This window comes from Sphaeramia orbicularis, chromosome 1, assembly GCF_902148855.1.
Source record: "Sphaeramia orbicularis chromosome 1, fSphaOr1.1, whole genome shotgun sequence".
Taxonomy (NCBI): Eukaryota; Metazoa; Chordata; class Actinopteri; order Kurtiformes; family Apogonidae; genus Sphaeramia; species Sphaeramia orbicularis.
The window spans coordinates 17,671,746-17,815,924 of NC_043957.1; the positions used below are offsets into that span (position 1 = coordinate 17,671,746).

The 144,179-nt window shown below is 37.4% G+C and overlaps 2 protein-coding genes across 2 annotated transcripts; both read right to left on the reverse strand.

Moving 5' to 3' along the window:
• Positions 1–30,718: 30,718 nt before the first annotated feature.
• On the reverse strand, positions 30,719–98,431 carry LOC115427348 (vasorin-like). The gene is made up of 2 exons (XM_030145878.1): positions 98,157–98,431; positions 30,719–35,319 (listed from the first exon to the last, which is right to left on the reverse strand). Exon 2 carries the CDS (start codon positions 35,296–35,298, stop codon positions 33,181–33,183), a length of 2,118 nt encoding a protein of 705 aa, XP_030001738.1. The 5' UTR covers positions 35,299–35,319; positions 98,157–98,431; the 3' UTR covers positions 30,719–33,180.
• Positions 98,432–122,831: 24,400 nt separating this feature from the next.
• Positions 122,832–124,028, reverse strand: LOC115417517 (paraneoplastic antigen Ma1 homolog). Its single transcript, XM_030131494.1, has one exon. The coding sequence runs from the start codon at positions 124,026–124,028 to the stop codon at positions 122,832–122,834; it is 1,197 nt and encodes a 398-aa protein (XP_029987354.1).
• Between the last annotated feature and the right edge of the window lie 20,151 nt (positions 124,029–144,179).

A 144,179-nucleotide genomic window follows, 5' to 3' on the forward strand; every position in this document is an offset into this window, starting at 1 on the left:
TTTCACTTTTGAATATGTTTAACCCATAAAGACCCAGTGCTACTTTTGCTGCACTTCCCAAATGAGTTTTTCTCTCTATTTAACCTTTCTTAAGTGATGTATCACCAGTTATTATAATATTATCCTCTGTTTTTTTTTTGTTTGTTTCTTCAATAAAGATCAGATATTTTCCCATATTTAATTTACTGATCATGTAGCTGTTCATAAAAGCTCAGATTAAACTTAATTGTCATAATATCAGAAACAGACAAAAATGAAGAGAAAGTAACTTTTTCAGCAAATATATCATTAATTGAACAACTGTCGCAGTTCCTGAATGATTTTTTTTCTCTCTATTTAACCTTTTGTTAAGTAATTGATCACTATTTATTGTGATGTTATTCTCTGTATTTTGCAGTTTTTCAGTGAAGATCAGGTATTTTCCTATAGTTAATTCTGCTGATCATGTAGATGTTGAAGATTATTAGATGAAATTGGACAAAAATGAGGAAACTTGACTTTTTCAACAGAATATATCACTAACTGAACATAAACCAAGTGTGTCCATCCACTGTCATTGATCTAACTCTATGGATTTTACTGGTGAATCAATGTTGTAGAAGATGACGGTGTTTCCACGGTAACTACGGAGCCTCTGAACGTCCAAATGGGTCATATCTGACGACCATGAAAAGATGATAAACTGTATTTTACACCAATTATTTACATGTATTGATAGGATTAGTGGACCAGAAGTTTTTAAACATTGTATATTGGTAGGTGGTTTTGGTCGCCAGTGGTTGTTTAAAGGTCCCGTATTATGCAAATCTGACTTTGTGACAGTTTTCTTATAGTAGTGTGTGTTGCAGTAGCCACATTATGAGGTTCGAATTTGAAAACTGTCTGTTTCCTCCCTGCCTTGCTACACCACAGTTTGTGAAAATGCCTGCTCAAACGGCCGAGTTTGAGTTGGCTCCGTTTATGACGACATAAGCGGATTTAACTCCTCCCCCTGACTGTGCCCCCACCCTCGCAAAGCGAGCCCCGCCCTGGCAAAGTACCTCTTGGACAACAAACATGGCGAAGGCGAGACACGCAAGTTGTGGTGCTGTTGGCTGCACACACCAACACCATAGTTCATTTTTGCTCCCCACTTCCGAGCCTCTCCGTAAAAAGTGTCTGGATTCTATCTGTGATGGTCATGGACCAAACAACATTCCCAAACGCTTGTATGTGTGTCCCCGGCATTTCACGGACGAGTGTTTTTTAACATGGGCCCATACAGCTCCGGCTTAGCACAAAGACTCCGAATCCAGAAGGACGCAGTACCAACGCTTCGTGACCCAAGTACAAGTGTGGGAGATGTAAGTTCTTATCATTTTTTTTGTATCTTTACTGCATAACCCTACATTACGGATAAGCTGGTGGGTGTTGATGTGTACGTCTAATGTTAGCATGGCAGCTAACATAGCTCGGTTACTGCTGCTAACGTTTGCGTCCCCGTTAACATGCAAGAGCTGATAATATCAAGAGACATTCAACAGAACTACTTTGAACATGGGCCTTTTGTGGTTGGCATCAGTATAGTTAGCATCAAGCTTGTTAGCAGCTGCCTGCATTAGTGGTGGCAGGCGTCTTTCCGTGTCAGGTCCACGAACCCAACACAACACCGCCGTTTTCTGTCGGGGCTCAATCACGCCTCAAGGCAAAGAAAGCCAGTGTTTGGAAAGACGTTCTGTCTGAGACGTGTATTGTAGACGAGAGAGCCATGGCTTCACAGTTAACATTAGCGCGTAGTACCGCTAGCGGAAGCCGCGTCCTCTCCCAGAGAGGGGAGGGGGAGTGGGCGTGGACAGATGCGTTCATTTGCGTACCCGGAAGCAGGCCCAGAAACGGCCTGTTCTTAGGAGGGCCGGTGAGAGAGACTTTTTTGACCGCTGAAACTCCGAAAAAAGGATGATTTTGGGGCGAACAAACTTAAATACTATGTTTTTGGGCTTCTGAGACCTATATGACGTGACTGAAAAATAGCATAATACGGGACCTTTAAGTAGAAATATTACAAATTATACCTTTAAACTGCATATAGAAGGTAGATGACCACCATTATGTATTTTTCATGTTCAGACAGATTCAGACCATCACACAGTCTGAGCTCCTAAACAAAGCCTGATTGTTTCCCAGAATGACACTTCTCATATCTGAGCTCAGCAGGTCATTCACAGCCGGCCGCTCACTTTTAATATTCCGCCTCTCACTGGAGCCTTTCAGCCGTCACCCAGCTCATTGATCCCACACAATCCTAATCTCACTGTGGGCTTCAAGAGGGAATGATGCAAGGTGATTAGACTGACCAGAGATATGAGCACAATACAGTCAGATGACTTATTCATGAGCTGTGATCAGGAAAACGTTTGTATTCTGGAGACCAAGCCACTGAAATGCAGAGAATATGTTTCCTTATGGGGACGATAAAGCAACTCATTTTAGAAATAAGTAGTGAAAAGGTCTGGGATTGTTCCAGAAGTTACCAGAGTCTGATGATTTCTGATGTGACAGAGCCGAGTTACAACCACGATCTACATTTCAAAGTGACAGAATTTTATGTTTCTGCGAACAACAGTCAGATTTGGACAGATGTTAACACAGCTCAAATTTCCAGATTTGGATGCGGTAAATTTTCCTTCCTCCTAAAAGTGCATCCAAACGTATCAGTCATTTAAAATGGAGAACATTTACTGCGAATGCAAGTTCTTTTTCAGATGTATCCACAGTAGATGCATCTGTCTGTTGGAACACATTGACAAAATGGTGAAAACTTTGGAGAGAATATTCATTTTGACACAAGGATAAGGTTAAACATTTTTAGTGGCCAAAGGTCAAGGTCACTGTGGCTTCACATTTTTCCATTCTTACGAGTACAGTATCTCAGGACACCACGAGGGATTTTTTTCCTACTTTTTTTTATCCTAAAGATTAAATAAGTTTATACTTCTTCTTACTCCTTTTTGACCATGCAAAATTCAGACTACTTGAAGATAGATTCTGTTCATTTAAATGTCATTTTGTTTTTATCTTAATTTGCTTTGTTTTGTTTTATTTTGTTTCTTTTGTATGTTCAAAATAAATGAATAAAATAGAAAAGCACTCGGAGAGCGCAGACCTCCACAAAGGCAGATATGTAGCCCCCCCACCTCCCCTGGTCACCACCAAAATTTAATCATTTGTTCCTTGTGTCAGTATCAACATTTCCTGAAATTTTCATCCAAATCCATCCATAACTTTTTGAGTTATCTTGCACACAGACAGACAAACCAACGCCGGCAAAATCATAACCTCTTTGGCAAAGGTAATCAGACATGGTTCTTTTTCTTCATCTACTTCCTGCTTTTTTTCACAAAATAAAATATGACACGCCCACTGATGATGTCACTGTTCACAAAGGAAGAGCCAGCTTTGTTTTGTTCCAGCAGCGAACCAACTTTTCAGGTTCCAAATCATTTTTTTTTTTTTTTTTTTTTTCAGTGTTAAAGCATCAACTGCTTCGAAATTAGGTTTGGTTCAAAAAACTGACTGGATTTCGGTGCCAGAGGTCCAAAACCAACATTGTTTGCCACATCTACAGTACTTGTAATTTAGAAAATGGCATTAAATTATGCTGCAATGATAGTGAGTGCATCTGATTGAATTTATGGTGCATATATGTTTTTTATTTTCTTAAGAATTGATACTATGAATAGTATGACATAAATCACACATGTCATCATAACATAATCACACTTTGAGATAAAATCTCCCAGTACTTTGCCTCAAAGTTTATTTTCTTTAAAGAAAGAAAGATTTACATTAAAAAAAATACTATAATAAATACAATTCCAAAAATATACCATAGTGATGAAACCAGAAACAGCACTGGTCGACAGGTTTGTTTTGGGTTTTTTTTTTAATTATTTGCCTCTGAGAATAAAGTGTCCTAAACTTTATAGACTTTTTAAAATATATATATACTTTATTTTTGACAGATTTTACATATTTTATCAAACAGACAAAATGAAAATGCAAAGACAAGTACTGACATGGCAGTATCAAAATTTAAAGTGGCTTGAAGTGGCTCAAAACCGTATAGACTTTAATAAGATGAACTGGAAACAAATGACCAAAGTGCTAAAGTTTTGGTTTATGTCCATTTATCTAATAGATTTATAAATGTTCCAGTATAAAGAACCTGTAAAGTCAGTGTATTGTAATGTGCAGACAGTGTTTTGAAGTAGATCTGGTAGCTGGATTAAAACCCATTCCATCATTAATTCTCATATTTTCACATTTTCACCCAAAACTGTTTCTTGGAAAACCAACATTTTTGACAAATTTTTCTTTATTAGTGTCTCAAATTTGGTAAAGTTTTTACTTGTAGACCAGTGTATCGCAATTATATTCCATTTATGCATTAATTAACCCATAAAGACCCAGAGCTGCTTTTGTGGCAGTTCCCAAGTGAATTTTTGCCTTTATTTAACCATTCTTAAGTGATTTATCACTATTTATTATATTATTATCCTCTGTATTTTGCCATTTTTCAGTGACAGTCTTGTATTTCCGCATATTTAATTCACTAATCATGTAGATATTAATAAAAATTTCAGATCAAAGTTGTGGATTATTGTATCAGAAACAGAGAAAACTGATGAAAAACTGGCTTTTCCAGCAAATATATCATTAGCTGAACATAAAAACAAGTGTCTCCATCCACTGTCATTGATCCAACTCCATGGGTTTTGATAATAATAATGGATTAGATTTCTATAGCGCTTTTTGGGACACTCAAAGCACTTTACATTATTGACCCATTATTCTTTCACTTTCACTTTCCCCCTCTGGTGGGTTTTACTGGTGAATCTACAGGGGTTGGACAAAATAATGGAAACACCTTCACCTCAAGATGATAATGCCCCAATCATACAGCTAGAATTATTAAAGAATGGCATGAGGAACATTCTAATGAAGTTGAGCATCTCGTATGGCCGGCACAGTCCCCAGACCTCAACATTGTTGAGCATTTATGGTCAGTTTTAAAGATTCAAGTAAGACGTCGATTTCCACCGCCATCGTCTCTAAAAGAGTTGGAGGGTATTCTAACTGAAGAATGGCTTAAAATTCCTTTGGAAACAATTCACAAGTTGTATGAATCAATACCTCGGAGGATTGAGGCTGTAATTGCCGCAAAAGGCGGACCTACACCATATTAAATTAGATTTTGTTGATTTTTTAAGGTGTTTCCATTATTTTGTCCAACACCTGTATGTTATAGATGACAGTGTTTCCATGGTAACTACGGAGCCTCTGAACGTCCAGATGGGTCACATCTGATGATCATGAAAAGATGACCAACTGTGTTTAACACCAATTATTTACATGTAGTGATATGATTAGTGGATCAACAGGTATTAAACATTTTAGATCAGTAGATGGTTTTGGGTCCGATGGATGTTTGGGTCTTTATGGGTTAAATACCCCTGAATCTGACACCCTGGAGCTTTAAATGTGTGTGTTTTCCACAGTGCAGACATAGCTGACTGGGTCTGTCTGGTCTCTGAGGTGAAGTCATGACATCCTCTCAGTAGATGCACCTGCAGACCCAGTGAGTTCTACCCAGGATCCGAAGAGATTAAACGTTTCATCAGCCTGAGTCGTTTCTATAGAGAGAGACACAATGTCTTTTGTTTAAGGAGGAAATCTCAGAACTGAGAAAGGAGCTCACTCTTTTCTTTGGAGGCTCTTGGGGATCTGTCTTTGTGAAAGGAAATGAACCCATGACTGAAGTGCAGACGTTAAACCCAAGTAGCCCGTGCTCATTTTAGAACAGTTTTCTTAACACCCTTTGAATACACAAACACCCTTATTTTGCCTGTTTTCCAATGTATAGCACAACACGAGGGGATTCAAAGAAGGCACTGAAATGAAATACTATTTTAAATTTAACAAGGAACACAATATGCTCATAAAAGTTTGGGAACAATATGTTTTTTATTAAATATCTGAGACATGAGACATACTCCACCCAATATCAAACCCTATAATTTCCTGTTTTTTTCCTATAAGTAAAATTACATAAAAAATTAGGTTAAATTCAAGAACTATATTTCTTATTTGACAAACATCACACAATGTCAGTCATTTAGTTTCCTTTTCTTTTTTCCTCACTTCTACTGAATACCACACACCAAAGTCATGAAAAACAGCCTAAAACATGCCCAGTAGGAAACAGTGAACATGCTGAAGACACGCCTAAAATACAGTCACTGAAACCACACTGAAAAAACATTATCCTCCCCAAGTAAAAACAAACAGGAATTATGATGCTGCTCCGTCTTAAGGCCACTGGAAAATCCAAAATGCGTAAACTAATGGGACAGGACTCAACCTCTGTTCTATGATTTGCCTCATATGACGTTTGGTTTTATATAAATAAACACATCACCGCAGAAAGATTTAGTAAAACTAGGCTGAAAGTTAAGTAACCAAAATTTATAAAGAAGTTCATTTATTTCTACCAAATAATAAACTGATTTATTATGTTTTTAATGAAAAATGATGACCTCCACCACAGAGATAATGTGATCAGTCCCGTTCAGGGTTAAGGACAGATTTTGGAGTCGATTCTAGCGGTAGGTTGATGGAAATTTATAAAAAGAACTGAAAAATTTAAAATAAACAAAAGACACCTGTTACCAATCAAACATCTCACTCCCGTATCTTCAAATGTGCCCAGTTGGATGTTATTTCAAGCAAAATATGTACATTATGCCAAAAGCATAATTTTTTAACCTCTCCATTCCCACTGAATCATCAATGATTCAGTAGCCATTTTGATGCCACTTCCTGCAATAATTTTTTTTGTTGATACAAACATAATATATAATACACTGCACCATAAAAAAAAAAAAAAAAGTAATTTAACAGAATTTTTACCGTTTACAGATTTTTCCTGTATTTTTAAGATACAGGAAAATATCAATGAAATGACAAAAATAGACTGTTATTTTACATGTCAAATGTAAAATAACATGAAAAAACTGTAACTGTGAATAACAAAAAAAATTCCATTTTTTACAAGAATTTTTTTTCTTTTTTCACAGAAAAACACAGTTAAAAATACATTTGTAAATATGTCGTAATTTCACAAATATTTCTTTTCTATTTATGAGATTAAACTGTTAATTTAAAGTTTAATAGTGTAAAAAAAATAAAAATAAAATGAAATAAAATTACTGACAATTAACCGTAAAAGAAGTATTTGTTCTGAAAGTTTAACAAGACTTGTTTGTTAATTGACAAATATCTTTTGTAACTATGGGAGGTTTCACAACAAAAATGTTGAATAAATGTATTTTTGTGAATGTGTAACATGTATAAGCACTGATAAACTGTCCAAATACAGTTTTTATCAGTGGATTGTACAACTTAGTCTCATTGAAAATTATTTATATATATATATTTATAGGTAATTTGATTGTTTTAATACATGTAAATATTCTTTATTAAGCATTAAAAAGTAAAAAAAAAAAAAAAAAAATTGCAAAATCTCATGTAAAGTTAGGGCAAAAAACTGTATTTTAATTATGGAAAATTTGTATTATTATTTTTATGAGATGGTTATTTTCCGTTATTTAACAGTATTTTTTCAGCACCCCTGCTGCCATTTTTTTTTTTTTACATTTTTTTTTTTTTTTTTACAGTGTGTGTTATAAAGCTTAGATTCTCTGCAATGGAGTCGCATGTTTATTTGACAGTATTCTTGAGCAGAAACATAATTAATGAAATAATCACCTGGATAGTGATCAAAGCTAATGGGACTTCCTACCTGTTTGGTGTCACGTGACTGGTTCATTCTATTCCATCCGTCTTCATTCAATTATCCGGGTCCGGGTTGCGGGTGCAGAAGCCTCAGCAAAGACGCCAAGACAGCCCTTTTTCCAGGCACTAACACCAGCTCTTCTGGGGGAATCCCGAGGCGTTCCCACACAGGAAATTTGCCTGAGTAAAATTGACTCAAATTGAAGAAAATTTACTTTGCGTCAGATAACACTGGGTCCCTCTCTACAAAGAGTGAAAGTTATTCTTTGGGCGCTCCAAACTCCATATAGAGCCAAATTTACTCTTTTGAGGAAAATAATAATAATAATAATAATAATAATAATAATAATAATAATAATAATAATAATAATAATAAATTGCATTTATAAAGCACTTTTCAGTCAGCAGAATCTCAAAGCGCTACAGAGAGAAGACAGTCCAATAAAAAATAAATACTGTATCAGGAATAAAAGACTCAGTGAATAAAACAAAGCTTTATGATGGCCCATAAAAAGCCTGTCTAAACAGGAATGTTATTAGTCCCTTTTTGAAGGAGTCCAGTGGCTGAGGAGCTCTGAGGTGGTCAGGGAGGGAGTTCCAGATACAGGGGGCAGCAGAGGAGAAGGCCCGGTCTCCCATGGTTCGAAGTTTAGTTCTGGGGGGTGGGGGGGTTGGTGCTGTGGGGCCGGAGACTACAGATGGAAGTGTGAGGGGTGAGGAGGTCCTTGAGGTAGTCGGGGGCGTTTCTGTGGATGCAGCTGAAGGTGGTGAGGGCGGTCTTAGAATTAATTCTGAAGGGGATTGGTAGCCAGTGGAAATTATGGAGAATGAGAGTGATGTATTCCCATATTCATGTATGGGGTGGCCATGGCTCAGGTGGTAGAGCTCGGTCCAATAACCGAAGGGCTGGTGGTTCGAATCCCGCTCTGTCCATGTGCTGTTGTGTCCTTGGGCAAGACACTTCACCTTCCTTGCCTCCAGTGCCACTCACACTGGTGTATGACTGCGTGTGAATGTTTGGTGGTGGTCAGAGGGGCTGTAGGCGGGAACTGGCAGCCACGCTTCAGTCAGTCTGCCCCAGGGCAGCTGTGGCTACAGATGTAGTTTAGCACCACTAGAGGGAGAATGTGAGAGCGAATGAATAATGGATCAATAATGTAAAGCGCTTTGGGTGTCTAGAAAAGCGCTATATAAAATCTAAGCCATTATTATTATTATTATTCCGGTTTATGGGTCTGTTTGACGATTCTGACAGCACTGTTTTGGATGGACTGGAGTTTTTGTAGCTGTTTCCTGGGGATCCCATAAAGAAGGGTGTAGATGAGCCTTGAGGAAAATACTTGTAATTTTCAGTAAGTTTTCTGTGAAGGCCAGCCAAGAGATATAATCCCTCCAGCGTGTCCTGGGTTGGCCACAAGGCCTCCTCCCGGATGGACATGTCCGAAACCCCTCCCCACGGAGGTGTCTGGGAGGCACCCTCACTAGTTGCCTGAACCACCTCACCTGGCTCCTCTGGACGTGGAGGAGCAGCGGCTCTATTCCAAGTCCCTCCCAGATCTCTAAGGCTGAGCCCGGCCACCCTGCAGAGGAAACTCATTTCAGCCGCTTGTACTCGCAACCTCATTCTTTCAGTCACCATGCAGAGCTCATGACCATAAGTGAGGGTCGGAACATAGATGGACCAGTAAATCAAGAGGTTCACCTTTCAGCTTAGCTCCCTCTTCACCACAACAGATCAGTTTAGCGTCTGCATCACAACGTCTGCATCACTGCAGAAGCTAAACCTGTCGATCTCCTGCTCCATCAGTGATTCATTTAGTTGTTAAATATATTCCTGGAAAAAAAGGGGGAAAAAAGTTTCAGCTAAATTTATCCTGATGTGGTTCAGGTTGTATTTTAGCCACATACACAATCTGAAACTGGAGGTTATTACCTTTAAAATGTGGTGGTTCTTTAGTTATAAGCTGTGGATCTTGTTATGGTAAATAGGAGAAAATTAGCACAAATTAGGTAGGAAGGAACATGTAAATGTACGACAGCGTATTAGGGCCACATAGGAAAAATAAAAACACCATCACGACAAGAATAAAGTTGTAATATTTTTCAGGAATAAAGCCATAATATTATGATAATAAAGACATACTTTAACCCTTTCATGCATAGTGGTCACTCCAGTGGACAGTTCTTCTCCAGCTGTTCTCTTGTATATTCATGGACTTTGTTGTTTTAGTTCCATATCAGCCAACACAGTGGACACTTATGCACCATCCCATAATACACTGACATTTATACCATAGTTGTCACTTTACTGTTGTTGATAAACCTGATCTATAGTGACATGTTTGAGTATAAATCAATTGCTAATAAAAATTGGGAATATGATAAAATGCGGAAAAAAAAAAAAAAGAAAGAAAAAAAAAACTCATCAGATTAGCTGAATTAAAAAGGTTTTGATTTTGTATATCACTTTCTGATATTCAAAAATTAAACACATGGCATCCAGCAGAGTGGAAATTTTTGGAATGCCACAAAAAATTATGAAGGTAGATTTGTTTCTTTATTGCTTTAACCAAAAAAATATTTTAATTAAAAAAAAAAAAAAAAAGAAATTAAATTAAAAAAAAAAAAAATCACTTCAATCAAGGTAAAAAAGTGTTCACATGCAATTTTTTGGGTCGTAATTTTTTGTTTTTTTCATTCAAACACTTTTTTTATTGACTTTTTTTTTGTTAAAGCAATAAAGAAACAAATCTACCTTCATAAAAAAACAGGTTTATTAAAAAAAAATCAACTGCATTGCTTTTTCATGCCGAAAGAGGAATAAAAACACTCAGGAAAAAAACATTGACTAAGGTTCTCATAATTCATGCATGAAAGGGTTAAAAAAAGTCACAATTTAACGAAAATAATGTCATACTTTTCCTAAGTCCTAATATTTTGAAAAGAAATTTGCAATAGAGCGATAAAAAATCATATTTTAAAAATTGTAAGCCTTAAGCCTTGATGATGACAGAGTTTTCGGTCACAGCGAATGCAACAAACGTAGTGATGGTGGGCCAAAAGGCTCAAGTATTTCACTGTGTGTAAACCCCAAATGAAAGTATAACCTCACAAAATGTTCCAAGTCACCATTATATGATGAGTGGTTTCAACTTTATTCCCGTAAATTATGATATTTTTCCCGCCTTTTTTGAAATTGCGATGTTATTCTTGTAATATTATGGCTTTATTCTTGAAATATGACATTATTCTCATAATATTTCTTCATTCTCATAAAATTATGACACTTTTTGTATCCAACTTTATTCTCATAAAATTACATGTTTTATCTCAATATTTTACAACTTTATTCTCGTAGTGAAAAGTGTTTTTATTTTCTTATGTGGCCTTAATACGACGTCGTATTAATGGGATGTACGGCTGAACATAAACAGGAATATTCATTTTCACCAACCATGTAAACATTTTATTCAGAATATTGTTTCTTTCACAATTAGGACAAAAAAACTGACTATTAATGTGCACTTAAACGCAGTCATTATCATCACATTATTATTGTTGTTATCATTATTATTATTATTATTATTATTATTATTATTATTATTATTCAATTTAACTTAAATGATTTGTTGGTGTCTTTATTCATGAACCATGTTGTGCTCGTGGAGTAAAGAAAGAGTGGATTTTCACCACCTCTAACCCCCCTCCCCCCCCCCCCCCCCCACACACACACACACACACACACACACACACACACACCAACACACACACTCTGTTTGTTCTCAGGAAATGTGTGTTAAGCCTGCAGGCTGCTCCCCTCCCCTCATCAAACTGATACCAATTAAGTTATTGAATTGCCCACCCCCGACAAAGGCTGCGTTTTATTGGTGTTTGTTGGGCCAGATGTGAAGCAGGTTTTGACATGACCTGGTAGGAAGGAAGGACGGAAGGAAGGAGTGGGTGGGGGGTTCAGGAGGATGAAGAGGAGGAGGAAGAGGAGGGGGGGGTGGGGGTGGGGGGTGGGAGGAGCAAACATATCTGGACAACATCAGACAAGTTGATTTTTGGTTTGCTGTGATTTCTGTGTTCTTAGTCCAACTCTATGACATTTAAGGCCCTGCAGCTTTATTTCACAAACCAGAAGATTATGATGTTGTATTTGATCTCATGTTGTGTATTGTTATGTCTATTTATGTCTTCATTGTGTCATTTTTCTCTTGTTAGATTTGTTATGTGTCATATGACCCAGTCTTTTCTATTTCCACTGAGGCTGAATTCAGACATTAACCCTTAAAGACCCACTGGTGACCAAAATCCTCTGTTGATCTTAAAATGTTTAATACCTGTTGATCCACAAATTCTATCAATACATGTATACAGTTTGTCATCTTTTCATGGTCATCAGATATGACCATTTGAACATTCAGAGGCTCCGTAGTTACCATGGAAACACCGTCATCTTCTACAACATTGATTCATCAGTAAAACCCATGAAGTTGGATCAATGACAGTGGATGGACACAGTTGTTTTTATGTTCAGTTATTGATATCTTCGCTAAAAAACTTACTTTTTCTTCAGTTTTCTCTGTTTTGATATAATAACCTTTGAATTTACGCTGAGTTTTCATAACCATCTAAATTAATTATCGGAAAATACATGATTTACAGTGAAAAATGCCAAATATAGAGGATAATGTTGTAATAAACCACTTAAGAAAGGCTAAACAGAGAGAAAAAATAATTTGGGAACTGACGCAAAAGTAGCACTAGGTCTTTATGGGTTAAGTTGGAAAGGCAAACAATTGATAATTTCTCTAAAATGCATTATAACTAAAGTAAAGACAGTACGATGTAAATGTAATGTAGTAAAAGAAATATAAGTAATGTGAAAAATACTCAAATGAAGTAAAAACACCTGAAAATATCATTATACAAAATATAATTTCATTTACGTCATCGCTAACAGTTAAAGTTATCATCTAAGTTAGTGAGAATTAGAGACAGTTCTGTTTTATCTCTCAGAGTTAAGAGTTAGGTCACAGGACAAAGATACAAAGCAAATCATTAAAGCTGACAAGGACAGGTTCAGGATAAGTGGCTGAAAATAGCTGAACACTCCAGACTTGTCATTACTATAAGTGGACATAAAGAGACCGAGCATGGCCTATTCCTGCCGGGGTCAGAGGTCACTTGATGAGAGGTCAGAGGTCAAGGGGAATGAGCCCCGCAGCAGTGGAAGGTTTACAGAGGAGTTTTGTGCAATAAAATTGAAAACAGCTTGAAAGCCATTACAAATAAAGACGTAATAGTCATAAAAATAAAGAGACTGAGTAGGGATTTTCACATAGTTCTTGGATCATCTTCCAATGAAAATGAGACCACAGAAGGAGGTTTGTATCATCTAAGTATTAAATGCCTGAAAATACAGGGTGGGGAAGCAAAATTTACAATATTTTGAGGCAGGGATTGAAAGACAGTGTATGACCAATTAGTTTATTGAAAGTCATGAGAATTTATTTGCCACAAGAAAATGTACATAATAGAAAATGTTTTTATTCTATGTGTCCTCCTTCTTTCTCAATAACTGCCTTCACACACTTCCTGAAACTTGCGCAAGTGTTCCTCAAATATTCGGGTGACAACTTCTCCCATTCTTCTTTAATAGTATCTTCCAGACTTTCTCGTAATAGTTTTGCTCATAGTCATTCTCTTCTTTCCATTATAAACAGTCTTTATGGACACTCCAACTATTTTTGAAATCTCCTTTGGTGTGACGAGTGCATTCAGCAAATCACACACTCTTTGACGTTTGCTTTCCTGATTACTCATATGGGCAAAAGTTTCTGAAAAGGTATGGATAATAGTGTTAGGTATGATTATGACATCAATATATGTTTGGTTTTAAAACAATTGACGTAGTGCCTGCTGAGAAAAAACAACTAAATGTTCATTGTAAATTTTGCTTCCCCACCCTGTATAAAAATAAGTGGTGCTGGGCATAACAAGCCCCGCCCCTCGCATGTATTGTAGCTTATTTTGGCATCGATCCAGCTGATGTCATCATATCTATGTGTGTGCTGATGTCAGCATATCAACTGCCTCTATATATGTGTGAAGTTTGAAGTATTGAAACAAAATTGATCTTTTTATAGACATTTGAAATTTCGCCGATTCTAAGTAAATGGGAGGAGAAAAAAAAAGTTTTTAAAAATTTGTAAAAAATTTAAACTTTGACCTGCTTTTCCCAAAACGTAACCACATCTATTCTGGGCCACTGGCAATCTATAAACCAAATTTGGTATGAATTCAACTAATAGTTTTGCTGCTTAAGACGTGGAATTTCATCCATTATAAGTCAATGGGAAAAAAAAAAAGATTTAAAAATTCATCAAAAATTTAAACTTTGACCTACTTTTCCCAAAATGTAGTGACATCTATTCTGTGTCACTGGTAATATTTAAACCCAATTTGGTATGAATTCAACCAATAGTTTTGCTGCTACAGATGTGGAATTTCATCCAAGTTAATGGGAAAAAAAATGATTTAAAAATTCATCAAAAATTTAAACTTTGACCTACTTTTCTCAAAATATAGTGACATCTATTCTGTATGACTGGTAATCTGTAAACCCAATTTGGTATGAATTCAACCAATAGTTTTGCTGCTACAGACATGTGAAATTTCATCCATTATCAGTCAATGGGGAAAAAAATGATTTAAAAATTCATCAAAAATTTAAACTTTGACCTACTTTTCCCAAAATGTAATCACATCTATTCTGGATCACTGGCAATCTGTAAACTCAATTTGGTATGAATTCACTTAGTAGTTTTGCTGCTAGAGTGTTAACAAACCATTTATTATAATAATATCCTCTGTCTTTTGTGTTTTTCTTTTCAGTAAAAATCATGTATTTTCCAACATTTAATTCACTGATCATGTAGATGCTCATAAAAGCTCAGAGTAAAGTTGAGGGTTATTATATCAAAAACAGAGAAAACTGAAGGAAAAGTGGCTTTTTCAGCTAAATCTATCATTAACTGAACATAAACGAAGTGTCTACAACTACTGTCATTGCTCAAACTGTATGGGTTTTACTGGTGAATCAATGTTGTAGAAGATGACGGTGTTTCCATGTTCACTACGGAGCGTCTGAACGTCCAAATGGGTCATATCTGATAACCATGAAAAGAAGACAAACTGCATTTTACACCAATTATTTACATGTATTGATAAGATTAGTGGATCAACAGGTATTAAACAGTAGATGGTTTTGGTAGAGCATGGATGTTTGGGTCTTTATGGGTTAATATAACATAATACGGTACAAAACACTGTTGGTTGTTGTTCCTTTTGGGGTAAAAGTTGATCTACCTGGAAGCAAAAAGGAGGTTGGAAAATATTCATTATTAATTATTCACATGCAGAACTATTTGATGCATGCATGATATGTGGTAGAAGATTTCAGTCAATCTTTGAGGCTCAGTAGCTGCTTTCTTTGTTACTTTGTATGTTTCGGACCTGTCGACACCACGCATGAATGCATCTTCTTGAGTTCATGCATAATTTACTGTCATGGCCAAAAGTTTTGGCCGTAACAAAAGTTTATTTTCTCATGATTTGCTGATTCAGTGTCTTCACTTTCCTTTTATAACAATATAAGCATTTTATAAGCTTCAGAAACTTTTATTGGCAAATTAAATATTCATGCAAAGAGTCGGTTTGTCCATGACTGTACTCCCTGCTCATTGTTTGCATGTTTGTAAGAATGTGGTTTACAGACACATATGCATATCGCTAATAACAGACAAGGGTCAAACTTTGCAAAGTATTACCCTTGTCTGTTCTGTTTTGCACTGAAAGGCCAAAAAAAAAAAGATTCAAGTCTTTGGTAATCCCTGCTCTGTGCACTCATGTCAGCTCTTATCACAACATGGCCCTGCCTGACTCCCAGGGTCTATTGTTGCGCCGCAAAAATACTGGAGGCCAATAAAAGCCTCAGCTGCTGTTTCAAGTTCAATACTGCAAAACTGCTGCTCCCATCATGCACCTGCACATTTCTTCTGCTGATTTGACATTCTTTTCATTGAGTTCTTATTCTTGTCTTTGTCATCATGTTTGTTATTCTGGTTGAACTTTGTGAACTCACAGATCCAGGACAGGAAAGCCACACCTTGATGATACATTATGACTTTAAGATATAACTTTATTGATCCTACAATGAGGAAGTTGTAAGGTGAAGTAAGGAAGTTTGTGAGTTTTTTTTAAATTTTTTAATATTAACTACTTTATGAACTTGCAAAAGCCCTTAACTGATGAAGTTTTAAAAGAAGCGATGATGGGAATACCACTGTTTAACCACAAAAACAACTTCTGTCCTCTTCTTCTTCATCGTCTTTTAAATTTTTTTTTTTAATTTAAAGCAGACACTGAGGTGATACGAACCACATACTCAAAAAAAAAAAAAAAAATAGGCCTCTAAAGGACAAGTTAAATTACCATGACTCTCGGGTGGCCCTGCGTTAAAGACTTCTTTAATTTAACTTAAAATCCCGCTTCAGAAAACATGGAAGTCATTAAGCATTCCTGGGTAAGAGGAGATCTTTGGGTTCTATGGGCAAGTGAATGGCAATTAAAGCTAATTCAATTAAACCTGTATTGCATTTCAGAGTGCAAAAGAGCTGTCCGCAGATTCATCCACTGTGGGTTTCTCATGAGAATAAGGAACATGAGCTCCCAAACCAGTGTGGGAAGCTGTTTTATCCAGTATAACTACAAAGTGAGCTGCACTTGTGTCTTGACTCAGATGAGCTCTGCATCTGATTAATTTAGTCTAAAAGCAATGTTGTAAACACTTCCATAACAATCAGAGTTGGGCCTGGCCCTATTGAATCCCACTGAGTTAGAGTTTTAGACAAAGGAGAGTTCTGCAAGTCATTATTTCCTGTGATTCATGTCTTCCATCAACTAATTGACAAACTGTGCTATTGTTGACTATAGGTTGACAATATTTATTACATACACTCCTTTTCCATAAATCATGGTCCAACTTGTGGACCACCAAGGTGTTGGTGCCACTCCAGTCCCAGTGTTCTGTCGGCACCTCTCTCCTGAAAGACACTTCCAGCTGTCAGTCATGTATTTAAGCCCCTGTCTGCCCGAAACCAAATGTGATTAGCCAAAGTGTGCTCAGGCGTTCATAGAATTCATGTCTTCTCTCAGACAACTTGAATTAGAATAAGATGAAAGGGGATTAGGCGACACAGTGATTCCTCCATCCATCCATCCATCCATCCATCCATTGGAGTGAAGGGTTCCCTCAAGGCGTTCTGAGACATCACATTACACTGACCTTTGACCTTTCAGTTAGAATATGTCATATTGGCTATTTCTCAATACCAAGAACGCAGAGTACGGTTTTGCGAACTCAGCGAGTACGATCTTGGTAAGAACAGTCCCAGAGAACGAACTTCCCAAGAACACAAGTCTATCTGTAACTGAAACAGCTGTGTACTTATGAACTTACCTCCCTGTCTCTTCTGTGTTTTCCACCATCTGCTCCCTAACGTATTTCCCTTAAATCACCACAATGTCACTCGATTTGATTTCAATACATTTATACTAGTATTTACATGTCATTTATACGTTTTGTATATTTTTCAAAACTGTAATACATGTCATCGGTTCAGCCGGGCACAGCCACCCAGGTCCCACTCAAGCCAGCACGAACTGCATCTTGGGAATTATTTCCCAGCCAAGTCTAGACGAGTCACCAACCAATGCATCCTTGGTTTAAGCTAGCAGACAAGAACAACATCCGGGTATTCCATGCATTCTCGGTTTATGCAAACTTCAATTGGAACAGTACTTGGGCCGTGACTGATGACGTTTCATGGGAACAGAAGAACAGACAAGAACACATGTTGAGAAACAGCCAGTGCCATTTTCTTGTGAAGCCTTTAACTTAATAATGTTGTTTTGTTACCTCTGCCAGGAGGAATTGTGATTGCTTTGCTTTGTGTGTTTGCATGTTTGTTTGTTTGTTGTTAGCAAGATAACTCAAAAAGTTATGGACGGATTTTCATGAAATTTCCAGGAAATGTTGATACTGGAAAAAGGAAGAAATGATTAAATTTAGGTGGTGATCGGGGGTGGGGTGGGGGGGGCACGGGGGCCCCCTGATCTGCCTTGGCGGAGGTCTGCGCTCTCCGAGGGCTTTTCTTGTTTTGTTTTGTTTTTCCAATTTTGGGTCCAAATGCATGGATGGATGGACAGATGTGCCTAATGTGTGCTATGTGTTAATGCTAACTGCTAATGCTAGGTAATGTGTGTGTTAGGATGGGTAAAATGCAGAGAGTAATTTCCTTATGATAGTGAAGAATTAATGTTTAACCTTTTAATTGAGGGTTCCAGTGTCAAATAACCTGAGTTTAAAATCAAACCAAACTGGAAAATTCTAGAAAGAGCTGAATTTAATTGAAATTAATTAAAATGAATTAATGACTACTGACCTTTAATCGCAAATCTATATCACAAAGTAAACGGAAACAGGGGAAGGACCAACAGCAATAAAATACAGTGGAAAAACAGTCTCCCAGGTCAGTCTAAGGTCACGTTCACACCAAACTATTTATAAAACTGAATAGTTTTGTTTATGTCGACTTGCTGTTACAGGTACTAGTTAAGAAATGTAATACAAACCAGGAACTGGAGTTTACATGATACAATCAGAAGATTTGGAGCCAAAACACTGCATGTGGCCAGAAACACACTCATACAGGGGCTTTAAAGGACTTTTACCACTTTACAAAGTAATCAACCTGCATAACATAATGATGATGACATAATCATGACTGTTTTCATATTTTAACTCAAAACAAAAAATAGCTCTGCAAGAGTTGCCCAATACTTCTGAAATCTACAGAGCTCCTGATATAATTAATCACAACAATAGGAATTCCCGAACCCATCCATCCATTGGAATAAAGGGTTCCCTCAAGGCATTTTGAGATAGCACATTATATTGACCTTTGACCTTTCAGATAGAATATGTCATATTGTCCTTTTCCTTCATTTTCTAGTGAAGTTGTCAACCTAATAATGTTTGTATTCAATCTTGGGTCCAAGTGCATGGATGGATGGATAGATTGTATCTCCATCCATAACCACAATAACTGGTTCATCTTTAGGTGCAGTAGCAGCAACATTTGTCCAAACTCCTTTGAGACAACCAAACTCTGTAATGCAGATGACACTCCTTACCTTTGTTTATATTTGCCATCTCATTCTTTTGTCCACAAACCTGCAGCTTGTAAAGCTTGTAAAGTTTACCTGGTTATTAGAGCTCATAGAATAGTAGGGCTCGGTGCAACACCTAAAGGAGAGTTTTAACCTCCTGCCAATGTCCATTCCGGTGAATCAATGCATAAATCCATTATAATTGTGTGATTATGCCCCAGGAATAAATCCTAGATGAGATACTGAACCATAAAACCTAAAAATTAGAAATGCATTCCTGACAACGGCTGTAAATATGTGGTATGAAGTACTGCCATAAGCTTTAGTGCATTCATAAATGATTCTAAACACTATGAACGACGTAATTCCCTTTAAATCTGCCAGGACTGCTTCATCAAAATGTGCACAAAATATGTAAACCAGGCTTCACTGTTGTGTAGCCATCGTAAACATCTCTCAACTTCTCTTATTGCTGCTTATCACACAGGTATTTCAGCAGATATACTGCTGCGCAAATGGGTTGCTTTTGGAATTTATGGTTATATTATTGCAGGCTTGGTATACAGAAGAATGCACATGCAAACAGTGCGATGGGGTTAAGAGGCTTTCAGGGTCCGTTAAAGCCATTATCAGGTCCAACAATCTGTCTGCAGTTGAATTTCACCCCATTCCCTCCTTTCCTCCCCTGCCTTTCCTCTATGTTCCGTCTATCCACCCCCAGCAAGCCCTGACTGTTTTCATTACAACCAGATTGTTCAAATAAATCAAGCCCCAACCCCCTTCTCTCTCTCTCTCTCTCTCTCTCTCTCTCTCTCTCTCTCTCTCTCTCTCTCTCTCTCTCTCTTTGTCTCTGTCTTTCGTTTAGAAATCCTGCAGCAGTCCATGTGGTGGAAGGTCTCTAAATGAGAAGCACATTGCGAGGCTGTGACGGGTGAAGGAACTGTGAAGTTTGGGCTTTATTCTAATTTTGGGTTCTTAGTGACTGTTGACTGTATCAACAAGATTTGTTGGTTTGCTCCAGTTAAAATCACACATATTAAGACAGTAGTCGCTTTTCCATTGGCCCTCAAACTGCACAAATATAACTTGCGCATAAAAATTTACCTAATGGAAAAACAACAATTTCACCAAAAGTCTCATTTTTTGATTAAAAGTTTTTGTGCTGGCAAGAGGTGTTTTTTTGGGAAGAGCGCAAATGGTGTATCATGCAAAAACTGCAATGGAAAGACCATTTTTCACAACTAGAGTCAGGTGAATTAAAAATCGGATGTTGACAGATGTTACAACAAGCAAAGAAGAAGAAACATGTTGCGGTATGTGTGGACACACCAGGAATCCCAATCATTTTTTAATTTAGTACAAGATAGAGGGGTAATATATAATAATAATGAATATATCTGTAAATCAACACCATATTTACATTCGTCACCATGTTTATGGAATGACTTCTCATGTCATTTTAATTTTTAATGTCTTTATTGTCATTACAGGTACAACGAAATTTTAAAAAGTGCAATTGTCCTAGGTGCCATAAAAAAGTATAAATATATATTTATATATGTATATAAAAGAGTATAAAAACTAAAATATAAAAGAAAAACCCTGATGGCATAAATATAAAAAAAAAATCAGCATAAAAAAAAGAGTCACTAGAAGTGTAAAAGACACATAAAACATCATCATATACTCTGGACAACATTCAGCATTCCACACAATTAATTAATCTCTCAATAATAAATAAACAAATCGTCACATTTGTGATTTAATGGAAAAACCGACATTACGCACTTCTGTTTTTTCGACATTTAGTAAATATCGGTAAAGTTTTGCACAGATGTCCAATGGAAAAGCGACTAGTGACAATCTTTTACTACATGGCTGCTCAATGTGCTTTTTAACTCTCTTTTCAATGAACGAATTTAATCATTCAACATTCCAATTTTTTTAATTAATTTTTTCATAACCATTGTAAATTGGCTGAATGCTGTACAGTGCCTGGTCAAAAAAGTACCATATGCAATAATATTACATTGGACCTTGTGCTTTCATTTCAGGACACATTCACCTTGGCAAATGTTTATGTCACACAATGTTTTTGCAATGTTATAATAAATGTCCAAACATTTATTTGTGTATTCATTTTTTTTGCCTAGATCTTGCATTGATGATGAGAGTCAGACTACTGCATAAAGTGTTCTCCAGCACATCCAAATGGACTGGACCATCCAAGTGTCCTGCTCCCTGACCTACTCTTTCACAAGCCAAAAAACAAAGAGTTACTATCTTTAAATCATACTTTCATGAATCAATATGTAACCAATTTATGTGTAAAATTCATTACTGTAAAAGAAATTACAGGGTGGGGAAGCAAAGTTTACAATGAACATTTAGTTGTTTTTTCTCAGCAGGCACTACGTCAATTGTTTTGAAACCAAACATATATTGATGTCATAATCATACCTAACACTATTATCCATACCTTTTCAGAAACTTTTGCCCATATGAGTAATCAGGAAAGCAAACGTCAAAGAGTGTGTGATTTGCTGAATGCACTTGTCACACCAAAGGAGATTTCAAAAATAGTTGGAGTGTCCATAAAGACTGTTTATAATGGAAAGAAGAGAATGACTATGAGCAAAACTATTACGAGAAAGTCTGGAAGATACTATTAAAGAAGAATGGGAGAACTTGTCACCCGAATATTTGAGGAACACTTGCGCAAGTTTCAGGAAGTGTGTGAGGGCAGTTACTGAGAAAGAAGGAGGACACATAGAATAAAAACATTTTCTATTATGTACATTTTCTTGTGGCAAATAAATTCTCATGACTTTCAATAAACTAATTAGTCATACACTGTCTTTCAATCCCTGCCTCAAAATATTGTAAATTTTGCTTCCCCACCCTGTAAGTGTGGAAAAACTAAAAAAAAGGCACTTATTTTCCCCTGCTACAGCTCCATCAGTTTTCAGCATGCAGAGTAACAGATAGAAATGAATGGAAGTTCTTAAATGTTGGAAACCGACGACATTGGCCAGGTGACTTGTTACGTAGAAAAAGCTCCAGAGGTGGTGACTGGAGAGTTTATGGTGGTCCATTAAAGTTTGTTTTGTCATGTTGTATTTATCTGTGTGTTTTCTCTGTCTTTCTCACCACAGCAGATCAAAAACCCCTTTCCATAACAATACCCAAGTCATCTTTATGCCAAAACCTAACTATTGTCCCAAAGTCTGTGGGATTACACTGAAAAATAACTTTCCAGGGGGCAGGGGTCCACCCACAGCCCTGAGCCAGATGTAGCCATTTAGCCTCTCTCCGGTGGCTCACTATGGCTTTGTCAAAAACATGAGGAACATGTGGAAATGAATTTACTTACGACATTTACACATTTAAATCCATTCTTACATTGTGCATCTGTAGAATTTTGTAGCACAGATTTTTTTAAACGTGTCATCAACCGAACTATGTAAGGCTTCATTCAGACTGAAGGCAAATGTGTCCCAAATCCAGTTTTTTGGCCATATGTGACCTGTATCCGATCTGTTGAAGACAGTTTGAACAGCACAAACTTTCATATGTGGTCCTTAATCTGATACATACCCAATATTTCTCAATGCAACTTCAGTCTGAACGGCCAGGTTGCATTTATCCGAACTTTACGTCATTGAAATGCGACAAACGTCACAGTTCTGCGTCCCAGGGATGTTACTTCCATAAACACCGTGTGTGCCTGCGTGGTGATGTATTACGTCAGGACCTGTTTTGCGCATGTGGTTCACTTCAGGGTCGCATTCAGTTCACACTCAAAACTGATAGAAGTCGCATTTAATGTGTAATATGAAGGAGCACAAAAAAAAAAAAAAAAAATTGGATTTCAAATCCAAATTGTGCATTAAGACCTGCTGTCTGACTATAGCCTAAGTGAATCTATACATGGGTGGTGGGCAGCCCATTGAAGTACTGATGTACGTAGATCTGGAGTTGGTCCCTGAGCACCTTCAATGGGAACTCACTGTTCTTAATTTGTGCTTATCGCTAACTACTACTACTAGGTAATGTGTCTGTTAGGAAGGGTAAAATTCAGAGCAATTTCCTTACAGCAGTGAAGAACTAAAGTTTAACCTTTTAATAGAGGGTTCCAGTGTCAAATAACCCGAGTGTGAAATCAAACCAAACCGGAAAATACAGGGTGACCCAAAAAAACGGGAATTTTTGAAGTGCGTATTGGCAGACATGAGTAAGTGGCAGCACTGTGAGACAATGACCTTGAGCAAGTAAACACACCCCCATTTTAGTAACCATCGGCGGCTGTGCGAGAATTGTTTGGTAACCGTGTGATCTCAAGATTCGGTAACGTTCCCTGGCCCCCTAGATCGCCAGATTTGTCCGTTTGTGATTTTTTCTTGTGGGGCTATCTCAAGAGTAAAGTGTACACGACTCGACCAAGAACTCTGGATGAGTTAAAACAGAGAATTCAGGATGAAATTCACAGTATCCCAGCTGAGATGTTGCAGCGGTCAGTGAGGAAACTCAACAGCAGATTTCAAGAATGCATTCGTACAGGAGGACGCCATCTACAGGAAGTAATTTTTAAAAAATGAAAATTCCATCATTGTTTCTTAAATGGCATGTTTTAAGGTTTCAATTACTATGAATAAAATATTTTTCTTCCATCACTCTTGGTTTTATTGGATTGTTAAAAAATTCCCATTTTTTTGTGTCACCCTGTACTAGAAAGAGCTAAATTTAATTGAAATTAATTAAAATGAATTAATGACTACTGACCTTTAATCGCAAACATAAAGAAAACAGAAACAGATGAAGGACCAACAGCAATAAAATACAGTGGAAAAACATTCCCCCGGGTCAGTCTAAGGTCACGTTCACACCAAACTATTTATAAAACTGAAGAATTTTGTCAATGTCGACTTGCTGTTACAGGTACTAGTTAGGAAATGTAATACAAACCAGGAACTGGAGTTTACATGATACAATCAGAAGATCTGGAGCCAAAACACTGCATGTGGCCAGAAACACACTCATACAGGGGCTTTAAAGGACTTTTACTGCTTTACAAAGTAATCAACCTGCATAACATAATGATGACTGTATTCATATTTTAACTTAGTTTCAGTCATTCTGCACAAAAAATCGCTCTGCAAGAGTTGCCCAATACTTCTTAGCCACCTTCAGGTAAAACATACAGGTATTTCTGACTATTTTGTATTTTTTTCCTCTCTTTTCAGGTTTCAGTTGATTCTTAGGATTGTGTTGCCGAGCCCTGCTTTAGGTGTACCATGCTTCAAAATGTCACCGTTTCACAAATCACTGCACTGGCTGACCATCATCCAGCTATTACATGTTTTAGCGGAAAGGCACTGCAAAGTCTTTTCTAGGTTTTAGAACTCCTGTCTCAATGCATTCTTGAGTATCCTATCAATTGCGCTCAGTTTGTTTTCTCCTCATCTTTTTCAATTGAACTGCTTATTCATCATCCAACAGGAAACCTGGAGGGTCGCTGAAAGCTAATTGCCACGAAGGCACATATTATTATCTTTATTACCAAATATATTTGTGTAGTCTTTCCCATCCAAGTCTTGCTTGACTATCATATGATCTCATCTGTTGCACATTTTTTTCTTACAGTGGTCATCTTGCCAAAAAATACTTTCCTCATTCATCATGAGATTTTTTTCATCAAGCCTTTGACAGGTTCAGACAGCGGAGCGTTAAATACCATCCAACCATTGCACTGATGCTGTTATGTTTATTGAGTAACGCAGTCTCAAAGAGTGTCAGCTCTTCACAGCTACTCTAGTGTTAACCTGGAGTTGAAATTGGAGATTTTCTAAACTTTCTAATCCTATGTCTGTGGATCACTTTACCTTGTCATAAAAATTGCAGAATAATTAGTCTTAAATTTAGTTGTCAAACAAGAATGGAAGCAACAAACATGTTTTGAATGGCACAACATCATGTAATCCAGTACTATAAAAACACTTTATTAGGTTTATATTTACTTTGTGTACACATCCCACTGTTTTGCTGTGTACAAAAAAGAAACATCCCTCTATGTGTTGCCACAAGCTGTAACTTGTCATCCAAAGTCACACTCTTCACAAGTAGCTCTAGATTTAGCAAAAGGAAAAAAACGACAACACAAAGTCGTTTCCCGCTCAGTTATTTTCTGTAGAATTCCAGATGATAATGTGAAACATAGATTGACCCTCAGTGCAAAGTTTTCCAGCTTCTAGAAGGAAGTTGAACAACTGGACTGTGTTAAAAGACAAATAAAACATAGTCAGTTTAAGGATGTTGTATGTTTATTCTGGTTCCTTTTTTGATTTCATTTATTTTTAGTACTGAACAATGGAACCCCTGACAGCTATTGTCAACACTGACAAGTGATTGCAATCATGTCAGGTTGTAAAATACTGACAAAATATTTCATAACATTTTTAACAAGATCTGTACATTGAATCAATAGTTCTTCAAGGAATAAGAAAAACAATGTACTTTCTTTTTGTTGTCTGTTATGATGTCATGCTGATTTTTAGTCCAATGAAGGGTCCGATGGACTGTTGGTATCAGTTGTTGTCTGTCCGGAAACAATTTTTCAAGAATCTTCTTCTCTGAAACCATCAGTCAGAATGGCTTGATATTTGTTGTGGAGCATCTTTGGGGTAAGGTCTACCAAGTATATTCAAAGAATTGGGAAATATTGATTTTTGAATTTTTTATGAATTTTTAAAAATCCCCATTGGTTTATAATGGGACACATTTCAAAGTGCTATAACTTGACAACAGTTGAAGAAATGGATATAATTACTATCGACAATAGATAGGAAGTCACATGTGAGCTTTCATTTGGTGCCATGACCTTTGACCTTGAGTGACCATGAAAGGTCAAACCCAGATCGTAGATTTTGACTATCCAGCTAAGAACATGTCCAAAGTCTACATTCATATGATGAAGGACACTAGTATCACAACATGACTGATGACACAACCTTTGATCTAACAGGATCTTGAATGGTCAAACGAATGTAAATTAATGTCTTTAAATATACCATTGGACTACAGGACGCTTGGTCCTAGTTTTGTTGTTATGGTCATTTTTACATTATCGCCAACATTTACATTTTTCAGTTCAGTGTGCTTTACTGGAGTGAATGTCAGGTGAACATATTGCCAAAATATCAAGGACAATACAGTTTAATAATGAACTTCACTGATTTTATATTTCTAATTCCATTGTTGCATGTATTAATTGTCAGACTTGTGGTTTCCTGTGTAGCTTTTCCTAAGTTATAGTGTACACAACAATTGGATGGACGGATGGATGGATGGATGGATGGATGAATATCGATATCACTGACACAGAGGCACAAAAACATAATAACAATAACTGAAAAAAATGTGAGCACAGGATCCAATAATCATCTGTGGCTGATAATCTTTCTATCCCTAGTTCTGATTAAAACATTAAAGCCAAATATGAAACTGTTTGGGATGTTATAAATGTTCACTTGAGAGACTTAACAAATTCACAGATGAGGAGGATTCTCCTTGGATGTATGGACTTCTTATTGCAACTGGGTAAAACATAATTGAATGGTGCTGTGTCAGGGGAAATACAGCCAATGTGAATAAAAGCCAATGCATGTAATCTGTGTAATTTGGAATCCATGTGTTATTCAGTAATATTTTCCACTGACATCTGTTCTTGATATTAGTGGAAAACACAGAAAACCACCTCCATCCACAAACCAGCACAGCGTCACATAGTAATCATGTTGTGGTTGAGGTTAGTGCAAATGTGTATATATTAGAGTAATGAGGTATTGAGATATACAGGCTGGATGTAATCAGCTTCTGCTGGGCCTCCAAATCCCTTCTCCATTGGTGTTTAACATGAATCTATGGCAACATGAATGTACAAGGTAAACCTTCATACTGAGTACATTAACATGTCTAACATTCTGCTCATAGAAAACACTTCATTTTCAGTCAGAACTGGTGTTGTCATTCTTGAGGTCAGTCTTCATCTCAATCACTTTGTGAAGGTTTTGGCTGCATCTTGGAACTGAACATAATTACTCAGCTTTGTCTAAGTCTAAGACAAAGAGGACAAGACTGGTCGAAACCACAACTGCTGGAATATCATTAAATTTCCTGTGCATTGTCTGATTTTCAGATTTTGGTCTCATTTCTGATGCACGACACAGCCTTTTCTGGCTCAGTGGTTTGCACTGGTGTTTGACAAAAAGCAAGAAGTTCCTGGGTTTGATCCCTGGTTGGAACAGGACCTCTCTGGGAACCTGAGGTATTGTTCAAATACTCTGGAATACAGTTTGGCTGTCTGAACCACAAAGAGTTCATCTATAGTAACAGTGTCCCAAAGAAACCCCACAGCAGTGTATAATTGCCCAGTTTGGGATGAAGAAAGTACATCTGTCTGTCCGTCCATTTGATAAAGAGCGTAAAGACTGGGCTGTGTTTCAATGGAAAAAGGTCATGTGGTCTGATGAGCTCAGACTGACCTTGTTCCAGAGTGGTGAAGTGATTACCCATCATGCCTAGCACCTTAAGTCCAATCCTGTGGGGGCAGTGTTATGATCTGGGGTTGATTCAGTTGGTCAGGTCTAGGTTCACAACGTGAACATTGTGTGTTTATTGGTGGAGCCTTGAGCTTTGGAGCCCTTTTTTTCATCAAGGTTTCTGGTCATTTTTGTCAGAATGATGAAATGTTAAATGTTATTACCTCAGGACAGCGGAGGTTATGTTTTCATTGGGGTTTGTTTTTTTGTTTGTCTGTCTGTTAGCAAGAGAGCTCAAAAAGTTATAAAAAGATGATGACATTTTCAGGATAAGTTGATACTGGCACAAGGAAAAAATGACAAAATTTTGGTGGTGTTCGAGGGGAGGGGGGGCTTCGGACACTGATCTGCCCTGGCGAAAGTCTGCGTTCTCTGAGTGGTTTTCTAGTTTGTGAATGAGATTTCCCTGCAGGACAAATCTACCAGTGGCGATTTCTCATAGACTGCAAGGCAAGCTCAGCTTCCCCTAAAATTACGACGTTAAGTATGGTTAAGTATGTTCGGTTGTGTTGACATTTCATTGACTACAAATGTGTTAGAACACGTTCATCTCACAGATGAGTTCGTTCAGAATCAGCTTTATCACAAATCATCGGCCTCGATGTTGTTCACTTCTCATACATTCCCGTTGCGCTGTTTTCTCATTCGATCTCTGCTCAGTGCATTTGCCCGTAGACGCTCAGCGTCCATGCACTTCAATAGGACTGAGTGGAACAGTTTTTTTCATTGCCTCAAAACTGGATGGTAATTGGATAAATGCCACAATGTTGTCCCGCCCCCGGACACTCAGCGTTTCTGGGGGTGAATGGAGCTGTGGGCGGAGCTTGGCCGGGTTGGACATCCAGGCTTCCACGTGCTGATTGGAGGATCAGACAAAAGGCTGAATCCCGTTTGATTGACAGCTATTTTCAGATCTACTCCTTCATTTGACAGAGTTTAGTTTAATACCGTCGTGCATTCTGCTGTGAAATCGAGAGAGAAACCACTATGAAATTACTTGTTCATTTCTTGCACTGTAAAGAAAACACACTCATTGTACTTCCTTGTTTCAATTTAACATAATTTTAGCGTTTTCTTGTTTACTTGGTACGATAATGTCTGACCATTTTCTTAAAAAGGAATGGATGGATGAATTTATGTTTAAATAACTTGACTTTTTTTTTTTTTATGTAAGCCAACAATGAGCTTCCCCTCTTTGAAAGACGAGCAGCCGCCACTGAAATCTACCTACAGGTACAAATGAAGTAACCATGAGCCTGAACAATCCATAAAATGAGGTCAGCTGAACCTGAATATACAGAATGACCAGGTCTGAACATCTGTGGGTTTTTTTATGCTCTGATGATACAAACATATTCAGAGATGATAACACCAGGATTCATTAAGTTCAGTTTGTTAAAGCTGGGTTCAGAAGCATGAGGCATTATTTTACACATGGACTGGGCCCCACAGACTCCAGACCTGAAACACATTGGAGATCTTGATGATGATATGGTTATGACACACTGGTCCATCTTTCCCATCATCAATACACGATCTTCACCAAATATGTACGCAACTATGGACAGACATTTCTGTTGTAACTTTTGTTGTGACCTTGCATAAACATTTTGTGAACCGTAAATGCATAAATGTGGTCCAGTGATATTGTACATTTGGCTTTTTTTGGGCTGATCAGTGTAGATAACATACGCAACCTGCCTCTGTACTAAAACTCTTGTTGCATGAGGGGTGAAAAAAATTTCCTCACAAACAGATGTAGCAAATATTAGATATAAACAAGAGTCACCTATGTATATACTGTATATTTTAGGGCAGTGGTTGGCAGGCCACCTAAGTAGGTGTGCAGTCTGCCTAATTACCCCGCCCCCCGAAGGGGAGGCAAGGGGTATTGTTTTTGGTTTGGTTTGTTAGTTTGTTAACACTTTAGCAGGGAAACTACTGGTTAAATTCATACTAAATTGGGCTTATAGATTGCCAGTGACCCAGAATAGATGTCAATTTTGGGAAAAGTAGGTCAAAGTTCAAATTTTGGGGGAATTTTTAAAATATTTTTTTCCCATGTACTTATAATGGGCGAAATTTCAAATGTCTATAAAAACATCAATTTTGTTTCAATTTACTTCAAACTTGGTACATATATAGAGGCAACTGATGTGATGACATCAGCTGGATCAATGCCGAAATAAGCTACAATACATGCACGGGGTGGGATTTGTTGTGCATGGCACCACTTGTTGTAGAAATGTAACTAAACTAAACCTACGTAAATAATAATAATAATAATAATCATCATCATCATCATCATACATCGGTTTTATATAGCACTTTTCTAAGTACTCAAAGACGCTTTACAATAAACAGCCAAGAGATGAACGTACAGCAAACAAATAAAATAAAATAAATGCTACATACACATACACATTCTATTAGATGAAAATGAATCGTTTTCATTTTAAACCCAAACTTGTAAATCACATGGGACTGGGTAAAATTTTCCAGTGTTTGCATTTCATTACCCTGTGGCTCCTCAAATCGCTCAGTTTTTCTCACAGTGTTGGATTAAAAGAAAAATACTTGGGATGTATGTTGATATTGGCCAATATTGGAATCGGTATATAAATGTCTATTTTATATTTTTTTATGCCTGCAAGATTTTAAAATGGTAACTATTTTTATATTTATAATGAAGAATAAGAACATTAATGAAATAAAGGAACATTTATTATCAATTCAGTTATTATTGAACGATTATCTGTACTGGCCAAGAACTTTTGCAATCAGTGCATCCCTAAAACTACACACCTATCTCATTTGTGCAGGAAGTTTAATCACTTTTAACATTTTTTTCCTGTTAATGTAAGAAACTTAACCACTGTAACCATATCCTTCCCTATCAGTCATATCCTTGTGTAACTATTTTGGTTTAGATGATCTTGACTACAACATTACTCAATTGTTGGAAAAAAAAAAAAAACCCAAAACAAAACACAAACTCATACATTTTTATCATTAAATCGTTTTAATACTGTTCTTTTTTCTCAGCTTTGCAAACATGAACACAAAAAACATTACTAACACAAAACATAAAGGAATAAAGATGAAAAGGTTTCCCTAAATAAACAGGGAAGGTACTGTAAGAGGCATGTAGAGATATTTCCAATCCATATCTCCTGCCTCTCTAACTGCTCAAAGCAACACAAAGGGTCTTCCAGTTGAGATACTGAGGGAGAGCAGATATATGAGCGTCTATGTTTATACTGGAATATTGATGGAGAGAAGAAAGTAGTGAGTGGATTGGAGAGTTGACTTTGGACTGAGTTCCAGTATAGTGCATGGACTCGATTATAAAGCAGACAATGTACTGTAAATGTACACACATATATACACACACACACACCTGAACTTGAACAAACAGATGACTCCAAGGTTTTGGATAACAGTGAACTTTTTTTTTTTTTTTTTTTTTTTTTTTAAACCTGACTGAACTGATTCTGTATCAGGAAAAAATTCCATTACATTTCATGTTTCTTCATTTTTTCTTGTAATGTAGGATAATGCAACGTCCTCCGAGGCAAAATAAAGACCCTTTTGTTCTTGCAATGCGCATCAGCATGTAACATGAAACTACAAGATGTCAGTAAGTCTCTGCAGCAATGTTGCTAAGGCATGTCTCTGTAAACCTATTACTGTATATTTGCTTTCGCTCTCATGACAGGGAAAGATATAAAAAGAGGAAAGTACCGCTAAAAGCTTATGACATTCCCAGCCCCAGACAGGATAAAGAGAATAAAAAAAACACCATAATGGCGCATTTAGCCTGTGCATTTCACAGTCTGGTTAGCTGTAAACAAGCAAAACCGTCTCCACACAATCAAGCCAATAATGACTGTTGACCCAAACAAACTGGATGAGTAAAGTTAAGGGAGAGCAATCCAGATGGAGGGTGTGAAAGAAAACAAAAAAAGTAGCTGCGAGTATGATATGGTCGGCAGTGCCAAGCGGAAACAACTGTTGTAAACTCAATGAAACAGCGAAAACCCTGGAAGCTCTTTGAACCCTATTTCTTTTCTTGGCATCTATGTGTCGCTTTATAGATTGGACTCTATGGCAAACGCCTTTGAATGTGGTTTTGGCAGTGGAAAACGGTCTGAGACTTGTCATAATCATGTCCGTATGGAGATTTGACAGAAGTGGAAGACACTTTACATTCACTTGATATTTTGGGAAACAATATAAATGATGTATAGATGACTGACTTTAAAATAAAAAGACTAAATTTAAACTGAATTTTATCATTGTGGGTTTCTTTTTGTGTCTGTCTCCCAAGAAAAGAAATGAAGTTAGTTTTAATTAGACACTCACAACAGGCAGCTTAGAGACATTTCAGCAACTAGGAACCTAAAATACAAAATAAATCTAATCCATAATGGCTTTAAGCAGGGTTTTAAGGGACAACAACTAATGATGTTTTAATTTACAATAATAGCAATACTGAATGGACATCAACACCACAAAAAAAAAAAAAAAAAAAAAAAAAAAAAAAGTTAAAAATACAAAAAAAAAAAAGAAAAAACACATGACAAAAGCATAGGAAATAATATCAACTGTACAGAACAATAAGGGCAAAGTCCATTCTAAATGGCTCTTCATTCAGTCCATTTATCTTTCACAGCAAATTAATCATCCATGGAGCTAAAAGCCTGGGATGTGTGGAGAGAATTATGGGAGATTTGTTGACAGTGAAGAATCCAAAACCACATGTGAAGAAACTCGAAGGTTTGCTGCAGATTAGATAATGTCACCAACAAAATATGAAGTTTACACAGCTTTTATGGTCTTCAACCTTTTACTAGCTTGGCAAGACATATTTTCAGAGTCTCTTGTTTTGCCTCATGTGATCATGAGTCTTGCATCCATTCGTGTCTGCAACACTGGAAAGGAAAAGGAGAATCTCTTTTCAGTGCAAGTTCTCTTTGCAATCCTCTTGAAAAAGTTGCGGTTGGTCAGAACCCCTTTAGGATAGGGGCATGTGGTCCAGGCCAGATAACAGTTACATCACTTTTTTTTGTGTTAGCTGAGACCCTTTTCTCCGTACTTTACTTCCCATATCCAGCAATAGGATTACAGCTCATTTACATAGCTTCTTTTATATAAACAAAGAAATAAAAATGAGCCAAAGGTTACAATTGCGTCAATGCAAAAAGGCACTTCCGTTTTCAGTCTGCTACTAACACTCTTCTAGTAGATTGCACTTAGTTTAATCACTTGGTTAGGTTCTTCCACTATCAGGCCCTACTCGATGACTTCAAACCACATCCTGGCTGCTGTCCCACAGGGTTTTTTTTCACATTACCAAATTCATCATTCAACTTATCCCAGATAAAGGATAGAGCCTGTGAGTAATCATTTGACAAGAAAAAAATAGTAAGTGCCGTTCTGTGGGATTGGAATAAAAATGACACTAAACAGGTCCTCCAGAGTTTTTCAAAATGTTTTACTGTACTGGATCTCAGAAATAAGATGGTTTTAAGGATGATAGATTGTTATTTGATGGGTAGTGTTCTTGCATCAAGGGAACCTCATAGTCCAAACCCCCATTCTGTTGCAACGATGGAGGTGTTTGAGGAGTATGACAGGAGTCATTTTCAGGCTGTTTGTGGGGTAGTGTTCCATTTCCCCCATTTTCCAGACAAGGTTTTCCTCCCTCAAGGTCCATGGGATCAGAATCCGCTGGACCAAGCTCTAGCTCCATTCCTGCCTTTGCCTGCCTCCTCTTTCGCAAGCAGATGACGGTTCCAGCCACCACAGCCAACCCCAGCACCAAGGCCAGGGCAGCCAGGGCGGGGATAAGAGTGTCGGTCAGTTGTCCTGGTGTTGTCACCTGGGGCTCTGAGGATGTCAAGGGAATCCCTGCAGTGCGAGCTTCTGTACAGGAAACTGTTTCCACAGAGTTGTTGGTTTTGGAGTTGATTCTTTCAACTAATGGACTTGCACAGACTGAGTAGGTGCAGTTGGGTCTCAAACCACGTATAGTATACTCTGGATAGGATGCTGGTACTCTCAAAATTATGGGCCGCCGGTCAGGGCCTGACAGGTTGCGGTAGGTCAGCCTGATTCCACGAATGTGAGGCTGCGTTTCAATGAAGCGATGTAGGTCAAGAAGGATAGATGTAGCTGTCACCTGACGCGAACTGATAGCATCAAGTTCGGGCATGACTGGGGCCACCACAGAGACCTCTGTTGCTGAAGGTTTTGGTGGCTCTGGAACTTCATCCATATTTTCACAGTAGAGACCAGTAGTTCCTGATGGACACAAGCAGCCCAGTTGCCCCAGAGGATCAAAATTACAGGTGCCCCCATTGAGGCAAATGTTTGAGGGGCAGATGTGCTGTCCGTATTCCCCGCTGGTGCTCGGCGAGACTGCAGTTTCTGGTGGAAGTTGGTAGCTGTCTGTTTTAGAGGACAAAGTTTCCTCACTGGGTGGAGGTGGGGGAATAGCATTTGTATGGGTGGTTTCTGGAGATGTGGTTGGCATCTGTGGAACAGGAGTACTTCCAATGGGTGAGTCAATTAGCACTGTTGTGGTATGTGGACACCCAAAGTCTTTGTTCTCTAGTTCTGACAACATCTTCCCAGCGTTAACTAGAGGGAAGTGGCATCTGGTTTCCTCACGCCTCCCAAGAGTCACACCCTTCTCTTTTAGCCACACAGGGAACCAGGCTAAAGGACACAGGCAGTTGAAGGGATTCTCAGCTGCTGTCAGGTCCATCAATTTAGGGAAAGTCTGTAAGAAACCCAGGGGAAATCCTTGTAAATTAAGTCCACTTAGATCCAATTCCTGCAGCCCAGTGAGTTTCTGAAAGTCCTCCAACCTAAGCTCTCCCAGTGGGTTGCCAGCCAAACTGAGCTTGATCAGCCCCTTCAGGGTGTCCTGCTTTAGGGCCTGTGGCACTTCTACTAACTGGTTCATAGAGATATCAAGGTAATGGAGGTTCCCCAGGGAGGCAATGAGATCCTCATCCAAAGAGGTGAGTCCCAAATACGACACCTTGAGGGCTTCCAGGTGAGGTGTCTGGAGGTCTGAAGGGCCCAGGGTTGGGATGTTGTTGTTACTAAGATCGAGGAGCAGAAGCCTTGGGAAATGAAGGGATGGCAGGGAGGTGAGTTGGTTCCCTTGAAGCTTGAGTTCTAGTAGCATCTCTAAACTTTCAAAAGCTTCTTTATGGATGCTCTGGATACGATTTGAATGAAGATATAGCCTCTCCAGCTGAACCAACCCAGAGAAACTCCCTTTAGAAATGTGAGTGATGTGGTTAGAAGAGAGATCTAAGTTCTTCAGCTTTGACAGCATCCCAAACACACCATCTGGAACCTCTGTGAGCTCATTCTGACTCAGATCTAGCAACTCCAAATCTCCCAGACCTCTGAAGTCATCTTGGGCCAGAGTGTCAATGCCATTCTGGAAAATGTAGAGATTTCGGGTTGTAGCAGGAGCATGAGGCACTGTGCTGGACCGTCGATGAAAACAAAATATTAAATCCTGTCCTTGGCAGGAGCAGTCTTCTGGACAGTCGGAGGATAAAACCAATCCAGATGAAAGGAGGAAGAGCAGGAGGGAAGGCAGCATTGTGAAGTCAGGCCTTAAAATCTGAAAAACATGACAAAAAGAGATGAAAGTTGTTATTAACCACCATATAGTGAAATATAAACACATCAACATAATGACGACAAGGATATTGTTATAATTCTATTAATATTATCCATTATAGTTTTTGTATTGTTCAATCAATTTCCGGTTGTGATTCCACGATCAAAACCTTTTACATTTTTATAAAGTAGTAGTAAAAATAAATTGCATATAATATTTACAAGTATTCATCGACAACATATGATCTACAAATGTGCACTTAAAGAGTCATATCTAATAAACATTTTACAGTTCAATTAAACTTATGGCAACAAACATGCAAATATATTTGTCCTACATTTAACGAGTCATAAAGTGTTTCCCACATATACATTATTTATGTGTGTGTTTTGCATATTAATGATGCCAAGCATTGGTTTTGTATTTCCTTCATTTCTTTATTTCTTATTTTATTTGTTATGTACCTGTCTGAGTTTTCTAGCTCTAATAATAACATCCATAGGGTTCACTGTCAAAGCAAAGTAATAATGTACAGCTACTGAGTAGGGCTGCACGATATTGGAAAAAACTAACATTGTGATTTTTTTGTAACCCCGTGATATCTATTGTGATATGAAAAACTAGTCAGGAGGATATAATAGCTGTGTGGTGCCGAAACAAATTAGTTGTGTTTTCTCTTGTTGTGGCAATAGATGGAGGGCACTATTGACACAGAACACGTGTTTCAATATCATCCTTCTTACAGGGTGGGGAAGCAAAATTTACAATGAACATTTAGTTGTTTTTTCTCAGCAGGCACTACGTCAATTGTTTTGAAACCAAACATATATTCATGTCATAATCATACCTAACACTATTATCCATACCTTTTCAGAAACTTTTGCCCATATGAGTAATCAGGAAAGCAAACGTCAAAGAGTGTGTGATTTGCTGAATGCACTTGTCACACCAAAGGAGATTTTGTGATAAATCTGTCATTTCTGCGGTTCAGAACAGCATTGACAGTGAAGATCTTTTCATCTGAAAAGATCGTTACAATGGAGGACTTTTTCTTGAACCATGTAATAATTTTCTTGCACCTTTCCAATCTCTTTTCCTTCATAGCTGTTGTCAACAAGTGTTTTGGTGTTCTTCTGTAAGATTTTAACTTCAAATCATATTTTACTGCATTTCTAACGGTCTTGTTGTCTACCTCAAGTTCAACTGCCATTTTTCTCATGGATTTGGTTGGATCCTTTAGGATTTTGGATTTGAGAGCTTTAATAAAAGCTTTGGTACGTTTTTTGTTGCTTCCTCCACTTCCAGACTTTCTCATAATAGTTTTGCTCATAGTCATTCTCTTCTTTCCATTATAAACAGTCTTTATGGACACTCCAACTATTTTTGAAATCTCCTTTGGTGTGACGAGTGCATTCAGCAAATCACACACTCTTTGACGTTTGCTTTCCTGATTACTCATATGGGCAAAAGTTTCTGAAAAGGTATGGATAATAGTGTTAGGTATGATTATGACATCAATATATGTTTGGTTTCAAAACAATTGACGTAGTGCCTGCTGAGAAAAAACTAAATGTTCATTGTAAATTTTGCTTCCCCACCCTGTATAGCCAAAATATAATCCTACTATATAATGCACGTTTCGGCCCGGCCCCGTGTCTGTCCCATCAATGTCCGTCCGATTGATGTTGCAGCACGGGGCAAGGTATGGCACCACGGGTACAATGCCGCTAGTTCTAGATATCTGACATTGCTTTTCTTTTTGGCATCAAGTCTTCATTGTCAGTGATTTTCTCTTGTTCGTTGCTTATTTTTCAAAGTTGTTACCAGCGACTCATTCCACGTGCGGGGGCATGGTCTGCTTCGGCAAACTGATTAAGAACGATTGTGATTGGTGGATAGTTGTGTGCGGTGTGTGTCAGGTACCCAGGATGAAATTAGATGAGAACACGTCAAGTTAATTTGCCTCTTACACTGCAGAACCTGCGATGTGACTATTGCGGTCACATACATTGCGATGATGATGCTCAAACGAGATATTGTGCAGCTTGAACTAGGACAGATTTGATTTCTTCTCCCTTGATATCCAACATAGTGGACCCCTAGTGGAAGAACCCTCCTGATTTCAGCTTCTCTGTGAGTATTATAAGTCATCCAAATGGGGGTGCTTTAGTTGAAAATCAATTTTTTTGACCTAAATCAAACAATAATAGGCCTATTGAGATAAAAGTTGGTTCATATTGATTGTCTTACAAATGTCCATTCCCTGGCTACCATCCAGAGTTCATATGGTGTCATTTTCATTCACTAGATGGAGTTTTGTGGTTCGATATATTGTGCAGCTCTACAACTGAGCTTCCAACATGCACTGCTGACATTGTGTTGTTTTCTTTTTAAAGTGAAACCATACTTCTGACCGTTTACCATGGGCCACCTTTCACACTGATGTGATATTAGCTATGCATACCACCCTTTCCAAACTAGCCTTTCCTGGGAGATCAATACATACAGCTCACACATATATGTATCTGTGTAGGAACTGATAAGCTGGTACATGATGCTTGGAATTTTCTAGATTCTATCTTGAAACTGAGCTCAATTTTCTGGCCTATCCACTAGTGAAATCTCCGTTCTACTCCAACAGTGACCAGCAGCCCTGCAAATCTGGACCTACAGGCTGAGGCAATGCATTAACACAGCCCACCCACCGTGACCTTCCAAGGGAAAGTGAGAAAACCAATTCAGCCTCTTCCATTTGTTTATGACACAGTCCTCAGCCCATGAAAACTAGCTACACAGCTACTACATACAAACATACCCAAAGCAAATACGCTGTTAATGGAGAACACATACATGCACACACTCATTTATATATTTGATGAATCATGTTACCATTTATGCACAGTATACAGATGTGTAGAAAACTGCACTGGCAAAAGTGACTGTTACACGCATGTTGTAACTACATTCACGACTCTCATCCTTACTTCTACTTTCTTCTCTTAATCTCATCTCCAGCCCTGTAACTTCTCCTCACCTTCACTTTTTCTCTATTCCTTTCCGTTGATACTCTTTTCTAATTGTTCCCAGTCTGTTCACCAATATGTATAAAACACACAGTGGAAAAAAAACAAAACAAAACAAAACATGTTGGGGCCAAAAGTTCATCTTTGTGCAGATGCCCGCGCTTCCAAGAAACTTTGGTAAGATTTACTGCCTTAGGCCAGAACTGGAGCATTGCCTCCTTTCTGTAATAAATGGTATGATTCACTTCACTTTGCAGAAAGATAAACAATCACTCCCTCCTAAACTGACATTCACGAAATTTATGCACTTCCTTTTTTTGTTTCTTTACCTAACTGTACATTCCACTGCTCCTTTTTTCAATCCACCGATCACCTCTTCAAATATATTCATCTAAAAATGACAATAGTGTGGAAAAAGTAAAGCTAAAGCCAGGTCTCTGCCCTGTTTTCTTCGACACCATACTTTATTGTGATTCAAAAGAGCTGAAATGTAAATTTTCGCTGGAAAGAGAAGATATTTTTCAGCCTCAGCTAAAACAGACTGTATCTTCTTCCAAACTGAAATGGCAAGTGAAAACAATGGTGATTGTCATGGCACGATTCAGCCATGAGATGATATCAAGGCTGGAGACTGTGAACTCCAGACCAGTCGGAGCCTCCGTAGTCTTCATATTCATGTCTGATTTCATCAGGCTTGTTTTGGATGAGCTTTAAGCTGTGTCATCACGAAGTCACAGAGAGAGACACTAAACTGACACTGAGTCAATGTGAGCTTATCTGAATGAGTAAAGATAAAAACAAGTCAAACTGGATGCACTTTAATAACCTTTTAGAGTCCTACTCAACCCTTTGGTACAGCATGTTGTTTTGAGTCACTCTATCCTTTCTAGAAATATGTTGAACTTGAACCTGAAGATGCCACACCTATTAGCAGGTGATACGTTAAAGAACCTACTACATTTACTTGTGTTTTTCAGTTTTCACTTCAGCTTTACAAAGTAGGTTAGAAGCATATAACTCACTTCAGACATGAGACTGATGGATGGAATTTGCAAAGATAAGCCTTTTTTTTTTTTTTTTCATTAGCCTAGAGAATTTTTTTCATGGCTGAGAATGAGATACAGTTGTGTCTCATTATCACTCTGTACAACTGACGGATAGATCATGTCATCATTGTCATCCTGATATGAAAATAAATAAAGAATAAACACATAACGCATCCATCACATGCAATGAATAAGAAAAATGGTTTTATTACCAAGTGCCATGCATTTGTAATAAGTACACTGCAAAAACTGCCCTGCTAGAAATAAATCTAATATTCCTAAATCTGATCAAATTCGTTCATATTGAGCAAAAACATCTGCCAATGGGGTAGAAAAAATTTACTGGCTAAAATTCTTAAAACAAGCAAAACGTCTATCAACTAAAAGAACATAATACACCTTAACCCTTTCATGCACGAATTATGACAACCTTAGTCAAGATTTTTTTCTTCAGTGTTTAGCCATAAAAAAAACAATGCGATCCAGTTTTTTTTTCCTATGGACTTACAAAAATATCCATGCATTTAATTTTTGAAGTAAAGAAACATGTGTTTAAAACCCAATATCAGAGAGTGATATGAAAACAATGAAATAAAAACATTTTTAATGCTGCTAATCTGATGTCTTCTCACATTTTAACATATTCTAATGCTAGTAATTACTCACTTCATGGAGATAATATGCAAAAAAAAAACAACTTCTTGTCTAACAAATAACTGATTTACACTCAAACATGTTAGTGCAGATCAGGTTTATCAAGAACAGCAAAGTTACAATAATAATCTGAATTACAGTGTATGGGATGGTGCCTAAGCGTCCACTGTGTTGGCTGATATGGAACTAAAACAACAAAACCCATTAATATACAAGAGAACAGCTGGAGAAGAACTGTCCACTGGAGTGGACAGTGCATGAAAGGGTTAAAACTAGACAAAAATGCTAGCATTTTAGCAAACAGTGCTTACTACAAAAAAAAAATCATGCTCATTTAAGACAGTATTACTTTAAATGAGGAATTTTAGACTGAGCTGGCTATAAGAATTTAAGTCTTAAAATAAGAGGAACAAGTAAAAAAAAATCTTTATAAAATTTGTACAGGCTGTAGGAATTTTTCAGTCATTTTTCAAATTAGTCAAGGCTCATGTTAAACTGTTATCATTTTTGTTATGTTTTAAGCCTGGAAATAACAATAAATGGTTAAAAAAAAAAGTTAGTTGCTGTCATTTCTTAAGATTCTTAAATTGAGAAGTTGTACAAGTGGTTTCACTCTTAAAACAAGGAAAACAATCAGGATCCTGTGCTGAGATAATTTGTAAAATATTGCCATACATTGTTACTAGTAAAATCCACCTTGATATTTGCTGGAAAATCTTAGTATGTTAGATATATATTTTTTTAGTATCAATATTATTTTTTATGTAAAATTTTCTTGGCATGCTTTTTTTCTATTTAAATGAAAAATAAGACAAATGTTCTAGAAACAGGGCTTTTTTCACTTTCTTATAAATCATTTTTTGCAGTGTATGACAACAATTGAAGTCTGTAATTATCTTAAAGTTGTAATACCGATGATGGCCACTGGGGTTGGTGACAAAAAGCCCCAGTTCCCTTAGACATTGAACTTATCTCTAAAATACTGTCATTCATTTTGGGGTTTTTTTTTGTAAGCTAGTGCTTAGCATTAGCTGACCTCTAACTCCTCGGCTGCCATAGCTCCGCCCCTTTGGTACAAATATATTCTCTTCTGGCTCCAAAAAGCCAACATGGTGGCAGCCCAATCGCAAACTAGTGGCTTCAGAACAGCAGGTGAGAAGCCAAGGAGTGATGTCACAGGTCCTCCATCTATTACTATACAGTCTATTAGTGATGTCCCGATCTGGATTTTTTTGCTTCCAATCCGATCCAATTTTTTTTAGGATTAGTTTTGCCAATACCGATCTGACACCGATCCGCTACAGACTTTTTACAATAAAATTTTGATTTAAATTTGTAGTCATTGTTTATAGATGATGCTATTATTTTACTTGAGATCACAACTGGGCTGAATGTGGAACCTGAACTAAAATAAGTATGACACATTTGACTCTTAATAACTTTCGTATAATTTTGGCACTTTCCAAATTCATACTGTGGGACAAGTTAGAACCTTTGGCGGGCTGCTTTTGGCCAGCATTTGCTTCTGCTGTAGCCAGTCTATGGATAGGTCTGTCCAGGGATTATATGGGTGAGTGTTCTGCGCCGTACATTAGTGATGCTCGGATCAGCAGGTTACTCGCAGGTTGGGTTGGGTCGGGTCAAATAATTCCACAAAAGCCCCACGGGTTGAAAAAAACCCAACTGGCGCATCACCTTAAAGTGAAACCTATAGACATTTTACTAATTCCTCTAACCCTCTCGCTCTTGTGAAGCCAATTTTCCTTTTCCCTATCTTCGGAAACTTTAACCCTTTTGTGCACAAATTATGAGAACCTTAATCAAATTTTTTTCCTGAGTGTTTTTATTCCTCTTTAGGCATGGAAAAAACAATGCGATTGAAAATTTTCTTCTGAAAAATAAATAAAATAAAATAAAAATTTAAAAATTAAAAAAAAAAAAACATAAAAAAAATAATGAAAAAAATTCTTATGAACCTATTTTTCATGAACTTGCAAAAATGTCCACTCAGCTGGACACCACACGTTTAATTTTCGATGCACAGAAACATGTATTTAGTGATAAATTGTGTGAAAACTATGGGGAGGGCTTGTGATTCTGGGGGTAGATGCTCAGGGGAGATCTACATAATGTTACCAGTTCATGTCAGAAAAGATATGTAGTGTCTTAAAACTTTAATAAAGATATGTGTAAAAAAACAAAAAAAAAACAAAACGAACAACAAAATCCATGAACATACAAGAGAACAGCTGTAGAATAGATGTCCACTGTAGTGACCAGTATGCATGAAAGGGTTAATTTGAGGGAGCAGGACGTGTGTTTATCCCCGCCCCAGAACCGGGTCCGCATCAGCTCGATCTCATGACTAAATCCAATCCGATCTTTTAAAAAATGCCACACCAGCAGCTGATACTGATCTGTAGATCGGACCGGGACATCCCTACAGTCTATGCATCTGACCCATTGACTCTACTCAAACTAAGTAGTAGCAGAAATTTGGTGGCAGTTCTCTGGGTACTTTTTTCATTTATCAATACTTCTATCATTATTGCAGTGTTCGGAGCAAAAATCTGCAAGCATTAAAACGTTTCACAAAGCAAAGTGTGTTACTGACATTCTCTCAAATGTTAACTGTGATTCTGGAAAATGGAAACACGGCTAAAGCCAAATGCATAAATCATATCCTGTCAGGAATGTTGATCGACCATAATGTCGTAGCACCAGCCTTTTTGGAGGGACAACGCAACAAAGCCACATGTACACTCTTTAATACTTTTGTTTCACAGAACTATGTTGAGTCTGAAGAACTTCAAAAAGCTGTATTACTTGTTAGAATGAGACCTAGTGCTCATGACTAATTTTGCATCTCTTTCTCTGTCTTTTCTATACTGACTCTGACTTCTTTGTCATCTTTGAATAATATTCCATTCATTCCTTCACATCTCTGTCATCATGTTATTTATTTGAGCCACGTTCCAGCAGCAGCAGCACCCTTAAAGGAATGACAAGGAGCTCTTATTATAACCCTGTCGCTTTTCTATAAACAGAAGGTGACTGCAAACAAAGAAAGATCCGGATTCCACAGCAGAGTCTGTGCGTCTTTAACCCTCGACAGACGCCTTAAACAAAAGCAGTCGTACGGCCTGTTGTACATGTAATCCTCTGCCATTAAGACGTGGAACCTGATGTAGACCGGTTCATTGTGTCTGTATGTACGTGACTTTTGTCTTAGAAAGAAGAATGCTGGTTCTGGTTATTAGTATGATGGCATTTGGAGACTTATGCTGTGTTTCCAGTGCATAGAACTGGCTCGACTCGACTCGGCTCGACTCAGGTACCAGGTACTATTCCTGGAGACCGTTTCCATTACAGGATACTACTGACTTTACAGTACCTGGACGTCATAGCAATGCGGCACGTTACTTCCGTGTTTTCTGCTCAAAGAGTTCCTGATAAATTCACTCGTTGCTTATTGTCTCGTCGAGCTCATGCTGAATTTTTACACCTGAATCTCCTCAACCGACCATGGTGTAGTTTTGCGGGCGGTCATCATGTGGATTAACCTACCGCTACATTTACTGTCAACTTCCGCATCTGTTTTTGTAAAATCACGGGTCACAGAAACAACTCTCTTCTGACCAATCAGTGGTCTGTAGTGTTTACACGTCACGTTTTAGTATCTGTTCCCCAGTCCTGGATCCTCAGCGGAGGTGATACCAAAAAAGTAGTACCGGGTACCAGATTCCAGGTCTTTATTCATAAGGGAAACGCAAAAAGGCCAAGTCGAGTCGAGTCGAGTCGAGCTGAGCCGGTACCACGTAATGGAAACGTTGCATTAAGCAACACAAGGAAGCAAACGTTCCAACTTTAACTACTTGAATGTTCTTTCTAAACTTAACTTCAGTTCACATTAGCCAGCTTTTCATCCAAAAAAGATGCCATTTTCAAAACAAGACAAAATTACAATAATCTTTATTTATATAGCACTTTTCATACAGTGAGGACTAATGGATAGATACATATGAGCAGTAGTTTTACATCTTAACTGCCAATTTGAGAGAGTTAAGACTGAAACTAACTGTCAAGTATGTTGATAATGTGATTCCTAATTAGCTTAAATCAGATTTAAAGTGGATTTCTAAACGATGTTAGTTAGATGTGGTATTTTAAGTAATAATACAACTGGTTATAAACATAACCCCAAGACTTTCACCCTGAATTTTGTCTATTTTGTCCCAAAATCCAAAGCTAGTGATAATTCTACCCTCTGACTCTTGGTGCGCATAGGGTTGTAGGGATGATTTGTTCCAGTGTTTGTCTAATGTTTGTTTCTGCAGTTCTTCATACATGATGTTGTGCAGTTGCTGTTTCTCATATAACACAACGTTTATATTCAGTGCATAAGATTTTAGGATGAGAGGGCCACCATAGGGGAGAGAGTGAGGTGAAAGGGATTTCATTTTTCATTTTCATTTTCTTGATTCATTCCAATCTAAATGATTGGAAAGGACCAGGATGAAGAAAACTTATAACATATGCTCCTTTCTTGAAACATCTGCTTACATCAGATACGTTGCCATTACAGCTATTACAGTAAACAGTTTACATGATAATGCAAATAAAACAAATCCAAAATCCGTAAGTAAAATTATTTCATTTTATGTTTTTATAAAGCTTCTCCATTCTTTCCTTATACAACCTCTTAAACTGAAAAATATTTGGACAGCTCTTCTCTTCCACTACCAAAGAATTCCACATCCTGACACCCACAATAGAAATACACATTTGCTTCACATTAGTCTGAACCCTTTGCTGTTTAAAATTTAACCTTCCTGATGAGATGCAACTAAATGTACAAACTCTTCCATTTTTTTGCAACAGTTTTAATTGATTTATTTTTTGTCATTCTTTTCACTTACATAATTTTAACTGAAAACTGTTTTCCACTGCTGTATATGTTCTTTTACCTTTTAATCCCTTTTCTTCCATTTTAATTTTATTTCTTTCTTTCTTGCCTGCCACTGGGACTGGAGATAGAAATTAGCCAAAAAGCTATAATCTGGTACGGAGCATCTTTACTTTGTTTGAGTCTAATGTTTTCACTATGACAAATAAACGAAAATAGAAAAAAAAAGTACCAACTAGGGATGTAACGATATGAAAATTTTATATCACAGTTACTGTGACCAAAGTTATCACGGTTATCATTATTATTGCAGTATTGTTGAAATTGTGCTAAAAATGTTCAAAAAGTACTTATACACACACTGAAATAATTTTACCAAGTTGTATTTTGAAAAAAACAAAAATCAAAACAAAAAAACAAAACAAAAAAAAAAAAAAACAAATAAAATAGGCACAATGTACCTTCTGTTGGCAAAAACATTCAAATATTAACCCTTAGTGGTCTGAGCCTATTTTGTCCATTTTTCAGTACCTTTGATTTTGTCTTTATATACTATATAAACAAATGTTTACTATACCCATGTTTGGTATCATATTTTTCAGCACAACTTCATCTATATCATCAACTTCAACTTAGTATATCAACACAAAAGGACCAAAAAAACACAAAAAATCTAAAATCTGATTTGAAAAATGTGTAAACTTTATTGCATAAATAACACAAAGATGCTTAATGAACCTTTTCAAAGACTTTAAAAGTGAATATTGGTTCCAAATATTAGGTATAGAAAATTCAAATTGTAATAAATTAAAACTATACTCTAATATTTGACTTAAAAGCATATCTTTACATAGGGTGTTTTCCCCTAAAAGTGCGGAAATCAAACACGGTTATCATGCTAATTAGAATTTAAATGGCAATACCAAAAGTCTGCAAATTTACCGCGGTTTATCATTATAACGGTAATCGTTACATCCCTTGTACCAACCGTCATTCAAGTTAACTTACTGAGTTAAGACATGTGGAGCCTTTTCTTCCTGTGTGCAATTAGCCCTGCATTAAAATACAGCTACATAAGTAGGTGTTGCAAAACCAGTTCTCTTTGCTCTTTCATAAATGTATTATTAACTCTGACAGAGTTTTCTGCTGTTAAGACTTCATGGCACATAGTATTTCCTCTGCTATTTGTATTAGTCCTGATAAAGCTGCATGATGAAAGAGAAACACTGCAGTCAGACGGACATAAAACAGGTCAACACACACACCCAAGACCGCAGAGCAGCACAACACACACACACACAAATACACACACATTCCTGCACATGTTAACACCGGCAGACACACACCGTCCACAACACAGCTGGATTCTGTTACCCACAATACACTGCAGTCATCTCTCACTGCGAGACAGAATGAAAGACTCACATAAACCCCGGTCCTCCCCTGCGATAACACAAAGGTAAAAACGAGAGAGAGACTAACACAGAGCATGAGTTACACAAAGAAAATGACACAAGAGACAGTGGAGAAGAGAAATTTACAGACTTAATAGCTGGTAGCTCCCGACTGCCTTCATTTGTACAAAATCTGGAGTAAACAAAATCTGACTCCTCTAAACTTTAAGTGTAGGTATGATGAAGACCAGATCCACCAGTGAAGACCAGATTCTCTAGATCAGTGGTCCCCAACCCCCGGTCCCCGGAACGGTACCGCTCTGTGGATCATTTGGTACCGGGCCGCAAAGAAAAAAAAAAAAGGTTGATATTAAAGCAATTTTTTCAATTAGTCTTCCAGAGATTTTATTTTGAAAAGTGACTTTCCGCCCTCGCCTCACAACTGCTAGACTCTGGTGCACCATTTCATGAATCAGTAGTAACACAAGCTAAAGAAATGAGCCAAAAACAAAATTCACTGGAGGACTTTTTTGGGAAGAAACGAGGAAACGATGAGGCTACAGAGGGGTCACAGACTGCCTGCAAACAGAAAGCTGCATTTAGAAGGAAATATCCTGATTCCTGCCAAAGTTACAGGTTCATCACAACAGGTGACACACAAACTGCTCCGGCACATCAATACATGTTTGAGACAACTTCAAACCTATGTGCATTATGGATTAAAGTCAAAGCAGAATATGCGGATATCGCCACAAAAGCCCTGAAAGTCCTTCTTCCGTTTCCAACCTCATATCATTGTGTGGCTGGGTTTTCTGCGATGATGAACTACCAAGTAGTAGACTGGATCTACAGAACACAACTGGACTGTGTGTCTCCCATCAGCCCCAGATGGGACCGTCTAGTTGCAGGGAAACAAGTCCAGGGTTCCGACTGATTCTGCATTAGGGTGAGTTGATATTATACTGTCGAATTACTGGAATTGCTTGATATACAGTGTAAGTGTTTCAGATCACATGCTCTGAACTGACAAAGGTTTTTGTTATTGGAACCCCTCCACCTCTTACCGGTCCGCGGAAAATTTTCATGCATGAAACCGGTCCATAATACAAAAAAGGCTGGGGACCACTGCTCTAGATCCATGTAGAACAGGGGTCTCAAATTCATTTACTTTCAGGGGCCACATTCAGCCTGATTTGATCTCCAGCGGGCCGAACCAGTAAAATAATAACAAAATAACCTATAAATAACGACAACTCCAAATTTTTGTCTCTGTTTTAGTGCAAAGAAACCCCATTAAATTATGAAAATACTTACTTTTATAAACTATCCAAACAAAAAAGATGCGAATAACCTGAAAAAAACTGAAATTTCTTAAGAAAAACAAGTGCAATTTTAACAATATTATGCCTCAACTTATCATTTCTACATGTGCATTATGGATCAGATCTACAAAGACACTGTTGTTCGTCCATCAGTCTCTATGACGACCTTGACTTCAGTTTTTGTGGGTCCTGGAGTGGGTTGTCAGCCCTATTTTTGCCCTGAGGTATCTGCCACAAAGACACTAAACACTTAGTAACAGGCAGAAAATTGTTAAAATCGTGCTTAATTTTCTTTAGACGTTTCAGGTTGTTCATATTTGTTCAGGTTATTCACATTTTATTGTTACAGGATAGTTTGTAAATGTAAATATTTCCATAATTTAATGTTATTTTTTGCACTAAAACAAAGACAAAAATTTGAAGTTGTGATTTCTTCTAGACATAATGTAATAATTTTTTTCACATCAAACCGAGAAGAAACTAGAAGCACTCGGAGAGCGCAGACCTCCGCCAAGGCTGATCAGTGGCCCCCCCTGTGGGCCCCCCCCACGCCAAGGAGGTTATGTTTTTGCCAGGGTTTGTTTGTTTGTTTGTTTGTCTGTCTGTCTGTTTGTCTGTCCGTTAGTGTGCAACATAACTCAAAAAGTTATGGACAGATTTTGCTGAAATTTTCAGGGTTTGTTGGAAATGGGCCCCCCCTGTGGGCCCCCCCACCCCCAATCACCACCAAAATTTAATCATTTCTTCCTTATCCCATTTCCAACAAACCCTGAAAATTTCAGCAAAATCTGTCCATAACTTTTTGAGTTATGTTGCACACTAACGGACAGACAAACAGACAGACAGACAAACAAACAAACAAACCCTGGCAAACACATAACCTCCTTGGCGGAGGTAAACATGGAGTCATTCTTTTTTGTAGGTTATTCTGCTGTTATTATTTTATAGTAGATCATATTGGTCTGTATGTGGAACCTGAACTAACTAAATTTTGACTGTGGAATTTTTGCACTTTGCAAATTCATCCCACGGGCCGCATTGAAACCTTTGGCGGGCTGCATTTGGCCCCCGGGCCGCATGTTTGAGACCCCTGATGTAGAAGGTGTTTTAGAAAATCCAGCCCAAACAGAACCAGACAAATATGCCTTCGACAAATTAAAGGTCACTCAGACTTTATTACAACACAGGGGTTTTCTCAGTTTGAGTCATGTATTTTATTGGTCATTTAGTGTTTCCCACATGATGACAGCACTTTACAGAGCGTTGCATCATTAGTAGGGGTGTTAGAAAATATTGGTTCTGCAATATATCAGAATATTTTATTTCACAATACTGTATCGATATTAAAAAGTACTGTAACGATATTTTTACGTATTTATTCAAATGCTGATATGGCGGAGGTTCATTTTTGTTTTTTGGTATTCTTTATTGTTTATATTTAACATTGTTTTATTAAATGATGGTTATTTGAAGCATCCTAAAAGCACCTTTTACTGTCTGAGAGGCAGATGTTAGTTCCTTTGCTGGGATTGCACAAAAATAATGTTATGATGTAGTTATGAACATTTGAGCAGGATCTTAAACTGTAATGTCTGTAAAACATAATTTAAGTTTGAACACAGGAACATTTTGTGATATAGCATTAGATCCTGTTGGGATCAAATAAAAATGTATTTAGTATTTGTGCAAATTTTGGGTGTAATTCAATTCAAGGAAATAATCATTTAAAATAAAGAAACAAACAAAAAATTGCGTTTTTACTAGTATCATAATATATCATGACATATTGTATCGTGATCTTAGTATTGTGATTTGTATCGTATTGCCAGATTGTTGCTAGTACACACCCCTAATCATTAGCTGCAGTTAGCATTAACGTCGCTATTTAAGTGTGTTTATGGTGATTCTTTAAGGTGTATTCACACCTACTTCGTTTGGTCCCTTTAAAATGGACCAGAGTTCATTTCCCCAGATAATCCGGACTTTTTTTTAGGTGTGATAGAAACATGCGAACTCTAACTCGAACCAAAGAAGTGGAGGTGGTCTTGGTCCATTTCCAAACAGACTCTGGGGCAGTTTACTTCTGGTGTGAATATAACCGGCTCTGAGCGGAAACAAACCAAGGAACCATGCGCCTTTTTGTGTTTGGTGAGCCACTGTATCCGCGTGGCATTGTGGGTAATCAACAAAACAGGAAGTAGCTGAGCCTTATTTGTAGCCAGAGCTAATAGCAGCAGCCATGAGCCGTGGACAGACGTGGAGCAATGAGGAGACTGAATGTTTTACTGACATTTGGTCAATGGTCACGTAGGACCTCCATGTTTGTTTTCATCAACACCCACCATCTCTGATTCACCCCACCCCTGACTTTTCTGTCCAATGCTGGCGCACTTTGTCACATGCGTGCTTCTGTTTACAAATTTTGGTCCATTAGGAAAAAGTGTAATGAGAATGCGATCCAACCCAAACGAAAAAATGAAATCTGCATTCGATCCGAATCAAATAAGCGGACCAAAGCACCTAAAACATTGGTTTAGTCCACTTTAACCTGTGGGAGTTTGTGTAATATGTTTTTCTCACACTCTAAACACATGACATAAAATGAATTTGGATTTTATTCAGTATTGCGGTTTTGCTCCAGGTGTATGACAGTGCATGAAACCATAACAGAAAGACACACAAAAAAACTGCTACAGAGATTTTATAAAAACTTAAATCTGGATGTGGATGTTTGACTATTAGCATAATCATTTGGTAGATAGGCATCCAGTTTTCAGTTTTAGCATTTGTTTTTCAATAATACAGTGGCAAGTAATAAGGTAATCAAAAAACCAGAATCAAAATAAACCTTATTCAACACCTACAAGGAATTCTTTGCCAGTAGATATGGTCTGTAGTAAATTATAAAAACAAGACCTAATAAAAAATAAATAAATAAATAACAAAAAGCCATCTTTCTCATGGCTGTTTTTAAGTTAAACATGATGTGACTGGGTTACTCTCCACTTCAACGTCAATTTTGTGTATCTGAACTACCAGTTTATGTATCAGTCGGTCTGTGTTGTATTGTGTCCAATTCATCCCATTATTTTATGTTGAATTAGCGAAGTATATGCTGAAAATAAGATGTAGACAAAGTGATGCTTTATTCACTGTTACTAGAGCACAGTCTACGTAATCATGAGGAATCACTTGCATTGTATTGGGGGGGGGGGGGTTAATATCAAATACCACATTAGCCCTGATTTTCTAATGCAACAAGATGTTCTAAGCGCTCCTGTGTAATTTTTTTTTAAATTTTCATCCAATCCCCCCCCACCCCGAAAATTACTTTTGAACTCTGAAAATCGCAACTTTCACAGTTTCTCCACTCTTTTGTCCAGTGCAGTGTATAACTACAGTATGTTCATGATGAGCCATTTAATGATCTTGTCAGTGCATATTGTATCATGAGAGTACTTTGTACTATGAGAAGTCTAATGTCAAGGTCATGTTGTAGGTTAAAGGTCACCAAAATGCCTAGTTTTTTTCAAAAATTCATACCATTCTGACATTTGATCAAATCTGTCCTCAGTTCTGTTCCCTCTGGTTTCCAGGTGGGATCCCCCTAGGCCTTTGGCCCTTTAAAGCCACATTAGAGACTAAATATTGCAAAATGTACATTCCATTTGAACTTGCCGCCATTAGTGTGGAAACACTAGCACACATTTTGGCAGGAACCACTAACACTTCATTCATTCATTCATTTTCTGAACCTGCTTTATCCTCACTAGGGTCACGGGGGTCGCTTGGAGCCTATCCCAGCTACTTACAGGCAAAGGCGGGGTTCACCCTGGACGTTTCACCAGTTCATCACAGACTGAACATAAAGAGACAAACAATCACTGTCACATTCACATCTATTTAGATTAACCCATTAACCTATCAGTGCATGTGTTTGGATGGTGGGAGGAGCCAGAGAACCAGGAAAGAACCCACGCAGACACAGGGAGAACATGCAAACTCCACACAGAAAGGCCCCACCCCCATCAACTGGTGTTGGAATTGAACCCAGGACCTTCTGTCTGTGAGGCACCAGGTCTATCCACTGCACCACCACCCACAATGGGACATATACATGTAAATGTCAAAGCCATGTGAAACGACCACTTGTTCTTTTTGACATGTCTATATGGAGAATACATGGAGTAAATAGCTCTGTTTAATATGTCTTATTGAATGGAAGTTGTTTGTGGTCAGTAGATGTGTTATGAGGAGAGAACCTGAGCCCAACATTTGGAAGAACCCACATTAACAGCTTCATTCCATGAAATATGCATTTTTGACTATTTGGGTGACCTTTGACCTGTAATTTGACCTTGACACTACACTTTTTGTAGTGCAAAGCACTCCGAAGACATGACATGTCTCACAAAAAACATTTAAGGACCTAGCATGAGCAGATTGACACATTGTACTTCATCAAAAGTGAAGAAGGTTTGAAAGTTGCCAAAAACTCCACATTTTCAGGGTTGAAAAAGTAATTTTCGGGGTGGGGGGGTGAGGAGTTTGGATGAAAATTAAAAAAAAAAAATAACACAGGAGTGCTTAGAACATCTTGTTGCATCAGAAAATCAGGGCTAAAGTTGAATCTGAAAATTTTCCTGAAATAAGCCCCCCCCCCCCACAATTATATTATCATGTGGATTTCATCACTGCTAAACTCTGTAAAAAATTCTGGTTGTGGATTGAATATCTATCTCAACCTTAGGGCGACAGCTCTATAAAGATCAGTGGAGTGTACAGTTATGTTGTCTGAAACCATATCCCTTTACTAAGATAAACAATTAAGGTGTTTACTAATCTGCACCATTGAATTAATATGTTGATCTGTACTTATTATTGGGTTCAAACAGAGGTCAAATATGACCCATAAGGGTGTAAATAAGGCATAAGAGGGTTGAACTATTAATATATAATCAGCATTAATTGACTTGTGTGAATGTGTCATGTAACTAAAGCCAATGTTCTTTTACAGACAAATAAAACATGTTTATGGTCTTTATTATTTCTGATTTTTCTTGTAAAAGTATAACTCATAACAGAAAACCAGAATAAAACGATGCAGTGTGAAGCAAAAGTATGACTATGTTGACAGCTTACTGCAAGTGGTGACGCCAAAATCAACTCATTAGGGGTGTAATGGTACAGAAATATTTCGGTTCAGAACGTTTTTGGTACAGGAGTCTTACTACTTGGAAATGAGGTGATGAAGAAACTTACGGTGGTGTAGGAGAGGTATGTGAGCAGGAAAAAGAAAAAAGGGGCTGGAATGAGGGTACAAAACACAGAGGGGATCATAAATTGTATTGGAGAATTGGTCTAGTGGGAGATGACTTCATTTTTGTGAAGAAACGGGGATGTGAGTTAGTGGTGCAGGCTTTACCTCAACTCCCCACAGTGAAATATCCTCTTACCTCATTCCAGGAAAATCACTTTAACCATCTAATCTTTCAATGCACCAAACCTGTAAAGTTATTGTGTAGGTACATAAAGTTTATGAATATCTGTGGGTTGCAAAGCGATGTGTACCTACATGCACCAACAAGCATGTGCAAGAATATGACAACACAAGGAAAGGACTTTTTTTTTTTAGGGGGGAAAAAAAGTGACAGTGCCAGACAACGGTCAGAGGAAAAAAAAAAGTCAAAAGACACTTAAACTGTATTTTAAGTGCACTTCTGAATAGGGATGTAACGATATGAAAATTTCATATCATGGTTATTGTGACCAAAATTATCACGGTTATCATTATTATCACGGTATTGTTGAAATTGTGCTCAAAATGTTCAAAAGGTACTTATACACACACTGAAATAATTTAACCAAGTTGTATTTTGAAAATAAATAAATAAATAAATAAAAATAATTGGCAGAATGCACTTTCTGTTGGCAGAAACATTCAAGTATTAACCCTTAGTGGTCTGAGCCTATTTTGGCCGTTTTTCAGTCCTTTTGATTTTGCCTTTATATACTATATAAACAAATGTTTACTATACCCATGTTTGATATCTTTTTTTTCAGCACAACTTCATTTATATCCTCTGCCTTTTACTTTTTTTTCACTTTAACCTACTGTATCAACATAAAAGGCCAGAAAACACCAAAAATATATAAAATCCGATTTGAAAAATGTATATGATTTATTGCATAAATAACACAAAGATGCGTAACAAACCTTTTCAAAGACTTTAAAAGTGAATATTGGTTCCAAATATTAGGTATATACAATTAAAATTGTAATAAATTAAAACTATACTCTAATATTTGACATAAAAGCATTTCTTTATGTGGGTGTTTTCTCCAGAAAAGTGAGGTAATCAAACACTACTACTACTACTACTATTACTACTACTACTACTACTATTACTACTACTACTACTACTATTACTACTACTACTACTACTGCTGCTGCTACTACTACTACTACTACTACTACTACTACTACTACTACTACTACTACTACTGCTACTACTACTGCTGCTGCTGCTACTACTACTTCTGCTACTACTACTACTACTACTACTACTGCTGCTGCTACTACTACTACTGCTACTATTACTACTATTACTACTTCTGCTACTACTACTACTGCTACTACTACTACTACTACTACTACTACTACTACTACTACTACTGCTACTACTACTGCTGCTGCTGCTACTACTACTTCTGCTACTACTACTACTACTTCTACTACTGCTGCTGCTACTACTACTACTGCTACTATTACTACTACTTCTGCTACTACTACTACTGCTACTACTACTACTACTACTACTACTACTACTACTACTTCTACTACTGCTGCTGCTACTACTACTACTGCTACTATTACTACTATTACTACTTCTGCTACTACTACTACTTCTGCTACTACTACTACTTCTGCTACTACTACCACCACCACTACTACCACTACTGCTACTACCACCACCACTACTGCTGTTACTACTGCTGTTGCTCCTACTACTACTGCTACCACTACTACTACTAATACTACTACTACCACTACTACTACTACTACCAGCTGAGTTTTTGCAGTTCTAGTAAAGTCCTCAGTCTTTAAAAAAAAACTAAATCCAACTATAAAAGTGCGTAAAAACAAGTTTCAGACTTTAAATATCTACACGTCCTCCTGCTGAAGCTGGAGAAGCTGTAAGGTGAAGGAGAACATACTATCTCAATGAAATGTGTACTGGTAACTTTCACAGTAGCCTAAATAGGCCAGTTCCTCCCATTATTTACAAAGAGAATGACATGAACTTATTGCAGTGTTTGTTTGTACACGGCTGCAAATCGCTATAGGACATCTATTCAACTATGTACACCAAAGCATGTGTACAAAAAAATATCATGTTATACATGATTTAAGACTCCAAAGAGTAAATGGATCCATCACAGGGCTATTGAGTTTGGTTTATAAGTAGAATTAGATTTTTTTTTTTTTTTATTTCCACTTTATTGTTTATTATTATTTACACTAAAACCTTTAGTTTGGTTAGTTTTAGGAAAGATCATGGTTTGGGGTAAATACACTCATGCAAAACATTTAGTGAGTCTTATAAAGCTTTTCTGTAGAAGCTTTTTTCACAAAGAAAAATAACAAGTATGCATGTATGTTTTATAGCTTTATACACACTCGGTTTAGGCGGAAATAGCCACTTGACTCTTTCACCCTGGACGTAGTTTGCATCGTTGCTATGGATACCCATCTGTCTAATATTAAACAAGAGTCACGCCTCATGACCTGGATTATTGTCTAATTATCTCTCATGATAAGACAGTATTTATCTCTGGATGGTTGGGCCAGGGCGTTGGAGTGTCTGACTCGGGTATGACAGAAATGTGACATGTAGGTGTACTGCTGTCGTCAGAAATCTGTTCACGTCTGCAGGGTTTGGAGGCGTTTCTTTAAGGATGTGAACCTCATTCATGATGAAATACTAGATACAGCGCTTTTACTACAGATATCTGTCTTTAGCTGCAGGTGTTTATTTATGGAAAAAAGCCAGCAGACAGATTTTTATTTGCAGCTGAAGTCTCTCCAAAAGGAGATGTAATAACAAGTACCAGACATTACAGGAATCTGTGTGTGTGTGTGTGTGTGTGTGTGTGTGTGTGTGTGTGTGTGTGTGTGTTTATTTTATGTTATGGGGACACAGTCACATTATGGCAGCTTAACCCATAAAGACTCGGTCGTACTTTTGTATCAGTTCCCAATTTTTATTTTTTTTTTTTTTACCTCCACCAAGGAGGTTATGTTTTTGCCAGCATTGGTTTGTCTGTCTGTCTGTCTGTCTGTGTGCAAGATAACTCAAAAAGTTATAGACTGATTTGGATGAAATTTTCAGGAAATGTTGATACTGGCACAAGGAATAAATGTTTAAATTTTGGTGGTGATGTGGGGTGGGGGGGGTAGGGGTGATCTGCCTTGGCGGAGGTCTTTGCTCTCCAAGTGCTTTTCTAGTTTCTATATTTAACCTTCCTTAAGTGATTTATCACCATTTATTGTAATATTATCTCCTGTACTTTGTGTCGTTTCTGTGAAAATCAGGTATTTTTCTACATTTAATTTACTAAATATATACGGGGTGGGGAAGCAAAATTTACAATGAACATTTAGTTGTTTTTTTTCTCAGCAGGCACTACATCAATTGTTTTGAAACCAAACATATATTGATGTCATAATCATACCTAACACTATTATCCATACCTTTTCAGAAACTTTTGCCCATATGAGTAATCAGGAAAGCAAACGTCAAAGAGTGTGTGATTTGCTGAATGCACTCGTCACACCAAAGGAGATTTCAAAAATAGTTGGAGTGTCCATAAAGACTGTTTATAATGGAAAGAAGAGAATGACTATGAGCAAAACTATTACGAGAAAGTCTGGAAGATACTATTAAAGAAGAATGGGAGAAGTTGTCACCCGAATATTTGAGGAACACTTGCGCAAGTTTCAGGAAGCATGTGAAGGCAGTTATTCAGAAAGAAGGAGGAAACATAGAATAAAAACATTTCCTATTATGTAAATTTTCTTGTGGCAAATAAATTCTCATGACTTTCAATAAACTAATTGGTCATACACTGTCTTTCAATCCCTGCCTCAAAATATTGTAAATTTTGCTTCCCCACCCTGTAGATGTTTTTAAAAGCTGAGAGCAAAGTTGAGGAATATTATATCAAAAATAGAGAAAACTGAAGAAAAAGTGACTTTTTCAGTAAAATCTATCATTACCTGAACATAAACCCAGTGTGTCCATCCACTATTATTTATCAAACTGCATGGGTTTTACTGGTGAATCAAAAGTTGTAGAAGATGAAGGTGTTTCCACGGTAACAACGGTGTCTCCGAACGTCCAAATGGGTTATATCTGATGACCATGAAAAGATGAAACACTACATTTTACACCAATTTTTTTTACACGTATTGATAGGATTAGTGGATCAACAGGTATTAAATATTATAGATCAGTAGATGGTTTTGGTCACTGGTGGATGTTTGGGTCTTTATGGGTTAAAACTGGCAAAGTAAGTCATTAAATCTGAAGTGTCTTTGGGATGAGTCTCAATGAAATATATGGGTGAATCTTAGAAACAGGCATGAATCTGTGTTCATAAGGGTGGAGGTGAGCCTTTCTACTATTAAATACCTACAAACACTCAACTATGTTCTATATTTTACTGATTTGTCTTCAAATCCAATAATCATTCATTTCAACCAAAACTGTAATTTATTCCCTGCACAGCTCTATTGATTTTGTCATATCCCTTTGCGTTGACATTTATGTGTAATATTACTTGCGGCTATTTCACTAGAATAAAATAGCATCTCTAACTGTGATGTGAGCAAAGCTATATGCTGTTTTATTGAGTAAAATCCTCCAAATTCAGACATGCACTGCATATAATTTTGGGGAAGATTTTTATGATAAAAAGTAATAATTATGCAAGTGATGGATTTTTATCTAGTTTTATTATTGTTTTAATTGACAAATGCAGCAAGCAGGAGGTAATACATACTGTGTAATTAAAAAGGTGCGCTGAAAATTAATTAGAAGGTTGTGTATTTATAATATTGTCACTTCTTTTATCAGTCAGCTCCATTCTCTGTTTGTACTTTGTCTGCTTTTCCAAAATGGCTGTCCATGATTTACTGCAGGTACATCCTGAAATTCTTCATACATTCACACTTTCACAAAACCTGAGCTATGGCTTTAAGATTAAAAAAAAATAAATAAATAAAAATTAAAAAATGAATGAATAGAGCATGGCCTTAGTTCAGATGAAGAACTGAAAACACACATCACCACCTGACTTGAAGAGTTTCAGGACCTGATGTGGTTTTTACCTGTGGCACAGTTCAGTACACGCCTTAATTCAAGACGACTTTTTGGTGACACCGGTTTTTCTGCCGAGACTACAACAGTGTTGTAACAACTACAGCAACAAACAACTGGATGGATGTGTGTGGATGGTTGTGTGTGTTCACACTTGGCTGGATCTGAGCCTGTTTCATCTGTCAGCGGTTGGAAATCTGCCTGTCACCTGCACTCAGCCTCACACAGGTGTGCCAGCAGCAAACAGCAAAAAAAGAAACCACTCTTTTAATCATATCTACACCAGTCTTGTCTTTTCCTGCACGACTCGTCTTTATACATTTTTAATCCTCTGAGGATAGTTACATATCCTTATTTTTCAAATCGTCTGACAACAATTCAACAAACATCTCTGTATCTGGTGCAAATACCACGAGGTGTGCTTCAGCTATTTTTATTGACAGTTTTTTAAGTTTTAGACAACAGAAAAAGTAGGTTTATCAGTAACAGGTAAATGCAAATAAGTGTGATAATCATGTCTGTGCATGTAATACAATGAGGAAACTGCAACAGACTGATTTTGTGCAAGAAAAACAGAAACATCCAATTAAACGGAAACAACAATGAAATGACGCTTGACGGCTTTGACAAACTGAGTTTGATCCAAATCGGCGGTTTGGTTTGGGGGCAAAAGCTAAAGCCAGCTTCTGTGGGTTTTTTTGATTGAGTACTTCTTAAGCCTGTCAGCTGCTCTTCAACAGCTCAGGAAGCTTTTCACTTGGCAAAGTTTTGATCTGTACAGGGGATGAGCCAACACATTCACCCGATCTCCCACAACCCTTTAGGCTTCGGGTTGTGGGTAGGTGTAAACATTAGAAATGTACCTCTGATATCTTATTGAATTTCATTTATAAGGGAACATTTTCTAGTTTCTGTATTTAATAATTTGCATGAAACAGGTAAAACGTGGGTCAAATGAGACCCTAACCCTGACACTAACCATAAGGTAAGTTTTCAGTGACCTGGTGGACATTACAAGGATAATATTCACAACAGTAGTTGGTGGAAATGCACATAAATTCACTTTTTGCTTCTATGAACAGACATCCCACGACTGACTCATGAATCTGTGTGTAAATGTTTCCAATCTGTGATTACAAAATAATAGACAAACCCAAACAGAGCATGTGTTTGACCCAAATATTCATCCCATATCTTGATACTTGTTTACCGTTGTCTTAAACTGCTTGGACGGGTCGTCCTTGGGTAAACTCTTTAAGCAGTAAACACCACATGATGCACTGAGGTGCATTATTAGTCCCACCCTGCTCTTCTAAAGAGCTGTGAGTTCCTTCGCTGCCATCACTTGTCACTCATTTAAATTACCTGTTTACATCTGGAAACAGCATCAAGCTGAGGCCGTCGTACTAACAGAAGCCACAGAAGCTGCAAATGCATTTACAATAAAATATTTGGCCTTGTTCACCTCTGTTTTCTGGCTCAGATTATGGCCTGAAATGTTTTATAGTGAAATGGTTGTAGCTTTAAGGTGAAACACTGACACTGCTGTGAATTCATTAATCTTCTTGTATTCATCCGCCCGTTGCTCCAGCTCCAGGCCTGTTCTAGACCTGCTGACTGATGATCACCTGCGGCACTCGGAGGCCCCTTCATGCCTCTTAAGTCCAGCTGTCAGTTCTTTAAGTCGGTCCTCTGGCCTGGTGCAGCTGTGGGACTATTTTCAGGGATGAGTTAACTGTTTGACACTTCTGCTGTAGCTTAAACAAGTGCAGACAGATACTGCATACATAGACACATATCCAGTCCACCTCTGGTTCTGAATGATCCAGCTCTTCCTCTTTTCTCGACTCAAACATGTAACCTAAATCCATAAGCGATATGGATGCTTTTAATTAATTCATTAATTAATTTATTTATTATTATTATTAGGATCCCTATTAGCTGATGCCATACATCAGCTTCTCTTCCTGGGGTCCTCCTATTCCAAACAGACATACGGTATCCATTTACAAGCATAACAACAATGTGATTCACCCTTATATTTCCTTCTTAAGAACACTCAACAAACAAAACAACACTAACAATAATAACAATACTGCAAGGTAAAATTAATTTGAATTAATTGACAGCCAGTTTACATGCATCATATGCAGCTATCTTCATTTTCATCCTGTTCCTTCCACCTGATTTGTGTTCACTTTCACCTGTTCATCAAACCAAGTTCCAAAGCCTATAACTGAAGAACCACACGGCCAAAATTAATCAATTACACCTCATTTGAAAGGTAATAACCTGTAGTTTCAGAACATTTCCTTTATTAGTATGTGGCTAAAATATAGCTAATGGTGGAATGGGCCAGTCATGTGACCTCATTACACTAAACAGGAGGAAGTCCCATTAGCTTCAATCACTATCCAGGCAATCAATCAATCAATCAAATATTATTTATATGGTGCCAAATCATAACAAAACTGATGTCAATACACTTTACATTTAGAGCTGCTCTAGACCAGATTCTTAACGAGCCACTCTTTCACTAATTATGTTTTGGTGCTCAGGAATACTGTAAAATAAACTTTTTATTGCACATCATCTTCAATTAAAGCAACATATAAACAAGATGAACAAGCAGACATCAGCACTAGCAGATACTTAAAGAAAACATACACACTTTGGTCAATGGACGACCCGCTCTACCAACTGGAACGGACTCTGGAGAGGTTAGCAACACTGCAATGCTTGGAGTATTTCCGATGTGCAAGTTATACATCACACTGTGCTGCGTCACCGCCCCTTTGATTCCGAAACGCAGATCCGCTGTGTAAAAGTCCAGCCTGTCTCACCACTGCACTTTATCCTTTGCACTGACTCACTCATTGCACAGACTCACTAAACACAACAGTCAAACACAACAGTCTCCTTTGCACTGATTCCTTGTGGAAATTTAAAGTGTTTTTTTTTTTTTACTATTGTGTTTGTAATATTGTTGTTTTTAAGTTGTTTGATATTGCTGGAACCTGCAAATTTCCCTATGGGATGAATAAAGTATCTCTCTCTCTCTCTCTCTCTCTGTTACTCCTTTGGCTTGGCTATAGAAATTGATCAATGGTGGAAAAAAGGTGGGATCACCATCTCACACGCCGAGAAGATGATCAAACTTAATTATCTAGAGCAGGGGTGTCAAACTCATTACAGTTCAGGGGCCACATTCAGCTAAATTTGATCTGCAGTGGGCCGGACCAGTAAAATAATAACAGTGAAAAAAGTTAAATTACATTATGATAATGTTTACATCTACAATGTTTCCTTAAAAATCTGAATAACATGAACAACCTGAAATGTCTTAAGAGATGTAAATGCAATTTTAACAATATTCAGCCTCAGTTTATCAGTTTATCATTTACACATGTGCATTACAAGTTACATTAAAGTTGCAAATACACAAAACGTTTAATAACTGGCCGAATATTGGTACAATTGCATGTACTTCTCTTAAGACATTTCAGGTTGGTCATAATTGTTCAGGTTATTCACATTTTTTGTAAAAGGATAGTTTGTTAATATAAACATTTTAATGTAATTTTACTTTTTTACACTAAAACCAAGATAAAATCTGCAGTTTTCATTATTTAGGTTATTATGATAGTATTGTACTGGTCTGATCCACTTTAGATCACATGTGTCTGTATGTGGAACCTGAATTAAAATGATCTTTACACCACTGATTGTTAATATGTTCAGTGTAATTCATCCTACGGGCCAGATTGGATCCATTGACGGGCCAGATTTGGCCCCCGGGCTGCATGTTTGACACCTGTGATCTAGAGGGAGTAAAAGTCGTAACAACGTTTCTGTAAGTGAACCTGCGGAGGGATCAAGGTGGGATCACCATCTCACCTTTTTTCCAGAATCTCTGTGTAAAAGTGTCTATTGATAGCAGCTGATCTGCCTAACTTACTCTGCTGCTTTAGTTACATTTCCTGTTTCCTTTGTAGACTGCTCTGCCACCAACCTCCATCCCAGCACCTCCGCTTCATTAATCAGGGTTATACTATTGTCACTGATGCTGTTATATTCTTGCTGCTGATCTCCCTGCTTTAGGCTCCCCATGTTTTTACAATAAATGCCAAAAGAGACATAAATACAATACAAATTACTAAAGGTTAAATATTTTTTTGGGGTCAAAACTTGCCCTGACTGAATCACCAAATCAGCAGTGTGTCTGCAGTAACAATGGTTGATGCAGACATGAATTACATGGCATGGTCAGCTCACAAAGTTAAGGCCATGTTTCTCTGTTTGCACTTAGAAGAGACATTTGTCTGACCAGAATGTTAAGACAGAGATAATTCTGCAAAACCATGATTATGTTTAATTCCTTTTTACATTTCCACTTCCAGGGTTTTGTAAAAATGTAACCTTTGTGTAAAATGTGCTCACGGCAACCACATTATGGCTAAGGCTTCATTGTGGTTGTTGTTATGGTGAGTAAATAACGATTAGGCCATTGTTAAGGTCAGGAAAGTCAAACAGTTGGTTAAGGCTAGAGTTAGCGGTCATGGTAAGTAAAAAGGCTGGTCTGCCACAAAAAAAGTCGGACTGTTTCACACATATCACCAGCAGACACAAAATACACATTAGTGGTAAACACTGGCATTGTACTTTGATGATGATATGTGGTGTTGTCCATTATAGGTATCATTTATGGAAAAAATACTAGTACTGGAATGTCAATCAATGCCTATTCCTTTTAATTGCTGCCTTTTTATGGCACAGTTAATGAAAATTGGTTCATCATGGTGAGATTTTTAAGCCTTCACCCAAGCCGTAGTTGTTCAATTCCAAATGTAATACCTCAGGAACATTTTGATGGAAAAATCTGACACAACTCACCAATTCCAACGTTAATTTTTGCAAAATTTCAGACAAATTTCTGGTAGGGATGAAAAGGATTGAAGTGTCATCCAAAAAAAATTCTGGGAAATAATGCTTTATCATCATAATGCTCCATAAAACCCTGTTATAGACCAAAAGATTTGTCAGTGCACGCAGCATGTTCTCTCTGAAGAGGACTCAGCAGGTAGTCAATGTAGTAAGAGCGGCCATTTTATCCAAATTCAAAGTCTTTACTGCATATGTTATGAGACATGGATGTGACTGATTATTAAAGCCATCCAACATTAACCCATAAAGACCCAAACATCCACCAGTGATCAAAACCGTCTATTGACCTAAGCTGTTTAATACCTGCTGATCCACTAATCCTATCAATACATGTAAATAATTGGTGTAAAAATACAGTTTGTCATCTTTTCATGGTCATCAGATATGACACATTTGGACGTTCAGAGACTCCATAGTTACCATGGAAACACCATCACCTTCTACAACATTGATTCACCAGTAAAACTCATGGAGTTGGATCAATGACAGTGTTCAGTTATTGATATATTTTGCTGAAAAAAATCACTTTTTCTTCAGTTTTCTCTGTTTTTGATATAATAACCCTCAACTTTAAGCTGAGCTTTTATGAACATCTACATGATCAGTAAATTAGATATAGGAAAATACTTGATTTTCACTAAAAACATGAAAAATACAGAGCATAATATCATAATAAATGGTGATAAATGACTTAAGAAAGGATTAATAGAGAGAAAACTGCATTTGGGAACTGCTATAAATTTAGTACTAGGTCTTTATGGGTTAAGACTATAACTTTAGTCATTTACTTCATATGGTCCAGTGTAAATGGCTTGTTTTCATAAAGTGTATTGTTTTCTACCCCCGGTATGGTGGTCAGATGTAAACTGCACACTGAAGCCCCTGATCATGTGACCTCTGCATTCAGAAAAAACCCTCTGAGTAATTTGTGCTGGAAATGTACAGGCATGGTAGATTTTCACTGGGAAATCAGAAACAATCAGTGTTATTATATACAATCACACATCTGTGCAGAGCATGTTTGAACTGTGCAAATACACATGCACACCATCATGAAAACCTACACTACACCCAGTTAGAAGCAAAGCAAAACCACGTTATTATATCCCTAAAATGGAGTTTTGGTAGGGCTGGGCGATAAATTAATTCGATTAATTCGCCTTTTTAAAACTAGATGATTTGAAAAAATGCAAAATCGCAAAATCGAGGCGAGCTTAAATAAATAACTATACAGATTTGTCTCCTGCCTTTCATGACTTGAGCACTGGCGTTTGGTTCCGCCTCTTACGCCTTTCCGCCAAAACAATCACGCCCCCGCCATGGCAGACACAACACAAGCCGAAGAGTTGGTAGCTAGAAAAGGAAGTCATGTTACGTCGATTATATGGAAATGGTTCGGATTTGACAAGAGAGCAAACTACAGTCGTGTGCAAGGTTTGCAGAAGTAAGGTGAAAACGAAGAGTAGCAGCACAACTAACCTCTTTCAGCACCTCCGGCAGAGACACCCTAAAGAATGGGAAGAGTGCTCGCAGCTGCGGGAGTGCGGCGTAGCTAGCACTAGCCATGGCAAACACGCCGCAAAGAAACAACAAACTTTAGCCGCATCATTTTCTTGTGCCGTACCATATGATAAGTCAGGGGCACGATGGATTAAAATCGATTAAAATCGTAATCGTCCAAGATGACCCAAAAAATCGAGATTTATTTTTTGGCCATATCGCCCAGCCCTAAGTTTCGGGGATATATATATAATGGTTTTAAACCAAACGCTGCCACTGGATCTGCCGCCAGATATCCTTCATATGACAACTAGGCCTAGGGCTGCACGATATTGGAAAAAAACTGACATTGGTATTTTTTTAACCCTGCGATATATATTGCGATATAAAAAAATACTCAGGAGAATATAATAGCTGTGTGGTGCCGACGTAAATGGTCGAACAAATTAGTTGTTACTTCTCGTGGCAATAATTGCAAGGCACTATTGATACAGAACACGTGTTTTTATATCATTCTTCTTGTAGCCGAAATAATTCCAGATAATTGATGTTGCTTTTCTTTTTGGCCCCAAGTCTTCTTTTACGGTGATTTTCTCTTGTTCGTCGCTCATTTTTCAATTTTGTTACCAGCGACTCACTCCAAACTGATTAAGAATGTTTGTGATCGGTGGATCGTTGCGTGCAGCGTGTGTCAGGTACCCTTGAAATTAGATGAGGACGTGTTGAGTTCATATGCCTCTTACACTGCATTACCTGCGATGTGACTATTACGCACACAAACATTGCAATGACGCTGCTCAAACGATATATTGTGCAGTTCTAACTAGGACAGATTTGGTTTGATTTCTTCTCCCTTGATATCCAACATAAGAGACCCCTAGTGGAAGAAACGTATGGATTTCAGCTTCTCTGTGAGTATTATAAGTCATCCAAATGGGGACGCTTTAGTTGAAAATCAGTTTTTTAGACCTAAATCAAACAATAATAGGCCAATTGAGATAAAAGTTGGTTCATACTCATTTTATAAATTTCCATTTTCTGGCTACCATCCAGAGTTCATATGGTGTCATTTTCATTCACTAGGTGGAGTTTTGTGGGAAAAAATTGGTTCTCGGACTATTATTCTGCCACGATCAGGTTCAAATTGAGTTCATATTGATTGCCACTACCTTGAGTTTACATGATGTCATATTTTGACACCAGGTGGTGTGTTTTTTCTAAATGGTTAGGGGAGCGTCTCCAACAAATACCTAATATCTTTTCTGACGTAATTCAGGCCGGATATCCTTCGTATGAACAAGATCACTATCCCCCTTTAGCACCATCAAAGGTGACCCCCAGGGGAAGAACCCTATTGAATGACTTGTCCAAATGGGGGCGCTTCTGTTGAAAAGTCAGTTGTTTTTTTACATTATTAATAGATATTGTAGACCACTCAGGCTCAAATTTGGTTAACCCTTTCATGCATTATAGTCACTACAGTGGACAGTTCTTCTCCAGCTGTTCTCTTGTATATTCATAGGTTTTGTTGTTTTAGTTCCATATGAGCCAACACAGTGGACACTTATGCAGCATCCCATAATACACTGCAATTCATACCATTACTATAACTTTGCTGTTCTTGATAAACCTGATCTGCAGTAACATGTTTAAGTGTAAATGAGTTGTTATTTGTTTGACAAAAAGAGTTGTTTTTTGCATTTTACATGAGGTAATAACTAGCATTAGAGTATGTTGAAATGTGAGAAAACATCAAATTAGCAGCCTTAAAAATGTTTTTATTTCATTGTTTTCATTTTACTTTCTGATATTTGGTTTTAAGTACATATTTCTTTACTTAAAAAATTAAATGCATGGACATTTTTGTAACTCCATGAAAAAAAATACTTGATCGCAACTTTTTTTTATGCTTAAGGAGGTATAAAAACACTCCAGAAGAAAAAAAAATCTTGACTAAGGTTCTCATAATTCATGCATGAAAGGGTTAATATCATCAAAAATTAAGTTCTTTTGTGCACTGTGTCATTTATTTGCTTTATTATATAGCAGAGGTTTGGGGGGATTTCGGGGGTATAGCCTTGCTGTCGGCCCCCGACAGCGTAAGCCTGGTTTCAGAGATTAAATTCTTATTGTTGAGTATTTCATTTTCTGACAACTTTTCTTTTTGCTCCCTAAATTTTAGAACAAGTATCTGCTCTTTCTAGGCCCAATCTCAATTCACCCCTTAGCCCTCCCCCTTACCCCTACCCCTTGAAACAGAGCTGCCAGGGTTAGGGGCTGAAACATTCTCCTATGAAATGGGACAACCCTTCACGACCTGTTACATCATCAGCAGTCATCGATGCCGCTATTAACAGATGCGAAAACTTTGTTTCCAAAAGTATTCCCCATGCCGTCAGTCGCTGTAACCATCTCTGTTCCATGGGCTTTGGTCGTCTTTTTGCGGCTATCAACTATACACCGCAGAAATGCGATTTATAACACATTGAAACGGCATTAAACAGTTGATCAAATGATTAAGCTGTTTACAAATGAAATTCGTACATTTGGGTGTTTCCTTTATCACACTGCTGCACTTTTTGGCTCTATTTACCTCCATCTTGCCAATATGATTTGAACAGAATTATGGGAAATTTCTCCTACCCCTCCGTTCGTAGTGTGATCCTGGAAAATCTCCGTTTTGAGGTCTATACAACCCTTCCCCTTAGCACTTCCCCTCCGTCTAATCAAGAATCGGGACAACACTACCCCTTCACATGTATGCGCAAAACGGAGGGGTAGGGGTAAGGGGGAGGGGCCAAGGGGGGAATTGGGATTCAGCCTAAGTCTTCACATTTCCAAACCAGACTCATTACTTTGGCTTGAATGCATTTTAGGGGAATTATTACTTTTGTTCAGCATCATTAGGTGCATTTTCTCAACATGAGAACAGATTTTAAACTTAATGCATAAAACTATAACTCATAGAAAAGATGATGTATTGGATTATCTATTGGTGTTTATCACACACAACAACCTGAACAGGATGAAAACATGAAATTAAAACAACACAACAGCCAGTAGAAAGGTCTCTAAATGTCTATTTTTACTGTTAGACTTTGAGAATTCATATACTTTTACCGCAATTAAGACGTTCAGTCAGTACTTTTCAAGTTAAAATTTAAGTATTTAACTTGAATATTTAATTTCATTTTCTGTCAGCTTTTCTTTTTAGTCCCTACATTTTACAAGAAGTATCTGCTCTTTGTACTCGTTACCTTTCCAAAACCAGGCCATTAGTTTGGTTTTAATGCAAGATTTCAACCTAAATAGATGAGATAATGAGTGACAGAACAATTCACAGCAAACTGATAAAAAAGCATAAAAGACACAATGAGACAAAACAACACGACATAAGATGAAAACAATATGAAAGATGTAAAAACAATGAACATCATAACAGCCAGTGGAAATATCATTCAAGGCCTACTTTTTTTTTTATACTTTGAGAAAATTTCAGACTTTTAATGCAGTAAAAACGTTCAGCCAGTCCTTTTATTTTTAAGTATCTGTATTTTTACTGTAGTGAATAACGGACTTTGCCACCTCTGCTTAGGACCCTGTCACAGTTTTAAGCGCACACACTAACACACCCAAGCAAAACACAACCCAAACCCCCTCTACCCAGCATCCCCTGCTGCTGGATCACCTCATTAACCCAATGTTAGGTCACGGAGTGTGGACGGATTTACTGCCGAGAGCAACTTCTGTAGAAACAGCCACTAAGGACACACACACAAATGTAACAGCATTACAGTCAAATTAGTTCATAATTACACAACCGCACCGGGAGAATGATGTACTAATTTGAAGCTCATATTGTAATCTTTGTGTTTCCAAATGTACTGAATGTCTGATGTGTGTATCTGGGGAGCAGAGGGTGTTTACTTTGTCACTTATCTATTTACTTAAGATCCTTTAAAGTAAACACACATACGCTCACATTCTTGTCTTTCTCTGGAAAGGGAATCAATTAGTCCAAACTCAACTCTGTGTGTGTGTGTTTGTCTCTGCAATGCCACTGACCTCGGCTAGTTCACGACCCAAAAAACAAAGGCCTCATTTTACACACAGGACACAAAACCAGACGTTTCACTCTTTATCATGGAGTCCAAAGCCACGGCGCTGAGTCTGCAACCAGTTTACAAGACCAGACCTGATCCCTGCCATTATGTTCACAGTATGAAAGCAGCAACACACATGTGAAATGTGTCCTGGGAGGGCGACTGGTTTGCAAACGTTGCGTCTACGCGAGGACTAAAAAGGTGGAAGTAATTTAGTGCTATTTGTGTTTCATCACTGCCATATAAAAGCCATAATGGTTAGATAAAGATGGGTGATAAAATGACAGATCGCATTTACCCAATGCACATTTTCCTTTTGACTTTAGGGTTTGGTTTGGTTTTATTTTCAGCTAAAACACAACCTTGTAATGCAGTGGTTCCCAACTTTTTTTGGCTCATGACCCCATTTTAACATCACAAATTTCTGGTGACCCCAGATATTCAAAACAGAGACTTTTTTTTTTTTTTAACTAAAAATGAATTTGTTTTTGATCATGTAATAGTTTGCTGTACTATGTTGCAAATGAACGTTAATTTTAGACAACATTTAGTCTATATAATGTATATTATTATGGACGGAGGCAGAAAAGCCAGGTGTAGATTACTGCACAAAGTGAGAATTTTATTTTCCTTGGTCAGGATATGTACAGTCAATCGAGACTGCAAATTAATACTGAACAAACAATAACTCAAACTATGAATTATGAAAGAGCTGCAGCATCTGAAACTGACCACAATGAACATTTGACAGATAAACAGTACCACAGTGCTTCAGTTTCAGCTTCAGTTTGTCATGTCTTTTATGTTTAATGATTGTCTCTCTCAACTCACCATATATTTTTTATTAGTACGTTTTTTATTTTATTAATTACTAGAAATTTCAGGCGACCCCATTTGAATTCCAGGCGACCCCACATGGGGTCCCGACTCCAAGGTTGAAAAACACTGTTTTAATGCTTCCAATGTCCTTCATATTTTAATGTTGAATCCGAATCATCTTTATTCACCAAGCATGTAAACACATACAAGAAATTCTTTGCCCGCAAATGTTGTATCTCTGTAAACGATAAAAACAAGATATCATAAAAAATGTAAGAAAAGTGAAAAGAAAAAAAAAAAGACAAAATTACATACCTATAAACTCTATGCACATAAAGACACATATCAGTGTATAAACAGTGTAGTACAATTTTTTGTGCAATATGTTGAACATATGTTTTACCTCTAGATTTTTTTCCCCATGTTTGTTAGTGTGATGATGTTAGTGTGTAATCTAATAATAAATAATAGTAAAACCACTCCGGTGTGTTCAACTTTCACACAAAAACAGAATTAAAATAATGACTTGACATCTAATTGACCTTTATTTCACTGTGGCACAACTGTACTGGTTCAACAAAAACTAGCTCAAGTTACTCTACAAATAATTTAGTTGCATGGGGTCAAAGGTCAGTAACACCTCATCGTGCTTTCGAAACATCATCAAGTTAAAAGAGTGTGAATCAGGGTTTAAGGATGACAAAATGGTGCCACAGAGAAAAAATTATGACAAAATTTGTATGAAATAACATCTATTTCAAAGTGTGATCTGTTATATATCTCTTATAAAGTTTGGTATTAAGTTGAGTTATTTCACTTCATTATGTGGTGAGAATGGAGAGGTTAAATAATCACTCGCAAAGACTGGGTCGTCACCAGAGATTCTGTCTGGATCGGGGAAAAAAATCTGCACTGAGAGCATTTCAAGAAGCTTTCAACAAAGACATAAATTTGATATTGTGTTTTGATGATTGAATCTAATCAGAAACTGTTGAAAGAAAAAATGATGTTTTTTTTCAAAAAGCTTTTTTTTTTTCTTGAAAACAATGTATTTATGTCATGCATTTATGTGATTTATTAAATGTCTTCCTCTGAAATACCCATTTAAAGGGGTCATATTTTGCTGAACCCACTTTTATTAGTCTTTGGTTCATTTATTTGTGTATTTGGACCCTAATAGTTCATAAAGTTTGAATTTGAACCCTCCAGGTGCTGCAAAGCTATCTTTATATTCATTCTGGCAAAAATCTAGTGGACTTCTACAACCTGTTTCAATTCCTTCTTAATTTGTTATGTTTTATAACTAGTTACATCACAATATTTGTACATATAAGGTCAAGACTTCCAATGAACATTTCTCCGAGTACACCATAATTGTTTGTCAGCAGCAGTGGTTGTAGTCTGTACTGAAAATATGTCCAAACTTCGAGCCGATTACCTAAAATGTTCAGTTGTCAGTTGAACAAGACAGAGCAGCACAGCCAACAACCTGGAGGAGGTGGGGTATGAAGTGGCTCATTTGCATTTAAACGGCCAGCGCTCAAAAATTACCTTTTTGGTGTCATTACTCAGAAATAGGGTTGAAGATGGACCTGTGGAGTTGAATTAATGAAGAATTCAGACCCAAGCATAGCATTTACAGTTTATGTAGACCACAGGGAAATGTTTTAAAATGTATAATTCCATTTGAAAAAAGCTAAATATCACTCCTTTAAGATAATATGAAGGTGATGCAGAAATTTCAGCAAAAATCTTCAGTAATGCAACAGTCAGGGGTTTTTACTGTAAGGCCTATTATGTTGCAGTGGTGAAAAGGTGGTTTCCAGAAACAGTGATTTAATGGATCCAAAAGTTCCAAAATAGAAGATCTAAATGAGCAAAGAAAGAAGTCAAACTGGTGAATTCTAAAAATATAAACAGTGCAAGCAGCCACATGATACTGCTGATGAGTATCACACTGATCTTAGCAGATAAAGGCTGGAAGGTGCAGAAAATGTTAGAAAGCTAAATGTATAACTGAAAATTTACCGGTCTGCTAAAGCTGTGGCGTGCATACCTCAGTGCAATGTGTGCTGTAACTGGACCCTGTGGAGTAAAAATGAGAAGGAATGGCAACGACACGCTTCACTGGAGTATGGACGCCGACACACGACTCTGAACAGAGCCTCGAGGCTAGTTTGGATGTTCAGAGATGGAATGTGGAGAAAAACGGTGTGTGCATGTGTGTGTGTGTGTGTGAGGATACGTGTATTATCAATTAGATTCAAATTCATGGAAACCACATGAAAACCAATCAATCTGAAAGTGCAGTATTTCGTCCACAATCTTCAAAAGCAGCTGATATTTGCTGCCGTGCTTGTTTCAGCTGAACATGTCTTTTTCAGCCACACGTTGATCACACCGTGGCCCAGATGAAGGGCAAACATGTCCTGTATTTTTTGGTGGACTGTGTTAACCTTAAGTGTGAATCTGATCAGATGTAGATGTCCGATAACACAAAACCAGTTTCCTCACATTAGCTTTGGACGCAGCGGTCGAGTAAACACACAGGTATGCATGCAGAGTCTACATGAACATATAAAAGAACACATTTACCTCTAGTCATGATTCAGATTCCTACAGATCGCTCACAGAAAATGCAAAATACAGATCCAGGTTTTACAGACTCTAGTCTAAATACATCTTCACTGGCCGGTAAAAAGAACAAGTACTCGAACAAATAGGGAATTCAGAAAAGTATCAGATAAAGAAACAAAGATGCTTTTGTTTGGGTTGATCTGATCACAGTGAAACAAACAGTATTTGTGATTTTAAATAGTCATTGAAATATAAATAAAATGATTACTTCATGTAATATTTTCCCTGAGACTCGTGTCTACCATTCAGGGTGAGAGACCAGGTTAGTCAATGCTTCATTTTGTCCAGTTGTCAATAGCCTTTTTCATGTCCAGAAAAGTTCATGTATAATAGACCATGAATTTGTTCCAAATGTCACAGGTAAACAACTTTAATCTTAGAGTCTTCCATCTCTTAAGCTATTATTTGTCCTCAAATTCAGTAATTCCAATTTAGAAACCTGATATAAATACAATCAGGGCTACATTCGGCAATTTTATGATGAGGATGATTAGGATTTGATGAAGAAAACTTTGATTTCTAGAAGCTGGAAAGAGTAGAAAGAAAGAATTGATATCGTTTACAAAACCAATCACTCATATTTAAACACCCTAATGAAATCATTCATTCATTTTCTGAACCCACTTTATCCTCACTAGGGTCACAGAGGTCGTTGGAGTCTAACCCAGCTACTTATGGGCGAAGGCGGGGTACACCCTGGACATGTCGCCAGTTCATGACAGGGCTGAACATATAGAGACAAACAATCACTCTGACATTCACACCTATGGGCAATTTAGATTAACCGATTGACCTATCAGTGTATGTGTTTGGATGGTGGGAGGAAGCTGGAGAGAACCCACGCAGACACTGAGGAGAACATGCAAACTCCACACAGAAAGGTCCCACCCCCATCAACTGGTGTTAGAATCGAACCCAGGACCTTCTTGCTGTGAGGCACAAGTGCTATCCACTACACCACCATGTTGCTCCTAATCAAATAAAATTTTATTTATATACAGTCTACTCTCGTTATACCGTCAACTTCCGCTCACGGCCAAATTGGCGGTATAGCGAAAATGGCGTTACAACGGGTTGCGTCCATAATGTGCATGTCTTTACTATATGATGTCTATGCTGCCTCCGTTAACCCGTTCTAATTGCGTTTCTAAATAAATCTTGATTCTGTTATGTTGTAAGGGATCATTTAAAGTGGGGAAACACTTTAAGCATTATTATACCGTGTCGGGAAATGACACCCCATCATTTGAGGCTTTGGCTTAATCCCACGTCCTCTTCCCGACATCCTGACCTACTGAGTGTTCTGCGATAAATGAACGGTGGCCGTTCCGTAGACCTACTCGTAGCTTGTCGCGATCAGTGTCTGGCGCGTTTGTTTCAGTGCATTGTTAAAATTTATGTGTACTCGATGGCAATCACGCTGGCGGTATAACGGTCGGGAAATCAATGGTATAAGTGTTGTTTGTGCATGGAACTGGGCTGGCGGATGGCGATAGGCGGAAATGGCGGTATAACGGCGGGCGGTTTAACGAGTAGACTGTAGCTCCAAATCATAACAAAAGTTATCTCAAGACTCTTTACATATAGTTGGAACCAGACTCTGAAGCCAGTTTACAGAAACCCAACAGAATCCTCCAGAAACAAACACTTGTGACTGGTGACAGTGGAAGGAAACACCTCCTTTTACCAGCAGAAACCTGGAGCAGAACCTAACTCCTGGAGGATGGATGTCTGCCTTGACCAGTTGGGGTTAAAGAGAGAGAGGGTAAAGGAGGAGAAAAAGAGAGAGAGACTGGGAGAGAGGGGGAGAAGGGGGAGACGCATGGATACGACTGATGCCCAGATAACTGAACTAGAACTGTCAAAAGTAGATCAGTTGGTGTTAATGTAAGTACTAGAAACCAGAAAAAAGTCCATGACTGTTGAAACTACTACTACATAACATGTATTAACAGTGGATGTACTACTACTACTACAGTTAGTACAAATAATAGAAACCTCTGCCATCTATGGAACTCTATGATAAACACTATTATAACTATATCTACATAACTATATCTATATACCTATAATTATATAAGTATATCCCTACACAGTGAACTATTAACATTGGGCATAACTGTGTCGCTTTTACCTGCAGTTCTGTTTTGTCTCAGTTCATGATGTTTTTTTTTTTTCGTTTGCATTTGTTTTTTATGCATTTTTTTCCTCAGTAAAGTTTTGTTTTGAAGGAGATTTAAGATATTAGGCTACATAAGTAAAATTGAACTGAAATGAATAACAGTGAACAAAACTATTTTTCACTCTACACAGCAAAAATTGGAGAGTTAAAATTTCAGGGTTAAACATTTGAGAGTCAATTTTCACTCTCAAAGTGTAGTTTTAACTCACTGTGAGTTAAATGTCACTCAGAGTTGGGGTTAATGAAAAGAGTTAGTCAAGCCTGTGGAAATTGACTCAGGAGAAGTGTTGTTTTGCGTCTCTCCAGTGTTAATTTGCCTGGCCCCTGTATTTCAAACCAGGTGAACTTGTGCAATTTCTGTCAGACTGTCACTGTCAGAGAGAAAAAAGAGGAAAATACATTTTCTAAAAAAAAAAAAATGCATCAGCTTTCTTTGAATCATCCTGTTCACATTGAATTTTAAGTCATTTTTAATGGATTCACTTTTTTTATGATTAAAATTAAAACTATTTTCAGAGTGAAAATGAGGTAAAATGAGTGTTATTTTTGTTACTTTCATGGTGTTAATTTAACTCTGTTTGAGTTAAAGGAGAAACTCTGACAGTCTAAATAACAAATCTATATGGGTTAATAACCCAGGTCAGTGAGATTATGAAGGGCGGCTGTGGCTCAGTTGGTAGAGCTAGTCCAATGACCAAAGGGTCGGTGGTTCAAATCCTGGCTCCAACCATCCACATGTCGAAGTCACCTGCTGGTGTGTGTGAATGTGAGGAATTGTAAAGCGCTTTGGACACCATGAAGGTGTCGAAAATGCACTATATAAGTTCAGTCCATTTATGAACTCTTGTGAATGAAAATGTTAATTCAACTCTGTAAAGTATGGACCTATATAAACTCTGAAAAAGAGTTAAAATCAACTCTGTGGGAGTTGATTCAACTCTCCAATTTTTGTTGTGTAAACTAGAAGTTTAGACTTGGACAAACTTTATTGATCTACAAGGGAAATTACTTGGTCACAATAGCTCAGTTACATACAAAAACACTGGGAAAAAAAAAAAAATACAAAAAGGAAAATAAATGTGAAAAGATAAAAGCAATAAATAATATAAATAGAATACACTAATAAAGCAGATAAAAAAATAATAACATCACTGCCAACATCACCTACTTGCTTTCCACATAAAGTTGATAAAGTTTATCAGCCAATAGCTCAAACATCATCTAAAGGTTTAAATATGTCCTGTATACGCTCTCACACACATGCTTCTCCATCACTTTGAGTAATGGCTGCAGTCTGATTTTAATGAGCGCTGGGTTTAGTGAAAGCCAGACATTTCTGAACTGACTAACGACCCAAACCCAACACGTAGAGTTGATTTTCTTCTATGAGGCTATGAAATCGCTCCATCAATCTTTGCTCCCCTTATTTGTCTAATCTGTCCCATCTGTTCCAATGAGAGCTCCAGTCTAGTGTGTGTGTGTGTGTGTGTGTGTGTGTCGGCGTTTCTCCAGCTGACCGACCTGCTGACTGCTTGTCTTGGACTCGCACTGGTCCGTCTGTGTTTATGGAGTGTCTAAAGCTGTCACTGATGCTGGTACGTTGCACAAGACAGAAACAAAGGCAGAAAGACAGAAACTTTAATAACAGCAGGTATTCCAAAGTTCGCTTTTGGGGTTTGGTAGTTTTCCCTCACAACGTAAAAACAACTAACATGGACAAACTGTCGCAGGAATGTCCAAGTTTATCAGCCAATAACTGAGTCACATCTACATATTTCAGTCAAAATAGAACCATGAGCCCAATCCAAACCCAATAGTGTCCATTATCTGATAGGTTTTACTGTTTGTTTAATTCCACATTTAAATATTAACATGTGTCGAATATTGGATGTAGCGTTACAACACTGTGAGAAAGTCTTAACAGAGTGATGAACTTGGACTGAACTACACCCCCGACTTGGCCTGGTTTGGTTTGGCAGGAGAGACGCAGTATTTCCAATGCAGGTAGAGTTGTCTCTGATATTTTGAATGACACAGTAGGGGTGTGTGATATAAGAACGTGAAGGATTAGAAGGTATTGATGATCTGAGAAAGTAGACAGATCATGGAATCGTCTATAACAGAGGTGTCAAACTCATTTTCTTACGGGGGCCACATTAAGCCCAATTTAATCTGCAGTGGGCCAGACCAGTAAAATACTAGCATGATAGCCAATAAATAATGACAACTCCAAATTGTTTTAGTGCAAAAAATAACATTCAGTTATGCCAATACTTACATTTGCAAACTATCCAAACAAAAAGGATGTGAATAATCTGAAAAAAAAAGTCATTTGTTAAGAAGTACAATTTTATCAATATTATGCCTCGATTTCTCATTTATACATACGCATTACAGATCAGATCTACAAAGGCACAAAACATTTAGTAACAGGCAGAATATTGTTAAAATTCCACTTAATTTTCTTTAGACATTTCAGGTTGTTCATATTTGGTCAGGTTATTCACATTTTATTGTTAAAGGATAGTTTGTTAGTGTAAATATTTTCATAATTTAATGTTTTTTGCACTAAATCAGAGAGAAAAAATGGTGTTGGCATTATTTATAGGTAAATACTTAAGTACATAGAGAACTTTCTTCATTTTTCAGTGTTGAGTAAAGTGAAGTAAAAACAAACTCTGAAGCATTTTAAATGATCATGTGAACAAAATTGACACTAAACAAGAAAAAAAAAGGTTAGTTAAGAAATGTAAGTGTAATTTTATCAATATTATGCCTCAATTTCTCATTTATACATATGCATTACAGATCAGATCTACAAAGGCACAAAACATTTAGTAACAGGCAGAATATTGTTAAAATTCCACTTAATTTTCTTTAGACATTTCAGGTTGTTCATATTTGGTCAGGTTATTCACATTTTATTGTTAAAGGACAGTTTGTTAATGTAAATATTTTCATAATTTAATATTTTTTTTCACTAAATCAAACAGAAAAAAATGGTGTTGTCATTCTTTATAGGTTATTATGATATTATTTTTGAGTTTGATGCCCTAACTTGCACTTTGCAAATGTGTCCCGCGGGGCCGGATTGGAGCCTTTGGAGGGCCGGATTTGGCCCCCGGGCCACATGTTTGACACCTGTGGTCTATAATATGTTGTAGTCAGAGCCATAGAGTATTCAATGGATGTAGTTATATGCTGATGCACAGAGGCTCAGGTCGGTTCACATCCACGTCACATAAATTTCATGAAAAAAACCTCCACTTCCATCATATGGAATTGGTTTGGGTTGCAACCAAGGTTATTATCGTTAACGAAAACTAACGAAATGACAAAAACTAGAATTGAAAAACATTTTTGTTAACTGAAATAAATAAAAACTATAAAAGAAAAAAACGATAACTAACTGAAACTGTATTGTGTGCTTACAAAACCAACTAAAACATAAAATTACGGATAAAATTCCCTTAGTTTTCTTCTTTGTCAATGTTGGATTGATATGAAATCGATTTATTTCCCTCCCCGCTGCTGGCACCATATGATATTTAACGGTCCGTCACTTCTCGTCACTTGTGGTTTAGACTCATCTTCTCATTCCCACTCTACCTGGAAACGTGGAGACTAAAGTTGGGAGAAAGCAGCAGAGTCCTGTCTGGGATTTATTTGAATTTGACGGCGAGGAAGATGGGTCATTCCACCTCAATTCAACGGGTTTAGAAAAAAATTCCTGCTGGACCATCTTGGATTTGCTTCAAATTTTTACCATGTGAAGTTCAACCATAAAAACTAGCCCAGCCAAAATTTCAGACTGATATATCAAATGTATCCAAAGAAAAAAATTCTTGAAGGTACCCCCCCCTCCTTGCCGTTTTTGGTGCATTTCGTGATCGTCTTAAAATGCAGCAAAGTTTAAAAGGCAATATCTCAGTAAGTTTTCTAGCTAAATGCATGAAATTTAGGACTCCAACCTAGAACCATCGTGAGTCCAAGAACCATCATGAATTTTTTTTTTTTTTTTTCGTGAGTCCTAGAACCATTATGAAATTTTACATTTTGTAAGCATATGTGATGGTCTTTCAGAAAATAAGTTCTTTTGGTTGGTACTCCTTGTCATACCTATGGTATTTGAAAATGAAAATTAATTCAAAATGTTATTTTGCGATTTTATTATGACAAAAACAACAACAAAAAAGGATCATACCCATTAATAAATGCTGATCTGATTACTCTATATACTTATGTAAAAGGATGTGTAATTATTTGCAATATATCATATTTGGTTTGTGTTTAATTGGTCAATAAATATAGGGGTTTGTAAAAGTTTCAAGTTTATTTTCCAGATTTCACAAGGTTATACCACAGTCCCAATAAAGAAAATGTTATTAATAATACACATATGCAATCTATATGTGGTAGTCATTCTTTGCTGAAAATTTCATGCATTTAGCTAGAAAACTTACTGAGATATTGCACTTTAAAATTTGCTACATTTTAAGACGATCGCGAAATGCACCAAAAACGGCAACAGGGGTACCCTGTTCATGAATTTTTTTCTTCAAATGTATTTGATATATCAATCTGAAATTTTGGCTGAGGTGTTTTTTGTGTTGAACTTTATATGGTAAAAATCTCAAGCAAATCTAAGATGGTCGAGCAGGAGGCACTTGTTGAATTGAGGTGGAATGACCCAGATAAAAGATATGACAAAACTAAAACCAATACTAAAACTAAACTAAAACTAAGCATTTAAAAAAAAACAAAAAGTAATAAAAACTAGCAAACCTGCACTAAAAACTAATTAAAACTAACTGAATTAGAGGAAAAAAAAGTCCAAACTGAATAAAAGTAAACTATAATGAAAAATCCAAAACTATTAGAACCTTGGTTGCAACAAAGAGCAAGCAACAGTAATTCGTAAAATTTGCAGACACAGTCCGCATGTCAGATGGCAACACTACGAAACTGTTGACTCACCTGACAACGTGATATCATGACTCATTAAAGCTGCACAATATATCATTTGAACATTGTCATCGTGTGCGCAATAGTCACGTCGCAGGTCCTGCAGCGTAGGAGACAAATCAATGTGTTCTTATCTAATTTCAACCTGGGTACCTGACACACACTGGGCATAGCCATCCACCAATCACAAGCGTCCTTAATCAGTTTGCCGAAGCAGACCACGCCCCTGCACACGTGGGGTGAGTCGCTGGAAACAACATTGAAAACTGAGCAACGAACAAGAGAAAATGTCCGAAAATGAAGACTTGGTGTCACAAAGAAAAGCAACATCATTTTTCTGGAATTATTTCAGCTACATAAAGGATGATATTGAAACATGTGTTCTGTGATGACAGTGCCTTGGACCTGTCGCCACAACGAGAGGAAACACAACTACTTTGTTTACGCCATTTTTTACACCAAGATAATTTTCTCTTGTTCCATTAGCAGATTTTTTGCTCGACTTAAGCAAAAAAATCTGCTAATGGAACAAGTGAAAATTATCTTGGTAACATTTCTTGAAATAAGATTATATCTCACTGAAAAGTTACTCTTTAAGTGATTATGTCGTTTTTTAAGTGTGATTTTGACTAGAAATGAGAAAAATACAGTTGGTATGATTTAGATTTTTGCAGTGAGACCAGCGATATTTGACAGAAACATCACCATCAGCCCAGAATAATAAAAACAAAAGTCAACTGTTGCACCTGCCAGTCACCATTGGTTGTCATTTTACTTTGCTGACTTGTGTTTTGTGTGCATGTCGTCTTTGTTCACCATCAAACTGCACTCACACTCATGCATCCACCACATCCACTCCCCTCCACGACAGAGTGTGCATTAAAAGCTGGTGCAGCGTAACTTTTGATGTTGCTGCCATCTGTTTGAAGTGGCTTTTGGTTCTCATCTGTGAACAAGATGTTCCAATTAAAATGACCACAGACTCGCCAACAGCCACAGTTTGCTACGTAGGGCTCAGCGGCCGGAGGGTGTGGATACCGCCACGTCGGGCGCAAATTCATTTACATAACTTGATCCTACAGAGAACGGAGGAGAGCATCAAGGACCGTGTTTACCGTCAGTCGAAAAACACAACCAGTAAAACTTGTTTCACACACGCAGCAAAACTTCAATGTGCGAATAATAAGGAAATAATCTGACTCAGCAACAACAAAACATCATAAATTCATACTGAACTTGTGACTGAACTGCCTGAAGTTTTCTGTGGATGCCATTTGCTTGATATTAAAATAATTCATAGCCTTAAACTATTTTAATATGCTCGTTCTGGATTTGCAGCCGACTACATTTTTAATATTTGTTTTTTTCTAAAATAATAAACATGCTAAACACCTTTTCTTTTTTTTTTTAATTGCAGAACATGTCCATTCCACTGTAGTTTTATTTGAATTCTTTATATTTTAAGGGTCACTTAGCATGTCCCTTTCATTTTCCTTGCCCTTTTATGTTTTGTTTGACAGCAAAAAAATGATTTTACCACAGACAAATGCATCAACTTCAGTTCCAACTCAACTTAAGGTGAATATTCATAGGTCCGTGTATCTTTGGTATTTGGATTTTCTTTTCAGAAACAAAGAAAAATTGAAAGAATTAAAATGGGATTTCAGGGCATTTCTCTTTTTCAGTGTCAAAACCGATAAACCAAGTTTAAAAAAGGGATTGATTTTCATTTTCTCTTTCTAATAACAAAAAAATAAAGTTACTACCTGACAGAAATGGATAAATGGACCAAAAATGCCTGTTTTTTTTTTTTCATTTTCTGAGACTAGATGTTGTCTTATGGCCTTGCAGCACCCGTATGTGCTAGTAGGACATAGGGGTTCTGTAAGAAACTAATGCTCCCTCCTCAAATATCTACAAACTCCAGATTTCATACGAACTGAGAGATTCGTGTGAGCCCATCCTTCGTAAGAATCTTTGTGACCCGGATGCATGCAGCCAGTTGAAAAACACTTAGTATGTGGGATGGTGTTTATATTATGGTTAAAGAAAGAGTGCAAAATAATTGTCTATGACTTTCCTGATCACTATTCTGTTTATATCTGTAAATTATATTCTCTTTCTTCTATATACATGTATTTGTTTTTATTGTTTTCATAGTTTGAGATCCAGGTTTGGCTGGTATGGGGGTCATTGGTTCTGGGGGGTGGGGTTCATACTTTGTGTGTCACAAAATCTTATATCATAAAATGTGAATTTCTTTCTTTTTTTTTTGTATTGTATTTCTGAGATGCACAATGAAAATAAATAAAAAATGTATCCAAAAAAAAAAAAAAAAGAATCTTTGTGACCTTGGCATTAGCGCACTTTCCTTGAAAATGACAACATCTGGCTGAAATTCAATTTTAGTTCTTCTATTTTTAAACAAAAATCAATTAACCACTAGTTTTTCTTTGATTTCTGAAAAGAAAATCCAATTACCAAAAGATGCACAGACCCTCATATCACCAACTTATCGCTTATAATTAAATATTTTAAGTATATAGTAAATATATACCCTATAAAGATGATCAAATGAGAACACAGGACTTAAAGCTCCCTGACTTTAACAAAGGAAGACCGACTGTTGTACTCAAACATAAACCTTCTCTGTTTTCGACAACAAAGTGAGTAACAGTTGAAAATCTTACACAAGCCTGAACGTGTAGGTTTTATCCGTTTGTCTTTCTGTGGTGGTCCAAATATCATCATATGGTCGCGCTCAGGACAAGTACAAACACGGTGAACGGAGGTGTGAGTCTGACAGGCACTGAAGCCACATATTGCACAGCTGCTACTTGTTCAGTTATGTCAGATTTATTCTGTGGATAATCTGCCGTCGCTCCGCCGCCTCTGCTTCTGCTTCATCAGTTTCTAGTCTCAGTCTGCAGGTTGACTGGTCGCCTCTCTGACTGATAACCTCTTAATCCCCCACAGGCTGCAGAAAGGCCCCCAAGGAGGCTCTGTGATGGTGTGTGCACCCATGTGAGAGGGTAAAACAAAGAGGGACTGAGGGAGCAGAAAGGTGTCCCTCCAACAACTAGGGCTGTGTATTGGCAAGAATCTGGCGATACAATACAAATTACAATACTAGGATCACGATACGATATATCACGATTAGGGCTGGGCAAGTTAACGCGTTATTACCACGTTGATGCATTCATTAAATAACGCCGACAATTTTTTTTTTTTTATCTCACGTTAATGCTGTTTTATTATAACTCCTATTACTCTGCTCCTGCTTGTGTGCGTGTAGCAGTTAGCTCGGCAGATAGACAACAGGCTTCCCAAGAAAAGCCAGACGCCCAAAACTTCTCTCCAAATCTTTTACTTGAGACTCACTGTAAAACTGCAACATACATACAGAATATGTCTCAGTTCTGTTCACTGCCTTAATACATTTACATGACATTATGCATTTAAATGAATGGAAAAAGATTGCTAGCTCAATGCTAATTTGAGTGGGAAAATCCATAGACACGCTAACAATTAGCATTTACAGATTAATTTAGCATTTACAACGTCTTTTTATCCAGCACCAAAGGTTCACATCAGAGATATTTTATACTATTCATTTTTACAACATCTCAATTCAGTATTAATTGATTGATTCAGATTCATTTAGTGATACCAAAGTACAATTTTGAGTTGCAACCTCTGATTATTTGACGACTGCAGCCATGCAACACAGAATCAGTATTGATATTAGAAAGGAACTAAATCTGACATTTCAGCAGTAAACAGATGAATCTGCTCTGAAATAATGAACAGGACACAAACATGTCCATGTTTCTCCAGTGGTTCAGAACAGACTTCTTCGTCATCTTTATTCTGTTTTATACCTGGTGCTTCTAGCCTTAAGGCACATTACTGTCACCCTGGGGCAGTGCAACCAATTTGCCCCCCCCGAAACAGACTCATGCTGGGCCCTTGGTACAAGAAACTCACTAGAGGGGGAGGGTGGGCGGAGCTTTGTGATTTCCGCTTTACTATTCCTCTAACTCCACACTCAGCCACAGGTGATTGAAGTAAATATTTCTAGAATGACTGGCCTCCATGACCCGCCTCCGCTGGCCATTTCCTCCGCACTGTGGGTTCGAGTTTGAGGCCGGGAGGACCTCCCATGGAGGGGTTTTCCCCACCCTTCCTCCGCGTCCCCCCTACACTAGAACCATCGCGAGCACGACCAAGACGAGGTGAGGCGCTCGTGAGATGGAGCCAGCCATGCTTCCGCGTCGGCGGTTTCCGGGTCATTTACTCGCGGTCCTGCTCTGAAAAATCAATCTCATTCACCATTAATCGATACACACAATTAAAAAGAAATTGATCCAAAATTGATCAAATGGATTTTTTTACCCAGCCCTACAAACTCTGCAAGTTAAGGCCCAAAAAACCCAATAACCTTAGGGCAGACAGACACTGTGGCATCGTACTAAACAGGATGAAATAAAGTCGCTAACCTGTGCTAGTGACATTACCACTCCAACCCCATGGATTCATACGACCCTGGAAAACACTGAGCTGGAAAGTTTTGACAGCGTTCTTATTAATTTTTACCTTTTTTTGTATGATTCGTCTGAAAACTACAGGGGTTGGACAAAATAATGGAAACACCTAACATTGTGGCATCATAGAAGGTGTTTCCATTATTTTGTCCAACCCCTGTAGATCACATGCCAAATTAAGACTGATCACAACCTAATGAAATGAGAATGCTCATCCATTTAGTCTTACTTCTTTGTCTCCTGCTGCCTTCAGGGTCTCCTTTTGTTTTCATCTTTCCATTTACATGACTTCTGTTCATATTATCGACTGAATTCCTGAGTGTCAGCAAAACAGACGTCTGGCTCCCCTAAAGCACGTCTGCATGTCAACTATATGACAAAAGCTGAAAACATGATATGACCTGCACATAGGTAAAGCACAAAACACATTACCTTCAAGTCACACCTGAGGCAAAGCTCATTTTTCCACACACATCGACAGGGACAATGAAGTAAACATGAGTGTGAAGTTATCTGCACACGTCCATGTTATGTCACTGTCACAGTTGCGTTCTGTGTCTGAAACAGCGTCTCTCCTCACCTGTTGTGCCTTTAAGTCGTTCAGACGATCACGAGTCCGGACGTGGACCCTTTGAAGTGCTCTGTGAGGCCCCCCCAGCCCCCGGGGGCCGCTGTCTATGTCCAACCTGACTGTGTGTAGGGGAATGAGCGCCGTTGAATGGGGATGAAAGAGTGTGTACAGCATGCATACGAACCCTCAGTGAAAAAAGAGAGGGGGGCTCAGAAAAGGGGGCTGGGGCTCCTCTAATCCACTCTTCAATCGCCCCTGCCCCCACCCTCACCCCACCCAACCACCCTCAGGTAAAGCTAATGCTGTTGTCTGAGCATTGGGGGAGGGGGTGCTGTTTTAGAGACTTCAGAATAGGTGTCAAATCACATAATGAAAACCTCTGTTTTTTAACGGCCAAAAGTCAGAGCTGGGTTACGATGAAAACATTCTATCACAGATTTTGGAAGATTCAGGAGGACTCATGACTTTATTTATAAGTTTGCAGCTTATTATGCTGTGATTCCTTCATTAGTGCGTTGCGTAAATAACGTGAAGCACTTTTGCAAACTCAATAAACAAAATAAAATTAACTAAAAATAATTGCACATCAACAACTTTGCTCCTTCAGAACAACAGAAGCATTGAAAGAAAGTAATGTTCGCAATGTATTAAAGGTTCAATATGTAGCAGTAGTAGTAGTAGTTTATTTCGAGCACATAGAATCATCGGATAACGAAGAATCATACAACATGGTCAAAACAAATAAATAAATACAATTTTTTTTTTGCACTCAAAAAGGAGTGGGAAGAAGTATAATTTATTGACTCCCACCCCCTTTTTACAAACTAATAATCAAAATAGATCCGCTTCCTTTGCTTTGTTAACACACATTTTCCTCTGTATATTTTTTTTACAATAACACAAAACATCCATAAAAACCATTCATATACACTTTTTTTTTAGTCACCTCATACACAATCAGATTTGCAATAATCAACCGTTTTTAATATAAACTATAATATATATATATATATATATATATATATATATATATATATATACACTTTAAATATTACTCCAAATATAATGATCAATAAATATGATAGTATCTTCTTATCATGATAACCAGTTAACTATAATATCTTATTTTATGCGTACTGTAATGTTCTATATTTTGTTATTATAGTGGATTTATACATCCTTGTAAATGCACAGATTGAGGAAGACATTTTTAAGTTTTGCTCCAGATTATTCCACAGATGGACCCCTCTAACAGAGATACACTGGCTTTCTGTGTTTGTTCTACACTTAATTTTCTCGTAGATTTCAGTTCAGTATGTAAAATCTGCACTGATTTGATTTTATTATGTTTTCATCGGGGTTTGTCTATTTGTTTGTCTGTTTGTTTTATTGTCTGTTAGCAAGATAACTCAATAAATTATGGACAGATTTTCATGAAATTTTCAGGAAATGTTGATACTGGCACAAAGAACAAATGATAAAATTTTGGTGGTGATCAGGGTGTCTGCACTGTCCAAGTCCTTTTCTAGTTACAGCTGCTTTCTCTGCTTTTTTCATCTTGTCAGCATCTCATCATAACTTATCAGTAAGTGTGTTCGCTTCATAATAATCCCAGCAAACCACAGCTGACAACATACGGTACTGAGCAAAAGTCTTAGTCTTCATTTAGTTTGGTTGTTTTTCCAGGATTAAAATGTGCAAGCATATTTACTTCTCATTCTCTTCTTCAGATACAACAAGAAAATCCTGGAAGTATGTGCACAACCTTAAAACACACAGAAAACTGAACTAAATGTGTAGTAAAGGTTAAACTCACGATTTATTGTGACCCCTGACCCCATGACAAGAAGCAGCACAAACAGTTACAAACATCTGACGTGTTGAATGAAACCTGATTTTGCTGATCATTTTAGTCATTTTAGGGTTTTTTCATTTTTACCTTGCCCCCCAAAGGGGACGCAAGGGGTATTGTTTGTTGTTTCTTTGTTTGTTAACACTCTAGCAGCAAAACTACTGGTTGACCCATAATAAATGTGGTTACATTTTGGGAAAAGTAGGTCAAATTTCAATTATTTATGAATTTTTTAAATCTTTTTTTTCTCCCATTTACTTATAATGGACAAAATTTCACATGTCTGTAGCAGCAAAACTATTAGTTGAATTTATACCAAATTGGGTTTACAGATTGCCAGTGACCCAGAATAGATGTGGTTACATTTTGGGAAAAGTAGGTCAAAGTTAAAATTTTTTATGAATTTTTTAAATCTTTTTTTTCCTCCCATTTACTTATAATGGGCAGAATTTCACATCTATAAAAAACATCACTTTTGTTTCAGTTTACTTCAAACTTTATGTGCATAGACATGATGACATCAGCTGGATCGATGCCAAAATAAGCTGCAGTACATGCGAGGGGTGGGGTTTGTTGAGCCTGGCACCACTTTTTGCTCATTTTGGCGATATGTTTTTTTTTTTTTTTTCTTTTTTGTTGCTTATTTTCTTCATTTTGATGATCATTTTATTTGTTTTGTTGCTTATTTTCTTAATTTTTGTTATTTTGTTGATCAATTTGTTCATTTTGCTTCACCTTGATTTTTTTCTTGGTTTTTTTTTTTTGGTTTTTTTTTTTTGGTTTTTTTTTTTGTGTGGCTCATTTGTCTTATTTTCTTTCAATTTGTTACTGCAATAAAACCTCAGGAAATGAATGCCATAAATCTCATAAGAGTCTGAACTAAAGGGTTAAAGACATGTTAAATGCAAAGGCAGGTCACACTAAACACTATCATTTTGGTTTATAGAAGCCGTTTTTTCCCTGTAATTTCAGTTTTTACTGCTGCACATACACAGGAAATTTGCCTGAGTAAAATTTACTCAAATTGAAGAAAATTTTACTCTACTCAGATAACATTTGGTCCCTCTCTAAAAAGAGTAAAAGTTACTCTTAGGGTAGAGCTCTCCAAACTCACTATAGAGTCAAATTTACTCAATATAGAGCCAAATTAACTCTTTTTGAGGAAAATACTTTTGACTTTAGAAAAAATGCTCAGTACTTTGTCCAAATTGTATCTTAATGCTGAAACTGACAAATTCATATGTGTGAACATTAGAACTTTACTAAACCAACAAACAGAACGTCTGCACAGTACTGTACATCTGGTCAAAATGCATTTTTCTTTTGAAACACCATCATGTTCTGCTGATATGAACAGGTTTATCATTTTCAGGATCTCTTCGGCTGTAAACTCTGGTTAATCTGACCACAGACCAGCTGTCGGAGGCATCGCTCTGTCCCGGTGCCTCCTGGTACCACAGAGGAATGTTATGAGGAGACTATATGTGTCACGCTCTTTACCTTCCTACTGAACCGCCGTGTTTATACAACACACTGTTAGGACGAGGGGGAAGGTACTTAGAGACACGCTTCATAGGTTAGTAAAGGAATAGCAACCCCTGTATCCTCCCTGGGGGGTGGAGGTGGGGGTCAGGTTCTAGGAAAGTAAAGGTTCCCCTCTGGTGAACATGTTAAGTCTCTGCCTGTTGTGTGTTTGAGTCTAGAATTCCTCTGGTGTCAAAGAGCCTTGTAAAGATGTAATGTGAGCTTTTTTATGTTGCTGAAAAAAGAAACCAAAGCTTGCAATATCCTGACCGGCTTCATTTAAATAACAGCAGATTCAGCAAATTCATGCTTTTTAAGTTAGTAATAAATCACACGACAGGATATGAACAATGATTTCCAAGGCCAGCAGAGTTCAACCGTCAGTGAAACAGAATTTTGTTGTTTAAAAATGTAAAGATAATCTATGTTTAATGGTCTGAAACAGATATGTCTATTACAGAGGCAACAACCGCAGCTGGAAACTGAAGACAACGAGGAAATGTCTGTAAATACAACACCACTGATGGTATGACGGTATCTTTCATCAGAACCAGCCAATTACCTTCGCCAAGGAACGACGGAGGTTATGTTTTCATTGGGGATTGTCTGTTTGTTTGTTTGTTTGTTTGTCTGTCAGCAAGATAACTCAAAAAGATATGGACGAATTTGGATGAAATTTGCAGGAAATGTTGATAATGGCACAAGGAACAAATGAATAAATTTTGGTGGTGACCAGGGGGGTGGGGTGGGGTGGGGGGCACTGATCTGCCTTGGCAGGGGTCTGCGCTCTCCGAGTGCTTTTCTAGTTTGTAAATAAGTCATAAGAACTTATGAAACATGCACTTCCTGTCAGCAGTTTAAACACAGAGGCATCATTTTTACTATTTGGATTAAATGCAATTAATTATTACAGTGGAGCAAAAACAATGCAGGCAACATTGGGTTTTAACAAAACATTTTTGAAGTTGCAATTCATGCGCTGCCAAGATGAATGCAGAAATTTCTCTCCAAAGAGTTTCTTCCATCATTGTTATAAAAAATCTCTGTCCACATGACCACGCAAAAATAACAGCAACCGTTATATGAATGCTCAGAGAAACCGTTGTTGTTGAACTGAAGCAGCAACGAGTCAATATATAATTTTCAATGTCCTTATTAGTGTACTCTTTTACAGGATGTGGATTTGTCCATAACACCGGTAAAGAGTAAAAAACAGTGTCAATTTAACTCTTAGAGGATTTAATTCCACATTTGGTCCCACTCAAAATTAGAGTAAAATTTACTCTATGGCCAGTGTCAAATTTTCAGTGTTAATTCTATTCAATTTAGTGTCAAAATTAACAATGAAATGTGGTGGTGTTTTCAGACTACTAGAGTAATATGACTACACTTTATAGAGTAATATTTACTCCAAATTTTGTTTTCAAAATTACTCTATAATATGTTAATATTGAAACAATGTAAAATTGTGGGGGTTCCCAAGGTGGTGGTGTGAGACGATTTACAGAAATTTCTTGACATAGCTCTTTGATTTGTAATAAGAGATTAAAGCTATACTGTATGATGTGGCATTTTTACACTTTTCTTTTGTCATCTTAAAATGCTCCTAATAAGTGTGTGTCAAACTAAAATGTAAAAGAAATCCACCAGGTATTGAAACTCAAAAATGTTTAATTCTCATATATTTCTAATAAAAGTCTGACCAATCAATTTAGTCGGTCCGAATAAAATAATTGGCCGAACCTGACTGAGCCTACTGTCAATCATCCATTACGGCCGTCCAGCATCCGATCCATTATCGCCGTCTCACATCCGATATGTGTCCCTCTGAATCTGACGCTTCACTGGCGCTGCTTCTCCTGTCACTGACCACAGTCTACTGTCTAGGATGTGTTTGGATAGAACTGACATGCACATGTGGAAGGGAAAAAACGGATTTATGAACAGAAACGACAACTGAGGGGCACAAACGGGAGTCTGATGAATGAAGGATGGAGATAAAAGTCCGGAAGTCAGCTGTACTGGACTGAACAGGTCTGCATAAAGCTCAGCTTTTATGACGGTGGGACTCATACAAGTACATGTACATGGTGTCACACATGTAAGATGATGTAGGATGATAATTGTATGGACTATGAAACCTCAAATGTCCACGGAAAATTCGCGGAGGCTGCGCGTTCACAGTGCGCGCGCCCATCCCCTGGGCACTGCAGTGAAGACACTGACCCAGTACTGCACAGACCAGGTCTACTGATGGAACAGGAGCCACGGGCCCGCGGCAGGTGGATGATGCATCTGATTACTGAGGGAGGGGTCCGCGGACACGCCAAAACGGACCGGACCTCCACCTCTGCTTCCTCCTCCGTTTCCAACGCGCATCAGGTGAGAGGAGGAGAGAGGAGGAGGAGCCTCAGTGCTCAGGCAGAGGGAAGGGGGCGGGGTTTTAGAGGGAGGCGGGTTTTTCATGTTCAAACTTTTACTAAGTGCTGTGAGAACTGCCACATCGGTAGGTATAGCTTTAAGTGTATGATTATTATACCTTTAATGCAATTACAGCTTTACAGTGACAATCAGGTTCGGCATTGTTCTGCCAACAGGTTTATAATGGTGTCACATTAATAACAATAATAATAAAAAAAAAAAACATAAAAAGGCCAATAAACTTAAATAAACATTAACATAAACCCCCTTGAGCCCCTGCACATAAAATATAACACAGTGAGTAAAATGTCCAGTACCCACAATGCAATGCGGCACACTGACACTAATCATTACTCTGTAGAGTTGAATTTTACACTGACTTTTAACTCTACTGTTAAAGCTGGTTTACTCTCCATAGAGCTAAAAATACGCTAAGTTTGACACTGCTTTTTTTTTTTAATGGACAGGTGTGGGTGTGACTTCCATCTACTGCAGGTCACACACTGATTTATTCACCTGGATTTGATGTTTCAGGTGCAGATTCATTACACAAAGTAATAACGGACATGAACAAAACCCGGTGTGATTCTCTGTTTTCTCCGTCCACACCGATGCAAACAAACAGGAGTTTTACAAAATTCCCTAAGATGTTGTTTACGTGTGGACAAAAGACCCAACTGTAAAGAAAAATATCACTTTTGTGCATTATTAGTGTGCACAGGGCGTCAGATGTACAGGACAGCAGGGTTAAAGGCAGTTCTAATCTCAAATCGGATCATTGTAACGTTGCTCAGAGCTAAAGCACAGATTTGTCTAATATCTCACAGGCCTATATCACATGAACAGAAACTGGATAATATGGAAAACTATCAAAGATTACACTAACACCATCAGCCTCTATGAAGAACAGGTTGTTAGTGGAAAAGTCTTCAGTGCGGTCGTGGCGTTGGCGGTATTTCCTGCTCATGTGGGTCGAACAGCAGTGATTTATCTGCAGTCGGAGTCTCGATGCTGAACGTCAGCTCCATCTGCACGGTCCCCGCTTCCTTAAACGTTCCCAAATGAACGGACGAGCAGCTCAGCCCACCCCACCAACACATCTGCACAGCGACAAGACCAGGGAGGGGTCCACATTTCCTCCATGTGCTTCAGACATGAGTGAGTCAAACAGCAGAAATGAATGAACTCTCCAAATCCAAACGTTTTCTGCTTATTTGTTCCAGTAACATTCATGTTAAAAATTGGGTGGAATAAAACGACCCTTTAACCCTTTAACCCCTGACGTTTCTGTGGTGAGCGTTCTGAATGTATGAGTTATTTGAAATATTCATAAAACTTCAACCGTTTGCTCAATAGGAAAAATTTCAAAACGTGCTGATAGAATAGACCTTGTGCTTCCCATAGACATCTGAGCATGCTCAGTTCGTCTCCCGCCACCTGTGTAATGGGGGGCAAAACACAGAGCAGTGAGTGAGACTGACTTGCTATATATATATATATATTTTTTTTTTACATCGTTTTCCTTGTGTTTTTTCGTTTTTACTGTTGTTTGCAGTGTTTTTGTGATTTTCTTTTTTTGTTTTTTTATTGGTTTTTACGGGTTTTTTTGTTGTTGTTTTTGTTTTATTGAGTTTTGATCGTGTAGGTGTCAAAAATCATCTGGACTGATTTATATTTTTTAAAAAGAGCCCCAAAACAAAACCTAATGGACTTAAATTCAAATACTTGTTGTTCCATGTGTTCCACTTCACAGTTCATGTTCAATGTGGAATTAGGGGGTAGGACTGGATAAGCAGTGGCTTCTTCCTACTCCCTTTCAGGCATGACAGTTGTTCTTTTTTCTATTATTTGATTTTTTGTGTATTGTTTATCTTTTTTTTCTATTGTTTGATTTTTTTTAATATGTGTATTATTTATTATTTTTATTTTATTTTTGTTTCATGTTTTATATTATGTCTGTGTCTGAAATAACCTAACCTAACCTAACCTAATGTCCTAAATCTCTTATTGTTGTACATTCTGAGTGCCTTATTTGGTAAAAACCTGTAAAACTTCAATCCCTCTCTGTCTTTTTCTGTCATCCCCCCCTATTTTGACCCTAAAACACACAGTAAAGCAAAACCACTGAAGAAAAGGAACATAAGCACATACTCACAGCAGCTTTTATGACACTGAAACAGATGCACATTTACCTGGAATAATGTTTCAGAGGTTAAAGGGTTAACTTTCAAGGATGCTGGTGCTGAATATATTCTTAGAAACAGCCAAAACATCTAATATAGATATTCTTTCTGGAAATATAACAGTCTGTTTCATGTTAACTACAAATGTAAAGAAAATATTAAACCAACAGCATAAACCAAAGATGGAAAACAGACCGAACTGACACCAGAACAAAAGAGCAGAAGGAAAAGGCTGGAAACAAACCCCTCTGCAGTGGTTAAAGTGTCACGTCCACACACAACAAACTCATGGGTGCAGACGACGGAGAAAAAAAACGACAGGAAAGAAGTGGCAGAATGGCAAAACTGGTCCAGACAGCAGCATCACGGACAGGGGTGTGTATTGGCAAGAATCTGGCAATACGATACAAATCACAATACTAGGATCACGATATGATATATTGCAATATATCACGATACTGTTAAGGCGATTATTATTATTTTTGTGTTTTGCTTCTTTTTTTTTAAATATAATTTCCTGAAAAACTAACATCTGCCTCTCTCAGACAGTAAAAAGTGCTTTTAGGATACTTGAACTGACCATTATTTAACTAATCAATGTTACCATTTCAAAAAACTGCATGTATGACCTGCAGGATCACAATACTACTTTTATCATATACAAACAACAGCACAAAATACCCATGTGAATATATAAATAAAAGACCTCGCAGGATTCCCAAAAATACAAAAAAAACCAAAAATAAACCTCTGCCATGTCTACATTTGAATAAATACCAAAAAATATCGATACACATTTTTTAATATCTATACAGTATTGTGGAATGAAATATCGCGATATATCGTGGAACCAATATTTTCTTACACCCCTAATCAAGGATAAAGATTTTGTACCTGGAAGCTGAGAAAACCTACCAGTCAGACACTAGAACACTATGAGCAGTGTGCAAAAGAAGAAACAGCCTCTACATGCTGCCTTTCGGTCAAACTCTATAAACTTGATTATCGTAGTTATGCAGATGATACACAACTATATGTGACTCTCTAAATCAGGGGTGTCAAACATACGGCCCAGGGGCCAAAGGGTCCAATCTGGACCTGTGAGATGAATTTGTGAAAAGTAAAAATTACACTGAATGATACTGACCTCAATGAGAGACCATATGAAGCCTTACTTTGGTCTCAAGTGGGTTGAACTAGTAAAATACTATCATAATAACCTATAAATAATGGCAGCTCCAAATGTTTCCTTTTTGTTTTAGTGTAAAGCAGTTAAGTGCAATACTAGAGGCAAAACATTAAAAAAAAAATTGCGCTTATTTTTGTCGAGAAACTTCAGGTTAATCACATTTTTAAAGGATGGTTTGTAGGTGTTAACATTTACATCAAGTAATTTTACTTTGTTCACTATTATTATTATTATTATTAGGGATGTCCCAATCTGGCTGCTGATCTGGCATTTTTTTAGAAGATTGGATTTAGTCATGAGATCAGGCCGATCTGGGTTAGGGTTAGGGTTAGACATCTGGCCCCCTCAAATTAAAGTTGCCAAAGGTAGGGAAAAGGAAAACGAGCTGCTTCAGGTTCCACATTCAGCCCAATTGTGATCTCAAGTAAAATATAGCATAATAACCTATAAATAGTGACTCCAAATTTAAATCAAAATTTAATTTAAAAAAGTTGGTATTGGGTCAGTATCGGTAAAACTAATCTCCAAAAAAAAAAAAAAATAAAATAGGATCAGATTGGAAGCAAAAAAATCCAGATCGGGACATCACTATTTATTATTTTACTGGTCCGGCCCACTTCAGGTTATATTACAGGTGATCACAGCCCAACAGACTCACAAGTGCCAGAGTTCAGAGAGGGGGTGTCAAACATAAGGCCTGTGCGACAAAGGGTTCAATCCAGCCCTGGGGGATGAATTTGCAAAATGCAAAAATTACCCTGAGGATACTAAATATAAAGGATGTCAAAATTATTTTAGTTCAGGTTCCACATACAGACTGATATGATCTCAAGTGGGTCGGATCAGTAAAATATTATCATAATAACCTATGAATATTGACAACTTCGAATGTTTCTCTTTGTTTTAGTGTAAAAAAAAGTAAAATTATCTGAAAATTTTCACATTTATGACAACTCAGACTTCACTTATTTTCTTTATTTTAACCCAAAGTTGTGAAAAGTAGTGTCCTTATCTAATCATAAAACTATCCACAAATCTGAAAATCATACGTTACTCGTGTTTTTTTGTCTTGTTATATATTTTGTCATTTTTTTCATGTCTCCACCTGCTTCCTTTGTCCTTCACTCAGCCTCAAGTCTCAGCCTTTACACTGGACATGAAGTAACGCTTGGATATTTATCATGACCATTATCAAAAACTGATCAGAACGTCGTTACCATGGTAACGTTTCAGCTGACGTGACCCCGGCAGCACGGTGTAAATAAACACGGCTTGTTTTAAGTGTCGTAACATAAGAATAGGCACTGATTCATCAGCGTTACAGTGACCGCCATCTGACCTGAAGGCAGTCGGTGTGTATGTGAGTGACATCAAAGGGCACATTTAAACCCCGTGAAGAGGCGGGGCTTATAGTTAGCATGGGTGATAACTGAAGACTACATGTACACACACACTGAGCAGCCCTCATTGAATCCTCTTCACCTTGTGCCTCTTAACTTCCTTCATGGGCTTATTAACTCCCTGATGGGGGAGCTTTCCTCCAGGTTCCCCCCTATTTAGTTGTCATGGTGGCATGACCCGAACACTTATTAGGTGACCCTTGGGATTAGTCCGAGCTGGAAACGGGGGCGTAGGGTTAAGCCTTCACCTCAAGGTGCTCGCTGCAGCATCTCACAAAAAACTTAATTAAATTGCTGAGACACCGAGTCAGGAATGTTTGCTTTGCTCTCCCTCTCTGCTGTACGGACCCGGGTCCATCCTCAGACCTCCACCTTTCTTTGCTTTTCCCATACTCATACTCCACACTGGCTTTGTTTTTCTGCCATGTTCACAGAGCAATATTGATAGAGAAGTCTTTCATTGTGTCCAAAGTCCTCAAAAAGGCAGCAACTGTAAAGGCCGAGACAGCTGGTCATGATAAACATCACTATTTGGGTGTATCTATGAAACTGGTCCCTAAAAACAGGATAGAGGGGCTAAAAATTCAAACAAGATCTAGACTAATGCTATGAAGCAAGTTTGGAAGAACTTTGAGTCTATTTTAGAAATAAATATTTACTGAAATAAAAGAGAAAATATTTTTCAGATAAAAAAAAAATATATATATATATTTATATATTTTCTAAACAAAAATCCGCATGTAACATGGTAGAAAGGACACAAAAATTATGCGCTGCTATTTTTTCGAATATCCTTTTATTCTCTCACAGGTACAGTTTGGGAATCAAACTAATTATGCAAGACAGAGTTTTTTCACAAAAATGACAGCTGTTGCAAAATCACTCAAGATTTATATGCATTTAAATGGGCAGGTTCTGCATGTAACGCAAGTGGACACAATGGGTTACACACCAAACCTGGAATAAGACTGAGATTCATGGAAAAACCCACATGTATGGGTTAGAAAAACCACTAGGATTGTCAAATTTAGCACAGTGTCTTTATTTATAGCAGTATATAAGACCATTTCAAGCCTTGTTTTCCAGTCCAAATGCACAGACACCTAGGTAGCTTTTTCTGTCCCAATTTTGGTCTTATTTTTGGACCCAATATTTTATTGAAAATTCATTAATTTTGGGATGGCTCAGAGCAAGAGTATAATTTTTTTTGCATTTATCTGAGGTCATCATTAGGTACATCCTGGGGGGGGGGGGGGGGTATGTCTAAATTTGTCTTTTATTATTGGGTCTAAAAAGCTGGAAAATTGCCAGGTACCAAAATGAACCCAGTTTCATAGAGGCACCCATCTACATTTAGAGCTCTGCCATGGACCACAAACTCCAACAAGATTAATTCATCACCACTATTTGTGCAAGACTGTGATTATGACAAGTCTGAACATGGAAAACCCATTAATTTCCATAAATGTATCACAAGAATCCAATGAATGATGGATGGATCAGCCTTCTTTAGAATAAAACCAGCTCAATATGGTTAAAAATCTTATCATGACCTTTATTATGATCAGTTGATATCAGTGTTTCTACTATTTCAGGGGCTGATTTGTTTTTTATACTGAGCGAAAGATGTAGAAACCAGAAGCTTATTTGTGGTTTTAATCTATTCTTTAGGGTCTGAACACAATAAACATTGGCCGAGTGGAACATTTCATTTTGCTGAAAGCAAAACATGATCAAATATTTGCTCCACATCAAAATATATAAGAAAAATTAAATAAAAAGGTAAAACATTTCAACATTTTACAAGTTACTTCAGCAGATTTTGCAATAACTAGCATCCTTTTATTACCTAGCCTTGATTTGAATGATCTAATATTGACATTTTTACAAAAGCATTTTCTGGAATGAGTCAAGACTGACCCCCTTACCAGTGCTTACTGGTTATCGTGATCTAAAAAGAACATAAATGTAAGTGTTTTTGGCTAAATCTTTCATGTAAATACTGATTTGTGTTTGACATGTGTTTAGGTTAGAGGTCTTCTTGCATAATTTAAAGCATTATTTACCTGAAAATCTCTGTCATATCCAAGTAAAACTTAAATATCCCAGAATAGATGGATACTAAAATTGTCAAATATCTTCATTTCTTTAATTCACTTATTGCTTTATTTGTAAAAGTATCGCAGAATGATCCAAAAATCCCAAAGCCAAGCCCAGATCTTACTGTGCTGTATTGATCTGCAGTTTGACCAAATTCACTAGAACACACATGGACTCATGGCTAAATATCACACTACTTATTTAACAGTGATTTGTCAAACTGCAGAACCATTCATTCAGTTATATTTAACATTATTAAAGATTCAAAAATGCATGAGTAAATCAAAGAACAAACCAAACACTGAAACCGTGTTTTAGATGAAGACATTTACAAAATCATATCAAAAGGCAGAGATGAATGTACATTGGTATTATCGCGATAATGATCTGTATTGTTTTATTGCCCAGTATAACATACTAGCAGTAAAAAAGGAAAAAGCCATTTCCAGCAACTGACATGCGTAAAGTGGTTATGTGGTTTATAAAAGCAACAGATTGACAGGATATTCTATCAGAAACAAACAGACCACAGTACATTTGGCTACAACCACAATAATCTGCTTCTTCTGCATAAATCTGTAAAACTATATTTGTGCAAACAGAAAGATTAGAGTCTCGGATCTGAGGTGAAAACCAACAGACCCGAGTGAGAGGAGATAACCACTTCTTAATCCGATACATTGGACACAAACACGCTCTGGAGCAACGACACCGATACGATCTAATTCCCTTTACGCAGCTCTGAGGCGCAAACACTCCGCTCTGTGTCGCCCTGTCCGTGCGTCCCTCTGAGCGCGTCTGGTCCGCAGATCCTGACCCGAGATAGTGAGCCGTCCACCGGGGACAGGAATGTGTAAAGACACGGTGATACAGACCGGCAACAAGGGCAGCTTTTCACATGTGGAGGAGGCGCGTTAGGAGAGCGGAGCAGTTATCAGATCCTCTCCAAGCGTCAAGTTCTGCGGTTTAGTCAGTTAATGTTGCGCTTCTGGTCAATAACAGCGAATAAATTCAACTTTGCGCATGAGGAAAGCGTGTCTGATACAAGAAGGACGTTGTAGCTCACTGATAACAAGTGTGGATTTTAAGAGTTCGTGCGTGAAACTCATGCAGTTTTTTTTTTTTTTTTTTTTTTTTGGAAGTTACTGTTAAAGCCAAAGGTGCAGGAGATCTTACCTTGATCAAATAATCCACAGTCCGCGGGATTTCACCCGAGCAGCTTTAACCCCAAAGTTTTATCCACTCTGTCCGTGCGTCCCGGCGCAAAACACGCACAAAAAACTTGGTTAGTTTTCTCGTAGCGCAGCAGAGTTACATACAGTCCGAGGTGGACTCTCCGATCCGGTCCTGTGTCACGGTCTGCAGACTCGGGTCCGCCTGGTCCGGGGGTCGTACACAGCAGACCCTCTCAACAATAGCGCTCATTGAAGCAGAGACGGACGGCGAGCGCTTAAACGCGTCGGGGAAGTGGGAGGTACCGCACGGTGTCCTCCAGAACGCGCAAGCCATGTGCGCGTCCACGAGCTAAACTGCACCTGCAAAAACATCCACAGGAGAGAGGTTTGGATGTCCTCCACTGCAGAAAAATGCACAAGGACATATTTAGCACAGGCTTTTGTAAGCGGATTTGTTTTAGATCAGTGTCCACATGGTCATTTAACACTACAGTGTTTAAATTGATGGAAGTACTTAGTCTGCAGCAGTGGTTCCCAGCCTTTTTTGGCTCGTGACCCCATTTTAGCATCGCAAATTTCTGGCGACCCCCGACATTCAAAACTGAGACTTTTTTTTTTTTTTTAATAAAATTAATTTGTTTTTGATCATGTAATAGTTTGCTATACTATGTTGCAAATAAACGTTAATTTTAGACAACATTTAGTCTATATAACATATAAGATAAGATAAGATAAGATATTCCTTTATTGATCCCACAATAGGGAAATTGACAGTGTTGTTAGCAGCAAACATACACATAAACATACACGTAAAACAGTCATATAAATTTAAATTAAAAAGTGTTTAAAAGGAGAATGTAAATATGGTTTGATATGAATGTGGTGCAAATGGTTATATATATATATATATATACATATATATACATATATATACATATATATATATATATATATATATATATATATATATATATATATATATATGTAGATATAGATATATGGATTTGAGTATATACAGATTTGGACAGGTGCAGTTTTAGATATATAAATATGGTGCCTATAGACAGTGATGCATATAAACAGTGATGGACAACATAAATGGAATGGAAATATATTATTAAGGATGGAGGCAGAAAAGCCAGGTGTAGATTACTGCACAAAGTGAGGATTTTATTTTCCTTGGTCAGGATATGTACAGTCAGTCCAGCTTGGATTTACAAGGCTGATAATTAATACTGAACAAACAAGAACTCAAACTATGAATTATGAAAGAGCTGCAGCATCTGAAACTGACCACAATGAACATTTGAAAGATAAACAGAAGCACAGTGCTTCAGTTTCAGTTTCACAGTTTGTCATGTCTGTTATGGATTGGGATTGTCTCTCTCAACTCACCATGTATTCTTTATTAGTAAGTTTTTATTTTTAGTTTTATCCATTACTAGAAATTTCAGGTGACCCCATTTAAATTTCATGCAACCCAACGTGGGGTCCCAACCACAAGGCTGAAAAACACTGGTCTATATGTTCATACTGCCAGACTTAGTCTATCCTCCTGAGACCCAGCCCAGATAGCAAAATCATTATGGCTTAAATCTGGCCAAAACTGGCATGCCATTTGGCAAAGTTCTAGACGGATGTATGGGCCCTAAATGGCCCAAAATAGGCAAGCCAAAATTCACCCAAAACTAATTGCGGACTTTCAAACTATAGCCATAATTGTCCCAGAAAAGCCCCGAATCCCCATAATCCAGCCAAAAAGTTGCCAAAACTGACCCAAAGAGAGGCCAAAAGGAGACCAAAATTCACCCAAAATTTGTGTTGATCATGCTTTTAAAATGAAGTGGGATTTTCTTCTGGGTAGAAATTCCTGCTCTTTGCGCAGTGTTTTGGCTTTACAGAAATATGCCAAAACACAACCAAAACACATCCATATATGGAATAAGATGTTGCTGCTCTTTAGTCAATCTTCTGGTTTGCCATAAACATGCCATACCATCCCTATACTTGATCCCGCTCTTTGTCTTCTGGTTAACCACACATATGCCAGAACTCAGCCTTATATTGCTGGTGCCTCCATATCTATTATGGATAACCTTAAACATACCACAGTTAAGCCTAAAGGCTTTCATAATGCAAAAGAAAGCCAAAAATGCCAAATGTATGCCATAATACTGCCAAAATATTTGCTATCTGGGAGGGAAGAAGAAGTTTAGGCTTTTTTTTTTTTTAATCAAATAATTGCCTATACAGGAAATATCATGATGCAACAGTTTTTTCAGATGCATTTTTCACATTTTTATGGAATGTTATTTGAAGTGGACAGTTGTTGTTTTTTTGTTTATATATATATATGTATGTATATAAAGCTGTGAAACTCTTGTCCACAAGCATGGATAGAAAACCCATAGCTGGGTCTTAGGAAGTTCTACAAAAACAGAACCAATGGTCCAGTAGCTCATGTTCTGTCAAGAATCAATAACTATTTGAATGTGTGAGGTTGTCAGGTTCTGTCTCTGTGTTACAGTCCTGTGGTCTAAATGCAGGATCAGTCTCCCAGCAGAAGTGGGTGGTACTTTCATTGGAGAAGGACTCAACTAATTCAATCAAAGTCCAGATATGACTTCCTATCAGTGATCAATCGGAATTATATTGGAATGTGTAACCATTTCCATGTTATAAGCCATCAGTATATAGACCATTATGAGTAAAGTATTTTTCAGTATTTTTATTGTACTGATGCTTCACTGTTCTCTTTTATCTTTTTTATCTTTACTGATTTATCTTGCCTCTTATAGGGGTGTAAGAAGATATCAGTTCTGCAATATATCGCGATATTTCATTTCATGATACTATATCGATATTAAAAAGTTCTGTATCAATATTTTTAGGTGTTTATTCAAATGCAGATATGAAGGAGGTTCATTTTTGTTTTTTGGTTTTCTTCATTGTTTATATCTTATTTATTATTATTTAACACTGTTTTATTAAATAATGGTTATCTGAAGCATCCTAAAAGCACTTTTTACTGTCTGAGAGGCAGATGTTAGTTCCTTTGTTGGAACTGCACAAACATAATGTTATGATGTTAGTTATGAATTAATAGAATATGAACATTTGAACAGGATCTTAAACTGTAATGTCTGTAAAACATAATTTAAGTTTGAACAGAGGGAAATTTTGTGATATAGCATCAGATCCTGTTGTGATCAAATAAAAATAAAACATAAAAAAAGTATTTGTGCATATTTCGGGTGTAATTCAGTTCTTCAAGGAAATAATCCTTTTGCCTTTTTAACAGTATCATGATATTTTGTGATATATTGTATCGTGATCCTTGTTTTGTGATTTGTATCGTATCACCAGATTCTTGTCAATACAAACCCCTAGTCTCTTAGCTGTCTTAACTCTCTCTTTTTAATTAATGTGCTGTAATATATTGTTTTTTAGGGTGCCTATTGTCATCAGGCCGGGGACTACAGCAGGATACTAGCCATGTAAGCTAAAGCTGCCCCTTTTTACTGTTATTGATACAGTTCATTAATTGGGATGGTCTACGATACAATAAACTAATAAACTAAACTAAATATTTTAAAAATTTGTCAAAAATAAACATTTCTCAAAACTGTGAACAAACTTTGTTGACACTGGCCCAATGAAGGTACATATAAAATTTGAAATTAATCCAACCAGTGGTTTCATCGGAGGAGATGTTTGAAGAAATTGCTAACAAAAAAGACAAAGACGACAACGACAAAGATGACGACGATGAAGATGATAATGCCGGACACAGTGCCTTCACAATAGCTCATAGCCTATTGGCCGGTGTGGCAAAAAAAACCCACAAATCCAAAAAAGGTTTTCAAAGCATTTCCTTCAGTTAAAGTTTAATATACACAGTGAAAATACTTTAGTATTAGTGGAATTTGTGCCTTCCAAACCTGACTTTGAAGCTATTACATAAACATTATTAATACTCATTGTGCTCCCTGTCAGTGTTATACAGTAGATGATGTTTTGGATTCATTTTTCTGCTACATCTGAGTGACTCCTCCATTCCAGATTCGTACTAATTGACACATTAGCTGAAATGTCTTTAGTGATGTCATACTCTTTTGTTTAAGGAAAAATGTTTTACTGCTGATTGCAATATTTGTTGAATAATGAATTGAATATTTGTGTTACAAACTTTGTCATGTTTTCTAATGTTGTCCACCAAATGTTCTTGTTAAAGGAAAGAAAGTATACTTTATTGCTGCAATAAATAGAAATAAGAGCCACTGTTTTTTGTTTGTTTTTTTTTTTTTGTTTTTTTTTTTGCAGTTCATCATCTGACTTGCTGACTCTTGAAATAGTCATTAGTCGCAGCCCCAGTTTACAGTGATGTAAAAGTTGGAGGAATTCTAAGGTCACGTTAATTAAGATCAGATCTCATTCTTATTCAGGACCTGGATCAGAATTTAAAAGATCAGATTGTATGTGATTTGTGCAGTTCCCAAATCATGAAAAAATGTTTAGAAATTGAGCTGTTAATTGTCTGATGCAGCAAGAGTCTACATATTTTTTATTCTAAAACTACAAATACTTTACTCTTAAAAAAAAAAAAAAAAAAAAAAAAAAGTGTGTGTGTGTGTATGGGGGGAGTGGCCTAGATGGCTGGAGAGTCAGCTGGAGAGTCGGCTTGTGACTGACAAGGTTATAATCGTTAACGAAAACTAATGAAATGACGAAAACTAGAATTGAAAAAACATTTTCATTAACTGAAATATATAAAAACTCTAATTAAAAGAAAAAATGATAACTAACTGAAACTATTTTGTATGCTTACAAAACTAACTAAAACATATAAAAATTATGGATAGAATTCCTTTTGTTTTCGTTTTTGCCAGTGTCGGATTGATATCAAAGCGATTTATTTCGCTCTAGCAATTTTAGCTAGTGGCACCATAGGGTACTTCAGGGTCCATTACTTCTCATCACTTGTCGATCAGAGTCGTCCTTTCATCCCCACTCTACCTGGAAACATGGAAACTAAAGTTAGGAGAAAACAGCAGAATCCTGTCTGGGATTTATTTGAATACAACGGCGAAGAAGATAAAAGATACGACAAAACTAAAATTAATACTAAAACTAAGCATTTAGCAAAAAATTAAAACTAATAAAAACTAGCAAACCTGCTCTAAAAACTAATTAAAATGAACTGAATAAGAGAAAAAAAAAGTCAAAACTAAATAAAACTAAACGATAATGAAAAATCCAAAACCATTATAACCTTGGTGACTGAAGGGTTGCTGGTTCTATTCCCTGGACTGGCCATTGCTCCAAGAATGCAGTGTGTGTGATGCATGATGTAGTGATGGGTTAAAGGCAGAAGACAAATTTCAATGTGTGGTGCATGTTTATGTGTGTCACAAACTACTACTGACAAAATAAAGATTTTAATACATGAAAAAGACTTGTGTTTTTTCAACCAAAATAAAAGCGAACTGGTCCAGGATGTGACATGTATTACGAGTTTATAAGAATAAAACATAAGACTTTGAGGGACATTTCAACTGAACATGTCAAATTAATATAATGTAAGAATATTAGACTTTTCTGAATTAAGATAAAATAAAATAAAAAATAAATAAAACAGAGATTAATGAACATTTACTTCTCTCTAACGTGCACGTTGGTTTTCAGTGTCAGCAACAGAACATTAAACATTCTGATGCCATTCTGATGCCTTGTGTGTTCTCCCGTCAAGCTCACACTGAATTTTTTCATCAGCCACCAACGACAGAAATGTCTGAACCTCCTTGACCGACCATGGTACCGTTTAGCGGGCTGTCATTATAGATTAACCTACTGGTATATTTACTATTAACTTCCAAATCAGTTTTTTTTTTTAAATGGCGTGTCGCACATTGATGACACAATGATGTACAGACAACTCTCTGACCAATCAGTGTTTACACATCACATTTTAGTATCTCTTCACCGGTTTTGGAGCACCGGCCAAGCAAGTAGTAGAAAAGTAGTACTAGGTACCAGACTCCAAGTTCTTTGAAGTAATGGAAATGCAAAAAGGCCGAGTTGAGTCAAGTCGAGCCAATACCACATAGTGAAAATACAGCATAACTGGCCTCCAATATCATCAGCATTTATCCTTCCTCTGATTGGAGGTTAAGCGCAAAACTATAATTTGATATAGCTTTGGCAATACTCATGCCAATAAAGTTCAATGAATTGAATTGAATTTAACCCTTTCATGCATGAATTATGAGAACCTTAGTCAAGATATTTTTCCTGAGTGTTTTTATTCCTCTTTAGGCATGAAAAAAAAATGTGATTGAGTTTTTTTTTTTTTTTTTTAAGGAGTTACAAATACGTCCACTCAGCTGGACACCATGCATTTAATTTTTGAAGCAAAGAAACATGTATTTAAAACCTTATATCAGAAAGTGATATGGGAAAACTATCCGATAAAAACATTTTTAATGCTGCTAATCAGATTTTTTCTCACATTTTAACATACCCTAATACTAATTATTATTCACTTCATGGAGATAATATGCAAAAATAAGCCTTTTTGCTTAAAAAAAAACAAACAAAAGAAAATGTTCATTACAGTCTAATAACAATTAGCAATTGGTTTCCACTCAAACATGTTAGTGCAGATCAGGTTTATCAAGAACAGCAAAGTTACAGTAATGGTATGAATGTCAGTGTATGGGATGATGCATAAGCGTCCGCTGTGTTGGCTGATATGGAACTAAAACAATAAAACCCATGAATAAACAAGAGAACAGCTGGAGAATAACTGTCCACTGTAGTGACCACTGTGCATGAAAGGGTTAACTATTCATGCATTTGAGGTAGAATTGTTTTTACACCCACAATGGCTGACGGAGGAGAGGAAAACAATGTGGTCTCAGATATACTTAAAAATCCATTTTTAAGGCAAACTTTTAGTAAAATATACCATACCACTGTCACTGATCCAACTCCATGGGTTTTACTGGTGAATCAAAGTTGTAGAAGATGACGGTGTTTCCATGGTAATTACGGAGCCTCTGAACGTCCAAATGGGTCATATCTGATGACCATGAAAAGATGATAAACTGTATTTTACACCAATTATTTACATGGATTGAAAGGATTAGTGGATGAACAGGTATTAAATGTTTTAGATCAGTAAATGTTTTTTGGTTGTTGGTGTCTGTTTAGGTCTTTAAGGGTTAATGACATAGGAAATGTCATCCTGAAAAACAGACAATTTGTTAGAAAGGAGAACATAATCTCATCCATTGACAGAATATACCCTCACAACACAAACAGTCATCATTATAAGTCAGTAGTTACAACATGCACATTTTCTCTTAACCCATAAAAGCCTAGTGCTACTGTTATGGCAGTTCCCAAATGATTTTTGTACCTCTATTTTTAACTTTTCTTAAGTGATTTATCACCGTTTATACTAATAATATGGTCAGTATTTTGCATAAAATTGAGGGGTATTATATCAAAAACAGAAAAAATGGAGGAAAAAGTGACATTTTCAGTAAAATATATCATTAACTGAACATAAAAACAAGTGTGTCCATCCACTGTCATTGATCCAACTCCATGGGCTTTACTGGTGAATCAAAGTTGTAGAAGATGACGGTGTTTCCACGGTAACTATGGAGCCTCTGAAAGTCCAAATGGGTCATATCTGATGACCATGAAAAGATGACAAACTGTATTTTACACCAATTATTTACATGGATTGATAGGATTAGTGGATGAACAGGTATTAAATGTTTTAGATCAGTAGATGTTTTTGGTTGTTGGTGTCTGTTTAGGTCTTTAAGGGTTAATGACATATGAAATGTCATCCTGAAAAACAGACAATAGAGAAAATTTGTCAGAAAGGAGAACATAATCTCATCCAATGACAGAATATACCCTCACAACACCAACAGTTGTCATTATAAGTCAGTAGTTACACCATGCACATTTTCTCTTAACCCGTAAAGGCCTAGTGCTACTGTTATGGCAGTTCCCAAATGATTTTTTTCCCTCTATTTTTAATTTTTCTTAAGTGATTTATCACCATTTATACTAATAATATGGTCAGTATTTTGCATTCTTGGGGGAAAATCAGGTATTTTTCTGCATTTAATTCACTTATCATGACTGACATCCACAAAGCTTATATTAAAATTGAGGGATATTATATCAAAAACAGAGAAAATGGAGGAAAAAGTGACATTTTCAGTAAAATCTATCATTAACTGAACATAAAAACAAGTGTTTCCATCCACTGTCATTGATCCAACTCCATGGGTTTTACTGGTGAATCAAAGTTGTAGAAGATGACGGTGTTTCCAGAGCCAAGTGCTACTGTTATGGCAGTTCCCAAATGATTTTTTTCTCACTATTTTTAACTTTTATTAAGTGATTTATCACCATTTATATTAATAATATGGTCAGTATTTTGCATTCTTGAGGGAAAATCAGGTATTTTTCTGCATTTAATTCACTGATCATGACTGACGTCCACAAAGCTTATATTAAAATTGAGGGGTATTATATCAAAAACAGAGAAAATGGAGGAAAAAGTGACATTTTCAGTAAAATCTATCATTAACTGAACATAAAAACAAGTGTGTCCATCCACTGTCATTGATCCAACTCCATGGGTTTTACTGGTGAAACAATGTTGTAGAAGATGAATATGTTTCCAGAGCCTAGTGCTACTGTTATGGCAATTCCCAAATTATTTTTTCTCACTATTTTTAACTTTTCTTAAGTGATTTATCACCATTTATACTAATAATATGGTCAGTATTTTGCATTCTTGAGGGAACATCAGGTATTTTTCTACATTTAAATCACTGATCATGCCTGATGTCCACAAAAGCTTAAATTAAAATTGAGGGGTATTTATTGTAAAATGTGTATTTTCCTAGATTTAATTTGAATGGTCATGAAAAGTCAGTGTAAATTCAAAGGATATTATAGCAAAAACAGAGAAATTGGGGGAAAAAGTAAAATTTTCAGTATAACATATCATTAACTGAACATAAAAGCAAGTGTGTCCATCCACTGTCATTGATCCAACTCCATGGGTTTTACTGGTGAAACAATGTTGTAGAAGATGACAGTGTTTCCATGGTAACTATGGAGCCTCTGAACATCCAAATGGATCATAGCTGACGACCATGAAAAGATGACAAACTGTATTTTACACCAGTTATTTACATGTATTGATAGAATTAGTGGATCAACTGTTATTTCACTTTTTATATCAGTAAATGATTTTGGTCGTCAGCGGGTGTTTAGGTCTTTATGAGTTAAAGTCGACCAATCAGGTAACGTTCAATCTAATGAACATTACTCATCCTAAAAAGGACAGTACAATGCAAATCGTTTTTACTTTTCACCTACTTTGCTCTTTGAAAAATGTTCATGGCAACTGTGGCACGGATGCTCTTTATTTACACCCCAGTTATTTTAAGCCTGTATATTTATACACAGCGTTGGGAAAGATACTGCAGGTGCACCACTAACCAAATACTTCCGTCCATCACCTCAGCTGTAAATGAGCTGTGGACGGAGACACTAAATTGAACTGCTGCGTGTACAGAAACACACTGAAACCCGACACGTTCACTGGTCTGGGATCAGCTCAAATGAGTTTAACAGCATCACATCGTACAGACTGTCAGGTCTTATACGCTGGTGGACTCATTACTTCATGGCTGGAAAACGGAAATAATCCACACCTATGGAAAGTCAAGACGTGTCGGAACATATCGTACACACACATATGTATACTGTATATAGCCGCAGCTACATCACCTACCACTGATATACATCTACAAACACATAAACACACATACTTGGAGACATCTGAGAGCCTAAACTGAGGCGGTCAGTCAGACAAGTCCAGTCACGTAGAAGCACAAGTGGGAAGGTCGCTACTGTTTTAAGGAAAGCTGGAAATATCGCAATAAAACCTTTTCCTCTTCTGAACTTCCTCCATACATCTGCAAAACACACGCAATACTCTTTCTTTGTTTCTTTTTTTTTAGTTTTTCACTTCACATCCACTAATCCTATCAATCCATGTAAATAATTGGTGTAAAATGCAGTTTGTCATCTTTTCATGCTCATCAGATATGACCCATTTGGACGTTCAGAGGCTCCTAGTTACCATGGAAACACCGTCATCTTGTACAACAAACTTGTCAAACTCATTTTCTTCCGGGGGCCACATTCAGCCCAATTTAATCTAAAGTGGGCCGGACCAATAAAATAATAGCATGATAGCCAATAAATAATGACAACTTCAAATGGTTTTAGTGCAAAAAATAACATTCAGTTATGCCGGTATTTACATTTACAAACTATCCAAACAAAAAGGATGTGAATAACCTGAAAAATTAAATTTGTTAAGAAATGTAAGTACAATTTTATCAATATTATGCCTCAACTTATTATTTATAGGCTACATGTGCATTACAAATCAGATCTATGAAGGCACAAAACATTTAGTAACAGGCAAAATATTGTTAAAACTGCAATTCATTTTCTTTAGACATTTCAGGTTGTTCATATTTATTCAGGTTATTCACATTTTATTGGTAAGGAATAGTTTCTTAATGTAATTATTTTCATAATTTAATGTTTTTTGCACTAAATCAAAGAGAAAAAAATGGTGTTGTCATTATTTATAGGCTATCGTGATATTATTTTTGAGTTTGATGCCCTAACTTGCACTTCACCAATTCATCCCATGGGCCAGATTGGAAACTTCGGTGGACTGGTTTTGGCCCCCGGGCTGCATGTTTGACACCTGTGTTCTACAACATTGATTCACCAGTAAAACCCATGGAGCTGGATCTGTGACAGTGGATGGAGACAGTTGTTTTTACATTCAGTTATTGATATCTTTGCCAAAAAAGTCACTTTTTCTTCATTTTTTTTCTGTTTTTGATATAATAACCTTTGAATTTACTCTGAGTTTGCATGACCATCGAAATTAAATACAGAAAAAAACACGTTTTACAATGGAAAATGCTCATTTTGGTTTTAGAGGCTGTTTTAGGTGTATTGTCACTTTATTTCTTTATAAATCACTATGCACATAAATAATGGGACAATAAAGATGCTTTGGTGTATCCATAGACTTTTAGAGTATGAACAGACATAGATATAAACTGACATTTGCTGTTGATTTATAAGGTGTCAATACTGTAATTCCAAACATGGCGGTGTCTGTGTCTATGTGCATCATTGTGCATGTTGATGTATAGAATAAAAACCAGCTTCTTAACCTCATTCTCAGAATTAAACTAAATCTCAGACTAAATTCAACTATTCAGCCACAATTGGGAATCAAGCACATTAATGTTAAACAATGAAACTGAGTTCTTTATCTTCTGTATTTGATGGTATCAGTGTTTTCCACTCACTGACCAAGGCCAGATGATCTGTCCTAGTGTGGTTTTGTTCTGCACGTGTTTGTGTGTTTGCATGGTTTTGTTTGAGAAAACAAACACCATGTCCCTGAACCTTCACACTTGTGTTCATCTGACACTGTACAATCCAACAGTGAAGTGAGAGTTCCTCATGGGAGGTTCAGTGTCAACATGTAAAAACACCTGAGAAGAACCAGGAAATTGCATTGTGTAATTTGGCAAATGTGGTATGGAACAACGTATTAAAGTTACTAAGTAATTTTTTAACTTAAAATAAGCATGAAAGTTAACATTTTGAGCTGAAACTGACAAATGCTTTAACATTTTCAGAGCCAAAACATGCAAGAAAACTCTATCTACATCCCCCAGGTCCAACGTCCAACTGAAACGTGGTGTTTGTTTGTGATGTTCCTTTTTGTTTTCTTTTATTTCTTTGTCCACTGACCACAGATCACGACAGATCAGGTGAAGCTAGTAATAGCGGGGCTAGCTACCAGCCCATATCTTCTCCCACTCTATATCTATATCTATATCTATATCTATACACACACACACACACACACATATATAATATTATATTGCCAAAAGTATTGGCTCACCCATCCAAATAATCAGAATCAGGTGTTCCAATCACTTCCATGGCCACAGGTGTATCAAATCCAGTCCCTAGGCATGCAGACTGCTTTTACAAACATTTGTGAAAGAATGGGTCGCTCTCAGGAGCTCAGTGAATTCCAGCGTGGAACTGTGATAGGGTGCCACCTGTGCAACAAATCCAGTCGTGAAATTTCCTCACTCCTAAATATTCCACTGTCAGCTGTATTATAAGAAAGTGAAAGTGTTTGGGAACGACAGCAACTCAGCCACGAAGTGGTAGGCCACGTAAACTGACGGAGCGGGGTCAGCGGATGCTGAGGCGCATAGTGCAAAGAGGTCGCCAACTTTCTGGAGAGTCAACCGCTACAGACCTCAAAACTTCATGTGGCCTTCAGATTAGCTCCAGAACAGTGCGCAGAGAGCTTCATGGAATGGGTTTCCGTGGCCGAGCAGCTGCATCCAAGCCATACATCACCAAGTGCAATGCAAAGCGCCGGACGCAGTGGTGTAAAGCACGCCGCCACTGGACTCTAGAGCAGTGGAGGCGCCTTCTCTGGAGTGACCAATTGCGCTTCTCCATCTGGCAATCTGATGGATGGGTCTGGGTTTGGCGGTCGCCAGGAGAACGATACTTGTCGGACCGCATTGTGCCAAATGTAAAGTTTGGTGGAGGGGGGATTATGGTGTGGGGTTGTTTTTCAGGAGCTGGGCTTGGCCCCTTAGTTCCAGTGAAAGGAACTGGGAATGCTTCAGCATACCAAGACATTTTGGACAATTCCATGCTCCCAACTTTGTGGGAACAGTTTGGAGCTGGCCCCTTCCTCTTCCAACATGACTGCACCAGTGCACAAAGCAAGGTCCATAAAGACATGGATGACAGAGTCTGGTGTGGATGAACTGGACTGGTCTGCACAGAGTCCTGACCTCAACCCCATAGAACACCTTTGGGATGAATTAGAGTGGAGACTGAGAGCCAGGCCTTCTGTCCAACATCAGTGTGTGACCTCACAAATGCGCTTCTGGAAGAATGGTCAAAAATTCCCATGAACACACTCCTAAACCTTGTGGACAGCCTTCCCAGAAGAGTTGAAGCTGTTATAGCTGCAAAGGGTGGACCGACATCATATTGAACCGCATAGACTAGGAATGGGATGGCACTGAAATTCATATGCGAGTCAAGGCAGGTGAGCAAATTCTTTTGGCAATATAGTGTGTGTGTGTGTGTGTGTGTGTGTGATTGTAAAGGTGAATAAATGAAATGTGATTTATTTGGAGTCTTCTGGTGTAAGTCCAGTGTTTATGTGGTCCACACAGCTGAGTCTGAGGAAGCTTTGACCCTTCACAGACCTCCCCAACACAACGGAAATGACTTCTGACTAAGTAAGACTCCAGCGTTTCTTCTGCAGTCCCAAACATTAAACTCGGTCTGTTCAGGAATGTAAATGTGACGGTGAAATGACAAGGGAGAAGCACAGAAACTTAAATACATAAGTGATAAAGTGTTGACATGTTGTGTTTAGGCCGATGCATGCAGTGTTTTAGCATCTCTACATCTGCTGACTGTATATATGGCAGACTTCTGTAACGGTGCTTTAATGAAGGCTGCTATGTTTGAGGCTGAAATTGCTGCGGTGGAGAGGAAAACATGAAATAACACAAAGGAATTCAGGCCTGCAGTTAGTCTCCCCGGGGGAGGCTCTGACTTGGTGTTTGGTCCTGAGCCAGAAACGCTAAAAGAAGACGGGAACAGCGTCTGTGTCTTTCTTTATTCCTGTCTCTGAGCTGCTTTTGGCTTAGAACTGTATGAATCCAGTGTTTTTCTTCTGTTTGGCGTTAATCTACATTTTATTGGTCATCATATCTGTCAGCCTGTGTGTTGTAGGATCGTCTTTTAGATGGCTGTATATTAATAGAACTTTTCTCGTCTGGTGATGTAGTTGCCACCTGTACTGGATCCCAAAAACACAACCATACATGAACACAAGCACCAGTCCACACAGCCCACTGGGTCGCAATAAAGTGAACAGAGTACGACAGCAGCTGGAAACGTACCATCACCCTATTCACTGTGTTAATTCTGCAGTTTTTAATTCTTTCCTCAGTAACACATTCATTCTAAAATTCCCGTAATGATTTTTTGCACAAAAGATTTTTTTTTTTCACAGTATTTTTATTGGTAGGCTATTTAAGTTTTATAATGAAAGGAAAACAATGTAAATAATAATAAACATAACAAACATGAATCAAAACAACACAAACACTCAAACACGCACCCATTCACACCACATAGACTTGCACCAAATTATATATTTATATATATATATATATATATATATATATATATATATATATATATATATATACATATAAAACATACATAAATTCTTATGAACATGTGTACATGTATGTAAAAAAAAAAAAAAAAACTTAAAATACAGCAGTCAAGATAATAAAAAAATACACTGAACAAAAATATAAATGCACGACTTTTGTTTTTGCTCCCATTTTTCATGAGCTGAACTGAACGATCTAAAACTTTTTCTATGTACACAAAAGGCCTATTTCTCTCAAATATTTTTCATAAATTTGTCTAAATCTGTGTTAGTGAGCACTTCTCCTTTGTCCTTTGCTGAGATAATCCATCCACTTCACAAGTGTGGCATATCAAGATGCTGATTAGACAGCAGGATTATTGCACAGGTGTGACTTAGGCTGGCCACAATAAAAGGCCACTCTAAAATGTGCACTTTTACTGTATTGGGTGGTCCAGGGGGGTCAGAAAACCAGTCAGTATTTGGTGTGACCACCATTTTCCTCGCACAGTCTTCTTCATGAATTCTCTGAAACAGCTTTGGAGATGGCTTATGGCAGAGAAATGAACATTCGATTCACAGGCAAAAGCTCTGGTGGAGATTCCTGAAGTCAGCATGCCAATTGCATATTCCCTCAAAACTTGTGACATCTGTGGTATTGTGCTGTGTGATAAAACTGCACATTTTAGAGTGGCTTTTTATTGTGGCCAGCCTAAGGCACACCTGTGAAAAAATCATGCTGTCTAATCAGCATCTTGATATGCCACATCTGTGAGGTGGATGGATTATCTCAGCAAAGAAGAAGTGTTCACTAACACAAATTTAGACAGATTTGTGAGCAATATTTGAGAGAAATAAACCTTGTGTTACACAGAAAAAGTTTTAGATCTTTCAGTTCAGCTCATGACAAATGGGAGCAAAAACAAAAGTCGTGCATTTATATTTTTGTTCAGTATAAATAAAACAGTGATAATTTGGATGACATGTCCCTATTTTCCAGATACCATAATGTTTATATAAGGTTCCCATAATTGTACAAATTCCTCCAGTTTTCCTTGGGTAATATAAGTCAGTCTTTCCAGTCCGATGCACTCTGATAGTTCTTTTATCCATTGCTCCATAGAAGGAGCTTCCATGCTCTTGCAGTTTGCACAAAAGATTTAATCTTGATATAGATCCCTGTGTTTTCTGTTCCTCTGAATCCAAAACCATTGAACATTTGTTTTTTAATTGTTCACACTGCATTTCCTTTTGGGCTGATATTTACAGTTGGTTGTCCTTAAAAATTTAAAATAGTTTGTCTTTTTCTTTATGTGATATTATTTATTTTATGGATTCATTAGAAGTTAAAATCAAAGATATTGTTAACCTTATTATTATTTTTGGGTAAATATATTCATTGTTGCAAGTGGAAAAACACAAACTCCTCCTTTAATTTGTTTATATGTGATTTTATCAAGTATTACAGAGCTCTACAGTATATTGTAAATATGTTCAAAAAAAGCCAGAAAACTTCATTCTAGTTTATCTAAGTCCTTGCTGTTTTAATTGTATCTTGCCTTAGTCCTTTGTGCTCTATTGTCCAGTCAGACTTATTATTATTTTTATTTATTTATTTTTTTTTCTTTCTGTTTCTCTATTTTCACTACACTTCAAATGTCTTAATCTTTTTGTTTATTTTGTTCCAGATATTTGCAATAGTTCTGTTTCACCATTCCACCATGTCTCCTAAAGTATTTCTGTATTACTCTTGTGTAATATTTTCCCATTCTTGATATGATAATTTGCTTTGTGCCAGTACAAAAAAAAAAAAAAAAATCATTCTAAAATTCCCTAAACCAAGGTGACCTGAAGTCTTGCAGTTTTTAGCTTACCGGCCAAAACTTTCAATCGTCTTCTTCTCCGAAACTACAATTCCCATTGACTTTAAATTTGGTATACGACTTCTTTATGATGATGTCAACAAAAGTTAGTGAAATTATTTGGATCCGGATCTGATTCTGGATTTGGTGCAACTTTGAAAAATTTCCCCGTTATAAGAGATAGGAAGTGGATCGATGCAATAACTCAGTAAATATAAATGATATCCAGTGTAAATTTCTACAGTCCAGCCCTGATGGGGAGATGACCAAAACATATTGGCCACATGCTGATCAGGATCTTCTTCTGGATCCAGGAATTTACGGAAAATTTAACATGGGCTCTTATGGGGTCTATCAAAGAATAAATCCAGACCATCCATGCTTTCAGCTTGGGCTATTTCTGTAATATAATAAATACACATAACTGGGTGATAATAAATGGCATCTGGATACATTTCCCAAAGGTTTTAATTTGGCCGGTAAGCTACAGGGCCATTGGTCCTGTTTTTATTTAATTGCATCCTTTATTTAAGTCAAATTCAGATTTATCCATAAAGACCCAATGCATTTATTGATCTAAAATGATAAATAACTTTTAAACATTGAATCACTGTTTATCCTCTAATCCTATCAATACATGTAAATACTTGGTATAAAATACAGTTTGTCATCTTTTCATGGTCATCAGATATGACCCATTTGGATGTTGAGAGGCTCCGTTGTTACCGTGGAAACACCATCATCTTCTACAACATTGATTCACCAGTAAAACAAATGGAGTTTGATCAATGACAGTGGATGGACACACTTGGTTTACGTTCAATTAATGATGTATTTTACTGAAAAAGTCACTTTTTTTCAAGTTTTCTCTGTTTTTTGTTTAATAACCCTCAAATATCATCTTGGCATGATGATTGAAGTGCATGATTGGTAAAATAAATATAGGGCAATATGAGATTTTCACTGGAAAAAAAAAACAAAGTAGAGAGGATAATATTATGATAAATGGTGATACATCACTGAAAAAATGTTAAACATAGAGAAAAATTAATTTGGTTATTAATTTTGTTGCTGAGGAAGTCCATTTTTCTTTAGTTTTCTCTGTTTCTGTTATAATAACCCTCAACTTTTATCTGAGCTTTTATGAACATCTACATCATCAATAAATTCAGTATAAGGGAATACCTGATTTTCACTGAAAAACTGGAAAATGCAGAGGATCATATTATAATAAATTGTGATAAATCACTTAAGAAAAGTTAAAAATAGAGAAAAAACTTCTGGAACTGCCAGAAAAGTAGCACTGGGTCTTTATGGATTAAACTGACAAACATCATATGAGTAAATAAGGCAAGGCAGGTTTATATAGCACATTTCATGTACAAGACAATTCAAAGTGCTTTACATAAAACATTAACAGCATTACAGCAGGGAAGCAATAATAAGTATAGGTTATGAGAAAAAACAAACAGATAAATAGATAAAACAGATAAAATAGATAAGAACTTTATGCTTAAAAGAAACACTGCAGATCTGAACTGATGAATAAAAACTCTATTCAAATGACAAATAACAGCATGATTCAAATGGGATCATAAAATGACTTATCTCTCACCATTGACTGTAAATACTTTTTTTCCCTCTGAAATAAGGTCCCATGGGGCAAAACCAGAAGGGAAGGGGTGAGACTATGGTTCCCTATGACACTAAGAAAGTATTAGTTTGGATTTCAGATTCCAACCAACAAACAAATGAACTATAAGAGGCAGGGGTTTTATGAGGCTGTTGAGTTTGGTGAAGTAAAAGTGGCCGTTTTCATTGATTTTAGATTTGATTTTAATACATGTAACCCCTTTTTCGTGCCTTACTTACAATTAGGTTACACTCAAACACACAGGGTCCTGGGTTTCCAGTTGGTAATGATGAATTTACAGGTTTTCCTGTCTATTTTTAAAGTTAGGGAATTTTCCTTGCACTTAGAACAGTAGGCCTATGATTTAAATAAACTTGCGCGGTGCCTCCACTGAAGAAATACTGTACCAGTCGCTGACATACCCTATGTAAATCTTCAGAAATGATATGTATATAAAAAAAACAATAAATGGAATTCCACAGCTCTGATGAAATGTAGCAAATAGGTGACTTTTATTTTACCTTTCTGTCGGCAAGAAAATAGCATGTAAAAATGTGTGAAATAAAATGTGTGTGTGTGTGTGTGTGTGTGTGCGTGTGTAGGTGTTTATGTGTGTAAAAAAAAAATAAAATAAAAAAAAAGGTAATTGTGCTAATAAGGAGTGACGTAAACTTGATAAGACTGCTACCTTTTACACAGTTATAACCATATTTGTAAAATATTCCTCAAACCACAAACACAGTACCATGGACTGATTCAACCTTGAATTCAGATTAAACAGTACACCTAACAATGTACATTTACCATTTAAACCTGCGCTAAGTCCTATTTCTGCACCAAATCCACTCAAATGTTCAGTTTTACAACACCAGTTCACTCAGTCTTAGAACAGCAAGCTTGCAAAAAAAAAAACAAAAAAAAAACTGTTGGGGCCCATTACGTTGGTGCACAAAAAAAAAATAGTAATCCACAAAGCAACTTTCACTGTAGAAGGAAATCCGACGTTGGAATAATGACGTTCACTTACACTGTGGTGGTCTATGGATGAAACGGCCGTTTGGCTTCAAGCCAACTACTCACGAACAGTTCAGGATGTGTAGAAACAGACGATGTCCTCAGCTCTCTCCGTTAAAGACCAGGCTGTGTCGAAAACAGACGATGTCCTCAGCTCTCTCCGTTAAAGACCAGGCTGTGTAGAAAACAGACGATGTCCTCAGCTCTCTCCGTTACAGTTCAGGATGCCTAGCGAAAAGACGAGTACCAGGCGTTCTCCGTTACAGTTCAGGATGCCGAGCGAAAAGACGATAAGCTTTTGAAAAGCAAGTCTTCATTTTTGTTTTAACGACTTAGATAACTTTGTTGTGTATTCAGTTCAATGTCGTATCCAAGAAAACTCAAAAACCCAACATGGCTGGCCGCTAACATAGGCTACAGCCCTTCTTAATCCGCAGCCCAAAAGAAAAACACACACACAGTGAAAATCGCGAGCTGGTCAGTAAAAAAAAACAACAAATCAAGCAAAGAGTAATCCTCGATTTTAAGGTCCCGCTCCTCCAAGTCTCAGTTCAGCATCCTTTTTTTTTTTTTTTTCTTTTTCTTCTTTTTCGCCCTCGTCCAAACAAAAAAAACACAGTCCTTTTTCTTTTTCTTCTCCTCTCTCTCTTTTTCTGGTCACCGCCAAGTGCATACCTCTGTTCCCGATTCTCATTGGCCCAATCCACCATGCTACCTCTAAACGTACACCGGATTGGTTACAGCATTGACGTTTTAGCGGGAAAAGAACCCATTGCATCCTGGTACTTGCAGTCATCTTCAATAAACACATGTAATTAATACGGTCTCTATTATAAACATATTTGTACAAAAAAAAAAAACCATGGTGAAAGAATTTGATTAATATATAAAAAAACAAAATAAAAGGCCTTACACACTCCCCCCACCAAATTTCAGCATGCCCCCATGCTGTTCTATAGGGCATCTCAGACTACTGTAAGTTCTTACAAAAAAAACAAAGAGAGTAGCCTGAGAGGCGACACTAAATGGTAAGAACAGGTGAAAGGTTAGGCAACTTAATGCAGGTTCCACATAAAGCGTGAGGAGTGCACCACCATGCATGTGTTCTATTGAAGTGATCTGGAAAATGAATTGTTTCAGTGGCAACTAAATGAGCACTACAGCTGTTATGGGTCAACACAGTTTCCCTATTGGGCTTTCCTAAAGTGTCATAAGTAAATCTTTCAGCTGGTTTTCTCTCTCTCTGTGATCTTCTAACTATATATGGGGCATCAACACTTTCTACATCAAATCCCTCTGTAGGCACACTCTCTGGAAGACAGTCTCGATTCTCAGTTTCATCTGAAACTCCACCTACATTCTCATCTGATAGCTCAACATTAGATTCATCCTCATCTACTTCAGACTCAGCTGGGTCTGAGCCTACTTCCACAAAATCAGCTATAGGATGAAATTCTTTGACTGGCATGTCAGCAGGAGTCACTTTGACCTGTGGCTCTGCGGTCCCTAGGGCAGACTCATGCTCTACAGACACTGATCTCTGAATACCCGGGCTAGCAAACTCAGTTACATTAAAGTCTCCTGGATAATATCCAAATTCAGACTCTGAGTCTGAGAAACAAAGTTCTCTATCAGGTTCATCAGACATGGGGTCAGAATTCTGTGTAGGAGGTTCCCTATGTTCTTTAGCCTTCCTTCGTTTAATAGCTCTGGGAGGACAGACAGGCCCTTGGTTACTTTCAGCATTTAGTCTAACTTCTTGTCCTAAGGGCAGAATATGATTTCTATGCATCACTTTTACAGGTCCATTCCCCTCTACAGGTTTTAGTCGATACACTGGGAGGTCAGACATTTGACTCTCAACCACGTAAAGACTTGAGTTCCAACGATCAATCAACTTTTGTTTCCCTTTCAGACCAAGGTTCCGAATGAGAACCCTATCTCCAGGACTCAGGGAGTGGTAGCGTACTTTCTGATCATATCTTTCTTTATTACCTTGATTCAGCTTTTCAGCACTGCTCTGAGCCAACTTGTATGCTGCTTCAAGTTCCTGTTTCATTTTTGACACATACTTGCTATACGAGGCGGAAGATGTACCATCAGCAGACACCCCAAAACAGATGTCCACTGGCAGTCTTGCTTCCCTTCCAAACATAAGAAAGTATGGCGAGAAACCTGTGGCTTCATTTGGAGTACAATTATAGGCATGCACAAGGTGAGCTATATGTTGACTCCATTTCTGTTTTTGACTCGGTTCAAGCGTTCCCAACATATTCAAAAGTGTCCGGTTAAACCTTTCTGGTTGTGGATCACCTTGAGGATGATAGGGAGAAGTTCGGGATTTTCTGACACCCAACATTGTCAACATTTCTTTCACCAATTTGCTTTCAAAATCCCTCCCTTGATCTGAATGTATGCGAGCTGGGAGACCATAATGGATGAAATACTTCTCCCACAGTGTTCTTGCTACAGTCATGGCTGTCTGATCCCGCGTAGGAAAAGCCTGAGCATAACGTGTGAAATGGTCGGTTACAACTAACACATTGCACACATTACGACTGTCTGGTTCAATAGATAGAAAGTCAATACACACAAGATCAAGTGGCCCTGAGCTATGCATGTGTAATAAAGGTGCAGCTTTCTGTGGCAAAGTCTTTCTCTTTATGCACCGCTCACAGGTCTTGCAGTATGACTCCACATCTATTTTCATGTGTGGCCAGAAAAATCTGTCACAAACTAATGCATATGTCTTGTCAAAACCCAGATGCCCAGTCTGGTCATGCAGGGATTTCAATACAAAACTATGCAACTCTTTAGGCAGCACAAGTTGCTTCCTAAGGCGGCCATCAGACAACCTCACTGTTCTATACAGTAAATCTTGATCAACACATAACTTGTGCCATTCTCTTTTGAAGAGTCGGATGTCTGGATGATCTACATGAACTTTGTCAGCAGATTGACGCTGCTGTACAGCGAGCAACACTTCTCCCAGACAGGGATCAGCATGTTGAGATGTTCGCAGGTCGCTTGAGCTGAATTTGGGTAACTGGTCTGTCATTACCGCTGTTGTCTGACAGTAAGCTTTTGGCAGAGCAGAAACATGAGCACCAATCTGTTGGAGGACACAGGGATAGGAAAGGTAGTTTCTTCCTTTCCCTGTTGACACAGACCTGCAGAGGGCTCGTACTCCTGAAACTGGTATCTCATGCCACTCATCAGCAGCTGACCAACTCGGGTGAGGGCGTCTGGAGAGAGAGTCAGCATCGATATTATTCCGCCCTGGCCTATATTTCAAACTAAAGTTGTATGTAGACAACGCGGATAGCCATCTGTGGCCGGTTGCATCAAGTTTAGCTGATGTCAGAATATAGGTCAAAGGATTGTTGTCAGTCCTCACTTCAAACAAAGCCCCATACAAATAGTCATGTAATCTGTCAACTACAGCCCACTTTAGAGCTAAAAACTCTAGTTTATGTGCGGGATAGTTCTTCTCTGATGGAGACAAACTTCTGCTAATGAAAGCAACAGGCCGCAGTCCTTCCTCATGTTGTTGGTATAATACACCCCCCAAGCCATCCGTACTAGCATCAACATGCAAGACATAGGGTTTCTGCGAATCAGCAAAAGCTAACACTGGCGCCTGTGTCAAACGGGTCTTCAGTTCTTGGAAAGCATTTTCACAGCGTTCACTCCATCTGGAGCCAAAAGGTTCTGAGGGCTTGAAGTAGGTGTTACTTTTGACAGACTCTCCAGTTTTCACTTTCTTAGACCGGGGACCAGATGGACACCCTTGAAGCAGTTCATTAAGGGGGCGGCACAATCTCGAAAAGTCTCTGACAAAACGTCGATAGTAGCCGCAAAATCCTAAAAAGGATCTAAGTTCTGTCACGGTGTTGGGTCTAGGCCAAGATACGACAGCCTCTATTTTTGACGGATCAGTAGCAATTCCGTCTTGAGAAACGATATGCCCAACATAAGTGACCGATGTTCTGCCAAATTGGCATTTATCAAGGGATAACTTTAGACCTTCTTCTCTCAGTCGGTCAAGAACTTTTAACAACCTCTCTTCATGTTCCTCAATGGTTCTACCAAAAACAATCAAATCATCCAGGTACACCAGTACTTCCAGAAAGTTCATATCTCCAATGGTTCGTTCCATCACTCTCTGAAAAGTTGCAGGAGCCCCGGAGATTCCTTGAGGCATGCGTTCAAATTGATAAAAGCCCAGTGGACAGATAAATGCTGTCTTTTCCTTGTCAGCCTCAGTCATTGGTATTTGGTAATACCCGCTTCTCAAATCCAGAACACTGAACCATTTACTGCCTGACAGTGAGTGGAGAGCATCCTCAATTCGTGGGACAGTGTACTGGTCTGGCACTGTTCTTTGATTTAGAGTTCTGTAATCAACACACATTCTTACTTTCCCAGATTTCTTGCGAACCACCACAATTGGGGACGCATACGGACTTCGGGACTCCGAAATTATGCCATTGTTCTTGAGTTCCTGTAGATGTTGCCGTACATCTTCCAGGTCAGCAGGTGGTAAGCGCCGTGATCTCTCTCTGAAGGGTCGCGTGTCTGTCAGTCTTATCTCATGTTTAGTGCTTCTGGAACACCCAACATCCCATTCATGACATGAAAAGACATCCTCCCTCTCCAACATTTTCTCACAAAGACGACGTTTTGCATCTTCTGGCATAGGAGAGTTTCCAAAATCAAAAGAGGCTGGGGTGAGAGGGGTTGCTGGTTCTTGTTTGGTTTGAGCAGTAAGCTGAGACACCAGTGTAACAGGAAAAACATGAGCCAGAGACATTCCTCTTTTCAAGACTACCTCTTTAGTTGAGGTGTTTCGGACGGTCACTGTGATGCGCCTGTTGTACACAACTGATGCATAGCGCACTTCAGGCCGAACCTGGAGCTCGTCAGAGTGCGACGTGTCTTCCGGCTGGTCTATGAGTGCTAAGGCATCATTGAAACCACCAGGAAATTTGGTTACACCAGTAACACGCAACTGTTGGCCTGGGTGAAGAATCAAAGGCTTACGCTGAGTGAACCACACTGTCCCATGCCTTTCACTCTCTTCTGGAGAGGCATCCATCTTGCCGATGGTCTGGTAAGCTTCTTTAACCATGGGATGAATGGTCAAAGTGTTTAAAAATCCCTCCCCAGCTTTCTCTATACAGGAGTTGAATAATCTTTTCACTAAGTTGGTGTTTGTCCCTACGAGAATGGCTATACCCTCATCTTTCACAGGATCTGGACACACTAAAGCTAAGGTGTCCACTGTCTGAGGCACGCCAGTCACAGATTCAGTGAATTCCAGTTTGATAGGAAGATAGCCATCATAGGGGTATTCATGGGAACTTAACCCCCATATTTCAAGGTTCTCAACAGGTTGAATAGCTAAGTGTTTCAAGTATGAATTATAAAAGCTCCTGTACAGAATAGTAACTTGAGAACCACTATCTAACAGAGCTTTAGCATAAATTCCTTCAATTTGTACAGGTACTACAGAAGTAGGTCCCACTAAGCCTACAGGAAACTCAGAATTAATGGCAGAGGAACAATTTGTGGAACAAGATTCTCTTGGAGCCCTGTGCCGTTCCTTCACAGACCTCCCACTGAGTTTCCCTGCCTTTTATGCATTTTCAAAAGCTTCTGATTTACTTTCCTCAAGTCTTCAGAGCCCTGACACTCTCTCCTTGTGTGCCCATCTTCGCCACACTTGTAACAAAATATACCCTGAGTAGGGGGTATGCTGAATCTGTCTCTACGGGGTGTATTCTGAGTGGTAGTTTCCAACGCTCAGACATCAGAACCTATGTTTGTCCTCGGTGGGTCAGAGCTAGGTGCCACTTTAGCTACACTCAACAATCTGGACACCTGAGAAGACAATTCTCTGACTTCTTCTTTCAAACTGTCCAATCCAGAAATTCCAGATGCTGCAGTAGTGGAGGTTGCCACTTTTGCTGTTGATCTCACTCCTTCCCTGGCACTGACCCAGTCCTCTTCTTCTCGCACCTCTTTCATCAGCTGGGAAAAAGATGGGGGCTCTTGCAGGGTGTGGCTCATCCGAACACGCAAGGCAACCATGTCATTGGGCAGTGCACCTTTAATCAACTGCTCCATCCGAGCTTTGTTCATTCCATTGGCATCAATACCACCCTTTAATAGGGCTCGATGAAGCAGCTTATCCAGTCGATACAAAAACACAGACAGCTTCTCTCTTTCCTCTTGATAAGTGTGCCTAAACTTGGCCATGAGATCTGGTCCACTCTCTGTTGTGCCATAGGCTGTCTCCAAAGCCGTCAAATAGTCTGTGGCAGTAGCCAAAGGATTACTAACCTTTAGAAATCTGACAATGTCGGCTGCGGGTCCTTTCAAACTTTCAACAATACGCTGCTTTTTAATCGCATCACTACATTGCCACTCACTAATCATTTGAGTTGCCTGCTCCATCCAGGCATCATATTCCTCTTCACCTGCTGGAACAGGTTTTATTCCTGAAAACAGTCTCAACTTTCTGTAACTAGGTCCATCAGTGGGCCCTTGACAACACTTGTCAACTAACCTACTAATAGCCTCCACTAGATTCATATTTACATCAGGTGTTGGAGATGGGTCGTCAGAAACAAAAGCCTTCACATCACTCAGGGTTTTTCCCTCTTGGCGCAGGAGTGCCAACAGTTTTGAGTGAAAATCAGGAATCAGCTGTTTAACAACATGCACAGTCCAAGGACCTGCCTCTCCTTCAATGCCTATTTCTGAAGGCACAGTGTGAGACTCTAAATCAGTGCTAGTTTCCATTAGGATAAACAACTTACGCCCAGTAGTGTCACCACGGCGATCACGAATGTTAGTGCGACCAAAAACCTTCACAGTGTTCAACACTTTCATAATAATGTCATCTGTGACATTTAAGGGTACATCACCAACTATAATGGCATGGGAGAGGCTAACATTTGCTTCTTGAATCCACTCACCAGCTTTAGTAAGCTCCATCCTGTATGCCGCAAACACCAATATCACACTTACTAATATATTTGCACACCAAAATTTCCCTACTTAGTAAACAGGAGATCCCAGCGGTGCCTCCAAAATGTAACCCCTTTTTCGTGCCTTACTTACAATTAGGTTACACTCAAACACACAGGGTCCTGGGTTTCCAGTTGGTAATGATGAATTTACAGGTTTTCCTGTCTACTTTTAAAGTTAGGGAATTTTCCTTGCACTTAGAACAGTAGGCCTATGATTTAAATAAACTTGCGCGGTGCCTCCACTGAAGAAATACTGTACCAGTCGCTGACATACCCTATGTAAATCTTCAGAAATGATATGTATATAAAAAAAACAATAAATGGAATTCCACAGCTCTGATGAAATGTAGCAAATAGGTGACTTTTATTTTACCTTTCTGTCGGCAAGAAAATAGCATGTAAAAATGTGTGAAATAAAATGTGTGTGTGTGTGTGTGTGTGTGCGTGCGTGTGTGTAGGTGTTTATGTGTGTAAAAAAATAAATAAATAAAAAAAAAAGGTAATTGTGCTAATAAGGAGTGACGTAAACTTGATAAGACTGCTACCTTTTACACAGTTATAACCATATTTGTAAAATATTCCTCAAACCACAAACACAGTACCATGGACTGATTCAACCTTGAATTCAGATTAAACAGTACACCTAACAATGTACATTTACCATTTAAACCTGCGCTAAGTCCTATTTCTGCACCAAATCCACTCAAATGTTCAGTTTTACAACACCAGTTCACTCAGTCTTAGAACAGCAAGCTTGCAAAAAAAAAAACAAAAAAAACTGTTGGGGCCCATTACGTTGGTGAACAAAAAAAAAAATAGTAATCCACAAAGCAACTTTCACTGTAGAAGGAAATCCGACGTTGGAATAATAACGTTCACTTACACTGTGGTGGTCTATGGATGAAATGGCCGTTTGGCTTCAAGCCAACTACTCACGAACAGTTCAGGATGTGTAGAAACAGACGATGTCCTCAGCTCTCTCCGTTAAAGACCAGGCTGTGTAGAAAACAGACGATGTCCTCAGCTCTCTCCGTTAAAGACCAGGCTGTGTAGAAAACAGACGATGTCCTCAGCTCTCTCCGTTAAAGACCAGGCTGTGTAGAAAACAGACGATGTCCTCAGCTCTCTCCGTTACAGTTCAGGATGCCTAGCGAAAAGACGAGTACCAGGCGTTCTCCGTTACAGTTCAGGATGCCTAGCGAAAAGACGAGTACCAGGCTTTCTCCGTTACAGTTCAGGATGCCTAGCGAAAAGACGATAAGCTTTTGAAAAGCAAGTCTTCATTTTTGTTTTAACGACTTAGATAACTTTGTTAAAGTGTGTGTATTCAGTTCAATGTCGTATCCAAGAAAACTCAAAAACCCAACATGGCTGGCCGCTAACATAGGCTACAGCCCTTCTTAATCCGCAGCCCAAAAGAAAAACACACACAAAGTGAAAATCGCGAGCTGGTCAGTAAAAAAAAACAACAAATCAAGCAAAGAGTAATCCTCGATTTTAAGGTCCCGCTCCTCCAAGTCTCAGTTCAGCATCCTTTTTTTTTTTTTTTCTTTTTCTTCTTTTTCGCCCTCGTCCAAACAAAAAAAACACAGTCCTTTTTCTTTTTCTTCTCCTCTCTCTCTTTTTCCGGTCACCGCCAAGTGCATACCTCTGTTCCCGATTCTCATTGGCCCAATCCACCATGCTACCTCTAAACGTACACCGGATTGGTTACAGCATTGACGTTTTAGCGGGAAAAGAACCCATTGCATCCTGGTACTTGCAGTCATCTTCAATAAACACATGTAATTAATACAGTCTCTATTATAAACATATTTGTACAAAAAAAAACCATGGTGAAAGAATTTGATTAATATATAAAAAAACAAAATAAAAGGCCTTACATACAAAATATCAAAACAGAGTGATCTAAGACAGTTGTTTCAGCTTCATTATCAAGGTGGGAAGACTCAAAAAGATTTCAAGAGACAGATCCTGTATATTCACCAGTATTTATGTGTTTTATTTATTTATTTATTCATCAGAATAAACACATATAATTCCATTTGCAGCTCAGACGTTAGGGTCTGTAATACCTAGGGATGGGAACTGAGAACCGGTTCTTTTTGAGAATCAGATCCCAGCAGCTCGATTCCTTGGAATTGTTTGCCTGTCTGCTTAACAATTCTGCTTATCAATTCTGCCTTCGTTGCGCATGCGCGATGACGTCATGCATACGCTGCATTGTTTTATGTCAGAACGTAGCCAACATGGCGTTGAGGCAGAAACGGTCTAAAAAGACGACACCAGGTCCACTGAAACATTTGCAAAGCTTCTATGTCTTCAAAAGGGTGGACTCCCTCCAGTATGCTCAAACATTTGTCCACAGCATGTGATTCATTGATACGCTACTTAGCGACGCTTGTGAATGTAGCGGCAGAGTGAACACTGGGCCTAGTTCAGGTTCTGGTGTGGGCAACAAACGTCGTACCCCCTCAAATACAAGTTTCCAAAGGTAGGGGAAAGGAAATGACGTGCACAACAACGGGAGACGAGCTGAGTCGAACTGGTTCCATGTAATGGAAATGCGGCAATAGAGGAATTAGTAAAGCCTCTTAAGTTTCACTTTCACTGCCCCCCCCCCCCCCCCAAACTGGGCCCAGCATCATCTGTTATTATTATTTGTACATACTGTATATGTTATGCTTTCTGTACAGAGATGGAAATATAAAAGACAGTTAATGCATACTCTTTCATTCCCTCAGTAAGAATCGATAAGAGAATCGATAAGGAATCAGATCAATAAGCAAAATCCATAATGGAATCGGAATTGTTAAATTCTTATCGATCCCCATCCCTAGTAATACCTCTTTATGCAGTGTAGATAATTTTTGTATAGTAGATCCATGTTTTGGAGATGTGTACATAATCTGTGTGAAAGAGGAGGGATGTTCTCACAGGAACAGAAAAGAGACGGAGCAGGTGGAGGTGGGAGTCAGGGGAGTCAAAGACAGAAGGAGGTCAATAATGAGAGTGGGGGGGCAAACGAGGGTGACATTTAACAAAGGACAGTGAGTGAGAAGTAGGAAGGAGGAAAAACAACAGCAGGGGAGTGTGTGTGTGTGTGTGTGTGTGTGTGGGTGTGGGGGGGGGGGGGGGGGGCATGGGAACCTGTTGCTGGTCCATGCTCCACACTCTGCAGTTGTTAGCTGCGTCACTGTTGCTGCTGTTGTTGTGTTTTCACACGGCCTTCAGCCTCACTGTGCGGACCACAAACAGATGTTAATGATGTTTCTCGCTGCAGTTTCCCCTCAGAGTCATCAGCGCCGTTAACGAGCTGCGGTGAGACGATTTGTGACGATGGACGCCACCTAACAAAACACCAACAGAAGTGAAACAACAGGAACGTGGACGCTGAAGCTTCAAAGACAGAAACAAACACTGCACACCATTTCTGTTTGAAACACATGGTTCTTCTGTGAAAATTAATGCACGTCAAAGCAAAGCTGTTCTTTTTTTTCTGTTGCACAATAATGATGCTTCTTTAATCTACACAGGATCTCCATCTGATCTAACACATTTAACCAAGTGGTTCCAAGGCTGAAAAAGGAAATACCAAACTTTAATGTCCACTTGACTCTGGGTCTAAAAGTAATTCAATCCCCATATATGTTTAAAAAAAAAAAAAACATTTAAAAAGCAGAAATGGCAGGGTTTTTTGTTTGTTTGTTTTGCTTTATTTTAGCTACTTTTTTTGTTTTGTTTTTTTGTTTTGTTAATTAGACAACTGTTGTATCTATTCTGTAATGATTACGAGTCAGTATTGGATTTACAGTAAGGATTGTCTTCTTTTGGGTAGGGTGGGATTATGGGAAGGATTAAAAGAAAAATGAAAGAATGGAAGTCCTTTTAAACTTACCGGCCAACAGGCCGTAAGTGTAGCGGTCCCTCGGATAAAAGTCTCAGATCCAGAGCGTTTCATACAGGTGCTTTAATCACAGTTCGTAACGCCGTGAAAACTATACAAAACACAAAGCAACACAATATACAGTTTAAAAAACAATTCACACTAAACATTCACAATAATTAACACACTAACACAACACTGCACCTCGCTCCGCTCTCCGAGGGCGCTATCTAATGTCCCGAATGAAGCCGTCTCTGCCAGCCAACGTTTAGCTCCGTCTACACATTAGAACAGTAAACCGGACAAACACAGAGATACACAAACAGAACAAAGCAAACAAAAGGCACACAAAATGGTTCAAACAAGTCTCAAACAAATAAACAATATAAATCATCAATTATATTTTACATTTTTTACTGCATTCTCAAATCCGCGGCTCCACACTATGAGGTAAAAGCCGGAAGCGTAACTCAACAAAAAAAACACATGAAGAAGAAAACGCGAGACCTTCAAAATAAAATAGTATACTAAAGAAGGCGCTATAGGATCACAATCTGTTGTAATCACTGCACATCAATTTAAATCATTTAGTGCAAAAGCCATTTACAGTAAGCTATTATCGTGATGCGGCGTCCGTCGGCGTCTGTCATCCGTTACAAAAATTTCAATCGTCTTCTTCTCCGAAACTACAATTCCGATTGACTTCAAACTTGGTATACAGCTTATTTATGATGATGTCAACAAAAGCTAGTGAAATTATTTGGATCTGGATCTGATTCTGGATTTGGTGCGACTTTGAAAAATTCCCCAATTATAAGAGAAAGGAAGTGGATCGATGCAATAACTCAGTAAATATAAATGATATCCAGTGTAAATTTCTACAGTCCAGCCCTGATGGGGAGATGACCAAAACATATTGGCCACATGCTGATCAGGATCTTCTTCTGGATCCGGGAACTTACGGAAAATTTAACATGGGCTCTTATGGGGAAAAAATTTCAATCGTCTTCTCCGAAACTCCAGTTCTGATTGACTTCAAATTTGGTATACAGCTTCTGTATGATGATGTCAACACGAGGGATTGAAATTATTTCGATCTGGATCTGATTCTGGATTTGGTGTGACTTTGAAAAATGTTCCCATTATTAGGAAGTGGATTGAATCAGTAAGTATCACTGATATCAAGTTGGAATTTGAATTTTTTACAGATCTGATTGGAATATGACCAAAACATGGGCTATTTCTGTAATATAATAAATACACAGAACTGGGTTATAATAAATGGCATCTGGATACATGTCCCAAAGCTTTTAGTTTAGCCGGTAAGCTACAGGGCCATTTTTTTTTTTAAATCTGCAATAATATATTGTCATCCTTCCGAATTCCATGTCAGTTGTTTTAAGATTTTAGTTCATGTTAGCTTGTCTGTACTGTTTCATTCTTTCAATTTTGTTGCATAGAAGGGATATAAATAAACAGGAAATGGGGCAACCAGTCTGTTTTGTGCAGTTGGTCTAATCTTGATCTAGAAAACATTGCCTGATCAGCCTCATTTAATGTTCTTTTTCCCACTGTATCCTGCTTCTGACATCTCTGAACACTGCTGTTTTTCTTGTCCTTACATCTCTAACCACAAGGACCCCTGCCATTCAGGTTCTCATGATCCCTGTCAGAGAGTCAGTCTCTGGGCTGTGAGAACTACCAGTAGCACCCGGCTGCCGGAGGCCTCGTCCCGTGATCCCCCCCTCCCCCACCAGCGCCCACTCAGAGACAAACAAAACCACATACAAACATGTCATAAAGCCCATGGACGTGATGGATAAAGTGACTCAAATAAACGCACATGGCTTCATCCTCTGGCTTTTCCTCCCTTCACTGAGTCACGACCATAAAAATACAGTAACTGGGAGTAATCAGATAACTGGAATAATCAGATCTGATCCATTTACTTACACCTCAGAAATACGATAATGGAAAAAACCCTGGTTTAGATGAATCATTCCATTATTGGATTTCTTTTGGAGTACATATATCATCATCATCATCTTTATTTCCAGACTCGGGAGTCCATTTAAAAACAAACAAACAAGCAAGCAACAAATAAAATAAATGTAAAAACACAGGTTAAAAACAGGGACAAAATATCATCAATAAGCCCTGTTTGGTGTAATGGAAGGTGAAGTTAAGAAACTACAGAAAAACAACGCACTTTATCCTTTGCTGCCCTTCTGACTCGACGAGCAGTCCTGTTTAGGCAGAAGGATGCTTTCCCTCCCACTCATGCACAGTGGTTAGAAGACATTATGTCCCGCTTAAGACTGGAGAAAATGAGATACTCACTTCAGCAATCAAATGGGAAATTCCAGAAAGTGTGGGGTCTCTTCCTAAAAACATTCCAGACCCTGTAAATGCTTGACTTTTAGGTGCAGTTTAACAATGCTGCTTACTCAGTACTTACTCCTAGCGCAGGTTTCTGTTGTGATAGTGATCCTTTATTATTTGTAGTGCTCTGGTAATGACTGAAGAGAGATTATTTTATGTACAGTTTGTTGTTTGCTCTGTTTTGCTTTTTTTTTTTTTTTTTTTTTCTTTTCTATGGCGCTAGCTGCATTTAATTTACACCTATGCTTACTTAAGATTTCTTTAATGACCATGCAGTACTGCACTTGTATTATATTGAAAAAACTTCAATAAAAAGATCTTGAGCCAAAAAAATATCATCAATATTACAAAAAACAACTGTACCAGTGTCACCACAAGGATGACTGGTATCTATGACTGGGATTTGTCAAAAGCCTAATGATGGAATTCTGAGAATTGTTCAATCAACAGATAAATTTGTACATTAAGTTTCTCGTAAGAGCCTGAAAAGTGTTAACTCCTGTGTTGCAAAATAACTCACTTGCACTGATCCATCGAGGTTTTTCAAACAGTATTCTCATGGAATCATCATATGCAACTTTAAGCTTCTGTAAGCTAGTGTTTTTAAACCTGGCCCACAAAGGGGCAGTATAAAGAGGAGTGAAAAATGCTCTAAATAGATTTTTCTTTTTTTCCAACCTTTGTTTGTTTGGAGTTTTGTAGAAATCGGGCAATACAAACAGTGTATCATATGTGACACATCAATTGAAAATAAATTGTTGCACAATTTCAATTTTTTTTTACATGCCAACACACCCAAGAACAAGTACACCAGCCTTCTCTGTTAACAAAAATGAAAAAAATTTAAAAAAATAAAAAAATTTTAAAAAAGGTTCACATTTAGAATATCGATGCGTTATGTGTTACACAAGGTACATTACCGACTAGAAAAAACAATGAAGAGGACTAGGCGGAAAAATTACCATAAAGGTCAATCTGGAACAAAGGGGAAATTTGTTTTCTTGACTAGTTGAAACAAAAGATCCCAGACAACATATTGGCCTGGGCATATAACATCCGACACTGCCTGAACATATCATCATCTTCGGACATTTGATCCGTAATAAAGTGACCTAAATACTTTATTTTGGCGCTCACACTCAGCACCTGTACACCTGTTACATATTGATGGTAGAATCAAAGTTCTTATTATTGGATTCCACTTATGTTTGACTGTCACTTCTGTTTTATCAGATTTAATTGTTGTCACGGTCTGTGCCGGTTTGGCCGCTGGCTCCTCCCTCTCCAGATTATCTCGCCGTTACCCATGATCTGACCCACCTGCTGAGTGCTGCACAGCTGCAGCACATCACCCATTTGCCTATTTAAGGCTTAGCATTGCAGCTGTGCAGCGCCGGTCCATTCCTTTAGTCCACCCTCACCATAACCCGGACATTCACTTCATCTACTACGGACTCTGACCACTGTCCAGGTTTTGTGTTTCTCATTGTGTTAGTTGTCATTTATGTTAAATAAACTTGCGTTTTTCCCTTCAGTACCGTGCACTTAAGTCCTCTCATTTCCACCCTTGTGACAATTGTTTTGTTTTGGGTTGGGTTGTAGAAATCCACTCAATTTTTGCCGGAATGAATATAAAGATAGCTTTGCAGCACCTGGAGGGTTCAAATTCAAATTTTTTGAACTGTTAGGGTCCAAATACACAAATAAATGTACCAAAGACTAATAAAAGTGGGTTTAGCAAAATATGACCCCTTTACTACGCAAGTCATTTCTGTATTTGAAGCGCATTTGCCGCTGTCGACCACCGTAGAATTCTACTGCGCATTTATGACAAGAGTCTGTATGTAACTCAAAAGTAATACAGGAGTCATGTAACGCATTACAATTCTGAGACAGTAATATTAGCTGCTTTTCCATTGACCCTCAAAGTGTTCAAATAGAACTTGCTCATAAAAATTTACCTAATGGAAAAACGACAATTTCTCCAAAAGTCTCATTTTTCGATTAAAAGTTTTATGCGCTGGCAAGAAGTGGTTTTTCGGGCGTAGCGCAAATGGTATATCACGCAAAACTGCAATGGAAAGACCTTTTTTCGCAACTAGAGTCAGGTGATATCAAAAACTGGATGTTGATGTACGTTACAACAAGCCAAAAAGAAGAAGAAACATCTTGTGGTATGTGTGAACACACCAGGAAACCCAATCATTTTTTAATTTAGTACAAGATAGAGGGGTAATATAGAAAAATAATGAATATATCTGTAAATCAACACCATATTTACGTTCGTCGCCATGTTTATGGAAGGACTTCTTGTGTCATCTTGCGATAATAAACAAACAAATCATCGCATTTGTGATTTAATGGAAAAACCGACATTACGCACTTCTGTTTTTTCGACATTTAGTAAATATCTTAATAAAGTTTTGCGCAGATGTCCAATGGAAAAGCAACTAATGACTGAATCTTACTACATGGCTGCTCAGTGTGCTTTTTAATCCTCTCTTCAATTAATGAATTTAATCCTTAAACATTCCAATTTTTTTATTAATTTGTTCTTAACCGTTGTAAATTGGTTGTATGCTGTACAGTGCCTGGTCAGAAAAGTACCATATGCAATAATATTACATTGGACCTTTAGCTTTCATTTCAGGACACATTCACCTTGGCAACGTTTATGTCACACAATGCTTTTGCAATGTTACAATAAATGTCCGAACATTTATTTGTGTATTCTTTTTTTTTTTTTTTTTTTTTGCCTAGACCTTGCATTGATGATGAGAGTCAGTTTATGGAATGACTTCTCGTGTCATCTCGTGATAATAAATGAAAAAAACTTCGCATTTGTGATTTAATGGAAAAACCGACATTACGCACTTCTGTTTTTTCAACATTTAGTAAATATCTTAATAAAGTTTTGCGCAGATGTCCAATGGAAAAGTGGCTATTGTAAGGTAAGGAATAACTTTTGAATAACAGTGACAAGTAGGCTAATCTGTAATAGATTACAGTTTGGAAGTAACTTGAGCAAAACTGTTCATATCACACACCAATGTCACTATTCTACCCACAATGCAAATCGCCTCGATGTCAGTATTCGACGTCTCTGTTCCCACACCTGTCTTCTTTCTCTCATCTCTCTGAGTCTCTTTGTTCACCAGAAAACACCACCTCGCCTCCCTCCATCCTTCACCCCAAACTGCAGTGTCCTCCATGTCACCGTGAGGCTGTGGAGGAATATTTATGGGCTGATGAATGGACGGAGATAGCAGGAGACCCGGAGCTTGGCCTCTACCCTCCCACCGTCTGCTACCCTTAAATCACCACCAAGTCTGGCTTACTTTTACATGTGTGTATTTATGTGTGTGTGTGTGTGAGAGAGACAGAAAAAAAAACCCTGTCCACCTAATGATTTATAACAGATCATAACCCAGTGCAGACACAACGCAGACGTTCTGTCTTGTCATAGCAGGAAAAGCACAGGTGTTATTAATGACACGAGCGATTGTCAGAGCCACCGCATCCTCAGCGCCAGGACTTTAACCCATAAAGACCCAGTGGTACTTCTGTGGCAGTTCACAAATGAATTTTTCTCTATAGTTAACCTTTCTTAACCTCCTGAGACCCAGGAAATGTCAGCAAAGTACAAGCTTTTTTTGTTTTTTATTAAGTAAGTGCCTATATGGGAAACATCATGATGCAACAGTTTTTTTCAGATGCAGTTTTTATTGAATGTCCTTTGTGGTGGACAGTTTTCTTTTTTTTTTTTGTATAAAGATGTGAAACGCTTATCACCATTTATTATAATATTGTCCTCTGCAATTTGCTTTTTTTTTTTTTAAATATTTTTTGTTTTTTTACTGAAAATCAAGTATTTTCCTGTATTTAATTACTAATCATGTAGATGTTCATAAAAGCTCAATTCAAAGTTGGGGTTATTACATAAAAAACAGAAAACTGAAGAAAAAGGGACTTTTTCAGCAATGGTTTCAATAACTGAATATAAACCCAGTGTCTCTATCCATTGTCAATGATCCAGCTCTATGGGTTTTACTGGTGCGTCACTAGTTGCTTTTCCATTGACCCTCAAATTGCGCAAATATAACTTGCGCATAAAAATGTACCTAATGGAAAAATGACAATTTTGCAAAAAGTCTCATTTTTTTGATTAAAAGTTTTGGCGCTGGCAAGAGGCGGTTTTTTGGGCGTAGTGCAAATGGTGTATCACACAAAACTGCGATGAAAAGACCTTTCTTCACAACTAGAGTCAGGTGAATTTAAAAAAACGGATGTTGACGGACGTTACAACAAGCGAAGAAGAAGAAGAAACATGTCGCGGTATGTGTGGCCATACCAGGAAACCCGATCATTTTTTAATTTAATACAAGATAGAGGGGTAATATACAGGGTGGGGAAGCAAAATGTACAATATTTTGAGGCAGGGATTGAAAGACAGTGTATGACCAATTAGTTTATTGAAAGTCATGAGAATTTATTTGCCACAAGAAAATTGACATAATAGAAAATGTTTTTATTCTATGTGTCCTCCTTCTTTCTCAATAACTGCCTTCACACGCTTCCTGAAACTTGTGCAAGTGTTCCTCAAATATTCGGGTGACAACTTCTCCCATTCTTCTTTAATAGTATCTTCCAGACTTTCTCGTAATAGTTTTGCTCATAGTCATTCTCTTCTTTCCATTATAAACAGTCTTTATGGACACTCCAGCTATTTTTGAAATCTCCTTTGGTGTGACAAGTGCATTCAGCAAATCACACACTCTTTGACGTTTGCTTTCCTGATTACTCATATGGGCAAAAGTTTCTGAAAAGGTATGGATAATAGTGTTAGGTATGATTATGACATCAATATATGTTTGGTTTCAAAACAATTGACGCAGTGCCTGCTGAGAAAAAACAACTAAATGTTCATTGTAAATTTTGCTTCCCCACCCTGTATAATAATAATGAATATATCTATAAATCAACATCATATTTACATTCGTTGCCATGTTTATGGAATGACTTCTCGTGTCATCTTGCAATAATAAATAAACAAATCATCATATTTGGGATTTAATGGAAAAACTGACATTTCGCACTTCTGTTTTTTCGATATATAGTAAATATCGGTAAAGTTTTGCGCAGATGTCCAATGGAAAAGTGACTGTTGTAGAAGATCACTATGGAGCCTCTGAACGTCCGAATGGGTCATATCTGATGAGCATGAAAAGATGAAAAACTGCACTACTACTAGCAGTAGTAGTACTAGTAGTAATAGTAGTAGTAATACTAGAAGTAGTAGTTGTAGTAGTAGTAGTAATAATAGTAGGAGTAGTAGGAGGAGGAGGTGGAGGAGTAGTAGTAGTAGTAGCATTAGTACTAGTAATAGTAGTAGTAGTAATAGTAGTTGTAGTTGTAGTAGTAGTTGTAATTGTAGTAGTAATAGTAGTAGTAGTAGTAGGAGGAGTAATAGTAGTAGTAGTAGTAGTAGTAGTAGTAGTAATAGTAGTAATAGTAGTAGTTGTAGAAGTAGTAGTAGTAGTAGTAGTAATAGTGGTAGTAATAATAGTAGTAGTGGTAGTAAAAGTAGTAGTAGTCGTAGTAGTTGTAGTAGTAATAGTAATAGTAGTAGTTGCAGTAGTAGTAATAGTAGTAGTAGTAGTAGTAGTAGTAGTAGTAGTAATAGTAGTAGTGGTAGTAGTAATACTAGTAGTAGTAGTAGTAGTAGTAGTAATAGTAGTCGTAATAGTAATAGTAGTAGTGGTGGTAGTAGTAGTAGTAGTAGTAGTAGTAGTAGTAGTAATGGTAGTAGTGGTAGTAGTAATACTAGTAGTAGTAGTAATAGTAGTAGTAGTAGTAATAGAAGTAGTAGTAGTAATAGTAGTAGTAGAAGTAGTAGTAATAATAGTAGTAGTAGTAATAGAAGTAGTTGTAGTAGTAGTAGTAGTTGTAGTAGTAGTTGTAGTAGTAGTAGTAGTAGTAATAGAAGTAGTAGTGGTAATAGTAGTAGTTGTAGAAGTAGTAGTAGTAGTAGTAGTACCATCATTGGAAAAGCAGTGATTACATCTTGTTTATTTAGGAAGCTTTACTTATTCTTCCGTACTTCCACCCTTTTGTCCAAATATGATCACTTCTGGACCTAAAACCAAAGATGGTGACGGCCATATTTGGTGGATAATAACAGTAATCAGTACTTCCATTAGACGTTCAGATACACAGTGTAAATACTCTGTGTGGGAGCTGTCCACAGTGTCTCTGCTGTCCCTGTGGTTTCTGTTGTTCCTCTACTGTACTCATCCAATGCCTCCACATTAACACAGGTTTTGTGATGTCATTGAAGACAGAACAGAGGCTGACGGGGGGGGGGGGGGGGTTATGGGGAGGGTTATGTCTTGAGGGAGGGGTGTGTTTATATGACCATCGTCAGCTGAAGTTTATGAGCCTATGGGGGTGATGCAGAGGACAGACGAGGGGCGGGGGTCCGGGGCCAGGGGGGGCAGGGACGGGGACGACTCTGCATTACACTAGCACCTGGTCTGCATGTAAAGCAACAGCTGGAGGGGTCACAAGCAGCCTGTAATTATCATGTATGTAGTTGGGGACGCTTCCCTTCCAATACTCAAACATCCTGAAAATGCCACGGCGTGACAGGAAATGTTTTTATAGTAACAATTAAACACAACAAACTGCTATTATTATTATTATTATTATTATTATTATTATTATTACTACCATATCTACTTTTACAGTGGTTTATTATATCCCCAAAATGGAGTTTCACACATATTTAATGGTTTTACCCTGAACGCCGCTGCCAGATCCGTGCGAACGCGGTAACTTGGACAGATTTGGTTGGATTTTGTCTTCCTTGATGACCAACACAATGGACCCCTGGTGGAAGAATGAGTATTATAAGTAATCCAAATGGGGCGCTATAGTTGAAAATCAGTTTATTGGACATAAATCTCACAATAATAGGTCGATTAAGATAAAATTTGATTCATCTTACGAATGTCCATTTTCTGACTACCATCCCGAGTTCATATGGTGTCATTTCCACTCACTAGGTGGAGTTTTATGGGAAAAAAATAGTTCTCGGACTATTATTCTGCCACTATCAGGTCGACGTAGCTCAAATTGAGTTCATATCGACTGTCTAACACAGGGGTGTCAAACTCATTTTAGTTCAGGGGCCAGATTCAGCCAAATTTGATCTGCAGTATGCCGAACCAGTGAAATAAAAACATAATAATATATAAATAATCTCAACTCCCAACTTTTCTCCATGTTTTAGAGCGAAAAATGTTAATTTACATTATGAAAAGGTTTACATCGACAAACTATCCTTTCAAAAGATGTGAATAACATGAACAAACTGAAAAAATAGTATAATTTTAACAATATTATGCCTCAGTTTATCATTTACACATGTACATTATAACTTACAGATCACAGTGGATCTACAAATACACACTAAACATTTAGTAACAGGCAGAATATTGTTAAAATTGTACTTACTTCTCTTGAGACATTTCTTTTCTTCATTTTTTTATTCACATTTTTTTGCAAAATTATACTTTGTTTTAGTGTAAATACATGAAAATATTTACATTTACAAGGAGAAACATTTGGAGTTGTCATTATTTATATGTCATTATGATAGTATTTTACTGGTCCTACCCACTTGAGATTGAATTGGTCTGAATGTGGAACCTGAACTAAAAGGATTGTTCATATTTTAGTGTAATTTTTGCATTTCACAAATTCATCCCAAGGGCCAGACTGGACCCTTTGGTGGGCCAAATTTGGCCCCTGGGCCGCATGTTTGACACCTGTGGTCTAACACTTCTCTTTCTTCATGCCACTACCTTGAGTTTACATGATGTCATATTTTGACACCAGGTGGTGAGTTTTTTCCAAATGGTTAGGGGAGCTTCTCCAACAAATATCAAAAATCTTTTCCAGCATTTTTCAGGCCGGATATCCTTCGTATGAACATGATCACTATTCCCCTTTAGCACCATCGTAGGTGACCCCCAGGGGAAGAACCCTATTGATTTTGGGTGTTCCATGAATATTATCACTTGTCCAGATGAGGGCGCTTCTGTTGAAAAATCAGGGGTTTTTAAACATTATTAATAGATATAGTGGGCCACTCAAGCTCAAATTTGGTTCATATCATCCAAAATTAAGTTGGTATGTTTTGTACATTTTGTTGTTTATTTGCTTTATTATATAGCAGAGGATTGGGGGAATTTCAGGGGCATACCCTTGCTGTCGGCCCCTGACAGCGTAAACCTTGTTTCAGAGATTAAATTCTTATTGTTTAGTATTTCATTTTCTGACAACTTTTCTTTTGCTCCCTAAATTTAAGAACAAGTGTCTGAGTTCATATGGTGTCATTTTCATTCACTAGGTGGCGTTTTGTGGGAAAATGTTGGTTCTCCGACCATTATTCTGCCACTATCAGGTCAATGTAGCTCAAATGGAGTTCATACTGACTGTCTAACACTTCTCTTTCTTCATGCCACTACCTTGAGTTTACATGATGTCATATTTTGACACTAGGTGGTGTTATTTTCCAAATGGTTGGAGGTGCTTCTGTTGAAAAATCTGTTTTTTAGACATTATTAAGGAAATAGTAGGCCAATCAAACTTGGTACATATTGATCGTCCAAGAATTATCTAATATCTTTTCTGACATTATTCAGGAAATAATTATCTGACATTATTCAGGCCGGATATCCTTCATATGAACATGATAACGTCCCCCTTTAGTACCAACATAGGTGACCCCCTGGGGAAGGACCCTGGTGATTTTGGGTGTTCCATGAATATTATCACTTGTCCAAATGGGGGCGTTTCTGTAAACTCAATTGATGCTAAATTGCCACAAAACTCCGCTTTTTTTTTTGCTTTTTTTTTGCTTTTTTTTTTTTTTTTTCCAGTTTTTCAGACTTCTACATCGCTGTTGTTACAACCTGTAAAATATGACAAGCCCATTTATTTTTGCTTTTGTAAAGCTCTGAATGGTCCAGAATTAGTTTTGTAAACTGGAACAGCCCTGTTGGTGGAAACGGGCTAACAGTTAGTGGCTTACCAACTGAAGATTAATGTTAGACTCCAACTCCCAGGATGCATTTCCACAACAGACATCCAATCACAGAGGTTCAACTTGTCCTGTTTCTGCAAAGTGAGATCTATAGCTTCAACAAAGGTATTTGGACTTAAAATGAAATGCCCCAATCCATCCAGTTAAGTTAAACTGTGTGTTTTTATTTTGATATGTCTACAGTAAATTATATAATTTTACCCATCTAGATTTTTTATTACTTTTTTCAGTCTCCATTTTCCTGAAGTTTTTTTTTTTTTTTTTTTTTTTGTGTGATTTCTTCTTGTATTGAACTGAAACCACCCTAACTCTTTGTTGCACAATTTATAGGTTTTCTTTAACCCTTAAAAACCCACCACTATTTTGGTCTTCCAAACTTTAACGATTTATCACCATTTATTCTAATATCATCCTCTGCATTTTGCATTTTTCAGTCAAAATCAGGTATTTTCCTATATTTAATTTGCTGATCATATTATCCATAAAAGCTCAGAAAATTCAATAGTTATTCTATCAAATCAGAATAACACGAGGAATAAGTGACTTTTTCAACAAAATATATCATTAATCAAACATAAAAATAACTCTCCATCCACTGTTGTATATAAAACTCCATGGGTTTTACTGGTGAATCAATGTTCTAGAAGATGACAGTGTTTCCATGTTCACTACAGAGCCTCTGAACGTCCAAATGGGTCATATCTGAAAACCATAAAAAGATGACAAACTGTATTTTACTTGAATTGATAGGATTAATGGATCAACAGGTATTAAATATTTTAGATCAGTGGATGCTTTTGGTCGATGGTGGATGTTTGGGCCTTTATGGGTTAAGTCAGTAAGTAAGCAAATTTTATTTATAGAGCACTTTTCACAGACAGGGAGTCACAAAGTGCTTTACAGTGCAAGACAATTAAAATACAGTTTAAAATACACTTTCAAACGCAATTAAAATACAGTTAAAATGCAATAAATACGTTAAGTGCAATTGGTTTGTAGCTGCCCTGAGTCAGTTTGGATTTAAAATGCCTGTTTCAAAAAGAATGTCTTAAGATGCTTAAAAAAAATGTTGGTTAAACTGATGATTGATGATATAAAGGAAAGCGATATAATAACCCATGTGTGTTTGGTCCCTGACAGACTGTAGAGCTGATGTAAATGGCCTGGTTAGTGATTATTTGAATGTTTTAGATATTTTTGTTTTTGGTCCGCTTCTACGTCTTCGACCCTGGGTGATAATGTAGATGCTGTTATGACAGGTGATAACATGGATCTGTGTGTGTTTAAAAGATGTTTATGCAATGAGTGAAATAAAATAATCAGCTGGAGGACAGCGATAACAGAAAACACGTACTATCTGACTGTTCATGTGTCAACAGTATGTCCAAAAAAAAAAAAAAAAAAAGCTGGTTTTTATTCACGTGTGTCTTATTTATTTTAGAATTTCCATCCCTTTGAGGCAAGTCCTCATGTTAAACCTTTCCTTTAAAATGTATTCTATTTATTCTCATTGTTTTTTTGTTTTATTTTTCTAGATATAATACCTTATTCTTGCAATACTGACATTTTCTTATCAAAATAAAGACATTTCTTCTAAGATAATAGGTTTTTCCTGATGATATTTTCATTTTTATAGCATAATATTCCAATTTTATCTTCATATTGTTTGGACATTTTTCTTGAAATATTAAAACTTCATTCCCATATAGTTTTTTTCTATAAATAACAGTTTAATCTTGTAATATTCACTTCCCCTCCCCCTCAAAATACAGACCTTTATGAAGTCAGACCTGTCACAACCTTGGCTGATGGGAGTGAATAAGTGAGATAAAGGTGATAACATGGATCTGTGTGTGTTTAAAAGATGTTCATGCAATGAGTGAAATAAAATAATCAGCTGGAGGACAGCAATAAAGGAAAACAGGTACTATCTGACTGTTAATGTGTCAACAGTATGTCCTAAAAAAAAAAAAAAAAAAAAAAAAAAAAAAGCAGTTTTTTTAAATTATTTATTTATTATTTATTTATTTAAGAATTTCCATCCCTTTGAGGTAAGTCCTCATGTTAAACCTTTACTTTAAAATATATTATATTTATTCTTACTGTTTTTTTGTTTAAGTTTTCTTCAAATAATACTTTATTCTTGCAATACTGACATTTTCTTATCAAAATAAAGCTATTTCTTGTAATATAATGGGTTTTTCCTGATGATATTTTCACTTTTATAGGATAATATTCCAATTTTATCTTCATAATATTTGGACATTTTTATTGAAATATTAAAACTTCATTCTCATATTGTTTTCTTCTACAAATAATAGTTTAATCTAGTAATATTACCCCCTTCAAAATATAGACCTTTATGAAGTCAGACCTGTCACAACCTTGGCTGATGTGAGTGAAAAAGTGAGATAAAGGTGATAACATGGATCTGTGTGTGTTTAAAAGATGTTTATGCAATGAGTGAAATAAAATAATCAGCTGGAGGACAGCAATAAAGGAAAACACGTACTATCTGACTGTTAATGTGTCAACAGTATGTCCTAAAAAAAAAAAAAAAAAATCTGGTTTTTAATCCACTTGTTTCTTCTTATTTATTTAAGAATTTCCATCCCTTTGAGGCAAGTCATCATGTTAAACCTTTCCTTTAAAATATATTCTATTTATTCTCATTGTTTTTTTGTTTTATTTTTCTAGATATAATACCTTATTCTTGTAATACTGACATTTTCTTATCAAAATACAGACATTTCTTGTAATATAATCAGTTTTTCCTGATGATATTTTCACTTTTATAGCATAATATTCCAATTTTATCTTCATATTATTTGGATGTTGTTCTTGAAATATTAAACTTCATTCCCAAATATATATATATATATATATATATATATATATATATATATATATATATATATTTTTTTTTTTTTTTTTTTTTTTTTTTTTTTTTTTTCTACAAATAATAGTTTAATCTAGTAATATTACCCCCCTCAAAATACAGACCTTTATGAAGTCAGACCTGTCACAACCTTGGCTGATGTGAGTGAATAAGTGAGATAAAGGTGATAACATGGATCTGTGTGTGTTTAAAAGATGTTTATGCAATGAGTGAAATAAAATAATCAGCTGGAGGACAGCAATAAAGGAAAACAGGTACTATCTGACTGTTAATGTGTCAACAGTATGTCCTAAAAAAAAAAAAAAAAAAAAGCTGTTTTTTTTTAATTATTTTTTTTATTATTTATTTATTTGAGAATTTCCATCCCTTTGAGGCAAGTCCTACTGTTAAACCTTTACTTTAAAATATATTATATTTATTCTTACTGTTTTTTTGTTTAAGTTTTCTTCAAATAATACTTTATTCTTGCAATACTGACATTTTCTCCTCAAAATAAAGCTATTTCTTGTAATATAATGGGTTTTTCCTGATGATATTTTCACTTTTATAGCATAATATTCCAATTTTATCTTCATATTATTTGGACATTTTTCTTGAAATATTAAAACTTTATTCCCATATTGTTTTGTTTTTTTTTTTCTACAAATAATTGTTTAATCTAGTAATATTTCCCCCCCTCAAAACACAGACCTTTATGAAGTCAGACCTGTTACAACCTTGGCTGATGGGAGTGAAAAAGTGAGATAAAGTGTGTTTAAAAGATGTTTATGCAATGAGTGAAATAAAATAATCAGCTGGAGGACAGCGATAAAGGAAAACACGTACTATCTGACTGTCAATGTGTCAACAGTATGTCCAAAAAAAAAAAAAGCTGGTTTGTGGAGGGAGTTGAAAGTCCGTGTTGCCCAGCGACAGCCACAAAACATCACTGCTCTAGAGGAGATCTGCATGGAGGAATGGGCCAAAATACCAGCTACAGTGTGTGCAAACCTGCAGAAGACTTATAGGAAACATTTGACCTCTGTCATTGCCAACAAAGGTTATGTTACAAAGTACTGAGTTGAACTTTTGTTATTGACCAAATACTTATTTTCCACTATAATTTACAAATAAATTCTTTAAAAATCCTACAATGTGATTTCCTGGATTTTCTTTCTCATTTTGTCTCTCATAGTTGAAGTGTACCTCTGATGAAAATTACAGACCTCTCTCATCTTTCTAAGTAGGAGAACTTGCAAAATCAGAGGCTGACTAAATACTTTTTTGCCCCACTGTATATTTTTACTTAAATAACTATAAATATAACTATATAACTATAACTTTTGTAACTAAACATGCAGAATCAGCATTTAGTTTCTATGCTCCGTATATCTGGAACAAACTACCAGAAAATATCAGGTCTGCTGAGAGTCTGAGTTCTTTCAAGTCAAGGTTAAAGACTCACCTGTTCACTGCTGCCTTTGACGAAAAGGCTTTTAACTTTTTAAATTTTATGTTCTCTTTCAAAACTCTGCACTGCAACTCTTACTTTAATATGTGTTTGTTTTTATATTTTTGGGTTTTATGTGTTGTTTTTTTACTTGCTGTTTTTAACCACCTTTTACATGTTTCTTTTATAATCTTTTAAATGTGTTTCTTTTTGTCTTGTCGTTTTATTTCAATGCCCTGTGTGAAGCACCTTGAATTGCCTTGTTGCTGAAATGTGCTATGTAAATAAACTTGCCTTGCCTTATATATGTACTTTCTACTCAACTCGGGTTCCAGGTACTATTCCTGCAGACTGTTTCCATTTCTTTAGAGACCTGGTCATCATAGGGATGTGGAACTTCTGTGATGTCTG

Excerpts from the sequence above, each read along its gene's own strand:
- LOC115427348 (XM_030145878.1), bottom strand. The coding sequence starts at position 35,298 with ATGCTGCCTTCCCTCCTGCTCTTCCTCCTTTCATCTGGATTGGTTTTA.
- LOC115417517 (XM_030131494.1), bottom strand. The coding sequence starts at position 124,028 with ATGGAGCTTACTAAAGCTGGTGAGTGGATTCAAGAAGCAAATGTTAGC.